At 37.4% G+C, this 144,179-nt stretch overlaps 3 protein-coding genes across 8 annotated transcripts; 1 reads left to right on the top strand and 2 right to left on the bottom strand.

The window, feature by feature from the left end:
- Positions 1 to 1,076: 1,076 nt before the first annotated feature.
- PHAX (phosphorylated adaptor for RNA export) lies at positions 1,077 to 15,938 on the bottom strand. 2 transcript variants are annotated; one of them, XM_087715868.1, is made up of 5 exons: positions 15,800 to 15,938; positions 8,461 to 9,074; positions 7,948 to 8,068; positions 5,069 to 5,152; positions 1,077 to 2,706 (listed from the first exon to the last, which is right to left on the bottom strand). In XM_087715868.1, exons 1-5 carry the CDS (start codon positions 15,902 to 15,904, stop codon positions 2,428 to 2,430), a joined length of 1,203 nt encoding a protein of 400 aa, XP_087571994.1. In that variant the 5' UTR covers positions 15,905 to 15,938; the 3' UTR covers positions 1,077 to 2,427. The 2 variants fall into 2 exon arrangements, with proteins under 2 accessions (XP_087571994.1, XP_087571995.1); XM_087715869.1 differs by having other exon boundaries at positions 15,689 to 15,829.
- A 1,902-nt stretch (positions 15,939 to 17,840) lies between these two features.
- On the top strand, positions 17,841 to 43,532 carry ALDH7A1 (aldehyde dehydrogenase 7 family member A1). Its single transcript, XM_087715867.1, has 18 exons — positions 17,841 to 18,084; positions 18,843 to 18,896; positions 19,270 to 19,335; positions 20,720 to 20,800; positions 21,664 to 21,787; positions 23,245 to 23,377; positions 25,863 to 25,907; positions 26,915 to 26,992; positions 28,994 to 29,091; positions 31,394 to 31,435; positions 32,780 to 32,874; positions 35,268 to 35,352; positions 36,355 to 36,461; positions 37,591 to 37,707; positions 38,163 to 38,260; positions 39,376 to 39,449; positions 41,265 to 41,340; positions 43,086 to 43,532. Exons 1-18 carry the CDS (start codon positions 17,881 to 17,883, stop codon positions 43,138 to 43,140), a joined length of 1,632 nt encoding a protein of 543 aa, XP_087571993.1. The 5' UTR covers positions 17,841 to 17,880; the 3' UTR covers positions 43,141 to 43,532.
- A 19,038-nt stretch (positions 43,533 to 62,570) lies between these two features.
- On the bottom strand, positions 62,571 to 124,062 carry GRAMD2B (GRAM domain containing 2B). Of its 5 annotated transcripts, XM_087715864.1 has the most exons (15): positions 109,316 to 109,396; positions 109,011 to 109,161; positions 87,817 to 87,939; positions 85,074 to 85,161; positions 81,756 to 81,822; positions 80,662 to 80,765; positions 77,055 to 77,150; positions 76,470 to 76,541; positions 76,017 to 76,097; positions 73,803 to 73,914; positions 73,352 to 73,462; positions 72,225 to 72,303; positions 70,495 to 70,599; positions 67,280 to 67,373; positions 62,572 to 66,433 (listed from the first exon to the last, which is right to left on the bottom strand). In XM_087715864.1, the coding sequence occupies exons 2-15, from the start codon at positions 109,097 to 109,099 to the stop codon at positions 66,239 to 66,241; spliced, it is 1,416 nt and encodes a 471-aa protein (XP_087571990.1). In that variant the 5' UTR covers positions 109,100 to 109,161; positions 109,316 to 109,396; the 3' UTR covers positions 62,572 to 66,238. The 5 variants fall into 5 exon arrangements, with proteins under 5 accessions (XP_087571988.1, XP_087571990.1, XP_087571989.1 ...); XM_087715862.1 differs by lacking the exons at positions 109,011 to 109,161; positions 109,316 to 109,396 and adding an exon at positions 123,868 to 124,062 and having other exon boundaries at positions 62,571 to 66,433; XM_087715863.1 differs by lacking the exon at positions 109,316 to 109,396 and having other exon boundaries at positions 109,011 to 109,306.
- Positions 124,063 to 144,179: the final 20,117 nt, after the last annotated feature.

Here is a 144,179-nt window from a genome sequence, read left to right as displayed (position 1 = left end):
GGATGGGATTATAGTCATTGCATCTTTGAAAACCTATATTATCAGAGGAAACAGGTCAAGGCAGTACAGTTGTTTTTAGCCTTGAAAGAAGATCTAATTCAACAAAATCTTTACTTTATACATAAAATTTACATAATTGTCCCTTCAATTTAATTTAGGTCTATTGGTAACTTGTATGTAGTTAATAAGCTTCATTATTAGAAAAGGATTAACTACCATGTCTTACTGCCCTCTTTATGCCACTCCCATTCTTATGAGTGCAACCTAAACTTACTGCAATGTTTTAGGAAAGTTGGGATGTAACATATTTTACTCACGATAGGAATTGATTGTGTGACATGAGTATTGATGATAGTGATTCTGTATCTAAGGCCATCAGAGGATAGGAGTTTTGGGAGGGCAAATCTGTTGTAGGGGCAATCCTCAACTTACGACCACAATTGAGCCCAAAATGTCCATTGCGAAGCGAGAGTGTTAAGTGAGTTTTGTCCCATTTTACAATTTCTTGCCACAATTGTTAAGTAAATCACTCCACTGTTGAGTTAGTAGAACAGTTAGGTTAATCTGACTTCCCTATTGACTTTGCTTGTTAGGTCACAAAAGGTGATGTCATAACCCAGGACACTGGAACTGTCATAAATACATTCCTATTGACAAGCATCCGAAGGTTGATCATGTGGGGATGCTGCAATGATCGTGTGAAAAAATAGTCATGTCCGTTTTTTCATAGGTCAGTGCCATTGTAACTTCAAACAGTCACTAAATGAATGTAATGTTGTAAGTCAAGAACTACTTTCTCTAGCGGTTGATAAAATATATATTAATTTATAACATATTTCTTCCTCAAAGGATTCATAAATGAGGAACAAATATGTACATGAAGGGAAAAATGCATTAGTGAAAAATACAATTCCAACAGGAACAGCTCTATGTCTCACCTACTTTACCATTTTTTTAAAAAAAAGTCTTTTAAACATCATAGCAATAACAATTGATTAAATCATTCCAAGGCAGTATGGCTTCTTTGTGATAATAAAGGAAGACTGAGGAGGAAAATATAACTTTGCTACAGGCAGTTCAGTGGGCAAGTCCTTTTAATATACAAAAACACTTTTAATCAGCAGCATCTCCTGTTTTCACAATAAAGTTACTGAAATTCATTGTGTAAGTTTGAACTAAAAATTTAACACACACAAATGTATATAACTGAAATAAGCCGTTGGTCTTCATGGATTTAACTACCAGTGCTGAAGTTTGATATATTGACAGAATAACCTAAGCAAGAGAGTTCATTTCACTATCCCACCTCTTTCATTTTTTTAAAGGCAAACTGGAAATCCTAAAAAAAAAAAAAAAAAAAAAATCCATCCAAAAAATCCTCCCAAAAAGCAAATTGAATAACTTAAAAGCGAATAATTGTATTTATTTTATGTATTATAAATGAAAATTAAACCAGATTTGCAATTTCCACTCTAATCTTATGAAACTTTAGACCTATGATACATAAGTCTACTGCTATGATTCATAAAAATGTATTGCTTGATTTCTTAATTTTTTGTTCTTTTAAGATGATTATAATTAATAGGGATTAACAATGGTCTATTTTAATATAACTAATTTGATGCAGGATTGTTAGCTCAAAACTCAGGTATAAAAAACTGAAAACTGAAATAACTGTAAAAGACAAAAGTTTGTTTTAATTATTTTAAAACATTATTTTAATTATTATTTTCTTAGAAAAAGGTCAATTTAAGATGAAATTGAAGTTCTCTATGCATGCAATGTATAGTATTCATCACTTTGTGTTATAGAATAAAATCTCAGGTTCTATCATTAAAACAGGAGACAAACTGGAAAATACCAGGTCTTCTTCAGAAGTAACTTTTTCAACTGTGAAGGGCATCCAAATGAAAAACATTTGAAATGGCTGCATTATATTCCTTATTGCTCCATCTATAAAATCTTGCAAGTAGACTGAATATTAATCTGTCTCGAAGGCAAAACCTGTTCTGAAATTCATCATGAAAATAACAATCAGCTAAAAAGGCTTCCATACCAGAGTATGTGTCAGAATGATATTTATTTATATTACTATTAGTGAAATGAAATAGTGCTTCCATGCAGTTATATTCCATACAAAGGTTTTATTTTTGGAATGACAGCATTCAGGGTTTTTTCCGCTAATGTTAAAACTAACTGTGGGGTGAAAGAATGTGCATTAGGTGTTAAGTGTCTGTTGAAATTAAGAACTAAATGAAGATGTAGAGCATTCATGATCTCAAGCAAACTGAAAACTTAAGCATCAACTGTAAGAAATAAAATGGTCCTTTCCAACATGTGATTCACATAATAGGCACTATTGCAACTAATGAAAAGATATAATATAAAATTGACCATTAATATATACATCACAAAGATTTTGATTCCTCAAGTATCTAGTACACAAAAGATACTATCACTTTCATCTGTTTCAAAGACATGTTCTACATCAAGTTTTATTTCCCCATGTCCTTCTTGCAAGTCATCCAGAGAAGCTAGGGCTTCATTTGTGTCACTCGCAAAAGTCTCTCGGGAGGCATCGTCGTATTCCTGAAGATTAAGTCCTTTAATAGCTTGCTTCATCTTTTTGCCCAGCACTTGAAATCTCCTCTTCTTCGCAGCACATTTGTTCTCATACTCCTTTTGATTTTCAATATAGAATATTTCCTTTAAAGAGAATGTTAATACCCCATGAAGTGAGAAGGAATAGACAAAAGCAGCTTTCACAAAACACCAACTGCCCTAGCCAACTTTTAGAGCTAATTGGGGCTACTCAACAAAGAACTGTCAAGTTTTTTAAAAAAGCTTTTTTTTTTTTTGCAAATATTGCTGCAGAATTATTTGAAAATGTATTCTTCTCTGTAGAGTTAAAAGAAAGTCTTGTTATAAAATAATAACTTTATAATAAAATAAATGTCTCTCCATTTATAATATTGAAAAAGAGTTTCTAAAAATTGAGAGACATACTTTGAATCTATTGAAAGGAAGGAACAAAAAAAAATCAGGAAAATGAGCCAGTTTATTGTAGATATGAAATATGCCATAAAGAGAATCTGGCTTTGAAATTTGGTCAAATAGAGAAGTGAGAGATACAAAGATCCTTTGTCTTTTGGAGAATTAGCTTTATATTTCCCAAATACATCCCTGCAGAGACTCTACATGAGAGTCCTCCCCTTTGTCTGTAGCTCAGAAGAGAGAGACCCTAAGCAATAAAGTGGCCCATCAACTCAGCATTCTCTATGAGTTGTAAGCCGCCCTGAGTCCCCCCAGGGAAAAGGGCGTCCTATAAATTTTAAAACTAAAAAAAACTAAAAAAAACTCTTCCATCCACTTTTGGAACTTCATGCATTGTAAAGATTACATATGTTTTCTTCATTACACATTAAAAATGTACTCTACAAAGAAGAGAGCAAAACAGTATACTGAGACTCCGTATGAAAAGAATAGTCATCCTACAGTTTGGAATAAAGAAAAGCACCAGGCAGGGTTACTCCCATCTGCTCCATACATCTTTCGAATAGAGTTGGGCAGGATTCAAATATAGAACACAACAGTGGGGTGTTATTTAGCTGGCTTACTACAACTGAGGACTCATGACTTCAATAAGAGAATTATTGTTACTATTTTGATGGCTTGGATTATTCCATCATTATATTATTGAGAAGAGTAACTATTTATAGGCAGTTGCCTTAAAAAATGAAGAATTTAATTATTAGGGAATGCTAATTTTGAATGTACCACCTTTTTTGTCTGTTCATTTTTGCATACTTGCAGATATATGAGGAAGAGTTGAACATGAAATTTCTTAAGAGTAATCGCTGCAACACTAAGAAAATTAAGAACAAAAGCTTAAGTTAGCAGTATAGGAAACAGCTGTCAGGAAGTCCTTGATTTACAACCATTCGTTTACTGATCATCTGAAGTGAAAATAGTACTGCAAAAGTGACATGACTATTTTTCACACTTACAACGAGCCCGCTGCAAAAACAGCAGCAGGCCAGCAGTGTGATCACCCCCTCCGGCCTGTTCCTTCTCGCACAAAAAAACACCTACCCCCAATGGTAAAGACAGCTTGCCTGGTTCTCCTCCCCGCCATCCCTTTAGCAAGGGGGTGGCAGGTGCGGGGGAGAAGTGAGGCATGCCTCTTACTTTTCCAGGTCCATTGCGTTCCTCGCCCTTTCGCCCATTGAATACCCTTGTAAAATAAACCTCATAAGTTCAACTCGCGAGGTTTTTTTTACAAGGTGATTCAATGGACGAAAGGGCAAGGAACACAACGGACCTGGAAAGTTAAGAGCCGCGCCTTGTGGCCCAATACCGCCCACCACGCCCCAATGGTAAAGGCAGCCTGCCTGGTTCCCTTCCCCGCCGTCCCTTTAGCGAGGGGTGGCAGGTGGGGGGGGAGAAGTGAGACGCGCGTCCTAATGCTACCAGAGACTGACAGCTCCGCTGCGTTCCTCGCCCTTTTGTCCATTGAATACCTTTGTAAAGTTGAAGTCATGAGGTTTTTTTTCTGCAAGGGGATTCAATAGACGAAAGGGTGAGGAATGCAATGGACCTGGAAAGGTAAGAAGCGTGCCTCGCTTCTCTCCCACCTGCCATCCCTCGCTAAAGGGACGGCGGGGAAGGCAGGCAGACTGCCTTTACCATTGGGATGAGGTGGGTGGTATTGGGCTGTGAGGCGCCCCTCTTACCTTTCCAGGTCCGTTGCGTTCCTTGCCATTGTGTTCAAGGAAGCCCCTGGTAAAAAAAAAAACCTTCTTGCGTCTTCAAGAAGCTTGATTGAACTCGTGAGAAGGGTTTTTTTTTTACCAGCCGCTTCCCTGAGCACAATGGTAAGGAATGCAATAGAGCTGAAAAGGTAAAAGGCACACCTCGCTTCTCACCTGCCCCAGAAAATAATCAGCCCTCCCCTATAATAAGCCCAAGGCCATATTTTGTGGGGCAAAAGAAAATAAGACCCTGTCTTATTTTTGGGGAAACATGGTAAAAGTTTGCTGCAAATTAGAATGTAGAAATTAATATTTACCTTAATTTGTTCACTGGTTATGCAAGGTGTGTTTTTCAGCAAATTTATATAAACTCCACCTGGAGTTCTTCTTCTAGAACCATCCTGGAATGATGAAAAAATAAACCTTTTAAAAACAACAAGCGTAAAAGATATCAAATGTTTTGTTGTTTGGAATCTGAATATATATCTGAGGTACAATGAGAATAGAAAATGCAAATATTAGTTACTTGTAAAAAATATTAACAGGGCTTTATATAATTATTGAAAGAGTGACTGTATAAACTGTAAAAAAATATATTGTTTGAAGAATCAAATGTTTTAAGAAATAAAGTAGCAAATCAGTTGAGATTATGGTTTCTCCCTATATTGTTTCTCCTGAGGGTTTCTGGCAAGATAGCAATGTATTACAATGTTATTTATTTCTCTAGCTTTCCAAAATGTATGGAAACAGTATTTATATTTTTTTTCCAAAAAAACAGCTGGTAAGAAAAAAACAACACCAAAACCCCCAAATTATATTGTTATTTGTTATTCCTATTGTTTTGGAGAGATTAAAAGTTAAGTTTGGAAACCTCAGCGAGAGTCTTTCTGCTTTGGCTTCTTTTCCAACTGTGCAGACTTCCTTCAGACAGTCTCTCATCTCTGATTTCTATAGAATCTATTATAGCTGGGAGTGAGATTTTGAGTGAAAAATTATCCATACATCCCTTCATGAGGTCTGGCTGAAACCCCAACCCGAAAGGGAAATATACAGACAATAACTCTCCTTCCTATAATTCACATATTTTCTGAATAAAAAAATCATCTTTCCAATTCTTCTCCTCATGCAAATACATTTTTTTAATTTTTCCCACAGTCAAAATTCATGTAGAAAGTGTCAAAAGTAACCTTTATTTCCCACATTTAATTTGTTGCTGGAACTCCTAATGTGTATAATAAATAAAAATAGTGATATCCAGGAAATGTGTGGATTCCTGAATTGGAACACAAATGTTTATTATGTGCAGGTATTTTAGCGTTTTCTAAAATTTATTGAAATTGTGTAATTGTATTGGAAATATTCTGGGGATACAATAACCAATATGTTTAATGTTACATGATAGGGTAATTAAGTACTAAGAATGTAGGTAAAATTTAGTTTATTTTACACAATCTGTCAAATACCAAGGAATTTTAATTATGGAAAAAGGTTATCCTGCTTTGTGGAAACAAGTATTATTATTCAGATTAAAGAGACTGATGAAAACACTCCTCTAAATCCATGGAGTAGAATAATTATGATGAAAATGAATATTGCTTCAAGACTGATACCTATTTTCAGAAGAATATAAAGTATTGGTTTCACTGAAATATTTCACACACTGACAAATTAATAGTTACATTTTTATGGAAGGAATGAATACCTAGGATTTCTCTTTCAAACCTACTACTTGTACATGATGAAGGTGGTTTCAGTATCTTGATTTTAGAAATTTCTCTTTCAAACCTACTATTTTTTACATGACGAAGGTAGTTTCAGTTTCCTGATTTTAGAAATTTCCTGATTTTATAATTAAGCATGTGTTAACTTCAAGAAGACTTTATTATGAAAAGGAATTGATTATTCACCACTATAAAGAGGCTCAACTGAAGTGTTATTTTAACTCCTGGCAAGGTCTAGATTCTAATACAGCAGAAATGTGTTTATATTTTTCCACCCTGAAGATAGTTAAACACATTTGGATCCTACTGGGAATAAAATTCAATAGATTCCTGTTTGCATGAGAAATTGATGCTGTGGACCACAGCTGTCATTGTGGCCCGCGAGCTGGATGCGTCACATGCTGGCCATGCCCACACCCAGTTTAGCGAAGGGGCAAAAAGTCATGATACATCGCATGATGCTGCCCTGACAACACGGGTTTGACACCCCTGCTGTAGACTAATCCTTATTTCAAAACAGCTGGAAAGACTTTGGAAAGGAGAGAGAATTTGGGCTGAAATGAAAATAATGCTCTCATTCAGATAATAACAATGCCTTCAACTCTTCTAAGCTTACTGATCTCTGAGCTTACTCGTTTTCTTGCAGATGTTTCATTACCCAAACTAGGCAACATCATCAGTGATCACATCTGCAATGAAATATCTGCAGGAAAACAAGCAAACCCAGAGAGCACTTCATTTCAACCCTGAGCTACAAATATTCTCCTTTATTTGTACTCTTCTAAGGAGTGCAACTGCGTAATACAACTGAATATTACAAAGCCTGTAACAGTTTTTCTAGGCATATTCATTTTAAGACCTAAAGTATTTCATCAACCAATCTGTCAAATTATGGTCAAATATTATAAAACATTAAGTCAGGGGTGTCCAACCTTGACAATTTTTAAGACTTGTGGTCTTCAACTTCCAGAATTCCTCAGTCAGCCATTTATTTCAAATCCAAAGTCATTTTTCCAGTAAGAATTGTAAGTAAATAATAAGCTAATTCATTAACCATCATCAACACTAAAGCTCATTGACGAATGTCTAATTTGTAATCCTAACATGAACCAATAACACAATTTAATTCAAAGAGGATTGATGTGAATGTATTGTGCTTTTAGGCAGGTAGAATTGCCAAAAGAAAGTATGAGGTGTACAGGTAATCTGATAAGGATAGTGATTGTGGATATGAAAGAACTTAGTAGGCAAAGTGGCTCCACAAGTGGATCTATCTGGTTGGTAGCAACAAAGTTATTTATTGGATGATAATGAGTAATGGAATCAGGCTGGACAAAAGTGACATCATCAGTAGTAACAATGAGAGCAAGCTGGAAAAATATAGGAAAGGAAATACCATTTGGTCCCATTTAGTATTAATTAAGCTGCAATCCTAACAAACTACATGTATAAAGAAATAACAAATTATTTCTTACCATGATTAAAAGACCTCCATTTTGCTCCACCTCAGCTGTTTCCATCAGTAGTTCAATAGATTTCTTTTTCCCAATGATTTTCACTACCCGTACAATTAGATCTTTCTTTGGTTCATGAAGTCTGAAAGAAAGGTGAAAATGTTATATTTGCCAAATAATTTGAGTGACAATATTTTCAAAAACAAATCCATTATTACAAATTTCAGTAATCTTTTGGTCTATCTTATGTCAAACAGTTTTCCTTTTGCAGCCATAATTACGGTGACATGGAGAGGTGTATAAATGTATACTGCCTATGAGAAATTAAGTTCTGGAAGGGTAACCTATTTAGCACTCTGAATAACAAAATACTTGAAGGTACTGCAAAGTTGTTTATCTCAACAGCCGCCTTTCTTTAAGACCAAAAATACATTACTAATTTTTTTTTCAAAGCCAGAATATGTTTATCTTTTGCTATTATCTTAAAATATGGCTTTTGTTGAAAATCTCTCAAATAAAAGATCAAAATCTTACCGATAGGCAATTTCATCTGCCACTTTTTCTTCAGGATCATCTTCTGTAATTTCATACCTCCCTTTAAAATTCATTTCTTGTCTTTGACCCACTCTCTCCTTTATGGGCCTTTTCCGCTTCCAGAGACTTTGTCTATTCACCTCCCACTCCTCCTCTTTTGATACAATCTTTTTATCATCTTGCATATATTCATCCAACTCTTTGTCTAATGTCTTCTCTACTTCTGATTCAGATTCTTTCACCAACTGTTTTGCTAACATGTAGTTGTAGGCCTCTGATCCTCGGCTTTTGTCCAGGTTGCCATCCATCCATAGAATCCCAAGGTTTTTTGCCATATCATCTTGATTCTGTCTTTGCAAAACTTCACCCCATATATTGTTGACTTTTTTAGGGATCTGTTTGTGAGAGTTTGGAGGAAATTGGAAAAGCTCTGGTTTGGGGGGAGGAAGGTTTGAACATTTTTGTCGCTTTCGCTTCCATAGACCACTCTCTTCATCAGAATCTGAAAAACTTTCATCAGTTGAATCCATACTTTTCACTGTCCGATAAGGAACACTTGTTGCTGATTGTGAACTGCTGCTTGGAAAAGATATTGCTGGATTACCGTTATCATTCTGAAATATAAATATATGGTACATATTTATATTTAAAAAAATCACTTGTACTATTTTATGTACCCTAGATTTTATGTACCCTAGATAGCATCCTAGAAAAAAATTGCTGAAAATTTAGTAGGGATTAATTAGAAATCTATAGTTTGCAGACATTTATATTGGGGGAGAATATTCAGAGAGCCCTAACACACACAAAAAATTAAGGGAAAATTTGGGCAGAGTGAACAGAACTTCAAGTACAACAGAAAATTTAACAGAGTACTTTTCACAACTAATCATGTGTATAAAAATAATCCATATTATTACAATATTTTTAATTAAATGTTATGTCAAACCTTGCTCCTTAATGCAGATATTAGTCCAATATATTTGAAGTACACATATTGCTTGATGAAATGAAAGAATATATAATCCAATTGATGAAAGTTCCATTGACAATGTGTAGTCCTCAATGGAACTGCATCTTCATGGAGGGAAGTATGCAGTGGAGTACCCCAAAGCTCTGTTTTGGGCCCAGTACTCTTCAACATTTTCATCAATGATTTGGATGAGGGAATAAATGGGGAACTCATCAAATTTGCAGATGACACCAAGCTGGCAGGAATAGCCAACACTCCAGAAGATAGGCTAAAGATACAGAAGGATCTTGACAAACTTGGACATAGGACACTATCTAATAAAATGAAATTCAATGGTAAAAAGAGTAAGGTTCTACATTTAGGCAACAAAAACGAAATGCAGATACAGTATAGGTGGTACCTTGCTCAACAGAAGTAACTGTGAAAGGGATCTTGGAGTCCTAGTGGACAACCATTTAAATATGAACCAGCAGTGTTCAGCAGCTGCCAAAAAAAGCCAACACAGTTCTAGGCTGCATAAACAGAGGGATAGAATCAAGATCATGTGAAGGGTTAATACCACTTTATAATGCCTTGGTAAGGCCACACTTGGAATACTGCATTCAATTTTGGTCACCACGATGTAGGAAAGATGTGGAGACTCTAGAAAGAGTGCAGAGAAGAGCAACACAGATGATTATGGGACTGGAGACTAAAACATATGAAGAACGGTTGCAGGAACTGGGTATGTCTAGTTTAATAGAAAGAAGGACTAGGGGAGACATGATAGCAGTGTTCCAATATATCAGGGGTTGCCACAAAGAAGAGGGAGTCAAACTATTTTCCAAGGCACCTGAGGGTAGAACAAGAAGCAATGGGTGGAAACTAATCAAGGAGAGAAGCAACTTAGAACTGAGGAGAAATTTCCTGACAGTTAGAACAATTAATCAATGGAACAGCTTGCCTCCAGAAGTTGTGAATGCCCCAACACTGGAAGTTTTTAAGAAGATGTCGGATAGCCATTTGTCTGAAACTGTATAGGGTTTCCTGCCTAGGCAGGGGGTTGGACTAGAAGATCTCCAAGGTCCCTTCCAACTCTGCTATTGTATTGAAAGCTGAGAGGATATCTAAGTACCTTTAGCTGGATTTAATATGAAATCTGTTAACAATGCACACAAATCACAACAATCATCTACTGATAGTACACTGAAATCACATTCTCTCTCTCTCCTCCCCCTTTCCTGAAGAACTTGCTGTTCTATAAAGCACAAACTGTAAATAGTATTCGCTAGACAGTTAAGATTTTGTTTTAAAATTGTAAAAAAAATCAGCTGCTTACTGAATTTGATTTCAGATTTCTTTACAAATAATAATTAAGAGCCTTGGTGGCACAATGTTTAGAACACAGTATTTGCAGGCTAATTCTGCCCACTGTCAGGAGTTTGATCCTGATGGGCTCAAGATTGACTCAGCCTTCCATCTCTCCAAGGTCAGTAAAATGAGGACCCAGATTATTGGAGGCAATATGCTGACATTGTAAACCACTCAGAGAGTGCTGTAACGTACAATAGGACAGTATATAAGTCTAAGGGCTATAGCTATTGCTAATTAAAAAAAACCTATAGTGCAATTGTCTCAACAATTGTTTGTAATTTTAAATATATCACGTTTTACTGTAAAGTTCATTCATGTTTATTCACCACATTGAAAATATATAAACACTTATATGTCTAAATAAGTAAATGTAAAGTGAGAAAGAACAAAGGGCAGAATGGTGTTCAGTACTGTCATATGTAAGTTATCAGAATAGCCACAAACATATGTAACCAGCAATATTTCAGAACATCTTGGACATTTGATTATGTAAGGTTTTCTAAGCACATTTTAACAATTCTTGAATCTGATTGCAATTGAAGATGTCAACAGTTCACTAACGGTTTGTAGAAGATGCTGATGCCTACTTTTTACCACATCAATTAATATTTTTCTATTACTGCATTAAAAAGTAACTCCTAGCAGATACGTAAGGAGATTCATTTCAATCTAATGAACATGTTCCTACTTACTTATAAGAAAGCTCCATTAAACAAAATAGAAGATACCCCCCTCTCTCTCTCTCTCTCTCTATATATATATATATATATATATGTTAGATAACACTTTAAAATCTGATGTAAGACAAAGCAATACGAACATGCATGAGTCAGCCAACTATTTTGGCTGTGTTTGGTGCATGAGTTTTTCTCCTAACGGGATCAGGAAAAAAGATCACTAAATCTACTTCAAAATCTTTTTGATCTGCTAATGGTAATTCATACTTGTCACAGCAGTCATCCATGTACTGTTTATATGGATGTAGACTATACTGACATAGAGGGCATACTGATCCGACTTTCTATTTACAACAGTTATTATGACTAATATTTACATTGCTACTAATAGTTCTTAGCTAGTTCTTTAATAGTTCTTAACTCAACCACATTCTATTTAGGTTGATTTTATCTTGAGGACATCTCATGAGAGGAGAAAATAAAGATTACTGAAATTCACAGAAGATTTCAGTGTTTTTCTCATGTATTGGATACACATTTCTTTGCCATCATAAAATTTAAATTATATCATCTGCTACTGAAAATTCCATGATGCAACCTTGCATCTTCTGCTTGAAAAGTTTAATTGGACAGACAACCCAAATGTCATACACAGCTTTCTGAGAATCATGGGAGTTGTAGATCCACCTTACAACTAAAACCATAATTTCCGTTGCTAAGCAAGGCAGTTAAGTGAGTCATGACCCATTTTTGATCTTTTTGCCATGGTTGTTAGGTGACACACTAACAACCAGTTGTTAAGTTAAGTGAATCATGTGGTCATTAAGTGAATCATGTTTCCCCCATTGATTTTGCTTGTCAGAAGCTTTAGGAAAATGACAATCCCAGGACACCAGGACGCTGCCACCATTGTAAATATATGCTGGTTGGCAAGAACCCAAAGTTTGATCATGTGAATGGGGATGCTGCAAAAGTCCTATGTGAGAACTGATCATAAGTCACTTTTTTCAATGCCATTGTAACTCTGAACAGCCATTAAACAAGGGGTTATAAATCAAGAACTATCTGTATTTGGATGCAGATTTTTATGAAACCATGTAAAAATAAGCCCAGTGAACCAGGGCCTATGCAGGAAAGCTTTGGGATCTTTGAATGTCCCCTTCAATGGGGAAATTGCTGAAGAACTTCACAGAACTCTGAAACTACACCTTGATACATGGCAATGACATCTGCAAAGGTGGTCAAAAAGGCACAGTGACAGAAATGACATTGGCATCACAATGTCCCACCCCTTTTGTACATGCACCAACATAAAATATATAAATGAAAGAAGTGGGCTTGCAATACTGCTTCTGTCATCCCTTTTGATCTTTCCTGTCTGCAGATGCTGCTGGTACCATAGAAATATTGTTACTCCTCTTCTGAAGGCATTCACTTTTAGAAAATTGCACAGGTTTACATTCCAACCAGAGGAAATAGAGGTACTCTTCTGTTTCACTCTAGAGCAGGTGTGTCAAACTGGCGGCCTGCGGGCCAGATGCATCATGCGCAGGTCACACCCTCCTTAGCTCCATAAATGGGAAACGCATCGCGAAATGTGACGTGACAGCAATGTGATGATGTGTCAAGTTCGACACCCGTGCTCTAAAGTTATTCTTTCTTCTTTTTTTAAAAAAAGAGTCTGAGCATTTTAAAAGGAGAAAAAACAGAAACAAAACCAAAAAAGCACAAAGTACAGGTAGTCATCCAGCCTACCCAGTCGTGGGACTGAATCTCGTATTCTGAACAGGATTACTCCCTCCTTTAACCCACACATTCACTAATCGAATGTGAGGCTCGGTAAATGCACATGAGGTATTTCAGGATGGGGAAGGCCATGGGGACCTAGTGATGGAACCACCAGACTAAGAACACCCAAGGCCTCTCCACCCCACTGAAATATTTCATGCTCCCACATATGCTTTTCCCATTCACACAAGCTGCCATGCTGTGTCACTTACCATACCAAGATCTCGAAAGCAGTCTCTTCTCCAGCCTATCAGCTGCACTCGCCCTTCTGCAGCTCCATTTTGGTATGGGCAACTTCGTCCGGCACTTTGCCGGCCAAATTGGAGCTCTGTTTAGGCCCTTGTAGGCGTCACCTGGCATTTTGCCAGCCAAAATGGAGGTTCAGAGGGGCGGATCAAGATAAGTATATGTCTTAATCACACTAATCAGCAGAATATGAAAAAATTATATTCTTATATTTGTTAGCGAGAAATATATTCTTATTTAACAAACTATTTTCAATTTAAATGTTAAAACTTTATGTTCAGAGAAACTCACATTTTGGGTGTGATATAAGCCCATAAACAGAACTACAGTCTAGAAATTGATTTTTGTGTTAAATTATATGTCAGCTTTATTTTTCAACTACAGGTTATTTTAGACATTTTAAGACAGGGGTGTCAAACTCAAGGTCAGATCAGGCCCACGGAATGCTTAGATCTGGCCCTTGGGGCCACCTTAGAAACAGTGGACCAGCCCGCAGTGCCTCTGCCAGCGAAAACGGAGCTCAGGAGGGCTGCATGGCCCCCCAAGGTCAAGTACAACCTGATGCGGTCCTCAATTGAACCAAGTTTGACACCCCCGTTTTAAGACATACTGCCACAAATTAATATTTTATTCATCTACTGAAGGAATTGTACACACTTTCCAGTGCAAAGCAGAATATCCTAGCAGCTGCTGGCATGTACAAAGCTAGTTTGGTATACTTGGAACAATGATGTTAGCAATATTTAATAGAAAGATGGCATATTGGAAAAGAAATTCAACTTCTAGAATTTGCTTTACTCTGTTAGAAATCTTTTAATCAAACTGCTGATGAAATGCTTACTACATTGTCGTCAACTATGGAAGAATGAGCCAACCTGACCAAGAGCTTTTAGAAGATAAATTAGCTGATTAATCAATACAGCTTACGGTAGGAATTTTGTTTAGAGTAAGTTTATTTAACAATTGTTAGAGGCTGTGTTAATCTGAACAATTCTGGTGTTGTACATAAGCAATGGAAATAATGAATTAACATCCTACTAAGGCTGCAGGGTACTAGAACTGTTGCAAGCAGCATGTCCTGTGTATATTTCTGAGCCAGCAGTATTTCAATTGTTATATATAAAATCTTATGCTTGAGTGATATTTCACTCTGACTTTATATACCGGTAATCTCAGTAATAACCCATCTAAATAATGTCTTTTAATTTTAGAAAACTAATGAAGTCCACAAGGTTAAAAAATGTTTTTTTGCTGATACTGTATAGCTTGTATCTGACATAATGGGCCCAGACTAGACACTTTTTGGGCACACTTTTTAAGGGAATGAGTCTGAACTATCATATGATGCTATTATTATATTTTCCACATTTAATAGGCTGAAATTAGCATGCCTTTAAACACGATGATCAAATTTAAAGTTATTGTCTCCTCAGAAGCATAAGTGGATATCTTATTGCAGACTGAGTCATTGTGCTGTTTAAAGAAACCTTCTCCCCCCCCCCCCAAAAAAAAACTGTTAGGAAAAGAGCATAATCAGTAGATAGCTGGATCTGAGATAAAAATGAAGTTTTATAAAATATTTAAAAAATAAAATTAAAAGGAAGTTCTATTTCCATAATGAAACCGACCAGAAGACCTTGGAGCAAATTTGTCTTTTATGGAAAAAAAACCACTCCCAGAAACCCTGATCTCATAGAATGTCTTTAGAAGGCTATCCAAATGCTGTCAGGAAAGATGCCACCTGAAATCGTAGAAACGAAACTGAAAGAGCTCAGAACCCACACAGCAGAAACGAATCCATTTTCCTAATATGAACACTTAAAAAACCACGCCTTCCTCTTCATCCTGGAGCAGGGTCTGCTGGTTGCAATCCCCAGAAAAAACACCGTGTCCTATTACTGGCCCATAAAGCCAGGGAATCATCCAAATAATAACATCTGAAATCTTACGACTCGGTATTAGCGTTCTGCTACAATGATAATTTTTTCCCGCCCAGTACACTGGAAAGTCGCTTACAAGGCAAGACTTCGGGAGAAGCCAACGCACTAAGAAACAGCAACAACTTATTGCTTGGCGGGTGGGAACCGGATCTCACTCCGGTTCAAGCAGGGGAAAACAGCCTAGACATTCATTCCAATGGGATGGTGCAAAAATAAGAGCGGGAAGACAAGTTTCCTCCCAAGATGCTAACCTCACTGTCCTACGCATTGCAAAGCTCGCCGGTTTTCCTCTGTGGAGGAAAATACCGGCTCTCCTCCTAAGTCGTCAGCTCACAGGAAGAACTGGTATGAGTTTGCCAGACCTGTTGGGGACTCCTGGAAGGAGCCGAGACCGGCATTTCGCAGTCCGAGCCCGAAATCTCTCCGTCTTCGACATCCTGCTCCATTCTTGGAACTTCCGACGCCATCTTCCCCCGCTCAATTAGACCAGGAGCCGCGAAGAGACAAACCTTTAAGGCACGGCCTTAAAACCAGAAAAACTACAAAGGCCACAATGCCTCGCTCTGAGGAGAAAAGGCGGAACCATGAGCATTTCCCGCCCGCCATTCTCGAAACTTCGTGGGAATTGTAGTCTTTTAATTTCTTTCCGCCCGAGAATGTACATCCGTTTTCTATATTGAGAGATTTCCCGCGTTGGTCTTTTCAGACCTGTATTTTATGCCGCAAAATCTAAAACCCGGATGCCGGGATTGTTTTCTCAGGATACAAGAAAGAAGGGACGATGATGGTGAAAAACATCTATCGTATATTAGTTATAATCACATGACATGTCCATTTTGTTAGATGTCTGTACACATTGTGATGGGTGTTGTACTGGTAGACCAAGAGTGATTGATTTGGGGGTGGTAGGCATTTTCAGGTTTTGTCAAAAAGAAGAGTTTACAATTAACCCTAACAGCATAAAATATAGCAATCGCTGACTATCATTTAAATAAATGTTCCTGATTTACTTAATCCTTTACCTTTTCTGTCATACTGTAACATCGCAAATACTGTATATGTCTTTCAAGATGCATCTACTCTTTATTGACTTTGTAAGATTCACACCCCATGAAAAAGGCCTTGTGATTTTTCTGTGAGATTATGTGAGATTCTAATCCTGATACTTCAACTGCTTTTTTTTGTGGGGTTCGTTAATTCAAACAATACTGGGACATTACATGGCATCCCGCAACATTGTGTCCCAATGTCCATCAAGAGTTTATCCAGGCCCAGTGTCTGATTTTTTCAACATAGACCACCCTGTCTTTGAATGGCTGGGTGGACATTAACATTTGAATCACTTTAAGTCCATATATTTGCTATACACTAAATAAATATATATTGTCAGAAAAACCTCTAAGCTAAAATCAAAGACTATTCAAGTCGATGCCATTACCTGGTCCTCATATAAAGTTCAACTTGCATGTTTAATCTTGGAAGTAAATGATCAAGGAATAAAGCTGGGTCTAAAGATTAGTGAAACTAAGCAAGAGAATGGCTCAAGAGGCAGGTATACTATTTAATTAACAATGCAAATCAAACATCCCTTTCTAGTTAGTGTCTGCTGATAGTTACAACAAAGAAAGGTATGACTAATAACTAATTAAAATGTTTAGGGGAATATTTGTACTGAGATTATTTTATAAAAGCGGATAAACTCTGACATTTAGAAATCAGGTCTGGTATGAAATAGATTTTAGTCCAGTACATTCATGCTTCCATAATATACTATACAATACATAAAAAGTATGGATTAATGACGAGTATTGCCATTTTACTGTTACTGTGGCTTTATCCTAGCCAAGTGATCTACTGCTGGGCTATCAGCAAACAGCATTTCTTTTGCTACTCTGTAGCGGTCATATTGATTTTTGCATGGTAAGCTCCTTTCCAACGCATGCCAAGCTATTAAAAACGATTCAATATTTCTGTTGCAAATCTAAAATAAAGTGTTTTTATTATTTCTCGTGATGTAACTGTTTCTAATTGTCTTGGACTGCTCCAAGGGTGAGATACACAAATTTCCTAAAAGAAATTCCGACAGGGAAAACGCTTAAGTGCTGCTGACCGTAAACCGTGCCTACAAAGCAGAAGCATTTTACAGGTGGCTCTTTACAGGTGTGAGTGAACATGCGTTTGACTTCTGCAGCCATTGCATAAACTTTCTTCGCGCCTTTGCCTTTAAGATGGGCGAGAGAGACAAAAAGCCGGAGCCCCCAACATGCAGAGAGGATGCGCTGAGTCGACGCTAGATGGAGGCGTGACTTATTTGGTCCTCCAGGCAAGGGTGGACTGAGCGTTTTGCCTTCGCCAATCCGGGCTCTGCGTTTGGGGGTGGGTTCTTGACGGACGCCTCTTTGGCCTATGGGTGATTTAAAGGTGCCACGGCCCTTTTCTCGCTATGCTGCTGCAAGTTGGACTTTCGTTGCTCGCCAGGCGTGCTCTGCTAAGGAAGAGCCTCTCCTTCACAGCTTCTTGCAATAGACCGGTCGCCTTCATGTCCACCTTGCTGATCAACCAAGCCCAGTACGCGTGGCTGAAAGAATTGGGGCTTCGAGAAGAAAACGAGGGAGTTTACAATGGCTCCTGGGGAGGAAGAGGAGAGGTAGGCTTGCAAGGCGGGGTGGGAGCCACTTTGATGGACAGCCGTAAAAGCTAACGAGGAATGTCCTGCGGGCGCTTTTTGAAGTTGTTTCTCCAGTTCTTTGAGACGTGCGTCGCGCCTGCGGTTTTGAATTTCTCATGGTTTTTTTCCTTCGCATTTTAGAATAGAATAGAATAGAATCCTTTATTGGTCAAGTGTGATTGAACACACAAGGACTTTGTCTTGGCCCATATGCTCTCAGTGTACATAAAAAGACATGAAAAGATACAAGTATTTTAAGTAACTACTCACGTCTCATATTAGAATTGGCAGAAAGAGACCAGTCCCGGTTTCACCATTCATTTATCTTGGCTCAGAAAGAGAATGCGTGTCTTTCAATCCTGCAGTTTCTTTTGGCTCCTTCCCTCTTTTGCTACTTTTACCAGCAGATAGACCTAAAACATTGCAGACCGTATAGTTTTCTGACTTACTCTCCTCCTAATATTTCTCCATAACTTGACTTTATGAAGATAGCCAGGTTGAATCACCTGTGTCACACTTAGGTACACTTCCATGGGCTGGTGATCTTACGGGTATTGGGGCTATGTGTTATGTTATATGTTACTGTCTGTATCCCCACCCCTATAAGTTGTTAGCCGCCCTGAGTCCCCTCAGGGAAAAGGGCGGCCTATAAACTTATTCAATTCAGCTTTTGACCATGAGGTTTAGGATTATAGGGATGGTTACTAAATGGGACTGAAATGTTTTTTTTTCTCTAGGTTGTGACAACCTACTGTCCTGCAAATAATCAGCCCATAGCTAAAGTTCGCCAGGTAAGATTTTTTAAATATGTATTTGACTCTTTAATAAAATGCATCATTAGGGGGAAAAATAAGCAGATTTCAAGGCTGGTGTATTAAGAAAGTTCATGAGATGGGTAAGAAATGCAGACTAGCTAAAAGCAATGTAAGTAGAAAATATTACAGGTTATCTTCCCCCCTCCCTCCCCCCCTTACTGGATGCAGATTTTCTGTAGAAATAGGGCTAATCAGTGTTTTAATAACAATAAAACCCTCAAACTAAACTTGATTATAGATGACTTTATGAACACATCTGTTTACTTTCCAATTCTCCATTGACTTATTACAAGCTGAGTCTTATGTTATCACTGTGTCCATTGCAGCACTTTTTACTGTTTGATTTCAGGCAAATTTGGAAGACTATGAAGAAACAATAACAAAAGCTAAAGAAGCTTGGCAAATATGGGCAGAGGTGAGTTAAATCTCTTTATATTTTCCTTAATTGTATCTGGGGAAAAATTATTTTTCAGTAGGTATGACTCCTAAGCCAATCAGGAGAGATTTATCATAGAAAGTGCCTCACGCATTTTTGAAATAAATAAAATTAAAACAACAATTTGAAGTTTTACCTGAAATGTATTTAGAAATACTCTAATTCAGTGTTCAAACTTGACAACATTTAAGATTTGTGAAATTCAACTCCCAGAATTTTCCAGCCAGCAAAGGTGCCAAGTATAAAAAACAGTAACCATATCCTTAATGGGATCATATTCAAATTAGATTAAGTGGCTGCATCTTGAATGCTAGGAATGGTTTTGATAGGGACTCTAAAGTCTGTATTTTTTAAGATCTTCTTCAAATATTCTACATGATATGAAACCTGTCAACCAATACAAATTTCTATAGAAAGAGGAATAACTTAAATTTATTTTGTCAACTAGTATCAACTAGTGTTTTTTCCTATACACTTTTAAAATCTGATCCTATTCATTCAGGTTCACTTGAGAGTAAGTTCAAGTATATTTCATAGAACTTACTTCCACTTAAACAATGTATGATATATTAACCAAAATAAATGTTGGAATATGACCAAATTTCGCTAACTTCCATTCTTCTGGTTCAAGTAACTTGATGGCATTTAAAAATACTATATGGGCTGAGGTGGTGTAGTGGGTAGAATGCAGTACTGCAGGCTACTTCTGCTGCTTGTCGACTGCCTGCAATTTGGCAGTTCAAATCTCACCAGGCTCAAAGTTGACTCAGCCTTCCATCCTCCCGAGGTTGGTAAAATGACCTAGATTGTTGGGGGCAATATGCTGACTCTTAAACTGCTTAGAGAGGGCTGTAAAGCACTGTGAAGTGGTATATAAGTGCTACTGTTGCTATATTTATTTCAAAAAGTGTACAGGTAGTCCTTGGCTTGTGACCACAATTGGTACCGGAATTTTCGTTACTAAAAATGCAGTCATTAAGCTTCTAGAAATGTGACATTTGATTTTATTACCATTTTTCCCATGGTTGTTAAGTGAATCACATCAGTCATTATACAAATCTGATAGTTAATAAGTGAATCATATGATAATTAAATGAATCCAACTTTGTTTAGGAGAAGCCAGCTGGGAAAGTTGCAAATTGAAGTTATGTGACTTCAAGATGCTCAAACATTGTAAATGCAAGCTACTTGCCAAGCACCTGAATTGCAATCATGCCAGTATGGGGGTGTTGCAATGGTTGTAATTTTAAAGACTGGTTGTGAGTCACTTTTTTGTATGAATTTTGTATGAGTTTGGCAAAGTATGCGGGATTCTGAAAGACTAGACTTAAGCACATAATTTTTCTTTGCTTTCTTTTTATAGGTTCCTGCACCTAAACGAGGAGAAATAGTGAGACAGATTGGAGATGCCTTAAGAGACAAAATCAAAGTTTTGGGAAATTTGGTAAGTTTTTGCCTTTGAATTGATATAATTTCTAAATTAGTAAAAAGAAATGCAGACAGCAATTCTTGTTGTGTTGCTTCTGGGGTGCGTTGCTAATTTAATCAATTAGATTTCTAAACATTGACAGATGCCATTACACTGATATAACAACAAACTTGATTTCTTTTAGCAGGCATTGATTAAAGTTGATGACAGTAAATGCTAGAAATATACCAAAAAAGGAGGCATGTTTTGCACTCCAAACAAAACAGCTTGAAATATTCCTTTGAACTTCCTAAATTGGTTGTTATGACAGAATAAAAATGTAAAAATAGGAATTTAAAATAATTTAAGCATGTCATTTCTTGTGGGATAATTGGACTTTTCCCCCAAAAATTAATCATTCCAAATTTCTGTTGTTTGAGTAGCAGCTAGAAGTCAGCATTCATTACCAATCCACCTATTAACCAATCCAAAAACAGTGTTTTTTTAAAAAAACTTTCCGGTCTTCTTGACTAATAGGACAAAGTGATAAAAAAGGCCTTGGGTGCCTGTGTTTTGTTCAACCACAAAAATGCTATTCTTGCATCAATAGTTCTTGTGTTTTAGTTTATCCCCAAATTCAGCATTACAAAGCACAAGAACTGAGTGTTCATAAATTAGACTCATTAGATAAATCCACACAATTCCATTGCATTGGTATTTTCATTTACACCTTTCAATCACAGCAGCGTGAACAATTGATTGGTTGCATAGATAATGCAATTATACAAATAGAAAAAGACAGATTTCTTCCTTTAAAGTATGCTATTGTGTAAGGAGGATCTAAGGAAACTGTAAGGATTCATGTTCCATGTGATTAATGTTTTCTTTAATGCCTTTAGGTATCATTAGAAATGGGGAAGATCTTTGTTGAAGGTGTTGGTGAAGTCCAAGAATATGTAGATATCTGTGATTATGCTGTTGGTTTATCTCGGATGTTTGGTGGACCCATGCTGCCTTCAGAAAGTAAGCCTGCATTTTTGCCTGCATAAGAATTTTTCTGGATTAAAGTAATTTGACATAGAAAATCTCAGTAATAGAATATTGAATGATTTTCGACATAGGTAATATTTTAGATTTATATGCTTCAGGAAAACCTGAAATACTTTCTTATCCCAAGCAGACATTACATCAGCTTTGCATAAACTTGGTCAAAATATATAATTTACAGATTTTCTTCAGTCTGTAGGAAATACAAATGACACAATAGTTTCTACCTCTATATAAATATTCATCCCTCTCCACTGATCTGCTTCAGGGAGAGAGGGAAAACAAGGAAAAAAAATCACTGTAGTACCAGTAAAAATCTTCAGTGAGGTTGCATATATCTCTATATGCTTGTAATCATTGAGTTACGACTGTGATTGGGATTGGAATTGCATGAATAAAATGGGATGTCCTGTGACTGCATTGCCTAGCACCTCCTATAGTTTTCGTAATCCCAGATGTATGGGTCATTAAGTGGGAAGTGATCGAATCCCACTTAGAGTGGGGCTGTTCCAGGGAAGTGGGGAGGCCCGGCTCAGGTGCAGGATGGGATAGAGAAAGTGAGTACAGGTGCAGGAGGGACACTGAGTACAGGTGCATGAAGGATAGAGAAAGATAGTGTAGGTTATGTGTGATTAAAGGTAGGCCGTGGAAAAACAGTGTGGGGTATGTGCAAGCACAGGAAGACCAGAAAAATAGGCAGCAAAGTGCATTTCTGAGACCCCAGGAAAGCTGAGGAAAGGCTGCAGGGTGCATGTGAGTGAAGAAGGAAAAGAGGGCACAGTGCATGCAAGCAGATGAGGGCTAGAGTGGAAGAGTTTTATCCAAGAGTCTTATGTCCTTTCCTTGCCATTTTTTCCTATTGATTTTGCTTGTGGGAAGCTGGCAGGTGGCGATCACATGATTGTGGGATGCTACAGCCAGTAAGTGCAAGCTGATTGCCAAACACTCGAATTTTGCTTATGTGTCTGCTGTGGTGCTGCAACAGCTGGAAATTTGAGGACCAATTACAAATCCCTTTGTTCAGTGCTCTCGTAATTTTGAAGAGTCATGAACAGTGGTAATAACTTGAGAATTATCTGTATGTTTATTTGGGAAGAAAGTTCAACTTGAGAATGGATTTGCCATAAAAAGATGTGCCATATTTGAAAACCATATTTTAAATTCAAATAGGTTTGGCCTGACTATTGAATTGAGCCTTTCTTTGGAATGTCTGATCCTAGGGTTATCTACTGTTATCTACTAACTTATATAAACTTGCTGCTTGATCTAGGGCCAATTTTAGTAATTCACCCTAACAATAGAAGAGTTGTTGTAACAATAAGTGTGGATACTTTTTATATATGTGCCTGATCTCCTTGGACAATGGGATAGATAAGTAAAGAAAGAAAGAAAAGCCTGCATTTGCCAAACAAAACTCCTGTTTTTGCTTTTAGGACCCGGACATGCCTTAATAGAACAATGGAACCCTTTGGGATTAGTTGGCATCATCACAGCCTTTAATTTTCCGGTTGCGGTTTATGGCTGGAACAATGCAATTGCTCTCATCTGTGGCAATGTCTGCCTGTGGTAAGGTATTTTTTCCTAATTTCAGGATGAGTGTTTTCGGTGGCATACTTTACACGTTATAAAAATGTTCGGGCACATAGACTACAATGAAAAGAACAAAAATTCAAAATGATATAAAGCCAATGTAGTAAGCAATAAACCTGCACGATGAAGAGTAAGAATTTCTTTTCTCTGGAATTTGGTTCCTAAGGGGAAGGAAATTAAAATCCTATTCCTGCTCTTTTGACAAATAGGTGCTGTAGAAAGTCTCAATTTAAAAAGAGCTAGGAAGATTTATTAGTGGCAGAGGAGATAATTTGGGCTCAAAGTGGGATTAATATTCTCAGTCAAGTAATATTTAAGCATCACAAAAAAACTACAACTACCCTACACAGCTGAATGCCAATGTATACAGATGCCACATTTACATTCAGAGCCCAGTTTTACCTCAAGTGTGTTTGCACTATTCTGGATAAGGCAGGTTCTCTAATCTAGGGACTATTCAGCAAGTGAACCTATTATTGCCTGTACAACTCAGAGGTAGTCAAGAGTACCAAAATATACTTAGGATGCCAGTTTGCTTCTTTGAAGCAAAGTAATGCATTGCCAAATTGATGGTTTACAGGAAATCCTCTGTTTACAACCACAATTGGGATTGGAATCTTGGTCACTGAGTAAAGCGATTGTTAAGTGAGACACCTGTCTGACTGCTTGGCTCAATCTCAGCTCCCTCAGTTGTAGTCCTTAAGTGTTGGTAACTAAGCAGATGGAAGGAAGATGCTATCTGCTGAAGGAGGGCAGGTAGCTCCCATTCACTCATGCATTTGCCTAGGAAAATGAAGTTTGGGTCTTTGCAATCCCTGCTTCATTTCTCCAGGCCTGCATGGAATCCCTCTTCTCTCTGTGCACAGAAGGCAATTCCTGAGCTTGGTTGGAGAAAGAAAGAAAAACGACTTTCATTTTTGAAGCCCAGTGAAAGATTTCCGGGGAAGGGAAATCCTTTGGTAGGCAGCAACAGCAGCAGCTTGCAAGTTTCTCTGACAGCTTCCCTATTGACTTTCTGGGGAAGGCAGTAGAAAAGTTTGCAAAATTGTGATTACGTGATTGTGGGACACTTGGCAATCAGTCATAAGAGCAAACAGGAGGCCAAACATATCACAATCACATGATTGGGGGGGGGGTACCAGTTTATAATGCCTGGTGATTGCTTTAAGATGAACCGTAAGCCACCATTTATGATCTGTTGTAACTTCCAATGGTACTTAAAACCACTGATTGTAAATCAAGGATCACTTGTATATATAACTGGTAGCTATGTGCCATTTGTAAATGGTACAAAAACATTGGCTATTACAACTGCTAGTTGTACAGAATAACTGTATTTCTTCAGGAAATTAATTGATATTTTATCTCATTTATAGCATTCATATTTTAGTTAACATATTAGATGTTAATATATATTAGATGGCATTTCTTTAAAAGGATGTGATATAAGACAGTGATCCTTTACTTACTGAGTTAATACTGCAGTAAAGAATTCCTGTTGTTTCTTTGTTTCTCTACATGACATGGTAAAGAACCTGCCATCACTTCATGCTGGCATAGTGTAGCTCCTGTCATCTATGCTGCCAAGATAACCACAAATCACCATCTTTTCTATTGCTAAGTCTTGATCATTAGGCACTTCCCAAGATTTCTAGTGGTTCAGGTTTCAAAAATAGCTTTCCATGCCTGCCATACATGAGGTACTGCAGTTTGGGTCATTGTTAAAGGAGCAAGCAAACCATCCTCATGCTTTGCGTCAGGTTGGTGAATGCACAAAGCCACCCCAATTTACGCTACTACCAAATTGTGAAATATGATAGTTTAAACGCAGTTTGTGAACTGCATTTGTGCTCAAGTAATTGAGTTGAAAAAGTAAATGCTGCAAAAGTGGGAACCAACATACTGAGTAGTAACCACATGGTGAGGTTTTTTCTTCTTCTTATTGTATGTGAACCTGACAATTCCTGCACGGGAATAGCTAATTGATTTTAGAAACAAATGGCCAAACAAGTTGGTAAAATAGCCTTATTCATAACAAGATAATTCTAAAAATAGAAACAATAACTCTTTACTAGATTGTATGAGATAAAGGGTAATCATGTGATTAATTTTTCTTTTGCTATAACTCAGATTATAATTTTTCTGAAACTGCTTTTCTGTCAAACCCTTTAGCACAACACTCAATTGCATTGCCTGCTCTGGGCTTCTGAGGTGCATTCTTAGAATTGGGATTGGCTGTTTAAAACTTGGATTATGACATATAGAAATCTCTTTATGATTTCAGTAGGCTTAGTTTTTAGAAAAAAACTTTTTAGACCGGTAATTATCCCATCCTTCTGTAGTTTTTGGTGCTTAATAAACGTAGCAATATGACTTAAAATACCATATATTATTCATGTGAATTTAGATTATTTCTATGTCTAAGAATATTTATCTCTCCCCCCCCCCATTCCTTCTAAAGGAAAGGTGCACCCACAACATCGCTCACCAGTGTAGCTGTTACGAAGTGAGTTTCTTTCCTTTATTAATATGACTTGCATGCAGTTTCAATTTTATTCTGTCTTCTGTATCGCTTCAAGAAGTTGTTTGATTTTTCACCTTTTTGCCCTTTTTCTGAGTTGGCTGCCTGGACACCCAACGGTACACATGCATGCATGAAGTCATTCCAGACTTAAAATCTCTACAGTGAGGTGATGTGGGAAGTAGAGGTAGTAATCAACTTATGAATGGTCACTTAGCGACTGTTCAAAATTATGACAGCTTCCCTCCCAAAGCTACTTACAACCTAATTTCAAAGTTTAGACTGCTACAACACAAACACATACAGCAGCAATTATTTGCCCTTAAGACTGACACTCTGCCTATCCCCCCCCCCCCCCATGCTTCCCTGCTGGGTCCCTGCAAACTTTGGGCCAGTGATGAAATTCAATTAATTTTACTACCGGTTCTGTGGGTGTGGCTTGGTGGGCATAGGGCAAGGATACTGCAAAATCTCCGTTCCCATCCCACTCCAGGGGAAGGATACTGCAAAATCCTCATTCCCTTCCCACTCCTGGGAGAAGGATATTGCAAAATCTCAATTCTCACCCTACTCTAGGGCCAGCTAGAGGTGCCATTTGCCAGTTCTCCGAACTACTCAAAATTTCTGCTACCGCTTCTCTACAACCTGTCAGAACCTGCTGAATTTCACCCCTGCTCTGGGCCTGCTTTGCCATGCCATTGGTTTTCACATGGTCCTCCTCACCTCAGTCACCATATCACTCACTTACCTTTTGAAGATCTCCAGAGCTCAGGAGGTCAGGGTAGAGAAGGACAACAGGTCGCTACATTGGTGGACCACTTAAGTAAGCAACACTTCTCTCTTTCATGAAAAAGAATTGTATTCAACAACATCTAGATACGCTTGCAAGATGAAATTGTCAAAAGTGAAATCTTATTAGATATCTATCCAAACTAATTTTATTTTCCCCATTGGAAAGATTGTATTAATGATTGTCTTATTTTGATTACTAGAATAATTGCACAAGTCCTAGAGAAAAACAAGCTGCCTGGTGCCATTTGCTCTCTGGCTTGTGGTGGAACAGATATTGGGTAGGTACAACATTTTGAATATTATGTAGATTTTAGACAATTTCCAGGACTACCAAAATCATGTTATATTTGGTTTGTTTCTAATCTTGTAATTCTTGATATAGTGATTCACAGTCCATTGGATTTCTAGTGTTTTCTGCACAAAGGTTGGAGATATGATTCTGACCTGGAAGAAAAAAGGTTAAGGTCAGATCTTCTCTCTTGCCTTCTTTTCAGCCTCTGTGGATCCTTCAGAAGTTGGGAAGTTGAAGAGGGACAGGCTTAGAGGTCTTCAATTCTGTTCCCCCAAACCTGAAATATGTTGGATCCAATTCAGAACTGGTCTAAATAAGCTCCTCTCATTGGGAAAGTTTTTTTTTTTAATGACAGAGAGGTGCAAGCCTGAGTCCAGTGTCACTTCTCCGTTGTGGACCTTATCCATTTATTAGAGTTTTCTAGAGTATAGCTGTTGTATTTCTGAAACTTAGGGGTGCCACTTTCAATATTTGTGGTGTCATAGTAGTGTTTTTAGAAAAATGGCTTTCTTGTAGAAGGGATGAAGAGGGAAGAGAGAGGTAGGCAATGGCCAGAATATTAAAAGTCACACAGTGATTAACTGGGGTTGTCAAGTACTTGGTGCAAATCCAATTCTCTTTTTTACAGTTGGACTACTGTGTTTCCCTGAAACTACGACATGTCCTGATAATAAGGCCATGCCATATTTTTTAGGTGGGCAAATTGGCTATTGAGCAATTGCTCAATTGTCTATAAACCTCCTAGAGTTACTGAAAGTTAGTGGGTGGCCATATAAATTCTCTAAATAAATAAGCTGCACAGTTGTGAAGACAGCTCTTCAGGAAAGTGCTGGGGGCAATGAAGTTTAACCAACCCTATTGAGTGGAACATTTAGCAGAGGGTCCTGTTATATTGTATGACTGTTATTTAAACTTGTTATTGATGCATTCTATCAATGGTAGAAATTGCTCAGAGCCTTGAAAATTATTGGACAGCATAGCAAATTAATTAATCCAAATGAATTCTATCCTCAAATAATAATGTATTTCCTTACCTCCTTTGCTCCATTTTTCTTCCATATTGTTGGCTGAATTTAAGAAAGGGGAATTGTTATATAGAGTGCCACTTAAATCACTGTTATATAAGAAAACAACAATTTTCAGTGGACATACTGTAGATTGGTGCAATTCCAAGCATAGAATTGCAGTTTAAATGTGCTGCCACTGGTAAAATGATTAGAAAAAGTAGCTGTACTGAAAAGAAAATGAATCTGAATTGACAAATTGTTTCTCCCTCAATACAATTTTATAAAGGATAAAATGGATTGTTTGCTTTTCTGCAACTTTGGTGTACCATTAATTTATATGGCATTGTCTTGAAGCTGAATTATTTTTTAGAAATTTCGAGACAACAGGGAAGAAATTGAGACATGCCTTTGTAGTTGAGAATTGTACCATATAGATTGCCTTCTATTTATAGGAATCAATATAGTACATAGAAGTATATAAGCCTTCCTATTGAGTTATTTTTAAAAATCAGTTTGGAAAATAAAATCCAGTGAGCATTTTAATAACAGGCAGGGACCTGGAAAATTTACGGTCCAGGACACTACAAAAAACTTTTTGATACGGAAACCATTGTATGGCCTTACTGAAAAGGCTTGTGGAATAGGGAGAATGAATAGAGTTCCATTTTTCTTTCTTTCCGTAGTTGTCTTCTCATTCTATTTACCAAATGTAAGTCTCTCTTCCTATGCATAACATCCATACAGAGCCATATAGAGCAGAATACTAAAGCATTTGCCATTCTATTCATGCTGTATAAATAACATTCTTGAAAGAATTCTCATTTATGATGGAGCAAAATGATATGAAGAGTGTAATAGAGCATTATCAGATATTCCATTGTTGTTATCGCAATAGATTTTAATGATAATTAACAAGAACTGCTGTCTAGCTCTACTTTTTCTACTAATGACTGAAAATATTTCTGTATTGTCTTGTGTAGCACTGCAATGGCAAAAGATGAGCGAATTGATCTGCTTTCCTTCACTGGCAGCACCAGTGTGGGCAAGCAGGTAGCTCTTACAGTCCAGGAGAGATTTGGTGAGTATAATATTTCAAAATTTTTGTCATTTTCTTTTAATGTATGAAAGAGAAATGACCAGCTTCAAATTCGTTTGCAGATGTATTAACAAATTATGGCATTGGCTTATTGTTCAAAGTCATTGTTTCTATTACTGTTGAATTCAACATTCTTGGAGAGACATGGGTTTCCTACCAAGAATTTATTTATTTATTAATAAAATTTATATGCCACCCAATCCCGAAGGACTCCGGACGGCTTACAAAAAAAGAGGAAGAAAGAAATAATAAAAAAAAGACAGATTTAAAATCACAACACATGCATTCGTTCTAATCAGGGCTGGACCTCAACAGTGAGGTCAACAGCCCCAGGCCTGCCGGAATAGCCAGGTTTTAACAGCTTTCCTGAAGGCCATGAGAGTGGGTAAGATCCGGATCTCTGGGGGTAGATCATTCCAAAGGGTCAGAGCAGCCACAGAGAAGGCTCTCCTCCGGGGGCTGCCAGCCGACATTGTCTGGCTGACGGCATCTGAAGGAGGCCCAATCTGTTGGATCTCACAAGCCACTGGGAGGTATGTGGCAGTAGGCGGTCTCGCAGGTAAGCTGGCCCTAAGCCATGTAGGGCTTTAAAGGTAATAACCAACACCTTGAATTGCGTCCGGAGATCAATTGGTAGCCAGTGCAGCTCGCGGAGGACAGGTGAGGCGGCCGCATTCTGGACTAGCTGCAGTCTTCGAACGGTTTTCAAGGGTAGCCCCATGTAGAGCGCGTTGCAATAATCCAGCCTTGAGGTGACAAGGGCGTGAGTAACCGTTTGAAGTGCCTCCCGATCCAAATAGGGCCGCAATTGGTGCACCAGGCGAACCTGGGCAAAGGCCCCCCTGGTCACAGCCAACAGATGGTGTTCCAATGTCAGCTGCGAGTCCAGGAGGACCCCCAAATTGCGGGCCCTCTCTGAGAGGTGTAAATTTTCACACACACACCCAGGATTAAGGATGGACTGTCTAGGCCGTCCTTCAGGGGCAGCATCCAAAGCCACTCAGAAAGAAATACTATACCCACAAGTGCCTAATAGAAAGAAATATGACATTTTTTCCTGTCCCCCTCTCCCCAAACTCTCTCATTCCTATTTCCTGCCATATGTTGACCATTGGTGAAATATGGCAGCCATGTTTTCCACTGCCTCCTATCTTGAAACTCCTGTTCCTTTTCTCAATGGAGGATAGAGGAGTTATTTTAAAAGTCACTCTCTCCAGTGGATTAGAAGAAGAGGAAAGATTAAGGTAGCTTCCAGTAAGGCAGTGTTTTTCAACCACTGTGCCGTGGCACACTAGTGTGCCGTGACATAGTGTAAGGTGTGCCGTGGGAGAATTACTTTATATATAGTCAATATAAGCACAGAGTTAATTTTTTTAAACATTTTCTAATGGTGGTGTGCCTCGTGACTTTTTTCATGAAAAAAGTGTGCCTTTGCACAAAAAAGGTTGAAAAACACTGCAGTAAGGTACACTTGGATACATTGTAGTGAGAACGTGTGGATTTATTGAATCTTAAACAACTCTTTCTTTGTATGTGGGAGATTGTACAAGCCCAAAGGCACACAGCGATAGCATATACTGCTCTTTGGCAACTCTTGTATGTTATATGTTACCACTGAGGCTCAAATAACAAAGCAAGTTGCACATATAGTACCCTTACTAAAAACGGAACAATAAAAAGAAAAGAGTTTTCACAAAACTGGGTTAATGTAATGTGTCTGAAAGAATATTGTAAGAGTGCAAGCTACAGTTCTTCCCAATGCAGGCATTAATCTAATTATTCTAATTATTAGTAAAATAAGCAGCTTAGAGTTTATGCTACAAATAGTCACAATTGCAAAAGAAAATTTCTCAGAGCAGTTTGTATGAAAAATATATGGAAGGACTATCTGTCTGTATTTATGAAGAATGAATCCTTTCAATACTTGCCATTTGTGCCAATGTTCTCCCAATTTCTATACCAAAGACTCTGTCAAGAAACATATTCAAAAGCATATTTTAAACTGTTTAAACTCTAATTTTTTCTATGGTTGAGAATTAGAGCAAAATATAAAACACTAAATCAGGATGAAATGCTAATATGCAGTGTTTGTTTGTAAGTGGCTAGCAAAAATGAGTTTCTTTTGGTTATGTAAATGAAACAATTGTGGTATATGTTTTGTTAAACATTTTCATTTCTTGGATTCACATTTTTTAGATAAAATTATGATGAGATGATGGGAGGTGGGCTAGCATAAATGCTAGTTAATGCCCAGATTAATATGACTTACTGTTTATTTTAATAGGACGAAGCCTGTTGGAGCTTGGTGGAAACAATGCTATTATTGGTAATTAATATTTCCATTTAAATTTGATTAATTCTTGGTTCATTGAATAAGTACAGAAACTAATACTGTACATTGGCCAGATATAGGCTTTTTAATGGTCCATTTGAATAGTTGATTAAAATGCAAAAATGTTTTGGTAATGGACTATTAATGCTTGAGTTTGAGTGCTGAGAATGCTTTTTGAATTATATGCATATATTTTTTTTCTGGCAACTCTCACTGTCTCTATTTTTTTTTCTGCTTCATTATTTGTTTATACTTTATTCCGGCCCACAGTTCAATAATCTACTAATCTCACTGCATAAGGTGGGTAGATAATAAGTCACAAAGTGCCTTTTATTTCTAGTCATCAGCTGCCCTTTTTCTCTTTTTCATCTTCACTTTGGTTTATACAGCAGAAGACAGTTAATGCCTCTAATGACTGCCCTAAACTTGCTACTTTTCCTTGGCAATCATGGAATTGCTAGCCTGCAAATCTATTCTGACTCACTAAATTGATTCATTCAATTTCTGGGGTTTTGAGTAACACCTCTTCTCAAAGCTCACTGTTCTCATATTCCCCCCCACCCCAGGGATTGCCTGCTGTCCTAAGTGTTTCTTGTCTCCCCTTGGGCTTCATCAGATGGTCTTGCTGGCATTTTGAGTTCCATATGTTTTCTGTGTCATATGAAAAAGTCATAGGAGAAAGTCAAATTACAAGTTGTCTGAATCAGTGGTGATAACAGTATCCCTTTTATGACTGCCAGAATTCATGAATTCCCCATTGAACCATGCACTGTCTTCTGTAACAGAAGAGTAGATTAAGTTGGGGGAGGAGACTAAATGTGTTGTGGCTGGCCTGATTGTATTGGCCCTGTAGATAAGAGAAAACCCTGAATTTAGTCCCTGAATTGAATAAGTTATGGAAACCAAGGGCTGAGATTTTCAGATACTGATATTACTATAAGTGGAAGGTACTATACTGAAAACTTTAATGTTCTGATGATAATAGGAATTATGCATGGAATTTTAAAAATTCCATTCTGCTGCTGCTAATTTTAAGAACTTTCTGCTTTGTATATTTTGTTGTATTTTTCTCATCATCATCAAAGGGAAAAAAGTTGTTCTTTCCAACTCTGTACAGATCTAGAAGACTTCCTTGAATCAAAACAAAGTTTGTTTCATAAAGTCTATATCACTGACCTTTGCAGATGTTTTGTTTTGGCTATAAATGCCTGTGATATATTTAGAATAATAATTGTTGACAGACTTTCACCAGTAGTTGTTGTTTAATTCCTTGTAGTTGGTATTTATTTTGCTTATATTTTGCATTGGTCCATCACATTCTGCTTCTGTTCCTTGCAGCATTTGAAGATGCAGATCTCAACCTGGTCATCCCATCTGCCCTCTTTGCAGCTGTGGGTACAGCAGGCCAGAGGTGCACAACTGCTAGGAGGCTGGTAAATAATTCTTAATATCTTTCTGTATTTTGATATCTGGATTGATGGACTGATATGATAAATAGGCAAACAGAGAGATAATAGATAGATAGATAGATAGATAGATAGATAGATAGATGGATGGATGGATGGATGGATGGATGGATGGATGGATGGATGGATGGATGGATGGATGGATGGATAGATAGATAGATAGATAGATAGAGTTAGATAGATAGAGATAGATAGATAGAGTTAGATAGATAGATAGATGGATAGATAGAGATAGATGGATAGATAGATAGATACCGTATTTTCACGACCATAAGCCGCACCGGGTTAAAAGCCGCAGTATCAGTTAACGTTAATTTTTCAAACTTTTTTCATACATAAAGCGCACCGGGTTATAAGCCGCACCAACGAAGGGGCGCCCTAAAAAAAAAAAGAAAGGAGCCAAGCCGTTCCAGAGATGTGAAGGGAAGCTCCGGGCGAGAAAGCGGCTTTCAAAGCTCCGTCAAGCCCCGCGTGTGGATTTATTTATTATTTGCTTGGGGATCCGGATCCGGGCCACCTGTTCCTCCGGGGGCAGCCCAAGCCTTTGAGCGGGGAGCGGAGCTTTCTCCCGAAACGGCGCTTCTGCTCCCCTTTGGCACTTAGCTCTGGGAGAAAAATGGAGCGTGACGGACTTTCCAGCGCGTATCAGAAGCTGATCCGGGAGAGCTGGCAGAAAGTGATCAACAGCCCCCTGGAGCACAGCGTCGTCCGCACGGAAGGCAATCCAGTCTTTATAAAGGAGCTGATCTCTTCTCTTCTCTCTCTCTCTTTCTTTCTCTCCCCCCCATTCTCTCTCTCCGGCTCTCCTTTCGTTCTGCTCCCCCCCCCACCGTTTTGCTTACAAAGCAAGAACGATCAAGCGGCGGGGCATAGAAGCTTGAGGGGGGGGAGGGAGAGAGAGAGAGACCACGGCCAATGTCGGCTGGCACAGTAACCGGATTTCTGGCTCCGAACATGCTCTTACGGGCTGCCTCGTTCGCCGCTCCACCCTGAGAGCTTGGTAAAAAAATAATAAGGGGGGGACACCGTTCGTCCCTTCTGCAATACAGAGGCGGGGGGGGCCCGGCAGGGGGGGGAATCCTGCCGCTCCTAATCAACTAAGGTCTGGTGGCTTCCAAGCTTGCGTCCCCCCCCCCCTTCTATCTCTTTTCAGGCAGGTACTGGATCCATCAGCCCCTCCCAGCCCTCCCCCCCCGCCAGCAGACCCGGTCCGGGAAAGACGGCAGAGAGGAAAAGAGAGAAAGAGAAAGAGGGAGGGAGAAAGAATAGAGAAAGCAGGAGGCTTCCCGCATCCGCGCGATGCTTTGAACCCGAATTGGAGGGGGGCGCGTCCCGAGAGACGCGTTCGCACGACACCTCTAACCCGGATTGGGTGGGGTGGGGGGAGAAAACGGGGCGAGGGTCTGTCTGGTGGGTGGGCTCCGCTGGCAAATAAAACCCTGGGGGAAAATGGGTCGGTTGAACGATGCGTCAATGCAGGGGTGGAGGGAAAGCCTGGGCTGGGGCTAATGGGGCTTGTATTCCTCTACCCCAACTGGCCGGGGGCTGCTGCTGGGGCTGGTAGTCCGGCCAGCCAGCCAGCTGCAGGCTTGGCTTTCGATCTGGACTTCCTACCAAGCGGGGGGGGAGGGCTCGGAAACGGGCGCTCAGCCCAGCCGTCCTCGTGCTTCAAGTTTGAGCGTCAAATCGGGAGGGAGAGATTTTCGATCTTTTTCCATACATAAAGCGCACCGGGTTATAAGCCGCACTGCCGGTTTTTTATCAAATTTTAGGATTTTCAGTGCGGCTTATGGTCGTGAAAATACGGTAGATAGATAGATAGATAGATAGATAGATAGATAGATAGATAGATAGATAGATAGATAGATAGATAGATAGATAGATAGATAGATAGATAGATAGAGATCTCTTACTCATTCTCTTCATATTTTTTGCATAACCTTGATAGTAATTATGAATTTGTGAATACTACTGTTGATGACCCCGGCAAATATACTGCAATATTTTCCCAAGGAGATATTTGTTTTTTTTATTTCCTCTCCTATTTCCTGTTCAGTTTAGAACAAAATAAGACAACGTTTGTATCAATTTAACCACAGGTTTGAAAAAATATAAGGAGTAATGTGGTATCTTTTACTGCTGCTTCTCAAATGTCTTTCCAATTCTATTCTGAGTTGCCAATTATCAAATTGGAAATAAAATGCTTAGGTAGGCACATAAAGTGGAGAAAGATTACTGCCATAGCTTTACAAAAGTTAGACTCTAGTAAAACTGGATGATCTTCAGACAACACCATAGTTTTCCACAGGATGTTGAAGTTGTGCTGTTATTGCCAGTGATATTCATTACTTTCTTCTTAGTTTTTGCATGAAAGCATCCATGATGAAGTGGTGGAAAAACTGAAGAAAGCATATGCTCAAGTCCGTATTGGAGATCCATGGGATGGTAAGAGTTTCATTTTGTTTATGGAAATAGACTGTGATAGTACTTGGCTAAAATCTAACTTCTTTTCCAGTAGTTTTTAGTGTTGTGCTCAGGCCACCCCAGAGAACTCTTTCCTTTCTTTATAACCATGCCCTGATGTACCATGTCACCCATGTCTTAGTCTGCTACTAGTTGACTATTGCAACACTCTCTACATGGGGCTGCCCTTGAAGAGAATCCAGAAGCTCCAGTTGGTGCAAAATGCAACAACCTGCATGGTTTTATGCAGACCCCGGTGTGCACATCTATCGACTCTTCTGCGGGAGCTGCATTAGTGGTCAGTTTGCTTCCGGGTGCAATTTAAGGTGCTGGTTGTCCTTTAAAGCCCTTCATGGCTTGGAACCAGGTTATCTGAGGGACCGTCTTTTGCCAGTCACATCTACCCGACCCATCAGAGCGGGGAGGCAGGGAATGTTGCAGCTTTCATCCCTGAGGGAGATACACCTGGTGGGACCCAGAAGAAGGACCTTTTCTGTGGTGTTTCCCTCTCTCTGGAACATCATTCCTCCAGAGATTAGAATGGCCCCCACTTTAATACTCTTCCAGAAGGCGCTAAAGATCTGGTTCTGCCAGCGGGCCTGAGGAACCCAGAGCAGGATGGAGCCCATTAAACGGCTCATGTGATCTGCTGTCGTTGGTGGGGAGTGGGGTGTGTGTGTGATTTTGTTATATTGTACTATATTAATTTATTTGATTATTTTTGTTAGTTTTTATTGTTTTAAATGTGGTTTTGTATTCTGTAAGCCACCTTGAGTCACCATGGCCGAATTGGTGGCAATATAAATTAAATAAATACAAGTATTAATGAATGATATACATGAATAACCATGTACTGAGATAACAAAGTTGTTTCAAGCAGTTCTAGTTGTAGCCACGAACTGTTTAAATATATCTAATGGATTTCTCATTATATTCTTAAAATTTTTATGTGGATTCCACTTAGACATTTTTTTAAAATTTCAGCAAACACCTTATATGGCCCTCTTCATACAAAGGAAGCAGTTAAGATGTTTCTTGGTGCAGTGGAAGTAGCCAAACAGCAAGGTGGCTCCGTTGTCTATGGCGGGAAGGTGATTATTCTCATTTACACCTATAAAATAAAACTTTAAAACAGTGGTGTCGAAGAATGTGTTGCTCTGATCAATACTATCTACCCCCTCAAACTATTGGTGCTTTTATCCTTCACCTGATAAATAATCTTCACCTTTAAATTTTGTTTCACAAAGTTTAACCACATATATTTCATCTTTGTATAATGTTTATATAGCTTATAGTAATGTACATTTTATCATGCTTGAAGAATACCAATCCAAGAAGTGGCACTTAGTTGAATGTAGTCAATTTGAGCACAATCATCCTCTTTACTACTTGAATAAGTGAACACCTGGAATTTCTGGAAGACTAGAAAGTTAAAAAATACATTGCTATGAAGAAGTGCCTTTTGCCACTACAAAATGAAGATAAAGTAACGGATGTGTCCATGAAGTTTAACTTGACTTGAAAGTGACTTCATATTTGTAGATATAGATTTCTAAAAAAATGAAACAGAGCAGTGACTTGGTTTGACTGTACGAAGCCCAATTATAGGAGGCTGAGAAGGACCAAAGGATAAAGCTTTGTTGGGTAACTTTCCAATCTTATATCATAGGGTTTCCTATTAATAATTAGTAATCTATCTTATCTGACATGATGAGGGTTATTGCTAATGGTTACAATGCGGTACTGCAGGCTACTTCTGCTAACTGCTGGCTGCTTACAGTTTGGCAATTCGAGTCTCACCAGCTCAAGGTTGACTCAGCCTTCCATCCTCTGGAGATCAATAAAATGAGTTCCCAGATTATTGGGGGAAATATACTGACTCTGTAAATGCTTAAAGAGATCTGTAAAGCACGGTGAAGCACTATACAAGTCTATGTGCTATTGCTATTGCTGTTACTAGTTGTTTCTTTAAGAAGCTACTTCCAAAGAAAGGCAAATCGCCTCTCTTTATATGAGCAATTAAATGAGGATAACTTCTGAAGTTACACTAACATATTTCTGACAAACCAATATTTAGAATTGAAGTTGTATTGCTGTTTTAGGCATGGTTTGTGTTTTGCAAATATAGCTGTTGAATGAATTTTATTCAATAGATATTTTCATATATAGAGATTGATTTGGCTGAAACCTGTGGGTTTTTTTCATTCTCTTAAATTTAAGGTTATAGAGCGTCCTGGAAACTATGTTGAACCAACCATTGTGATTGGCCTTCCTCATAATTCTCCAATTGTGCATACAGAGACATTTGCTCCTATTCTTTATGTGCTTAAATTTAAGGTAAGTATAACAGCTCTTTAGTTAGATGCTAGCAAGGTTATATCAACTTGAAATCCAAAGGATTCCAATAATAGTGCTGAAAGTTATTGTAGCTGCATGAGTTTTTCTCCTGTTTTGGATGTACAGTAAATATCTCAAGTGCTTAGGAATCATTGGGGCAACCCTCTGGGATTATCCAAGGACATTGTACAGGGTAAATTGAGAGGTCAGTGCTATGATAAGGCCACCCCATTCTGGGACCAATGTGATGAGTACAACAAACACTAGAAAAATGAATATTTCATCATAACATCCTGCTTGCTTAATAGTTTGAGGCACACTTCAGTCTTTTTGTGACTTCACTAGGTCTTGCACATAGTTAAAAGTTTTAGATGTTCTAGTTTATCATCCTAATTTTGTGGTTACATTTAGTGCTAAATTCATGTAGGTTTTTAAATTTATTTTGCTTTTTCCAGACAGAGGAAGAAGTTTTCAGGTGGAACAATGATGTGAAACAAGGCTTGTCCAGCAGCATCTTCACTAAGGATTTGGGCAGAATATTCCGATGGCTAGGGTATGAATTTTCCCTTTTCTTTAAGTGGGAAAATATGAATCTTCTTAAAATATGACAGAACTTAGTTGTTGAATTTTTATTTCTCCTCATTTTAGACTATTCATATACATGGTGCATCCAAAGTTAAATTTTATAGACAGATTCCACAGAACATAGACATAACTTAATTGTATAAATAAATGTAATGTTTTAATTGATTTTATTTTCTTCTAAACTTTCTAAACAAATAAGTAAGTAGTGTTTCTTTTATTCTCTTGTGGTGTTTCTCAACCTTGCTAACTTTAAGAAATGAGCACTTCACAGAATTCTGGGAATTGAAGTCCATATATCTTAAAGTTGCCAAAGTTGAGGAACACTTCTTTCCTACGCACAGTGATATTGAGGTAAAAACAAATATTAATCAATAAAGAAACTGTTCTAAAGGGCCTGATACAATGTGTTTTGGAACACATTGTATATTTTTAAAAAAATTAATTTTAAAAAGCCAAAAGAAAAACTAGCAAGCATAGAAATGAATACACACTTTTAAAAAGTGATAAACAGACCTGAAAGAAAATAAAACTTTGAAGGTTACATAAGAATGTATCTATGTGGTATCTGTTTACACACACACACACACAAACACACACATCTACATATACACCTGTGATTTTTAAAGAAGTATAGAAATTTTAAACATTAGTATAGACAGAGATGATCTGTCATGGAAAACATTTTAATATAACCCAGAAATAGTATTCTGATTTGATGAAATTTATTTTTCACTATAAGGTTTCACATAGATTGTATCTAGATTGTAAACCAATGTAAGGATTTATTATGAAAGACTGTTCAGTGATTCTCTGACTTTTTCCACTAAAAAGACCAGTTGGCTATTGTTATCAAAGATGCCATGTGCCAACTTGTTTTCCATCATGCTGACACTGTTCAGAAATATCAGAGGGAATATGATGCAATTTTAGCAAAATATAATGCCGCCTATGGCTTATTATATTAGTAATTTCTAATGCTTTGCTGAAATACATTTATGTGGCCTCCTTCTCATGAAGTTTAAGAATTTCAAGGGAATTCATATTAATTACCATTTAGTAAGCATCTTTTTTCTTTCTCCCTAGGCCCAAGGGGTCAGATTGTGGAATTGTTAATGTCAATATTCCTACCAGTGGAGCTGAAATTGGAGGTGCATTTGGTAAGTTGTATAGATATAGCTAAATCTCCATAATTTTGTAATCCTATATACATAGAACAAGTGCTTGTAAATGTTGCAGGATAATTCTGTTCTCCAATTGCATTGAAGTCAGAGATACATTGGCTTCATATGCAACATTATCTCTGCAGAGGGTGTGTTAAGTAATGACTGAACAAACTAATTTTTGTTGGTGTGTTAATAGAGATCTGCACTTGGATTTTCTTGTAGGCAATTTGCACTTCTGCACTCAACTCTCTCCCTTGATAGTAGGATTGGAAACAATTACCATATTCTTTGGAGTATAAGATGCACCTTAGTTTTTGAGGAGGAAAATAAGGGGAGGGGGGGAAATCTTTCTACCAGGTATTCATTTTTATTCCCATAACACCAGAAAAGCAAGCAAACACAAAATAGTATAATAAAACACTTTTTGCCACTTTTTTTCCTTTCCCCAGACAGCAGGGGAAAATCTTAATAAGCTTAACTAGATGTCTGAGCATTCAGCCAAAAGCACTTAACACCTTGTAAAAAGTAACAAAGCTGAATTAACAAACCAGCCCAGTGCTTGCCTGAATGAAACCATTGAGAAAACTTAGATAGGAAAAATTCCTGCCTTGCCCTTGAAGGGATTATCCCCAAAAGAATAGAAATCACAAAGTCACAGGAAATCTCTGCCTTGTCTTTGAGAGGATTATTTCCCAAAAATAGAAACTGGACAAAAGAAGTACCTCTTAAGGCAGTCTTCAAATCTTTCATCATGGGCTTCTCCCATCTTGAACGAACCTGGGAAATTTTTCCAACAGTATCCTGCAGTAAAAATATTCATAGCTTTTTTTTTTAGCCCTAATGAGGTGCTAAAGAGTGAAGCAATCTTCCCTGCTTTGCCTGAAACAGATTGTTAGCACCTCATTAGGGCTGAAAAAAAGCTTCCAAAAAGCTACATTTGGAGTATAAGACACACCCAAATTTCCACTCTCTTTTAGGAGGGAAAAGGTGCATCTTATGCTCCGAAAAATATGGTACTTTTTCAAGAGTTGGATACTACTTTATGGCCTCATGTGATAATGCAAGTGTCTCCCAGTTCCCTGTCTCTTAAGATCTCATATACAAATGCTGACATTTCATGAGATTTAATGAACTAGTTTGGAACTTGGGCTAAATATATATTTAATCTGTTGTTTAACTTGGATAGATGTCAGGTATATTGGAGAACACACTCTGGAATGTTTGGGGAAATGTATTCTGAAAGTGATCTGTGCTGAAGAATTTGCAGATTGTTCTTGTTTAACAACCATTTGTTTAGTGACTATCAAAAATACAAAAGGACTTGAGACACATGCCTGAAGTTGCAGAGACTGTTGCAGAGTCTCCACAGTCTTGTGATTGTGCTTGGCAACTAATTCACATTTAATGATAGACTATCAAGCACCCAACAATTCTGGGGTCTTCCCTTGTGACTTCTTTGGAAAGTCAGTGGGAAAGCCAGTAGGGAAGGTTGCAAACCTCCCTCTGGTTCTGAAAAAAGTCTGATCTGAAATTCAAACAGAAATTTGGCACAAATCATTTACAGCATGGAATGTTTGGAGCCAGTCCACAGAAATTGGACTCCAGCACCAGAGTCCCCCCCCCTTCACCCGTAATCCAAGCTTTTTTTCTCCAGGGTAGTACTGGAATTGGTCCTCTCCCCCCCCCCCCCCCAATGCACAGAAGGGAACTTCAACATTCTATGAAAATGTTTTATTTTTATGAGACCTAGAAATGCAAAGTAGCACTGCTTGGTTTTAGAAATACAATTTCTACTCTTTCCTCTTCTAGGAGGTAATAAGCACACAGGTGGTGGAAGGGAATCTGGTAGCGATTCATGGAAACAGTATATGAGGCGATCTACCTGGTAAGTTCTGAAGAGTTTATGAACACATAAACTATTTTTCCATAATTTCCTCCAGATACCTTTGTAATTTCCCAGGCCTACATCCAGGGTATCAGATTGATGATGCTTGGGGTGTAAATGCTCTCCTAATCACTCTAAAGTTGAGCAGAGAAACTTTTAAAAGGGCAGGAATGTAGGATCCCCTTAGAAAATGTTAAAAAAAATAATGTGAAAGAAGGGAGAAAATATTAAGTGCACAAGAAATTATCTTAATACATGAATTTTATTAATTTAGATGACATTCCATTTAATTGTAAAAATGAATCAAATCAAATTTAGTTTTTATTTGGACCCTGACAATTTTTGGCTACTAAGCATGTCCCTCAAAATTTAAGGTTGACCTCCTTTTGTGTCTCTCTCCTCTAGAGGCACATTTAAGGCGATGCAGTAGTTTTAAATGTAGGATTTGCAGCAAACTATGCTTATTCAGCTAATTTTCTTGCAGAGGAGACTAGCATACTCTGCTAAGAATTTTAATAATTTGACCTTAGTCATAATGGTATATATGAACTCAGAATAAATATAAATATGTACATACTAAAAACTGCATTTTAGAGGATTTTATGTTTTATATCTGATGGCATGCGAGATTTTATGAGGAAACTGCAAAGAGATTTAAGGAGAGTCAAGCATAATACTATTTGTGAGGTTGATGAAATGTTTCTAGGTCATATTTAAAAGACCATGGCAAACACTTACTGAGGTGAGAGTAAAATTGCTGCTGTGATGACAAAATTTTGTTTGTTTATGGAGAAAGCAGTTTTAACCTGTATTTAGAACATGGAAGATGGCAGTAACTGGTTTTGGGGCATAGAAGAGAATTATTCCTATATGTTCATTCTAATTCTTTACATACTGCCATTTTAATATTTATTTGCATTGTTAAATATATTAGATACTATGTACCTGTTTTGAATTAAAAAGAAACATTACAGTTAAAAAGAGCGAGTTTGATGTAATGCTTAGAACCAGTAGACTGAATTCTAGTACCACTTTAACCATGAAAACCAGCGGGGTAACTTTTGGTCAGCCACTTTCTCTGAATCCAACTCACTTTAGAGGGTTGTTGTGAGGGAAATAGGAGAAGGAAGGAGTATTAGATATGTTTGTCACCTTGAGTTATTTTTTAAAATTAATAAAATCTAAAAATGAATCAATCTAAAAAAATAAAGTGGTACATGGTAATGAATAAAAAAACTTCCTTAGTAAAGCTGCATACTGCCTTGAGAACAGTGGTGGGTTGCAGGCTGTACACCCCGGTATGGGCGTATCGGAGCCAGCCCAGAGCACCAGATACTGTTACGGTATGGTGCTCCGGAGGGCCACTCGCCCGCCCTCGCTCCTTACATGTGCTTTAACCTTTTGGCGCTTCCATGCATGGTGCGTATGGTGCCTGTGCGACGCTCCGCCGAGCAGCTGGGACATCACGGAGGCTTGCAGAAGCATTGCAGACAAGTACGATGCATGTGCACACAGCACACGTGCATGTGGGTGATGCCGGGGCTGTTCCAACCGTACTGGTTGGAACGGAATCCAGAACCCACCACTGCTTGAGAACATGAAACCATGTTCTCAACTCTGAAAATGTCTTTTGACCTGACTGGTTATTCAAGAAACTCTATGTTGAGCTAGATACACATTTAGTTTTGTCTAGATAGACTTTCACTAAAATCTGCATATTTTAAGTTTTTTCTTTTATCTTTCAGCACAATTAATTACAGCAAAGATTTGCCTCTTGCTCAAGGAATCAAATTTAATTAAGAGGCAGGTGAAAACATTAACTTTGGTGAACCTTGCAGTAAGAAACCAAACATTGATTTCAAATCTGCAGACAACGGCTACCTGAAATATCAAGCATCAAGGGTGTTTGTAACTGCTGCACTAGTTTCATCCAGAAAATTCAAATCATGTTATGTACGCCAATTATGTTAATCATGTGCCCAGACTTTGATTCTGTGCAGTGGAGGGCAGATGAAGAGTTTGGCAGTGAAGTAGAATTTGAATTATGAGCTACAAAATTTGGATTATGAGCTGCACAAATTCTAAAATCCTCTTTTTGCCACATTGGCAGTGCAATGGCAGTCAATGTGTTTGGAAATAATTTATATGATACTGGCTTCACTGCTTAAATAAACTTTATAAAACTCTTGTTATTATGGAGTACCAGTTTATTTATTTATGTAAAATGTTCTCTGTTTTTGGAAAACCATGGTATCTTCCTTCAAATAAAATCTTCCCCTATGTTAGAAAGGATTAGTCTTAGAGTAGAATTCTCAACCTAGTGTTGCAATTCATGCAACTGGCATGGCTGGTATGATAGAGATTGTGGTCCGGTATATCTTGTAAGGGACACAATGGCTCAATGGCTAAGACACTAAGCTTGTCGATCAGAAAGGTTGGCAGTTCGACTGTTCGAATCCCTAGCGCCGTGTAACGGTGTGAGCTCACATTAAGCATCCCAGCTTCTGCCAATCTAGCAGTTTGAAAGCATGTTAAAAGTAAAAGTAGAAAAATAAGGACCACCTTTGGTGGGAAGGTAACAGAGTTCTGTGTGCCTTTGGCATTTAGCCATGCTGGCTTCATGACCATGGAGATGTCTTCAGACAGCACTGGCTCTTCGGCTTTGAAATGGAGATGAGCACTGCCCCCTTGAGTCGGGAATGACTAGCACATATGTGCGAGGGGAACCTTTAGCTTTACATCTGGAGGGCACCAGCTTAGGAAGGGATAGTCTGATTTGTGGAATGAAGCCACCTTCCTTCACCTTGAAACAGAACTGGCAGGTGGAGCAGAGCTGCGTAAACAGTCTTAAACAAACAGTGACATATTCTCCTTTAGGGCTAAGTTGAAACAATCAGTGCGATAGCTTTGTTCTTGTTATACAAAAATTCCTTGAGCTTTTTGGAAGCTTTTGACGATTCCTCAAAATGTTTCTATTATTCATTCAGGTACTAGAATCAAAGTATTGCTCTCAGAGAGCTACACTGCATTACAGAAAGCTTAGAAGGGTGATTTAGCTGCCTCTTTCAACCAAGCAAAAGCTTATTTCCCAAACCCTATTTTTAAAATTATGTTTAAAAAGTTTAAATGAACACTGAAAAAAATATGAATGAAGTAGGGCTATTTACAATCATATATATGATTTTTTTTATGTATGTGAGTGAGAAGATTGCTAAAGCACATAATCTAGCAATCTCTAACAATTTTTGATCTTGATTGTAAGATTATAAGATGTATTATGTATTATGTTTATATATACATGTATTATGTTTTGTATGCTATCCTGCAAAATAATATACCCATCCATCTCACCAAACTCAGGGAAATGTACAAAGCATAATAATAAAAACCATAAAACATTCAAACATAAATGAAAGAAAAAACATAAAAACAAATATCCAAAATTACAGGAGAACAGCTGTCACTTGACATATTGCAGGTTCACCGTGGAATCCTCAAGGGTAATGGAAGAATTATGTTCAGGGTTTTCCATAAGGCAAGGATCGGGTCAACTTCACCTTGGGGTGGTGGTGGTGGTGGTGGGGAGGAATGATGTTGGGGGGCCACAACAGAAAAGGCACTGGATGCTGCATTGTTGCAAGCTGGAACTCCTTAGTAGACAGGATCCATAGCATACCTTTTGCTTAACCTGATGGAACAGGTGGATGTGGTCAGGAAGAGGGTCAAGGGCAGTTTTCAAATATGATAAATAAAAAAAGAAAGAGGCAGGCCCTTAGATAACCTGGTCCTATGCCATATAGGGCTGTAAAGGTCAAATCCAGCACCTTGAATTCCATCTAGAAGGAAGTTGGCAAGAATGCAGCTCCTGGAACAGAGGTTTAATTTGTGCCATCCTAGGGATGCCCATAGCTGCATTCTGCACTAGTTGAAACTCCTGGTACTTTCCAAGGGCAGTTGTATATGGGGCATGTTTAGAGTAATCCATTCTGGAGATGATCGGGACATAAAAATATCTGAATAATTAAAAGTAATTGGTATTTGGAGAGGTTATGGATTTTTTGATTAGAACTATTGGAATTTTAATCATATTTCTTTATAAATTTTAGTGAACAAAGTGGAAAATAGGTGAATATAAAAAAAGGAGCCATGACACCGTTCTTATGCACAAACCTTTTGTTTAAATGTGGAATATAAGAACGGGTAGAAATCAACTCTTCTAACTCATTAGCCCTTATTTGAATCTGTGTGTTTACTTGCAAGGAATGGATGAAAATGAAGTAAATTCTACAGCACCACACCACCTCTGGTATTACATTGAATTGTGTGATTAGGAAAAACTGCTCTGCTTTTTTTGAGATGCATCAATCTCACAAGTTGTGGATCAAATCAAATTTTATTTTAAAACAAAAAGATAGAAATGTGTTTATACTTTAAATACTCTAAATACTTTTATACTTTAAATATGCAAGACATTCAGTATGAAGGAAATACAATCATGGCGTTGCAAATTAACCCCAGTAGATAAATACACAGGAAATGATAGCATTCTGATGGAACACAGGTAATTTTGTAAAAAAGCTAAAGGGGTTCTAAATTGTATACAAAACCACATAGTTGAATTTGTATGAAGACAATATAACAAAAAACCCAAGAAACCCGTTTATTAGCAGACACAAACATTTAATTTGGTACAGTTCTTACTTAACTTTATCCTGTCCTTCCATAAGATAAATGACTCTTGCAACAAGTATCACTTCTTTATTAGTTTATTCTCTGCAAAATACTTCTTCCTGAAAATTTCATCTTAAATCTGAATTTGGAAGATTGTCTTAGCTTTTTCTCTTCTTCTGTCTCAATCGGGTGCACATTACATTTTTTCTTTTCACCTTAGTGAGTTTTCTATCAGATCTACTCTCAAAGGCCTCCTAGGCAAGGGAAACATTTAAACAAGAATCCTAGATATCAATGCTCAAACTGACGTGCAGTTATTGGCTAAAACCAGATCCCTGAAAAATACTTGTCTTGACACAATTTTTAAGAAGCATCTGTTTTAGAACAAGATTTGACTGTTGGTTAAATATGGATGCTTCCACCACTGGCCAATTTTTAGAGAACCTGCATATAGTATATATGATACCCCAGCCATTGAAAATATTTCTCATATTTTGTTTGATTGTTGATTATATGCCCCCTCCCATTAGGCTTAAATATTCTTCATCCTTATTGGAAAGAATTTAAGCCTAAGGGGGGGGGCATACCATGCCCACCACATCCACAGAACCGGTAGTAAAAAAAAATGAATCCCACCACTGGCTCAAATGTACATATTGTATGCAAAACTGCTAAATTTATAACTAAGGCAGTGATCCTAAGACCCCAATACATTGGACAAATTGGGACACTCTGTAAGGGACAGAGTCATTTATCTGATTACTGACATTTTGAATTACCACATAAGTATTTTATCCTATCTTTCCTCCCATCTTATTTTATTCTGGAACAAAATTGTGTACTGTATTTTATTTTATCAATAAGGTTGCAAGAGTACTCAACAAAGTCCTCCTCCACCTCCTCCTTAGTTTTGAGTGCAGTTTTCCAAACAATGAAAGCTCTTCTGTCTGGCAAGAAAGGACTTCAGAGAACATCTCTTTATGCTACATTTTAAAATAAGCATCCCTCTGTCAAGAGGATGTTGATTTGAATGTCTGAGCTGGCAGTTTACTGTCTGGCGTGGAAGCCTGGCAGGCAGGTTGTTACAGCTTGCCGATGCACAACGTTGCTATTCTCCAGATGGGTCAGATTATAGTCCCATTGCCCTTAATGATAGGAACTACCATATTTAATGCCTGAATGTGTAGCAGTTGAGGCAGCCTGGTTTTATAGAATTGTCAGGTCCAGGTATTCACTGACTGCTACTGACTCAGCAATTTTTTTCAGCTGCTCCAGTGGGAACAGCACATGTGACCTTTAGCAAACATATTTGGCAGGGATTCCACATTACAGATAAGCTTTTAAGAACAGCAGTATTTATGGGAAGCTAATAAAACAAAGACAAGTTTAAAGATACCGTAAACAAGTTGATGTTCCTTAATTTCTAGCTTAATTATCAAAGGCTATTTGAGTAGATTATAAACTGCAGTAGCAGCTAGTTGATTATTGTTCCCTGAGGAACGCTGTTTGAGTAGTTGTAAAATATGTCCCAGACCTGCCACCGCATTATGTGTGGCAAAAAGCTGCTTAGAGTTTAATACAGCTGCTGCTTGCAGCTTCTGCCTTTGCATACACTTAATTACCATTGAATTTGTAACATCAGTGACTCCTGAGTGCTAAATTACACGAGCGATCAATAATTCATTTGCTCTCCTTGTATTGTTTTACTACAGAATGACCTTGTGAGAAAAGAGCAGCTGAAAATTAATGTTCTCTTCTTATGGTTGTAGCATCTTTAGGGATTGGCTTGTGGAAAAAGGCATTCTAAAATATTGTCACGCTGGAAGGCATGAGCTTGCTTGCCAAAACAGGAAAAAAAAAACCTTTTGAAAGCTAATGGTCAGGTTTATTTGCTCTGTTGCTGAATAAATCCATGTACATTCTAATGCAGTATTTCTCAACCTTGGCAACTTGAAGATGTCCGGACTTCAACTCCTAGAATTCCCCAGCCGTGAATGCTGGCTGGGGAATTCTGGGAGTTGAAGTCCAGACATCTTCAAGTTGCTAAGGTTGAGAAACCCTGTTCTAATGCCATCATCATTGAATCAAATTAAATATGAGCCAAGGGCATGGGTATGTGTGTGTAAGAGAGTGTGTATTTCAAAAATGTCAAGAGGATAGCCGGCACCATACAATTATAGCCTGACCTCTTTTACATACATTGTGCATGCAATTTATATTTTTTTAAAGGGGAGAATGATAGTGCCCCCCTCCCCATTGCAAGTCTTTAAAAAAACTACTTCATTTAAGGAATGTTTTCCTCCCATTTTCAATCTCTATTTTGGCATGTTAAACCCATCAACATTATTATTGGTGGATATTGCTGGTCATAGGAAAGCAACATCTGTTGTGAAATTTGCAATCTGTGGCTGGGTTTGGATCCCTAAATTCCTCCATGTGTTGCCCCCAAATCACAGTTTTTAACCCCAACAGATTAGGGAAATTATACGTATTTAATTGGTTAAAACTGCCCTACTTAATGCACAACTCAGCACAATCGTTACATGGTTTGGAAGTAATTATATTAACAGTGTTGACATTAATTTCAATTATGTTAAATTAGATCAAGTTCCTCTGCCCAGTTTATGCTGACCATGTCCACTTTTCAGAGTTTAATTCCTGGTATAATTCCTCCAAGGTCAAGGACAGCCCTCGTAAAGGAATCGTGTATTTTTCTTGTATCGTATCATGGGTGATTACATTTTATTTTATGATTAATCCTAGTTTACAGGGACTAAAAATATTTTCTGCAGTGTTAGCTTTTACTTCCATCAGAAACTTTGTAGGTTTATCCCTTCACATTGACTTATTTCAGGGGTATTTGTGATTGTCTGAGTTTGCCAGCAATTCTTGTTCTCACACTTCAGAATGCCTACGTTTTTGTGTGTATATTTATCTATTTTGTAGACTTAGTGTGTGGAGCCACAACATTACATGGTAGGAACTAAGGACTCTTGCTTATTGTTGCAATCACTACTGTAGAGGGAGAAGTTTTTAGAGAACTACACTTGTAGTAAAATATTTGTTTGTTTTTTAAAAAAATACTTTGCACAGAGTTTCTAGAGATGAAGGCTAAAATAACTTTTATAGGATTGCAATCATAGCTTGATTAGCAAATTTGAGCTTATGGTTTTGTGCTGTCTTGTATGATATCAGCCATATGTTTATTGTTTGAAATGCATCACCTCTTCCAACAAAACTCTTTAAGTATATTCAGGTATATTCAAATCAGCCAAGATTTGTTTTAGTATGCTAACTACGCTATTACCATAACATTGGTGTTTTTATTTCATGTGTCTTAATTTAGTACTTTATTGTTAGAAAAAAAATATTTCTACTATATTACTAAGGTTATACAGACATAATTATTATAATATTATTAGACAGTCTTTATTACCGGTATTACAGTCAGAAACCAAAATAACACCATAATTGTATTTTTTATTTCCTAACATTTTCCTGTGAGTGCAGGGTCCCTTTTTAAAAATCAGCCAAGTGTTGATTCATTGGTTACAAATGAATTGACCAACTGGCTTGTAACCCAAGCCTGATGTCATTGGCTGAGAGTTAGTAGCCCAAGGTCACCCAGTTGGCTCTCATGCCTAAGACAGGACTAGAATTCACAGTCCACTGGTTTCTTGTCTGATGTCTCAACCATTACTGTGTTTTCCCAAAAATAAGACAGTGTCTTATTTTCTTTTGACCCTCAAAATAAGTGCTTGGCCTTATTTTTGGGGAGGTCTTATTATTTTTGAGGTGCAGGAGGAGGCGAGCATAGTCAACTCATGGCTGCTGGTCTGTTGCAATATTTTCAGAGAGGGCTTATTTTTTTGGGAAAATTTATTTTAGCGCATGCGCTCAAAAACCCGGTCAAAACAAGGTCTTATTTTCAGGGGAAAAGGGTAGACAAAGCTGGCTATCAATAGTTGCATTCTAATAGAATAAAAATAAGTTGCACATCATTTACTGCTACTTGAACAAGAGGAAAACAATGGCTAAATAAAATTGATGGAAAGAACAGATAGCAAAGAAATTGAATAATATCTTACAGCAATCAGTTCAGAAGCTACCCTGGAGTATAAGGAAATTAAGATGTCTGGTAACCGCTTGAACAGGCAGTTGTAAGGAATTTGGCTACATTTGTGCTTATTCTTGAATTTTGATCTGATAAAACATATTGAACATAGAATTCAGTAAGCTCACCTGGAAGACCTTGGATCTGAGTCACTATTAAATGCTCTGAAATACCTCTATTAAAAAGAAAACACCTTTGACCAAAGCATTCACTACTTCAGCTGCCATTCCATTTATCTGCTTTTGTGGACAGCTGTGACTAATATCGTCTGACATCTATAAATCTCCTGCTGTCTTGTACATTTTATGGTCTTTTGGAAACTCTTACCTGTTTTTTCCATCAGAGACTTTGAATTTGATCAAATCTCATTCCATATGTACTTACCTATATTGTAAAGTCCCCCAAAAAACTTGCCTAATATTTTAAACTCGTCATTGTTAAGTTGTGCTATTCAGTTCTGTGCTTTTAATTTACTCCCTTCTCCCATTGAGGGCTGCTCCTATCTGTTTTGCCTGTACCATCTCTTTTCCATTTGAGTGGAAAAGGTGAATGATAAACAAAGCCAATTTTACTGGAATATCGATCTTCAGCTTTGAAGTAAGGAAAAACACATATTAAATGGGCAGTTCTTGGAACTGCCTTATGGATTTTCCACCTGGGAGTGGTGTTCTCAATGGAGAATGAATGCATTGGATAAACTTTCCTTTCTCGCTTCTCTATTCAGTACAGGAATTATTTTCAACTATATGAGAACTGATGGTGTCTCATTTTCTATTGTACAGAGAAACCAATAGTGTAAATTGGCTAGGGAATCTCGTTACTGATCATCATCCAACAGACTGAAGGAGCTAAACACAATTCTAAACTGTCTGTTTCCAGATCCTGGTTTAATTCTCGTTGTATCAGTAGTTTATACTATAGTAGTAGAAATAAAGTGGCCTTCATCTTTGTGAGCAGGGTTTTATTGTTTTTGTGGATGGTCTTTTATTTTACTTATTTTATTTGGAGAATTTTATTTCAGGAGATATTAAGCAAGTACAGTTCCCCACACCCATGCCCTGCCCTATGTAGATAAGACAGAAGAGGCTAAGAGGAATACACTACAAATATACAACCTACTGTAATAATAATTTATTAAATTTGTATACTACCTGATTCTCAGCAGGTCTGGGAAACCCAAGACTTCTCCCAGTTGTTTCTACCCAACCAATCCAGTCAGAGAGGTTGGGCGGGGACTAAGACTTGCCTTCTCTGCCATAGTCCCTGCCTTCTTTAACATTCTCCTTCAGAACTGAGGATGACCTCAATCATGTTGGCCTTTTGCAAGGACTTGAAAACTGTGCCTGGGTTGGGGGCCCTGAGTGTCTGAAGGGTCCTGTTCCCTGATATTAGTGATGTGCTGTGAGGTTTATGGCTGGTGAGGCACTGATTCAAGGTTTTTTTTAGACTTGTGGACTTCAACTCCCAGAATTCCACAGCCAGGCATGCTCAGTTCTGATTTAAAGCGACAGCATTTGTTTTTCTCATTTGCGAAAAAGTTTCCTTCATTCTTTTTCTTCTCCCTCCCCCTCCTTCCTCCCTCTCTCTCTCCCTCCCCCCTCTCTCAAACAGACACATGCACACAGAGAAGTTGGATCCCTCTCTCACTCACTCTCTCTCACACAAACACAGAAGTTGGATTGGATATATTTTCCAATGGCTTGAAAGCAGCTCCTCTGCCATACCGCCCCATTCCCCTGCTGCCTTCCTATCCGAGCCTTTGATTGTAGGTGGAGACACATTGCCTTTTCAAACTTGTAATCAGTGAAGCTGGGCTTATATAGTTTTATCCAGCTGTGTGTGTGTTTGAAAAGGCAACGTGGCTCTGCATGCAATCAAACTACACTTGGGGAGGGATCTACACTTGAGGATGAAGTTTGAATTCCTTCCCCTCCCTTTCGACCCACACGTACTTTTTCCAGCTGTTTCAGAGACAATTTCAACTCTCCTCTTGCCTGCCATCATGAAAAGAAAAAAAATGTAAAAGGAAAAAGGCAAGAGCTGAGGTCAGGCGAGCTAGTTGCTGCCAGAGTCACCATGGATGACTCTGCTTAGTGCTTAACTGTTTAAAAAAGCCTCTAAAAAGTGCCCTCTATAGGAGGAGGCGGGAGAATGATGTGCCTCATCTAAGTCAGGAATTTTTCGGCTTTTACCCCTTGCTTAACTCTGCTCGAGTGATCATAAAACACCAGACTAGATGAGGCACGTCATTCTCTTTCCTCCTCCTGTAGAGGGCACTTTTTAAGAGCTTTTTTAAACAGTTAAGCACTAAGCAGAGTCATCCACGGTGAGTCTGGCAGCAACTAGCTCAGCCTGACCTCAGCTCTTGCCTTTTTCCTTTTACATTTTTTTTCTTTTCATGATGACAGTGGTGAGGGTCTGCCTCCCCTGCCTTCCCTGACTGCACGTCCCTGCCTGATATCTATGATAACAATTTTTCTTGACTGTCAATATATTGATCTTTGTACTATATTTTAATTATTTTTAATCGTTTTATGATTGCTTACTGTCTGGAATCATTTGTTTGAGGCGGGAGGCTGTAGAAATAAATAAATTCCTCCCACTACAAAATTCTGTTGGACTTTGAACTGCCATAAGAATCTTTGACATTCTTTGCAACAGACTAATATGGTATTGATTTTTGAAGTGATAGGCAGGAACTATTGAGATTTCTATTGTATAAATCAGATTCATTCAAACTGCTTTCCTTTAGTGATGAGCAACGCCGTGAGAGATCATTCTGTCATTTTGCTGAAAAGAGGGAAACAAAAGGAAACAAATGTACCAAGTTAAGCTTCTTTTCCCCCCTATTTGTATGTTGTGCCTTTAGGTGTCACTGTTGGTCAGGCAGAGAGTGATGAAAACATCCTAACAAAGAGTGAGCTGTTCCCAGTTCTCTCTTCGTCTCAGGAGGTCAGAGTAGATCAGCCTTTTGCATTCATTGAGGCAGATGTGTGAAATGCAAACTTCCACTCTTATCAGCTTTTTTATGTTGTTGCACAGCTGGGGTCTCTGCTTTTTCTCTCTCTTTTTTTCTCTCTCTCATCTATCTATCTCTGTAAATATACAAGTATGTGTTTGTGTGTATACAATATGTATATGTGTATATCTATATATTCATATACATTGATAGATGATAGAGATAGATAGATAGATAGATGCATATACATATGCATATGCATATACATATACACACATATATACACACATATACACACATATACATATACAGTATAGATAGATATAATATACATATATTTCAGTTGATTAATATTAATATTAATTCAACACATATAGCCTGCTGCAAGTATATTGGAAATAGCATTTCAATTTAACAGCAATTGATCAACTATATTCTGCTGTGATCTCCATGTCATATTATACATTGGCTCTATATATGGACTTCTTCTTTACTCAACTTATGCAAATTGTATACAGGACAACACAAGTGCTATTTGAATGCCATATGTCATTGCTGACTAAGGTTGTGATAAAAAGTATTTCCCTCTTCCCTCTAAAATTAGTCAGACCTGTAATGGAATTAATGTGATTTTTAAAAAATAGCTTGAGCAGGATCAAATATATATTTGAGAACTTAGATCTTCATAGAAAATGTTAATGGTAGAAAAGGATAAGGGCTTAGATTGTAAAATAGATAAAGGGAAGATAACTCCAATCCCTAATTTGATTGAAATTATCTTTAATGTGTGTTTTACAATTCAGAAGAGAACCTCCCCAAAGGTTGTTTTTAAATTTTTTAAAATGAGTTTTTAATGATTTCCCTAACTAGACATTTTTCTTAAAGTTTCCCTCCTAAATATACATTTGTATATTTTTTCTGATACATATAACTGTGTAAGACGTGGTGGCTCAGTGATATATCGATATATAGGGACGCGGTGGCTCAGTGGCTAAGACACTGACTTTGTTGATCAGAAAGGTCTGCAGTTCAGCAGTTCGAATCCCTGCGTAACGGAGTGAGTTCGCGTTAAGTGTCCCAGCTTCTGTCAATCTAGCAGTTTGACAGCATGTAAAAATGCAAGTAGAAAAATAGGAACCACCTTTGGTGGGAAGGTAACAGCGTTCCGTCCACCTTTGGCATTTAGTCATGCCGGCCACATGACCACACAGACGTATTCAGACAGCTTTGGCTCTTTGGTTTTGAAATGGAGATGAACACTGCACCCTAGAGTCAGGAACGACTAGCACCTATGTGTGAGGGAAACCTTTACCTTTACATATATTTATCTCTGGATCAGTGACAGTATTCCGAAAAGTGTGGCTTTCCATGTTGAATTGTGTTCTTACACACATGACTTTTCAGATCTGCTGAGTTCGTATAGACCTTTAGACTGGAAGGTTTCTTCTTTCTCCATAGAAAGAAAGCCTAAATAGATTAGGAAGCTGTTCTGTTTCAGGAAGGAGATACTACTGAAATCAGCATGCCTGTTTAAAAAGATGATTGTATACAATCTCTCTCTCCCTCTCTCTCTGTGTGTGTCTCTCCTTAATATAGGAATTATATTGATTTAGATCCCAATATATCATGGACCAGCACTAATGTTATATCAGTTTCCTATGTTTTCCAAATTCTGTTAAGTGAAGTTTTCCCCCTTTTATGTCCTTACTTGCCAGAGTCATTAAGTGAATCACTGCAATTGTTAAGCTACTAATTCCGTTGTTAAGTGAATCTGGCTTCTCCTATTGACTTTGCTTGTTGGAAGCCAGCTGAGAAGGTTACAAATGGTAATAACATGATACTGGGACAGTGCAACTATCATAAATACATGCCAGTTGCCAACACTCAAATTTTGATCACACGACTTCATAAGTGTGAAAACTGGTTATAAGCCATTTTTTTCAGTGCCATTGCAACTTCAGTACGCCTGTACCGGGGCATACCAGTTATGACCAGTATTCCTCGGTACGGGCATACTGGTGCCTGCTGGGAGCACCGGGGACCATTCCGGTATGGTCTCTGGAGGGCCCACCCACCCGCCCGCCATCCTTACCTACATTTGAGCTCTTCAGGGCTTCTGTGCACAGAGTATAGGGCACCTGCTTGACGCTCTGCCAAGCAGCTGGAGCATTGTGGAGGTGTCATGGAGCGTCACTGACAGTAAGTATGCTGTGTGCATTCATGTGGTGGACGCCAGGCCCTGTTGTACCGTACCGGTTGCACCGGGATCTGGAACCCACCACTGGTGTAGAGGAGTGTCCCATTCAGAGAATGGTTGCCTTGAAGAACTAATTACAAAGTACAAGTGTATTACATGTAACCATTCTTTTCTACAACCTCTCTCCTATGATGAACTTCCTGTCATCCATTTCTCTTTTGTTATTCCAACAAATGTCCACCATTTAAATTCTTTAAAGCAAGCAAAAGGAAATCCAGGTATGATAATGCTAGCAACTGGAACTTTGTTTTGTACCTTGCTAGCTTCTCTGTTTTTGAATTAAAATACTTTTTATTAAATGTAAAATGTCAGATGAGAATCTTGGCTGACACTGGGGAGTCTCACGATAAAGGTTATATTTGTCATTTTTAGCTTCATAGCTACAGTAAGTGTTCCCAGCTATTCAAGTGTAAAATTGCAGGTCAGGATGTAATTGATCAGAAGTCTAGCCACAAAACTATGGTCAAAGTATGTGCCTAACCAAGAGCCGGGGTGGGGCAGTTGTTAGAATGCAATATTGCAGGCTAATTCTGTCGACTGCCACCAGTTCGATCCTGACTGGCTCAAGGTTAACTCTTTCATTCTTCCAAGGCCAGTAAAATGAGGATCTAGAGTATTGGGGGCTATATGCTGACTTTATAAACTGCTTAGAGAAGGTTGTAAAGCAGTATGTGATATTTAAGTCTAAATCCTATTGCTATTGCTAGCTTTATGACCTAATAGTGGTTTGATTGAAAGCTATGCAGAAACCAAAAAACACTACTGATAATGTTGCACCGAAAGGCAGGTTTTTTTAACCTTGCCTTATTTACCTTCCTTTATTTCTGATTAACTGTAAAGTTTCCTTCATATATGAATAACTATAAAGCTTCATCACTTCAACCTTTTGTCCTCTGCTCTCCTGCCCCACCATCTTTCTCTTTGTAACTTTACTGGATTTAGACCATGATAATCAATCATTGAATTGATCAAAACTATATAATAGAATGCATAACATTGGAACAAAGTGTTCAATGGCCATCAAATATAAATGCACATGAGTAATTTTTACCTTTTGTGCATATGGAAAAATTAATACTCATTGCTATCAAAAATCTCAAAACTCAAAAATACTCTTTTTTGAATGCATGTATCAACATTACACATGTGTACAAAGGATTTGGGCTTTATCCTGCCACAATTGTCATTCTTAATGCTTTTTTTTTAAAAAAAAACTTCTTTGGGATGTTACTTTTCATTTCTTTTGCCTGAAGAAAAGAATGATAATACAAAAAAATAGTACGTGAAATAATTTATGTTAAATGTGGTTAACGGTAAAGATAAAGGTTTCTGATTCAGTATCTTGATTTAAAGTCGCAATAATGTTTAACACCCTTTTCCAATCTTTTCATTTCTGTAAAAATTGCTTTCTATTTGAGACTTGCCCAACTAAAGTTTGCTTTATTTGTTCTTTGGCAGCAGCTGTTCAAAAATTATTGCCTTCCCGTTTCCTGCGATGCCTTGGCAAAATGCCTTCTTGATAGAAAGTTACCCTATTACATTTTATTGTTTAAGAGAATGAAAACTGGTAGTTGTCTTCATATTTTGATCTTGACCTCTGTTTGAGCTACCTGGGTAGTCAGAGTTTAAGAGACCTGCTATGGAGAGCCGATTCAGCATTCAGTGCTGAAACAAATATTTTTGAAAGAGTGCTTTGTTTTTGTTTTTTATTTTTTAGTTTCCTGTGTTATTTTAAAAAGATACTGTAAATAAAGGAGAGCACTTCAGCAAGCCAAGTAAACAACAGCAATACATGTTTTTAAAGGATTGTTCAAAATTTTAAAAGAGGAACAGTCTTTTAATAAATTTTAAAAATGCCTATAGATAAAAAAAAGATCAGGGCAATACTTTTGGGGAAGTGTAACTCAGTGGCTAAGACACTGAGCTTGTTGATCAGAAAAGTTGGCAGTTCGGTGGTTCGAATCCCTAGTGTTGCATAACAGAGTGAGCTCCTGTTACTTGTATGAACTTCTGCCAACCTAGCAGTTTGAAAGCATCTAAAAATGCAAGTAGAAAAATAGGAACCACCTTTGGTGGTAAGGTAACAGGATTCTGTGCACCTTCGGCATTTAGTCATGCTGGCCACATGACCACGGAGATGTCTTCAGACAGTGCTGGCTTTTTAGTTTTGAAACGGAGATAAGCATCACCCCCTAGAGTAGGGAATGACTAGCACATATGTGCGGGGGGAATCTTTATCTTTAACTAGAACTTATGTAATGTGAAACAATATAAGTCGATGGAGAGTGCAACTAACTAGTAATAAAATGTATTGTAATATATTAAATGACAAATCACACCATGAGATTTTTTTAAAAAAATCTAGTTTATTGGAATTTTTACACAAATAAAAGATAAACATGAAAAAATATAGAAAGAGTAAGAAGAAAGATAAAAAAATTCAGAAAAAAATACAGATAGAAAAAGGAAAAATTAAGACTTCTGACCTTTTTTACCGCAGTTAAAAATAAACTACAATAACTGCTCTCTTCCTTTAAAATTACCTATATAATTTCCTTCTTTCTATATTCGGCCTTTTTTATTCAGCAAATCCAGAAATCACTGAGTCATTTTTATCCAATTTCAACAAAAAGCCTATAAAAGGTTTCCAGTTTTTTTAAATTAAATCTTGTTTTCTCCCTTGTCACCCCTATAGAATGATATACTTTTCTGTTTAAATAATCTCATTAGATTTTTAAAGAAAATGTTAACAAGCATACGTATATGAGAATATTTTTATTCAGATTTACACCATATGGTGAGGGGAAGTTTAATCTAGTTATACGATCCTGATGAAAGTAACTTTCTCTCAATTGCTTTTACTTATAATGGGAAAAATCAAACATTTATGAACTGGAATTTCCTGTCTGGGCTAATAGTGGCAAATGGACGAAGGCTATTTCCAACAAGATTATAGCAGGGAAAGAAATTGCTACATTTTATCCCTGGGAAAATGGGAATACCTATAATTCAAAGAAAATTATCTGTTTGGTACTAGCTACAGTATGTAGATTTAATACAAAAATAGGATATCTATAAGCCAAACTACCTTTTCCAGCAAAGGGATGCTGGAAATTTTATTTCAATAACAGTGGGAGAGCCACAGGTTCCCCAACCCTTGCTTTATATATTTCTATAAAGAGTAAAGTATGCGTGACACCACCTTGTGTACATTCAAGTAGGTAGGTTATAGGCTATGCTGTATTGACATTTGTGGTAGTCTTTAGAGCAGGTCTCTCCAAACTTGGCAACTTTAAGATTCATGGACTTCAACTCCCACAATTCCCCAGCCGGCATAAAATGAAATCGCCTATTTTCAAGTTGCTGCATGGAGGTATGAATAAAGTTGCTGGTCTTCTCTCTGGAACATAGGTGTCAAACTCACATCATCACATTGCCATCATATAAGGTTTTGTTATTTTTTCCCTTCGCGGAGCTGGGGTGCTCGTGGCCTGCATGTGATGCATCCAGCCCAGGGGCCACCAGTTTGACACCCCTGCTCTAGAACTAATGTTAACTGTCATGCATGAGGATAAAACACCTATAATTAGCATTATATGAACTAAAGAACAAAATACAATATGTTAAGCACTATAGGGATGCAATAGAGATGTTTTGCAGAGACATAAAATTATGGAAAGATAAAGCAACTGGTGCTGATGTAAATGAGATATAGATATGCTTTCTTTTACACCTCAGGCTAATAAATTTTGTTATGCACATTTTACCCAATGTTGCTAGTCCCAAAAGAGATGTTTGCTTTAAGTAGTGAAGAATTGCTCCCTGGCTACCCTGCTCCATTATCAAAACTTTCTATAAAGTTGTGGCTGTGAAGCTGTGAAAAGATTAGAGTGGGTTGCCTTCCTGAAAGTTACACTGAGCCTTCGTTATTTGGTTACAATCTTCTGGGTGAACTCATTGTACAACAATTTGGGGGACTGAATATTGCAAAATGTAGTGTTGTGGGCTAGGACTCAATACAGACAGTTCTTTGAGTGACAGTTCAAAGTTACAACAGAGCTGAAAAAGTGACTTATGAGTGTTTTTCACACTTATGACCGCTGCAGTATTCCCACGGTCACGTGATTTACATTTGGATGATTGGCAACTGGTTCATATTTATGACGGTTGCAGTGTTCCTGGGGTCATGTGATCCCCTTTTGTGACCTTCTGACAAGCAAAGTCAATGGGGTAGCTAGATTAACACTTAACCATATTACTAACTTAACGACTGCAGTGATTCATTTAACAGATGTGGCAAAAAAGTCATAAAATGGGGCAAAACTCACTTAACAAATTTCTCACTTAGCAACATAAATTTTGGGCTCAGTTGTGGTTGTAGGTCGGGGATTACCTATACTTGAAATCCATAAAAAGTCAGTGGCATTTTTCTTTCTCTGGAGTGCAAGGAAGTTCATGTATAATAATCCTGATCAATCCTCATATTGGCTACTGTTAATGCTTCTATAGTTATTTAAAAAAATAGTCACAAGTACTTTGGTCCTCAGTAATCCTGAAAATCTTTGGTATCACAAACTAACAAGGCTGTTTGGAGATTATATTTCTTGTCTCGGGCAAAAGTCAAAGTAAACATATCTATATTAAATTTTCCTGATAAGACTCTGAAATAGCAAAGAGATAACAATTTGCCATGCAGAGGGTGAGGATGTCCAGATCCATAAAGTAACCAAAGGATCAGTATTCTTTTGATGCTTTGACTGATGCTTTGATCTTTGCAGTGAATTTGAATACTGCAATGAAATACTCATTTGAATACTGCATCTTTGCAACATTCTTCCATATTTGCATTTATATGAATTCCGCATAAACGCTCTATAGAACAATTTCATTTTATGAGGTATTATGATTATTATTTTTTTGCATTAACAACCTGCTACTTGCATTTGGATTCATAATGTTGTAACCCAAAACGTTGTTTGTAACCAATAATACCCAGTCAATTTGGCTGCTTCCTTGAATGTACAATAGATAGAAAATAGGTTATAATTTAATAAATGTCAAAATGAAACTGAGCAACTCTAAGTGCTTGAACTAAAAATATACTTGAGGTTAAATATTGATATAGTTTGCATGGCTGTAACAAAAATTCTGGTGTATTAACCTCAGCAGACAAACATAATATTGGAATCTGGGTTTCAGAATCATATGAAATTATGATAATTAAGCTGGATCTAACAGGTCGTGAACAGTGAGAACTCTGAATAGGAGATGAGGCAATGGTTGGTAGGTAATAAAGAAGCAATATTGCGGTGATAAGCAAGGGTGGTAAAATGGTATTTTCACCAAAGAAAATTTCAAGAAGAATAATCAATAGCTAATGTTGGCTGGGAACCTCAAGGCTTATTATAGAATAAATCATCTGGTAAACCTAAGGAGAGAGAAGGCTTATAGGAGGGTGTGTCTGCTTCGGCTAAAGCTCTGAAATTCTTTTAATATGTAACACCTGTATGTTAAGTGTATAAGAATAGTGACAGTGTACACATTTTGCAAATACAGTCTTACCTAATTTGTTTGCTTCCATTTCAGTTTTGCTTTATTGGAATCCTGCCATGTAGGACAAAGGACATGATTAATCTCAGAGCCTTGACTTCCTAATGAATATGTAATAGGCATACTGGAAATCTACAAGAATTCAAGGGCTGGTTGGTCAACTTTTTTCAGCTTAATAAAGCCTGATCAAGTGAAAGGCATACTGTATTGCTAAGATGAGAAAAGCTGTTCATCACTCTTTACTCTACTTATACTATGTTTCTATGATTCAACTTTTTTTAAAAAATCTTAATATGCAAGAAAAGTTGCATTCTGATACAAGTACTCAGATTAAGTACTCAAATCAGCTCTGTTCTGTCCAGCTTAATTCTGCTTTGGCTAGTAACAGGGAACAAAATGAACAACTTCTCAAGCTACTCGAAAACGTTTAGCAGTCATGTTTCAAGCTTCTACGATTTTCCCAAGCATAACAAGGTAAAATCTGACAGTTAAGCATTTTTCTAAGTAATGCAAGAATCTTAATGCTCTAACATATTTTTTACAGTGATAATGATACCCCTGGCAATTGTCCATGGTTCCTCCCATGAAAAAGTCCCTATTCAAAATTTGCTGCATTTTATATTGCTATTAACTGGAGTGATATTTTTCACTCTAGGTGGTGCATAGATGGCTAGCCACTGGGCCATTGACTTTGAAGATGATGATCTGGACATATAGGTTGGAGTGCAGAGAAATAAAAGTAGTCCTTGTTTAGGGATCTCATTTGGTTTTGATTGCTCAAAAAGTCACTGGTTGCTGCTGCCTCATTCAGATAACATTTTCTCATACAGTGTCCTTTCCCTCCTTGTTATCCCCTTGCAGAGCACAGAGATTGCTGAAAGAAGCTGCATCTTCCCCAGCTATTTTCTCAGAGCAGGCAAAGCTGTCTAGCCCCATTATACATTTTTTTCTTTTCTCTCCTTATTTTTCTATTAACAAAACTTTATTTAATAATGAAGTTGTGAATAAAGATATACAAATATAGATAGATGAAGACCTATATTTCCCTCCTCTAAAAAGTATATCAACAGTACTCCAGTTCTATTATTATTATTTAGTCTTGTTACAATTCTCTTATTTAAAACAAAGATATAATTTCAAAATGATATCTATTAATAAACATAATTATTCAAGTTGTGCAAATATTATCAACATGATATTAATAAGGGTTCCAAGCAGGGTATATTTTATTTTTATAATATCAAAAAGTATGCATTTTTGAATTTAGTGTCAAAAGTTCCACTATATTATTATTTATAAATGTTTAAACTAATAAAAACACTCCTAAAAATAATAAAGATGTTTAATTTCTCACTTCCCCCTTCCTGGTGAAAAGTTAACCCTCACAATCACAAACAAGTATCTTAATAAATTATGGTATGCCTTTTTCATTGGTTCTGGAATTATACCTACCTAATACCTAATGACACAATTAACATCTCTGCTATATAAACAGAATGCTTGTTATTTACAGATATATCTATGAGACCGTCTTCTGCCACATACCTCCCAGCGTCCAATAAGATCTCACAGGATGGGCCTCCTCCGGGTGCCATCGACTAGACAATGTTGTCTGGCGGCTCCTCGGTGGAGGGCCTTCTCTATAGCTGCCCCACCCCTATGGAATGATCTACCCCCAGAGATCCGGACCCTCCCCACTCTCTCAGCCTTCCGAAAGTCTACTAAGACCTGGCTGTTCCGGCAGGCCTGGGGCTGTTGACCTCATGAACAAGGTCCAGCCCCACTAAGGTTGAGTGCATGATGTGTCTTTTTAATTTGTTCTTTTTGTATTTTAAATTTTTTAATATTCTTTTAGAATTGTTTTATGTAAGCTGCCCGGAGTCCTTCGGGATTGGGTAGCATATAAATTTATTAAATCTTGAATCTTGAAATACCTAATAAAAAAATAGTGGTTCCACTTTAAATTTCATCCCCAAAATCTCTCTGTGTAACTATGTATATTTTTCCGGTACTTTTTTTTTTTTTTTTTTGGCATGTCCACAGATATGTTTCCTCTTGTGCCATTTCCCACATTACTTTATGATTTATGTACTTTTGCAATGATTGATGGAGTTGTATACTATCTGTAAAATATTTTACAGCAATTGTCTTTCAAATCAAAGTTTGGTATGCATTTCATAAGCTTGTTTCATAGTTTTCCCCACTGCTGTATTGGAACTGTCCCTTTGAATTCCACTATAAAAAAATTGTTCTCTGATTGAGGTGCATTTAAACATAAATGAATTCATTGTACTTTCAGAAATAGTTTATTTTAAATATATAAATTACATTTCATAGAAATGACACAATTAACATCTCTGCTATATAAACAGAATGCTTGTTATTTACAGATATAGAATATTTTAAATAGCATTAATATGATCTAACTCATTTGAGAATTGAAGAATCAGGTACGTCTCTTATACAAATACCGTATTTTTTCAGACTATAAGACGCACCGGAGTATAAGACGCACCATGATTTCGAAGAGGTAAATAAAAAATGGTTTTGCGCTCTGCAGGCCTCCCAAACCCTCTGCACACGGTTTTTTCAAAACAAACAAACAAACAAAAAAACAAACAAACCCTGCCTGTAGAGTGCTCCTGGCGATTAGGGGGGCAAAAATGAGTAAAAACCAGCTGATTTTCACAAAAACGGTGGTGTTCTTTGAAAAAAAGGCATGCAGAGGCTTTGGGAGGCTTGCAGAGTGCTCCTGGGGGTTGGGGGGGGGTGAAATGGCCCAATTTTTGCTCTTTTTTGCCCTACCTGGCCCTCAGGAGCACTTTGCAAGCATCCCAAACCCTCTGCTGATCCAGTTTTGCAAAGGGGGCGGGGTTTTAGTAAACCAAAAATGCGGTATTCAGTGTATAAGACACACCCAGATTTTCACCTTCTTTTTTTGAGGGAAAAAGGTACATCTTATACTCCGAAAAATACAGTAGTTGTCAACTTGCAACAATTTGTTTAATAACCATTCAAAGTTACAACGGTACTGAAAAAAGTGACGTATGACTGTTTTTCACACAACTGTTGCAAGATCCCCATGGTTACATAATCAAAATTTGAATGCTTGGCAACTGATTCATATTTATGATGGCTGTAATGTTGTAGGGATGTGTAATCACTTTTTGTGACCTTCTGATAAGTATAGTTAATGGGGAAGCCAGATTTACTTAACAACAGTGTTACTAACTTAACAGCTGCAATGGTTCACTTAACTGACAAGAAAGGTCATTAAATGTAGCCAAACACACTTAACAAATGTCTTGCTTAGCAACATAAATCTTGGGCTCAATTGTGGTCATAAATCGAGGACTATGTATATAGCAGAAGTTAAGGATTTTCTAATGGAAAAATTATGGCTTTAAATTAAAATGCTACGGACTAATATTGCACATTATTTCATCACTTGTTTTGAGATGCTGAACTCATGGATTAGCCATCTTTCCATAAGAATGAATGAAATGAAAGTTCTAATACAAATAAGATCGATTGCAATACCCCAATACAGTAAGATATACAGTATATAAAAAATAAAAGGAAAAATAAAGTAAAAAGCCACAAAACCTTGGCTTATAACTAATTTAAAGTATGTCAAATGTACAAGTTTATCAATTGGTTTGGTTGGAATAATATAGACTCCTATAATGATGTCTATATTAGTATCTGAACTTCACTTTAGTTTTATAGATGACTATGCTGTTTTATCTAAAAGGTTTAGGTTTATTGGACTTATTGGACTTATATCAATTGCGTAATTGGATACGAATGCACAGATTTCAGGCCACCTAAATTCAGGCTTAATATTGCCGACATATTTAAACTCAAGTAGAAATTAGGGCTATCACTTATACAAATGACTGTATTAGTGACTCACTAAGACCAATGTAATTCTAAAATAATGTCAAATTAAGGTCTAAAGATAGGCAGCTCGGTATAGTTGTTAAGGCACTGGGCTAGAAGCCATGAGAGCATGAGTTCTAGTCCCACCTTAGGCACAAAGCCAGCTGGAAGATGGAAGACCATGAAACAATCTCTCCTAGGAAGGCGGTAAACCAAACCACTTCAGAATCTTTGCCAACAAAACTGCAGGGACATACCAGGCTATTGACAGGAGTCAACAATCACTGAAACACACACACATACATATAGAAACAAATTTCAACTGACTCAACGTGTTACTAACTTGGTCTGAGCCAACTCTATGGAATTAGGATTGTTAAACTTTGATTGTAAAAGTCCTCTGATGTGCTTTACTTGTACCTGGGCATGATAGAAAACTTTACCAATGAAGGCTTTGGTGGATATAGGTATACATGCATGTGTGCATTCATGATCCTGTGTAAAACAGGAACATATATTTAATTGCAGCTGAGCAAACAGCACAGATTCTATTTGGCAACTCTGTAGGAAGGTGCCAGAAAGAACTTGATCAAATCAGAAGGCTAACGTATTCACAAAATTAAATTTATAGAGTCCAGCTAATGCCATTCTGGATATGTTCAGACTTTCCTTCTTAGGTAGGGGAAAAAAGAAGGAAACTAGAATGTTCAAGATATAAGCATATACAAGCTATAAACTTTTCCAGACTTAGTTGCACAGCAAATTGTATATGCTCATATTGGTTGCTTAAAATACAGTACAACAGAATGGATTTATGGTAAGCTTAAGTAATATAACAGTAATAGCACTTAGACATATATACCTCTTCACAGTGCTTTACTGTTCTCTCTAAGCGCTTTACACAGTCAGCATATTGGCCCCAACAATCTGGGTCTGCATTTTACTAGGCTCAGAAGGAGGCTGAGTCAAACTTGAGCCAGTCAGGATAATAATAATAAGGCCTGAGATGGATCCTCTCAGTTATTCATCTTATACAGTGTAGACAAAGAAATGGATTGTCCTCTGAGAAAATAAGTTGCCCAAGAGTTGTGAATTTGAACTGAGCTCAAGTACACATAACTTGATTGGCTAAGCCTGATATTATCTTCAGAGTTGCTTATCTGGAGAAAAAATGTGCGAATGAAGTAATCAAAAGGCAATCGGCAGTTCACTTATTGTCTTCAAGTAGCTTCTGTAAATTGCTTTGTATCTTGGAGAAAAAAAATACAGAACACATTATATATGTCGATAAAACTAGCTGCTACATAGACAAGAGATGAATTGTTCAATAGGCATTATACCTAAAGTGGAATACTTTCTTTCATTGTGACTCAGTCCAGGTAAATCATAACATTGAAGATTACATTTTTAAAACTATTATGTCTAACCCTTACTCCTCCCAATATTGTCTTAGTACAATGTGTGTCTAGAGGAGGGGGCCCAACCTCCGGTCTGTGGACTGGCACCGCTCTGTGGCATGCCATAACCTGGGCTGTGAAAACAAGTGAGGCTCCATCGGCGGGATGCAGGCGGCACATGAAGCCATGCCCCTTCTGGTCCGTAGTAAAACCTCTCTCCATGGAACCAGTCCCTGGTGCCCAAAAGGTTGGGGGCCGCTGGTCTAGAGAACAAGGTGACTTATTGCAACATTTGGAGAAAAGTGACTTTATCGTTACAAAATATGCTAAGAATTGAATGACTGGTTCCTCAGGTTGCCCAGTAGATGTTCATATAAGTCTATAGCATAGGAAGGGGCATTATAGTAGTAAGACTACATATAAGCTGACCTGAAAAGTAGATTAACTGAAGAGGCCTAAAATGTTTTAACTGGATATTTTCAAGTCTGTGAGTGTTTCCAGGATCAGAATTTTATTAGTATTCAGCAGTGATGGCACAACCTTTGTTGAGGTTTGGCACAACCTTTGTTGTAATGTCACCCTCCACCCGCACAAAACAAAAGAGAAAAACAAGGAGGGCATATTCCATTCTTCTATTCCTCCATAGCTGCCAAAAATGGAATGAGAACAGGACTGCTTTCAAGAGTGTTGGGGAATGCTGGAATGGAGTGTCTTCTTGGACACACATGACATTAGCTCACCACCACTGGTATACAGTATGGGGACATACAACATTTCAAAGAATTATATTTTTGTGGGTAGATTTTTGCCTAATGGAGAAAATGGGGGGGGGGGGAGAGGAGAATGTTCTAGGAAATTTTCTTAAATTTTAATAGAATTTATCTTAGAAAGTTTTATTAGCATTCTTCATTATGTGGCTTTTTAGGCAAGCTATACCAATCAAAATATCTTCTACACAGCTATGAAAGATTTCAACCCTCTTTCGTTCCTATCCAGTTAAGAGGCATTTAACCATCTTTTCACCCCACTAAATCTCAATTTCATCTTTATGTTCATGAAATCTCCCCACTATTTTTGCTTTCTGTAGTTTAGCAATTCTTTCCAGTTACCTTTTCCAGTTTAATAAGATTAGCTGTTAGCTCGGCATATAGACTGTCAACATTAAATTTTTGGTGATATCCCAAGCCACCTTGTAATGGAAATCTGAAATAGAGAACATGGGTTGAGAAAGTGAGACAGCGTATAATTACAGATGGAATAAATTAAAAATCTAACATAAACAACATAAACCGGAACACAGCAGAAAAGACAAGTTTATTCCTTTACGCTGATATACACTGAATATAGCAACTTCATGATACAAGACTCATAACAGCAATGTACGTTCAGGTCATTTGGTAAAACAAAGATTTTGATTTTCTCTAAAATATATATATATAGCTCATGTGGCCCAGTTAATAGACAGTATTTGTAGAACAAGTGCTTTAAACAACTGGGTATGATTTTTCATTCAACAAATTAGGTAAGCATATTGCTTATGCTATTCTAAATGGCCAAAAGTGCATTGCAGCTATCAAAGCCAAAAGGGTCAGTTACATCCTTATTGAATTCATATGTTTATTGTTAAACCTATAACTCAGGTATTATGTGATGCAGGTGTAATTGACTACTTATGGCAGTGTTTTTCAACCACTGTGCCGCGGCACACTAGTGTGCCGTGACATAGTGTAAGGTGTGCCGTGGGAAAAACACCTGCTTATAGTCAATATAGGCACAGAGTTAATTTTTTTTAACATTTTCTAATGGTGGTGTGCCTCGTGATTTTTTTCATGAAAAAAGTGTGCCTTCGCACAAAAAAGGTTGAAAAACACTGACTTATGGGACTATCTGGTCCAAATTTGTTGTATCTTCAACTGTATCTTTGGTGTGGTCTTTCATACAAAAGTTGCTTTACTGAAGCTGATATAGGCCATAGATTAATGCCTTAGTTTTATGTCTGAAGTTGACTTTTTTTTTCACAGGATCTCACTGCCTTAATACTCACTGACACTTTTATATCACCTTGAAATGTAAAGATGTTCCAAAAACTGGCTATAAGTAAGCAAAGATTGTACCATCAAAGAACAGTAGATGTTAAAAATTGGACATAGTTTGATATCAGCCTTACAAAATTGTGGACGGCAATCTTGACTCTAGTTCTAAGCCAACAAAATACTTTGAGCAGCAAACTCTTTCTAAATATCACAGAATGTTTACATTCACCAACTTAATACTCTTAATACTCTTTCTTTACAAGCAGCAGAAGGCAGACTCACAAACATCTTCTATGACAACAGAATCTACCCTTCTGGCTGAGATGCTGCTGAAATTCTAGCATATGCCCTATTTTATTGTAACTTTAAAATTTTAATTGTAAGAAAATGGAAATTTAACATACATTTACTTTGGTTATTATGAGTTGTGAGTCCTTTTCTTTTTGCACAGGGTTTATTAGCATTACACTAAAGCACTAAAACACTGTGTAAAGCACCACATATTATAAGGGTTTGTACAACTGGGCTACAATTAGATTCTCTGCACATACAAAATGTAACTCTGGTCCTATAACTTCAATAGCAGATATTTTTTGCAGAAATTCACTGAAAATTGTCTGTTTTCATGCTAGAAAAGTATTCACCTGCTAATTTTTTACAATACAGTAATCCAATCGCAACGTGGTTGGGCATGAGTGACTGTCTGAAGGGCCTCCCAATTTAGAAAAGGGAACAACTGACACATTAGATATGCATGTCTACATGCCTTATGGCCCTCAGCTGTGACCGGCTGTTTGCACAAGAGGACACCGGGACTCCTCAGTCTTGAATGTGGAAGTGCAACCCCATTGAGGCTCAATAATGGCATGACTATTAAAACCACTAATGGATAAGATGAAATAATTAATGTAAAGGCAAAAAAAAGGCATCCACAGTGCTGTGCTGTAGTAGTGTGATATAATCTGCCAGGCTAGGACAATCATTTACTAAGGGTCCCCATTCTGTAAGATCTATGGGATGAGGGTAGGGCTTTTCATTGGTGGACTCTACCCAGTGAAACACGTTACCCCAGAAATGAGGATGGTCCCATCCCTTTTTAAATTCAGGGTGCATATTTAAACTGTATTGTTTCAATTGGCATGAAGCCTCTAGTTAGTCCTGGTGTCTCTTTTGCATTTAATTTTAATTATGGTTCTAACAGTTGTCTACTGATTGTGAAGTGAACATGACGATCATTAAGAGAACACCAGAAAGTGAATCCATGGTTTGTAATGGATGGTTTTCCTTCCCAGAAATTGGAAGTAAACACTGGTTTCTGGCAAAAAAATGTCATAAATTGTGACCACGGAATGTTACAAGTGGGCATAAATGTAGGCTGATTGCAAGGGTTCCAAATGTGATTGTGTGATCATGGATTGTTGGAACTTTAAATCTGGGTCATAAGAACATTTTTTGGAAGGGGGGAATCTTATAACTTGGAAAGGTCACTAAACAACAGGTCCTAAGTTGCAAACTACTTGTATATGGAAAAATACTTATTTTAAAATATGTTGGATAAACAAAAAGTCAATTTCATATAAAAGAAATGTAAAAATATAGTGTATGGTTATAAAAAGGGAGTGGGCAGCATATTTTACTAGTTTTGCAATTAACAACAAAAACAATAAATGTGCAGAAAAAGAAAAAGCAGGAAACTAGCCAGGCCAGATATGGGCCCTATGTGATATAGCTCAAGTCTTGAATTTGTTAATAATTATGTTTTTATCCTTGGCAGTGGTGTGTTTTTATATTATATATTTTTAAAATCTATTTTAGGGTTAGGGTTATAAATATAACAAACAACCAAATAAATGTTTAACAAGGGCAAGCCTGGTTAAAGAAGAATAAATGTAACACCAGAAAAAGTCAGAATGACAGCAACAATGTCGATATTGTTGATCAGTTAGATGTTATCTGCTTGGACTTTCAGACTTTTGATAAAGTCTCTCCCCAAAGATTTCTTGGAAAACTTATTACTCAGATGACTTATCTCTGGAATCATAAGCAGTTTATGTCTCAAGTTTTCATGTCCTGCTTGTATTTGACCATTGTGAGAAGTAGATATTGGGCTAGTCAGATTCTCACCTAGACCACATCATCTTTCTTGTTTTTAAATTTTTTTTTTTAAAAAAAAGCATGGGTAGAGTTTCTATAATATAATCACTAACTCACTGCACCCAGGAAAGATGGTGAAGAATAATCAATAGAAAATAGTACAAAAGACACTGCATTACAACAAAGAGTATCCTTACTCATTCATATGTGGATTCACAGTAGAAGCCATGGATACAAGTTGCTCTTCCAAACGATGAACTTTATATCGCATATAGAATGTGGAACAAATGAGGACAAAAACACTGCAAGAGAGACGTAGAAGAAGAAAAAAGAACATAAACAGGTGACTACTCATGTAAGATAAACTCATTTGTAATATAGAAAACCTATTACAATATCAAAGCTCCTGTTACACTAAATTAGGTAACATTAACCATGCTTTGTCAAATCCTGTGCCGATGTGCTTTAATTTTAGCTTAACTCATCTGTGTGAACAGATATTCAGAAGGAGGTTGGAGATACTGCTCCTTAAGACAGGGGTCACCAACTGGTGGTCCATGAGAAAATTTTGGTGGTCCGCAGAAAAATTATTTGCATTTTTTATTGCACTAAATCAGGGGTCCTCAAACTACAGCCTCTGGGCCAGATCAGAGGGGGGAAGAAATTCTGACTTGGGCACTGCTTCAGCCTCTTGGTTTTGGGCAAAGGCTGGAGGGAAGTGCCACTGGGGGCAAAGAGCTGGAGGGCCTCTTTCAAGTGGGACTCCAGCATGGCCTGGAATTGGCTGACCATTTCAGCCTACTCAGCCTCCAGGTTCTGGTACCTGGCCTTGCACTCCCTCAGGTCTTCCCTCTGCTTAGAAAGCATATGTTTGTAGTCCACAGTCAGGTGCTTCTGCTGAGCCTCCTTCTCGGCCAGATCCAATTTGAACTGAGCCAGCTGTTTTGCCAACTCTTTCTCATGGTGGCTACTTAGCTCCAACAACTGCTTCCTGTTGGGCCCTAAGCAGCCCGGGCAGGCAGGCGAGGAGTGGCTGGGAGGGGAGGGGCGAGTAGAGGCCGTCAAGGTGCCTCTTGATGTGAGTGACATCAAGTTGCCCACACCCCCCCCAGTCACATGACCTAGCTATTTCATTTTCATTTATTGAATTTCTAGGCTGCCCAATCCCGGAGGACTCCGGGCGGCTTACAGAAATGAGAAATAATGAGAAGGGGTTAAAACAATAAGACTCAACAAGATTAAGAAGAAACACAACATGCACCCAGTCAACATGCACCCAGCCATGCCCACCCAGCTGGTCATTAGGCAAATCATATTAGTGGTCCGTGGGATTTAAAATTATGAATTTGCTGGTCACTGAGGTCCAAAAGATTGGTGACCCCTGCCTTAAGAAAGCCTGAATAGGGAATGAGAAAGGTCCTTGTGAGACCAACAAGGAAAGCAAATGTTACTGGGTTGGGCTCTTATCTGCACCAGCAGATAACAGCCCAGCAGCTCCTTGCCCTATTCAACAGGTTTCCTCAGAAATTTGCTCTGCTTTATCAATCCTCTTATCTGCTACTTGGTTTGCAGTTTTGCTGTCTGCTCTGCTTTGCCCATAAATCCTGAAAATATCCATCAATCTTTTTTTCTGTTACCTCTAGGAGTCTAGCAAAATGCTTTTGGAAACGACATAAGCTTGTTATCCATGTAACACAACTCGGAGTAATTTAGACAGATCACATTTTTCTCCCTCCATTTTCCCCAGTGGAAATGTTTACAGTGGAACACATTCAGATCTTTATTTGCATGCAGCAAGTAAGAAAAAGAAATTCAGAAAACATTTATTTAGCTGCTGCGCATCCAACTTTCAGAATATATCCCAGGAAAGATGCTGTCAGCCTTATGCTTAACTTTGTAATTTGAGGAAATGGGTCTACATACTTACAGAATAGCATAAACAATGAGTATGTGAGTCACCGACAAAAATAATTGAAAATTCATTCTGTCGAAAGATCCGAGGATTCCTGAAGAAACAATGAGAGAAAAAGAAAAATTAACCTAGCTTTTGAAAAATACTGCGGCTAAACACATGCAATAGTGGGGGATTACAAATGCAAAATAACAAAGAGATTCCATTCGATTCCTTTTTTTTCTCATCTATGAAATATATTAAATAAGTATGTTAATGTAAGTTGCAGTTTAATGTTGCTTAATTAAAGGGAACTAGCTTTGTCTAGTTAACATGAACATGGTAAATCACGACATTTTTTTTTAATCTCAAAAAGCCTTGATTAAAATTTACAGCTTAAATATATGATTACTCTATCAGCCAGATTAGGTTCTTTCACCATATGGGAGTTGCATTTGAAGATGTAAACTGAAATATGTTCAGAATAACAAGGCAAAGAAAGGAATTCCAAAAATACTCAAGGCTACAATCTGTGGTTAAGAAATTGATCTGCAAGCATATGCAGACTCCCTGCTATAAATTAAAGGAAATTGGGAGACTACATGGGAAGTCACAGTCCTTTTATGTTGTCACAGCTATAAATTAGGCCTCCTTCCCCGAATGTCTCTTATTCTTCCCTTTCTCCTACATTTTCCATATAAATCCACATATCTTATCATTTCATTTCAATCTAGAAAACTGTACTTCAAAACTGATTTACATAAACCCACCACCAATAATAAATAAATATTATGTTGGAAAATAAGATCTGCATGCTAAGATCAGATCCAAATAGGCTAGAACAGATGAAAAAAGAGAAAGAAATGGAGAAAAGATTGTCAAAGTATACCTAATCAAGAAATGTCACCTAGAAACAAGGAAGATCAAGGAAGGACTGGAAAGCATAAAGCAGTAAATAACAGCTATTGCCAAGGTGATCAGCAGATATGAAATTTGAATTGCACCTTGTAGGCAGAATCTCCAATTTCAGTCAAATCAGAAAGGTTTCTACTTATCCATTAATGAAGAGACTGCAGTGAATCAATCAACATTTGACAAACAAGAAACTATACAATTCTGGGCACAGTTATGGGTCACCCCAAAGAAATACAAGATTTACTTACTGTTTCCTGAAACATTCCTAATTTGATCATCACATCTACATTTGGACTGTACATCTTTCATGTCTGTCTTGGAACTTTTGAAATGAGACTGCTTATCAGTCTCATGGTAATCTATTGGAGAAGAAGAAACATATACTAAAACAAAAGATAGGCCATTTGAATAGTTTTGAGACCAATAAATGCTAACGAAGTACTTTGATAGATCTGAACAATGTTTGCACTCCTCATTCGTTGTCGAAATCTTCCAAATGTCTAGACCACGGATGTCAAACTTGCGGCATCACGTTGCCACCACATGATGTATTGTGACATATTTTCCCTTCATAGATCTAGGGTGGGTGTGGCCTGCACGTAACACATCTGGCCCAAGGGCTGCCAGTTCGACACCCCCGGTCTAGACTAAAAAATTGTGTTTTAAGATAGCCAAGAAGCATTTTTTTAAAAAGCAAACCTTGAAAGTGTTCCAATTCTGGGCTTTGAGAACCAGTGCTGCTGGATTCTTCCATCTCCTGTCTACGTCTCTGTATGATGCCATCCAGTTCAGAGAAATCATGACTGAAATCCTGGAAAGGGTCAATGTATTAGAAATGCCAATTAAATATCAATTTGTTATTTTCCTTTGTACCCATAAAGTTGAAAACTATTACAATGAAATGTTCTCAGTGTAGACCGACTTCCACATCCATCCATCCATCCATCCATCCATCCATCCATCCATCCATCCATCCATCCACCTATCTATCCATCCATCCATCCATCCATCCATCCATCCATCCATCCATCCATCCATCCATCAAAATGGCTATTATGTGTGTGTGTGTGTGTGTATGTATGTTCCAGCATAACTCTGCAACGCCTCAAGCAATTTCAACCAAACTTAGTACACAGATGACTTACTCTCTGAAAATAAAATGTGGGGGTAAGACACCCCTAACATGACTCGGGGTGTGTGTTCTGTGGAGCCTTAAAATGGCTTCTACTGTACTGCCATAAAATGGCTTCTACTGTACAGCGCAATGGAGTTGCCATGGTAACAGCTTCCCAGTACTCCACAAGAGGGCTCCCTCTGGTAAGGGGGGAAATCCAACATTAGAAATTAAGTATAATCTTTATTGTCATTGTACTTAAATACAACGAAATAATACTTAAATACAATGAAATTATGTTTGGTCTGGACATTTCCCCCCTATAAATAAATACCCAGGCAATATAGGGTTATCAACTAGTATTCCATAAAACATAGTGAGGCTTGCTGGTAGTTACATACAGTATATATAATAGGGATACAACAACTTTAGGTCTCAGGACATCAGCCATCCAAACCCCGCTAAAACTACCAACTTGTAATGTATAATGTTAAAATGGGTATTCTTTTAATTAATGCACATTAAATGTAATACATTTAATTACTTGAATTTTAATTATATTTACTTAGTTCCCCCACCCAATCCCATCTACTGTTGTGTGTCCTCCAGAATATCATTCAAAGTTGAAGGTGGTTTTCAGCCTGAAAAATATTGTGCAGCCCTGCTGTTTCTATAATTGCAGCCAAAGTGTATCTTAACCTAATGGGTAGAACAGTAAGACTGTAGACGGAAGACTTCCCGGTGCATAAACGTCAGCAATTGATTTTCATCAAGCCGTGTCATTTCAAATAATTTAGTTTGCAGATAATATCATTTCTTTTAAATCTTTGAAATTGATGGGAAGGAATGTTAGAGCTTGAAGAGTTGTGCAGATGTTACTTAATCTTATTGTTTTTGTGATGAAATGTAATAGGCTGGATTCCCAGGTGGCAGAGGGTGCATTCCAGAGGAAAAAAGAGACAACTCAGTCCAGATATTTTGTTAGAGAAAGCAGGTGAAAATAGCCTCTCTCAAATAGTTCTCTGAATGTCTGGTGGATGTTGATAATAGAGTGCTTAGACTGACAAGACTCTGTAGGTATGCAAACAATAAATAACTCAGCGTGGAAGAATCATCAGATATCAGTTTTTTCTATGGGGGTCTAACTATATATTTATATGTGTGAATGGGTGTATGCATACAGATGATAGAGGATAAATTTCATGCCTCTGGTAAAGTAGACTTTAATTCTAGTATATGTTAGGAGGATCCTTGCAGAATTATGTCATGTACATGAGTTGTATCCTTTTCTGTATGAGGAGCTATTGTACATTATAACAGAGTCACCTTGATGAGATGGGCGGCATAGAAGTCTAAACAATATAAAATAAAAGTAATTTATGCTTTTGTCATCTCATGGCTGAATATTGTAATATGCTCTTCATGGCTCAACACTTGACTATCTTTGAAAAGACTACTTTCTCAGGTTGAATGTGACCATGCGATAATAGGTGGGAGAGAAATTTTATTAAGGGTCCCTTCAGAGGGTCTCTTGAAGATATGGATATTCAGAAAATGTTTGGGGACAATGAAAATTAACCTACTTATTCTGAATAAGACATTGTCTAGATGTCTGCTGGTGTATTTTGACAGCAATTAAATTTCTATTGCTGGTCATAAGCCACTCAGAGCCATTAGAAACTATAGAAATTCCAGTACATAAATAAAATTAATAAAATATTTTATTTTATTTTATAAAAAAGGCTATTTCTAATGTAGTTCTCCATTATAAATATTTTTCTCTTCAAAAATAAACTTACCAGAGGTAATGTTGTAGGACGATCAGCTCTGAAACTACTTTCTAGGGGAGAAGGATTAGGACTGTTGCCAACACTCACATCCTGAAATGTGCAATTTTAAAATTTACACAATTGGAGTAGGATTAACTAAGTAATATCAGAAATAGTCACAGATATACAGGTAGAACCTGCTTAACCACTGCCCTGCTTAGCAACTGTTCAGGATTATGACATGGTGCTGAAAAAGTAACTATCTTTCCTATTACCTACTTCTATTGGTATCTTATGACTATGTAACTTTTTTACTTGCATGTATACTGAGAGTTTATCTAACTTCCTTGTATGTCCAATCACACTTGGCCAATAAAGAATATTCTATTCTACTCTATTCCATTCCATTCCATTCCCCACTCTCCACTCCACTGATTTGTCCTCACACGTATGATTTACAGATCTGAAGAAAATTTTGCTTACCTCTAGATGACTGCAAACAGATTTTAACAGTTTGTAAACAGTGTCTCTGGACAGAAAAGAGACGAACATGTACTGTAAAGAAAACCACCAACAAATATAATTTAAAATCAGGAAAAACTGGTAGAGCTTGCCTATCCTATTATTCTTACTAAAGTATATCCCATTAATTATTACTTAAGAATCTGAGGCATCTACATACCACATGCAATCCCATGTACTCAGCTGACTTTTAATCATCTGCTTTTCATAAATGAAGTTTACAAGAGGCTCTCTAAACTATTACTTTGTGCCAAGGCTTTCATCAAGTTACCACATTTATGCCTGAGCAAGATCAGTTTCAACATGATATATTAAGAATCCTTTATCTATTTATTATGTAATCACACTCAGTGCCACTTCCCATATTTGGGAACGATACTCTGAAAGAGTGCAGAACATAAGAGAATAACTGTAAAAGAGGAATATACGATTTCTAGTTCATATAGTTCTCAATTTTTATTCCCAATTATATTCCCAGAAACAGGGATAAAGAAATTCAAACAACCACCATAACAAAATTATGTGGTAAATAAAATGTGAACTTACCCTATCTGAGACTGTAGCTATAATGAGAGCATTTGGCACTAAAATGGCAGTTTTAGTCTTCTTTATTAGTGTTACAGATAACACAGGTATAGTAATCTAAAATGAAAGCATAATAATTGTTACAACATGAAGATGTCAACTGAGCCAACAATATTGATTGGTTATGCAGCAGAACCCATGCAAAGAAGTGAATACTGGTTTTTATAATGTAATTTCTGCTGTGAGGATACCTAGATACTTTCAGATAAAGCCATCTTTTTAGATTTAAGATAATTTGAGTGCCAATTTGATGCCTACATTACATAATAACAAAAATAATAAAACATGTAAAATAGATGGATGTTATCTTAAAATTATTATGTTTCAATCTGTGATGAATGCAAAAGGCCTGCAAACTACTTTTGATATGCATTGCGTTTTGGTATTTATCATTTAAAACTATACATACATACATACATACATACATACATACATACATACATACATACATAACACAGTTCCACTACATTGTGTTCTGACCTCTATTTAACCCAAAAATAGTTACAACAATGCTAATTATTGGGGAATGGAAGCAGATTGATTAAAAATGTCATAAAAAGGAATGGTTGGCAAAATTCTTTATAATTAAGCAGTTTTCTAAAGCTGCAAAATATTCAACTAAATCTCATTTCGATTATATCCAGCTGGGAAGCACTCCATGTATTTGTTTTCTTCCTGACAATGTTATAATCAAAAAAATAGTTCAAAAATTTGCCGTGAAGGAAAGGATTTTTAAAAATGAAATTAGCTGAGCACTTCTTTGAGAATAAAATCACACTGGAGAAACTTTGCTTACAAGTAAAGATGCAAATTGCATCTTCACATAATGCTAAGGAAGAATCTAACTATAGTTTGTTATAAAGCAAGAAACGCACATTATTGTTGGGAGTTCAGGCTGAACATCTTAAATTGCATCCTGTTCCAGGGCTAGTGAAATTTGATTTATGAATGAAGTTTTAAAGCCTGCTGCTTTCTTATGGTTTTGCCTATACAAAGTGGGAATTTACCATTGAAATTATTGGTCAAATAGCCAATAGAAATAATTTCACTGTAATACTTTGAAGAGCTCACATGCTATAAAGGTGTCTGATTTTCTACTTATATAGTGCATATGACAGATAGCAGTGGTCCCCAACCTTTTCAGCTCAGCAGAACGGGGGAGGTGGCAGCTGGGGAAGAGAGGGGATGGTTTTGCACATATGTGCACACTGCTTTCACTAATGCAGCTTTGTGTGCGCATGCATACACACTTTCCCACCACTTCCACAGGCCTGGTTCCTATGGACTGTGGCCTGGAATTGGGCCGCAGCCTGGGGTTGGGGAAAGAGGTGGGTTCCTCCCAGTCCTGTCCGGTATGCCAGAAGAGGTAGCGAAAATCTGGTGTACTGGACCAGACTGGTAGTAATGGTGGCTTGGCCACGCCCCCAAACCTTCGTCAGAAGCTTTTTTTTAAAGCCCCTTTTCCTTGCCGGTTCAGGCAAGGAAAAAGAGGTTTTAAAAACTGAAAGAGAGAGGGGAGAGGGAGGAAGGGAGAGAGAAAGAAAAATAAATAAAAAGAAGGAATCTCACTTTTTAACCAGGGTTCACCAAAGTAGAAAGAAAATGATCTAGCTTTAAATTGGAACTGAGCATGCCCAGCTGTGGAATTCTGGGAGTTGAAGTCCACAAGTCTTAAAGTTGCAAAAGTTGCTTTGCTGGCTGTGGAATTCTGGGAGTTGAAATCCACAAGTATTAATGCTGCAAACTTTAAATTGAAATCTGCTTTAAATTGAAAAGCTGCTCAAAAGGAAGTTTGCAAAGTGACATTCAGCAGTTTGTTTCTGGGTCAACTGAACAACAAACTGGATAAAAGGTAGGATTCTTGGTTCTATGTTTTTGAAGTTTTGGGGTTTGTGCAATATGGGCTTTGTGTTTCTAAAAGGGTTTGGATCATTCCTTGCTTGTGAATGGAGCCAAACTTTTCTATCAGTGATGTGCGGTGAGGTTTATGGCTGGTGAGGCAAGCGGGCAAAAGCTGCCCTGCCATCCTGGTGCTATGTCTGACATAGAGGTGGGACACCTCTATGTTGGACATAGCGGCAGGACGGCTTTTGCCTCTAGTGCCGGGGCAGCAGGGCGGCAGGGCGGCTTTTGCCCGCTTTCAAGAAAGCCTCTTAAAATGTGCCCTCTACAGGAGGAGGTGGGAGAACGACGTGCCTCATCTACGTCAGGAATTTTTCGGCTTTTAACCCTTAACTCTGCTCAAGTGATCATATAGATAGACTAAATGAGGCACGTGGTTCTCTGGCCTCCTCCTGTAGAGGGCACTTTTTAAGAGGCTTTTTTAAACAGTTAAGCACTAAGCAGAGTCATCCACTGTGATTCTGACAGCAACTACCTCAGCCTTTTTCCTTTTACATTTTTTTTTCTCCCCTGACAGCACATCCCTGCTTTCTATAGGCTCATTATCTCATCTGGCAGGCATGTGGAATGAGCCTTTCTGGGAGTAATATTTTATTTGAGTGGTGGTGGTGGTTGCTTCCCACAGAGGGAAGGGAGAAAGAAAGAAAGAAAGAAAGAAAGAAAGAAGGAAGGAAGGAAGGAAGGAAGGAAGGAAGGAAAGACAGACAGACAGCACAGCAATTTAGGGCTAGAAGGTTACTCAGAGGTCATCTACTCCAACCCCCTGCTACAACAGGAAAGCTTACATTGTCTGGATTATTTGGTGCCTCTAACAGAGAGGAAAATTGCCAGAAAGGAGAAGGAGTTTACTAGGACAAGGTTGCCATGCAGAGGAAGGCAGAGATAACCAATTTTGTTGTATTTAAGTACAATGACAATAAAGATTATACTTATACTACAATTGAGCCCAACATTTTGGTTGCTAAGCAAGAGCGTTGTTAAGTGAGCTTCACCACATTTTATCCAATTCATGACATCTCTTGGTGAGTGACATCAAGTTGGCCATGCCCACCCAGTCATATGACTGCTAAGCCACACCCACAAAATAGGCCGCACCCACATAATAGGTAGTAAAAAAATTTGAAACCCACCCCTGGTTGGGGACCCCTGCCATAAAACATTAGCATTTGCAACTATCGTTTGGGTGCATATTACAGAAAAAATAGGCATGCATAATCGACAGAACACCATAAGCTATATTTATTTATGAATGAAGGCAAATATATGTGTTCCAGGATAATGATGCGAGATCAAATTTGGGTTGGTTACCGGGACCAGAGATTTACTCTTCCACGCTTTTGGACTCATGCAGGAGCCCATCTTCAGGGAATTTCCCAGAATATGTGCTTTGGGTTGTTCTGTGAGTCACGCTTATGTGATGCCTTCTTATTGGCTGAATGGTGTGTTGATGGCTGGCGATCGCCTGTCATTTTCTTGTGCTGCCAAACACTTGGCTCCTAAATATTTGATAAGCTGGGGCAATTCAGCATTTGTGTTAACTGACAAGGGGTCCATTTCCCAGGCTTCAATCATTTCCCTGGCTATTTTTGTACCTGCATGGTCTATATATTATATTTATGTTTTATTTATTAAAATATATTTATTATATTTATTTATATTTGTTTACCTTGATATCTTTGCCAAAGACTTTGGAATGGAAGCAAATCCAGTTCTCTGATACATATAGCTTCCCTTGGTACATAATTTCTTTCTGTAAGGCACAGGTGAAATCTACAAAGGTCAAATGAGTAATGTTATCTAACTGGGAATATGTACAGCCTGGCCAGGCAATGCATCTAACACACACTATATATCTAAGATAATTTTCTTAAAACAAATATTGCAAATTCAAAGGTAAGCCCTCTGCAAAGATTAAAAAGTCTGGAAAAATAGTCTAGTTGTCTTAGAATCTACATTGTGTATATGAATATTGAATAGAAAGAGCTATTAAGTACTAAATACCAGTAGACTCATTTAGCAACTACAATTGGGGACAGCAATTTGGACGTTAAGCAAAGCTGTCAATGTGAAGCCATGACTGTTTATGCTCTTACTATAATTTTCTTTTGCTTCACAGACTTATAAAAGTTGTAGATATGGGGATTTGTCAGAAAATTACTTTTTTAATCATTACTGTAACTGTGAATAGTTGCTAAATGAGTCAGTCACTAAATGAGGAGTACCTGTACTGGGATTTTACATGGGAAAGCAAACTCATAATTAGAATGTGCTATGAACCCAAACTATATTGTATGTATATGTGTGCCAAAAAAGGAAGCCTTTATGATTGCTGCCTTCTTATTCAGATAAAGTTCTCTTATACTGTGTCCCGTGCATGATCCATCTTTGTCTTCTCTTTTTGCCATCTGGCAGAGTTTGTTTAAACAAGCTATCCCTTATTGAGTTGCTTTTCTCTGCAGAAGAGCATGTCCCTAAAAATGTTAAGGTAAGTTAATAAACTCAGATCTGTGACCTTGATGAGCGGATTAGAAACCTCCTGCAGACTGGCAGGTCCTGCCTGAAACTGACCAGACCTTAATCAGTTTTACCCTGAAGGCTTTTTGTTGTCCTAAATGCTGCCTTGGTTAGAAAATGAATTTTTATTACTGTTGTATTTGTGAATGGTTACTATTCAAAGCAAAATTACCAAATAAGGATTACCTGTAGAAAACATGACTTACAAAAATGCAACATAACAGATAAAAAGAGTATTCTGCTTACTTTGTCTCAAGGGTTCATCAATTGGGACATCCAGAAACAGCTTGTGAAAATGAGCATTTGCCTTAAACTAAAGCAAAACAAACAAATAAACAAACAAACCAGAATTTGGTTACTGCTATTTAACAATCATTATCCGTGTTTGCCTAGTTTATTATTAAATCCTGGGCATAGTGTTTTTTTTTTCCATCAGCAGATGGAAAGGACTGGAACTGTACTATATTGAGTGCACATACTTCTCAAAAACAGAATGAAGAAATCCATAGGAACATGAGACATATAAAAAAGTGCAGGGCTTAGATGGTGTATTTGCAGTTGCTATCTTGACTGTTTTTGACTTCCTGCTTCCATCAATCAGAATCAGAATCAGAATCTAATATTCTGGAAAGGTCAGTTTGTTCCTGTTCCAGGCTGGAAACAGAGTTTATACATTCAAAAGAAACTCATCTCTGTATGTGCTAGGTAGAATTATTTTGATCCCAATTATTTTCCAAGCTTGGCACAGTGTTTATACATAAAAACCACACAGACAACAAACTGTGCCTAAGGCAGTGGTGGGATATGACCGGTACACCTCAGTAGGGAAGTACCGGTGCCTGCTGGGAGCACCAGGTACCGTTCTGGTATGGTGTTCCGGAGGGCCCACCTGCTTACCTGCCCCCCTTACCTGTATTTGACGTGACCCGTCAAAACCGCGGAGGACAAAATCGCGCTCGACGAAAGCGCGCATGTGACGTCATCACAGCGCGACGGAAAAAATTAAAAATTGAAATAAAATTAAAATTAAAGCAAGCCGATTCACATAAAGGTAAGGGTTAGGGTTAGGGTTAGGGTTAGGGTTAGGTTAAGGGTTAGGGTTAGGTTTAGAGCGTTAGGGTTACGTTTAGCATTAGGTTAAGGGTTAGCGTTAGGTTTAGCGTTACGTTAACGGTTAGGTTTAGGGTTAGATTTAGGGTTAGGTTAAGGGTTAGGTTTGGGGGGGTTAGGGTAAGGTTTTCGCTTTATTTTTACATTTTTCGATCACAGCGTGATGTTTTCGTCGCGCTGTGATGACGTCAAATGCGCGCTTTCATCGAGCGCGATTTTGTACTCCGTGGTTTTGTGGTGGAACCGTATTTGAACCGATCAGGGCTTTCATGCACGGAGAGTATGGCGCCTGCGTGATGCTCTCCTGAGCAGCTGGAGTGTCGCAGGCTGTGTGTGTGTTATGCATGTGTATGTGGTGGGCATCGGGCCATGTTGCAGCATACCGGTTGCAACCACTAGCCTAAGGGCATAAGATTTCTTAGTCTTTCTTATCTGCTAAGAGTACAATAAGGCAAACTGCTGTAGTTCCTCAAATGGTTCATTATTCGAAGAGGATCAGAATCAACAAAATTATTAAGTATTTTGATGATTCTGGGCTTAGTTATATGTGGATATAATCAACATAAGATGAATTTATTTTCTTTTTGGTTAGCATATCAGTAAAACAGTCATTGTGGTTTATTAGCCATGGTTAACTGCTAGCCATATGGAGGAAACCTAATCAACTGAAGCTTATTCAGTGAAGATCAATCCAGATACGTCAAAATTAGGCATAATTTTGTTTTGATAAATCATGAACAGAGCTTTTACTGTATGCATACTGACATTTTAAGAGTAGTGTATGCTTGTTTGATATATGTTTGCATTCATTCCTTCAAGAGCTATGTATAGGTTGCCTCAAACCTCAGGTCCCATAGTTTCATGTCATAAGCAGGGCTTTACATTGCAGGCAATACTTGGGGAAAGGTCAATGCCGAATACATTTGTGCCCAACTATTTCCCTTTCTTGAATTCCTATCACTATCCTATCCTAACCCTCTGACTCTTGCAAGCCATAGTTTGCCTAACAAACCACCCCTGCTTAGGATCACATATTTAAACAAACAAATAAAAAAAGGAGTATGAGCTGTAATGGCTGGTTGGCTTCCAGTGGTGGGTTCTGGATCCTGTTCCAACCGTATGGTTGGAACAGGCCCGGTGACATCCACATGGATGCGCGCAGCACGTGCATACATCTTAGCGCCTCCATGCCGCTCCAGCTGTTCAGCGGAGCATTGCGCAGGTTCTATATGCATCGTGGACATGTGAAGCGCAGAAGACTGAAAAGATCGGTAAGGAGCTTGGGCTGGTGGGTGGGCACTCTGAAGCACCATACCGGAATGGTATCTGGTGCTACGGGCAGGGTCCAGTACGTTCGTACCGGGGCGTACTGCCTACGACCCACCACTGTTGGCTTCATGCAATATTCTAATTCAAAAATGTATTTTACTTTAACGATGGGATAGCAGCAGATCTCTTGATCTGTTCTTGGTTGTCAGCACATACAACTCGCCTATAGTCGTCTCTTAAACAATTCAGCAGTGTTGACCTATCCAGACTGCATTACAAGTCACTGTTTGTATTGTGCTCAATGTCCATGTCACAGGTAAGCTAGACAACACTTTAATTATGCAAAGCCATGTAGCAATAATGGTGATCAAAGCTCAAATGTTGATATTAATGCAGCTGTTAGTAAGAAATATAGCCCTGTTTTACCCTAACTTTAATAAAGAATAAGAGTACAAAAACAGCCAACATCTTTCATCACCATTCTTTCTATAGCATCAATACATAGAGCCAAATATCTTGGGATATATAATTGCCGTTATCAAGTGGCATGGAAAATCTGAGCAAGATCCATGTTGGTCTCTATTAAACCAGTGCAAGTCCTTGAAATAGCTCTTGTGGAATGCATAGGAGCAGGATGAAGAACCCAGTTGTTCTTCTCCCTTATATAGCACAATCTTTTCCCTCATCCAATACCACCCCATCAAGAGCCAAGTGAGTAACAGCAGCTGCTGCTGTCTTTCTTTCACCATGAGGACAGCTGTCTTGATTTAGCATCACACTGTGTACTATTGCCTGGAATCAAGACAAGTTTGTGAGACACAAAGGGAGAATGAGAGAAGATGAAAGAAGGGTGGGTAGATTTGCATTTCAAAACTGCTCCATGTGAACCAGAGCAAGCAGGTTAGACTTAGCACCCCTGCATAAAACTACTGATTTGTTAAACAACACACACTTTAGCTTAATATGTGAACTAATTCAGAGGATTCAAGTGCATCTAAGGATCAGCTCTTACAGATTCTAAATATGCCCCTTATTTATAAGTCAGAGTTATGGGATAGATGGGGAAAAGTGACATTTCACCACCGATGTGCTATTCCAGCCTGATGTGTGCAGTACTTTTGTTGTTCTGCCACAACCAGAGTCTTCAACATTTCAGATACTAAACAGATGAGTAGTTCTCAATACCTGGTTTGAAGTATGCTTCTTCCTTTCAGCCTTTGAGTCATTCTTGCCATCTAACATCAAGAAACTATTATCCACAATTGTCTTTGACCTAAAGGAAATACCATTATAGTGCTGTTACATTATTCTCATTTTATAAAGACAGGTTTTTCACATTAAAAAGTTTAGCCAACTTGGATGAATTTCTGAGTATAAAGCATGCCCTTCAAGATACTTATGAAACAGTGCGGATTTCTTGCTTCTGATTGTGAAGAGAATGACTTTCATTCTTTGACTTTGCTACTTCAATGCTCTACAGCCTTCTCTTGCTATATAGGATGAGAAGCCTCTTTCAACTCTTGCAAATATTGGAAGAATTGTAAGAAACAACAAGCAGGCTGCAAGGTGATGTAGTGTGTTTCACTGAGGAAAATATACTATCTTTTACCCCTAACGAAGAAAGCTCATTAGGTCTGTTGGTTAAGCCTTTGACCAAAATTTTTATTCTTGAAAATACAGCTAGTCCTCAATTTACAACCATTCATTTAACAGTAATCCAACGTTATGATGGTCTTGGAAAAAGTGACCTATGACCTGTACTTGTATGTCCAACAGATGTACCACTTTCTTGGTCAAATGACCACAATTTGGGGGCTTGGCAATTGACTCATATTTATGACAGTTTGCAGTGTCACATGATCACAATTTGTAACCCCCTTTTTTTGGCCAATTTCTGGCAAAACAAAAACAAAAATGGGGAAGCTGGATTCATGTTAACTACTGCATGATTCTCTTAATGACCATGGAGAGTCAGCCACTGTAAAAATTGTTATAAAATTGGATCCAACTCAACTTACAACCATAATAACCTATGATGGAAATTCTGGTCCCATATGTGGTTGTAATTGAGGACTATCTGAACCTTAACCCGGATATTTAGTATTAACAGATCTGTCTATTTAGTCATGTATCTCGCACATTGTAAAGAATCTGTACAGTAGTATAATGGTGCCTATATTAGCATTTCCCTACATGAACTTCAGTTCCTTGTATTCCCCTCCAGTGTGGCCATTACTGACAATTCTGAAAGCTAAATGTCACATCTCTGGAGGTTAAGAAAATTTGAGTGTTCAAATTTGTCACAATAAAGCACTGTGCGTTATAGACTAATGCAACTGAACTTGTAAATAGGAGTCATGACATAATTTCCTTTTTTAAGAATTTTGCATCATCTTACAGCCTACTGTGCATTCACAAAGCTTTTCTGCTTACTGGAAGAGCCGCAAAAAGGTTGTCAAAGAGACTTTGGAGCAGCAGAAGTGAAGCAACTCCATCTCTTTGCTTTCACAAGTGAGGAGATCCCACTGCTTTGAAGGGCTGTGCTTTGAATGAATCTTCAACACAGCAAAGCACCTCTTTGAAACATTGCACAAGCCTAATACTGTGAAGTATCTTGAGTAGACTGAACATTCTGACACAGCCAAGAATGTGACTGAAGAATCCACCCTTCTCACAGGCAACATTCTTCTCATTTCATTTGACTAAATCCTTTCCTGACCTCTAATTAGTGGAAATAGTCCCTTCTTTTCAAGTTTTTACAATGCCAAAAACTTCAATTCTGCCCCAAAGCACAGTTGGGTACTTCTGTCAAACAGAGAAGAAGAAAAAATACACATCACTCTCAAAGAGATAAGGATATACAGAAACATAGGAAAAGGGAAAGAAATATAAACTGCACTGCAAACAAAATACAAGATAAATACTTAGTGGAATGAAACAAACAAAATGTTAAAAAGTTATGATATTTATATAGTTATTTAAGAAGCACATCTAAATTATATTAAAGTAATCAAAATACCTTTACAGTCCCCAAGGCATGCCACAACTTTTGAGCATCCCTAATGTTTGGAAATTGAAAGTTTAAAAATTTGACATGCCCTAAATTTTATGATTGTTTTAAATTTGAAAAATGCTGCATCATCTTGATTTCCAGAAATGGTTTGAAGTCCATTGTGGACCCAGAGGCATTCTTAGAAAATAAAAAGGGGCTATTGGAGTTCTATGCAGCCATTTTGTGAGCAAGCCTATGTCAAGTTTTCAAAATGTGCAAGTTAGCCTCCAAAACTTGGGAATGGTTCTCTTAATGTAATTTTTCTGAATAATTATTATTTGGGAAACTGGCAAAATCCCAACATTTGTTTCCAGTTACAAATGGCATTATTTTATTTTCCAACAGTCATGTTAGCTTTGCTGCTGTAGGAAAGAGAAGATGAATTGGTGCACTACTGCACTTATATACAGAACTATTCCCAATTCCAAAAAGTGCCATCCAAAGAATTAAAACCAGCTGATTTAGAAATAAGAAGAGCAAGAACCTGTAAACAATTAGGAGAAATGTGTAATTGCATCTAGATTACTTTACTTCCAGCCCTTCTATACTTTCCAATGCAGTGTTTGGCATCTGCAAATTAATTGGGCACATAGAGGGATGTGGTGGTTGGATTTGCACAGATGTTCTTGCTACCTCCCTACTGGGCTGGGAACTCAACCACTGGGAGTGTCTAATATAAAAGGGAAAGCCAGATCTTATAAAAGAGGTTCAAAGTTTATCCTGATCAGAGATACTGTAGAAACCTATCTCCTACCTATGAATTCAAAGATTTCCAACATTCACAAAATATGTTGTCATTTTTCTTTAAGAGAGATTTAACCATTTATCTAATCTAAAAGTTTATCTAGTTGGTTCTAGATGAATCTAGTTCATTACCGTGAAATTGCAGCTTTTTTCTGGTCTTCAAAATAATCAGCTTCATTAAATGATATTTGTGGCACCAAAAAGCTTGGTTTTCCCGATTTCTTCTTTTCTTCTGTTCCCTTTTCATTTTCTGAACTGCAAGAAAGTAATATCATTTGTTAGGGCTAAAACATATAAAGCTATAGTTCAAAGCTTCAATTACAGTTGCCAATCCAACCGCATACCTATATAGTTTATGTTTTGAATGGTGGCATTTGAAGAACTGAATATTTTTTTAGATATTTCAATTAATTATATTATGAGTAAAGAACCAGAAGATCTGACTTTCCTTACATGTATCTAAAAGATCCAAAATGGAGCTAGTGTCTTTCCTGCCCCAAGCTCTTGAGATAGGACCAAATTAACCATCATGAAGTGAGATGGAAACTAAGAGCAAATGCAGAAAATATCACTATAAAGCAAAATAGAGTCAGTTGTACTTGCATGCTTACTGTATTTCTTATTATCAAACCATTTTTTTCTAATTTCATTAGTGCCATTCATTTTTTTTCTTTCATTAATGAAGGAGAGGGGGAATCAAATTATATTCATAGCTGCTTAGTTCTTATGGTTAAGTCATAGCTTCAATTCTGGATTATTAGTGAAATGGCATACATACTTCCCATGCACCCTAAGGGTCCTGACCCTTTGACTTTTTGGAGTCATTATTTGAGCTATATTAATAACATAATAAAGAAAATAAAAGAAAATAATCTCAGTAAATACACTGCTCATTCAACTAGCTTGTATTGTGAGACTGGTTCCCAGTTTTAGAAAGCACATGGCGATGGTAGATTTTCTAAGATGCGTTATGAGCTGTGTTGGCACAGTAGTTAGAATGCAGTACTGCAGGCTACTTAAACTGTTTCAACTTCTACCCTCCAAACAACACTATAGGGCACTGGACACCAGAACAACTAGAAAACAAGGACAGTTTTTTCCCCAAATGCCATCACAACTAATTCCCACAAGACTGTCAATAATTTACTAAGACCGTATTACTATTATTCCTCTCTTCCTTCCAATATATATCGCTCCCCACTTATGACTATAACTATGTTACTTGTATCTTTTAATTTATATTTTTATTTGTTTCCTAGTACTTGATAGCTTATTGTAACCTTGACTATCACTAGTGTTTCATCTTTTTATTCTTGATGAATGTATTTTATTCTCCTTATGTATACTGAGAGTGTATGCACCAAAGACAAATTCCTTGTGTTCCAATCACACTTGGCCAATAAAGAATTCTATTCTATTCTATTCTATTCTATTCTATTCTATTCTATTCTGCTGATCACCAGCTGCCAGCAGTTTAGCAGTTTAGCCAACATGGGTTTGTCAAAAACAGATCATGCCAGACTAATCTTATTGCATTCTTTGATAATGTGACAAAATTAGTGGACCAGAGGAATGCCGTCGATATAGTTTACTTGGACTTCAGTAAGGCATTTGATAAGGTAGACCATAACCTACTACTAGATAAAGTAGAAGAATGTGGGTTAGACAGCATCATCACCAGATGGATTTGTAACTGGCTGACCAATCACACTCAGTGTGTAGTCCTCAATGGAACTGCATCTTCATGGAGGGAAGTATGCAGTGGAGTACCCCAAGGCTCTGTTTTGGGCCCAGTACTCTTCAACATCTTCATCAATGATTTGGATGAGGGAATAAATGGGGAACTCATCAAATTTGCAGATGACACCAAACTCACAGGAATAGCCAACACTCCAGAAGATAGGCTAAAGGTACAGAAGGATCTAGACAAACTTGAATATTGGCCACTATCTAAGGAAATGAAATTCAATGGTGAAAAGAGTAAGGTTCTACATTTAGGCAACAAAAACAAAACGCACAGGTACAATATAGGTGGTACCTTGCTCAACAGTAGTAACTGTGAAAGGGATCTCGGAGTCCTAATGGACAACCATTTAAATATGAGCCAGCAGTGTGCAGCAGCTGCCAAAAAAGCCAACACAATTCTAGGCTTCATAAACAGAGGGATAGAATCAAGATCATGTGAAGTGTTAATAGCACTTTATAATGCCGTGGTAAGGTCACACTTGGAATACTGCATTAAATTTTGGTCACTACGATGTAGAAAAGATGTGGGGACTCTAGAAAGAGTGCAGAAAAGAGCAACAAAGATGATTAGGGGACTGGAGACTAAAACGTATGAAGAACGGTTGCAGGAACTGGGTATGTCTAGTTTAATAGAAAGAAGGACTAGGGGAGACATGATAGCAGTGTTCCAATATCTCAGGGGTTGCCACAAAGAAGAGGGAGTCAAACTATTTTCCAAGGCACCTGAGGGTAGAACAAGAAGCAATGGGTGGAAACTAATCAAGGAGAGAAGCAACTTAAAACTGAGGAGAAATTTCCTGACAGTTAGAACAATTAATCAATGGTACAGCTTGCCTCCAGAAGTTGTGAATGCCTCAACACTGGAAGTATTTAAGAAGATGTTGGATAGCCATCTGTCTGAAATGCTATAGGGTTTCCTGCCTAGACAGGGGGTTGGACTAGAAGACCTCTAAGGTCCCTTCCAACTCTGCTATTGTATTATACTGTATTGTATTAAGTTCGGGTCTCACAGGTTCAAGGTTGACTTAGCTTTCCATCCTTCCGAGTTGGTAAAATGAGGACACAGATTTTTGAGGGCAATCTGCCGACTCTGTAAGCCACTTAGAAAGGGCCGTAAAGCACTGTCAAGTGGTATATAAGTCTAAGTGCTATTGCTATTGCTACAAGGATTGGTGATGTCTCAATTGCAAAAGTCATGATAGAAAGAAATTCATTTCTGCCAGGTGGTGCATAGGACGACAAATGTGTGCACAATAAAATTGAAATGAAATGGTTCCCCCCCCCCATTAAATGCTGAAATGTGGCAAAATTGACTTTTTTCACTACTAAATTAAAACTACAGTACCTCAAATCAAGATTGTCGTCTGGGTACTTCCTATAGTGTAGATATATATAACAGGACAGGGGGAAACAAAAAAGAAGACATCCTACTCTGAAACTACCCTTTATATCTATCGGTGCTGGAATAGGACTAAAATAACCTAGATTCAAAAGCTCACTCAGAAAGATAGCTCATAACTTTGGACCAGTCTTTGGATTGATTTAGGTCTCATGATTATTATTCATAAGAGACAAAAAAAAATTAGGAAGCGCAACCTTAGATTGCATGGACTTGTTTAGGAGTCAGAGATAGATTTAAAGGAAAACCCAGGCAGGAGGATGGGAAGAGATGAAAGCCATCTTGAGTTCTCAGAGAACAAGCAGAATATAAATGCAATACATAGAGCAAACAAAGCAAGAACTACAGAGAGAGGTTTCAAATGACATGATTTCGTTGTAGTTGTGCCATAAAAATATTTGTTCCAAATAACATGAGTTATTTAAAGGCAAACCCAGGCAGGAGGATGGGAAGAGATTAAAGCCATCTTGAGTTCTCAGACAACAAGCAGAATATAAATGCAATACATAGGGCAAACAAAGCAAGAACTACAGAGAGAGGTTTCAAATGACGTGATTTTGTTGTGCTCGTGCCATAAAAATATTTGTTCCAAATAACATCAGTTATTTGGAACAAATATTTCCCATTCACAATCTGAGATGAGATGGCTGCCTAATGATCCTATATACAGAGTATATATATTCTGACAATTTGTGGGGAAAGAGAATAGAGATCAAGGATGTTAGGGAATCAAGACTGTCAGTATTTTAAAGGAACATTCAAGTGTGAAAGATACTGTGCCCACACTTGAATCCATTCACACAGAAGTTAACCTTCATTTATTTGAAATAAACATGTTTACAATGGCCTCTTCCATTGCCGCTGTAAGATGAAACTTAAATAGTTGTTTAAAATAAGCTTTGCTTGCTTGTACTTCCCTGCTGTTTCACCAGTTAATTGGAATTAATTTCCCTTTAATAGAAATTGCTGAAAATGGAGAATTTTTTCTTCTTATATTCAACACTATAAAAATGTCAGAGTAACACAACATGCCACTTAGATTTTTGACAATCTGTTTACCTGTTGTTTCTTATATCGCCTGGAAACAAAGCCCAACAGTTTGGAATAAGATGTCTCACTGAAAAAAGCTGCTCCTTCTATGGTTTTTCTTTTGGATCCCCTGAAATAGTAAGTCTTTAATACTGACAGAGATAAACTCTTTTAGCCATGGGATTCATAATCTAAGTTATGCATGACAGGATAAAGGGGGGAAAATAGCTAATTGTGAAATCTGCCTATACTTATCTGAGAATATTATCATCATTGTGTCTGTTAAAATATTTTTCTAGGTAGAAAGATCAGTTAATGTTGAATGATTTGACGTGTTTGGAAAAACTGGCCATATAAATGATAACAAAGCCAGCAAGCATGGATACTTGCAGAGAGAAAATGATCTGATCATTCTGTCCGGATGCTACAGAAATAAATTACACAATCTTTATCAATTGCACGATGATATCAGAGTATATAGGATATAATTGTGGATCCATACCTCACAGAGCTGGTGCAGAGCTGCTGCCCTAGCAATATTTTGAAGAATTTATTTTTCTCAGTTTGCAATAGCATAAGGCAGAGTTCAAAATCCTTAACCAAGGCTACGGTATATGCAAAATATATTTAAATTGGGATATAAAGAGGGGCTGCCTTTGGGAACATACTGAGCTGATTAGTTGATTTCAGAAATGATTAACTTACATAAAATCTGGTTGCAAGGGTACTCCAAACTTTCTGTGTTTTAGCAGTTAAAATTTCATAATTGGCACTTTTAGATCATTGGGAAATAAGCCCTTCCACACTTACTGAAAAATCTTTCTATGTGACTTCTCCCAAAGTGCAGAATTTGTTAGTAAAATATAAATTACAGTTTCTGTAGATAGGGTGAAAACAGAATTAATACATTATATATGTATTATGGGAAGCGCCCCCCCCCCCCCGAGAATAAAATATTTTGGGGAATATTAAAAGAGGTAGAATATTATATTTCCCCAAAGGAGAAATGGAGAAACATGTTCTTAGAGGCAGAAAGCTGAGTCTTTCTCAATAGCCTATGGCAGATACCCATTAAGAAATCCTGGGCCAGCTTATTCAAAAATAAAACACCCTCAGTGATGGGATTAAAATTTACATCCTTCCCCACCCAAATTCTAAGAACAGGACATGATGTTTAGGACATAATAGGATTAACCCATCACCTTTAGAATAGCAAAAGGCACAGAGCTCACTACATTGCACAACCCCCAGCAGCATTTCAGAAACTGTATAAAAATCCTTGTACTCATCAAGCTAATTTGTCAGCTGTCCCAGAACTGCATGCTGTGATTCTGTTCATCAATAAATAGAACTCCTTTCTAAGCAGCTAGCCTCCATTTTATTTCCAGCACCTTTCTCCCTGCTTGGAACTGCTTGGAACTGAACAGATGGATTTTTCTTCCTACAATATGTGTGTGTGTGTGTGTGTGTGTGTGTGTGTCTGTATATGTACCATATTTTTCAGAGTATAAGACACACTTTTCCTCAAAAAAGAGGCTGAAAATCTGGGTGCGTGTTATACATCGAATACAGTATTTTTTGCCTCCCGAAGTCCTGCCTCTTTCACCAAAATGCTCATGCATACCCTTATGGAGGCTTTCAGAGAGCTTCTGGGGGCTGGGGAGGATAGAAATGAGCAACAAACGGGCTGTTTTTTGCCCCCACAGCCCCCTGCAGCACTTTATAAGCTTCCATAAGGCTATGCATGCATATTTTTTTTGACAAAAACGGGCTGTTTTTTGCTCGTTTTTGGCCCTACCCCACCCCCAGGAGCACTCTGCAAGCGCCCCCCAGGCTATTTATGCCTTTTGGGGGGCATTTTTGGGAGGTTCGCAGAGTGCAAAAACTTTTTTTTTCCTTTTGGAAAGCTCTTTAACTGATTGATGAGAATTACATTGATCAAGTGCTATGCCAGCAGAAAGAAAGTCTTAGGTGCTGCAGATTGTCAGCGATTTCCTTCTCCAGCACATGGATAAATATACCTGGAAACATCTACCTACCTACCGGTATCTACTCTCTCTCTTTCCCTACCTAGCTACTATATTTTTCTCTCTCTCCCCCTCTATCTACCTATGTACCTACCTTCTCTCTCTCTCTCTCTCTCTCTCTCTCTCTCTCTCGTATTTCTCTCTCTCTCTTTCTCTCTCTCTCTCCCTTTATCTACCTACCTAACTACTCTCTCTCCCCCCCTACCTACCTACTGTATTTCTCTCTCTTTCTCTCCCTCTCTATCCCTCTATCTACCTACTTTTTTAAAAAAAATGCCTCTTCAAAACCTTGGTGCGTCTTATACTCCGGTGTGTCTTATACTCTGTAAAATATGGTATTTAACAGCAACATTCAGTTAGGTAATTAGTACTTTTAGTCAACACCTGGTTAATCAGATAAATAAAAAAAGCTGAATGAAGATTTATAATGAATTCTGAATCAGCTATAAACTACCTCATATATATATAAAATGATCCAGGAAAGAAAATGATTTAGCTCTAATTTAGGGATTCACAATCCCTAAAAACCTTAAGACACATAATTCACAGAATCTGGTGGAGTTTAAAAAACTTTAGAAACTGCTTTAGTTGAAAAAATTATCAAAAGGAACTGAAAAATGTTATAATGGAAAATAGAATCAGTCAAATCTAGTAACCATTTTCAGTTACTTTATTAAAAGTTTTGCTAATACATTACTCTCATCTATACGTATGGAAGTAGATGTTTAAGAATCTCAAGGCAATAGAGAGGTAGACAGGTGAATAGATAAAAAATTGCTTCGTAAGGCACTTTAAATAGATAAACTAAAAATCCATGGGTTTTTTTCTTGAAGGCTGATGTTTTCTCACATCATAAAAGATTTGCATTAAGCCCAATCAAGCTTTAATTCATTAGCTCCTGATTAAAATAATAATTCTTAATGAAATGTTAACCACCAATGCCAAGAAAAGCACATAATTTTAATGATGATAAATTCAATGTCTCAATGTTTTTATTTTTTATTTTATTTAGTTTGTCAAATATGTACATGATAACAGGTATCCATATAAACATTGACATGAACAAAGGAAATGAGTATAAATAAATGGGGACAGTAGGACAGGGATGGAAGGTACTCTGCTGTGCTTATGCACACCAGTGGTGGGTTCCGGATCCCGGTGCAACTGGTACGGTGCAACATGGCCCGGTGTCCCCCACATGCACAAGCGCAGGACTGACGCACACGTGTGCATGTGCCCTTACCTCCGCAACGCCTCCACAATGCTCCAACTGCTCGGCGGAGCATTGTGCAATGCTCAATACTTTCCGTGTGCGTGTGCAGAAGCGCCAAAGAGCTCAAATACAGGTAAGGAGTTCGGGCGAGCAGGTGGGCCCTCCGGAGCACCATACCGGAATGGTACCCGATGCTTCCGGCAGGCATCGGTACACCTGTACTGGGGTGTACCGCCTGCAATCCACCACTGATGCACACCCCCTTTACTGACCTCTTAGGAATTGGGTGAGGTCCATGGTAGACAGTTTAAGGTTGAAGCTATGGGGGTTAGAAGATGTAACAACAGAGCATGTGTTTGTTTTCTTTGAAATATGTATTACTGGGAAGACCTAACACATGCAGAAGCACTAGGCTGGACAAAGTTAAACCACAATTTTACTAAAGCATCTTCAAAACAAGATGACATGAACAGTAATATTTCTAAAGCAGAAAGATGCAATGTTGAGTGAAACAACATTTGAGGAAATGCGTTCAGCAGAAAAGTTACTGTTTGTTTGAGTAAATTCTGCTCAATTTATTGCTTAACAGGTGAAAACTATACTGCTCAATTTGACATCCTTTTCAGAATTAAGCACCCTGAAGTATGTATGTACATACCAGATGCAAACATACAAATACTTACCTGGAAAAAAAATCCTATCAGTGAGATTTACTGTTGAATAAATATGTTTAGGTTTGTATTGGCTGTTTTACTTCATATTAATCCTAAGGCGTGACATTTATTTTGCCTTTGGATTCGGACTTCCCCTACTAAGGATCCCTGAAAATATGCATTCAGATGTTTAATTAGTATGCCTCCACTCCCAATTTGTACACTTTACTATCAGGAAGACTACCCGTTATTTTCCCCTGTAGTCATATAGTACAAATATATTATGTTTATTTTGGCCAGCAGAAATAATAGCTTAGGACTTATGTAATCCTCTCCTTTGCTTCTTCTTTGTTCTAAACTACAGTGTACAAAAGATTGCTTTAAAGATGAAAAATACATAAATGCCTGGACTTCAAAGGATACTGTATATTCATAAGAATTTATTTTTTGCCTATAATCATTCTATTGGAGGAGAAAAACTGACAGAAATTCAGGCTAGACCCTTACATGTAAATATGAAGCTATAGTGTAAAATAAGCTGAAACCTGAACAATTTTCTTATAAGTACATGAACATAGAGGCCAGTTAAATAGAACACTTTCCCCTATTTCATAGCTTCTTTTATTATAGAAATACCGTAGGGTTTTTTTTTTTTGTTAGGCTATCCTTATTACTTTGGTAGACTGAAATCTTAACTGATACAAAATATGGATGCCTTTATTATAGGCCTGTCAAATTGGCAGCCTGCAGGCCAGATACGTCACATGTAGGCCATACCCACCCCCATTCCACAAAGGCAAAAAACATCATATGTCATGATCCTGCTCGTGATACGTTCAAGTTTAATATCTGTGCCTTAGTATCTAAGTATCTATTAATCTGGTGAATTGAGGCTTATCTGAAATATAATGAAGATTGTGGCTGTGGCTGCGTCTTGTCACAATCTTGTTTTAGTAATCTGGGAAACTTCAACTAAGCTTACTATTTCACCTTGAACTATTAAATTACAGATACCTGGCTTAGAACACACTAGGACTTTAACTTTTTAAAGCCACTTATTATATGCTATCAAGGACAACTGAGATAAGAAGGTTGAGTACAAATTTGACAATTGTGAGCAGATCTTTATTTTGTATATTTGCCCTGAACAGTCCTTATTAGGCCCTATATTCCTACATAGCACCTTTAGTGAACTTTAGACCAGTTATTAAGTGATAATGATTAATTTTTTTAATGTCATCTGTTGAAGGACAAATGTTGTACACCTTGGTGTCCACTGATAATATTTACACTACTTATATTTTTAAAAGCGCAGTTTGGACCAGAAGTACTTCCAGTTCCAGAAGCACTTAATTTTTTAGAAGTGGTTATCAAATTTCATGAGACTAAAAATCGAACAGTATTCATAAATGCTTGTAGTCCATAAATCAACTCAAAATGCAAACTTTAAAAACTGACTGGAATAAGGAATTCATTTTATCTAAAAATTGGGGAATGTTTTAATGCCTTTAGATCTTTTATCAGACTAAAATACTCTTTTTATTCATTAGAAAAAGAATGAGTACAACACCATAGTGCTGGAGATGCAATGAAAATAATGTCTCCTGCAAACATTATGTTTTTGTGATGACCTAAAATAATTTTTGGGAATAAGTCATTAATCTGACTTTAATACAGACATTAATATTCTCAGATGTCATGTTCCTTTGAATTATATATGTGCTGGACAAAATATATGGATTTGCCATATATTCCTCATGGTTAAAAGATTTGTTCCTCAACATTAGAAAGATAATATGTGGCCTTAATCACTCAATAGACTGAAGGCTAACGTTACTTGGGAACTATGAATGAATTGCTTTCAGAATCAGACTCTGTATAGTTAATTATAATGAAATATGGTCATCTTTCTTTGTAAGGACAAGAAACAATGGATGGAAACTAATCAAGGAGAGAAGCAATCTAGAACTAAGGAGAAATTTCCTGACAGAACAATTAATCAGTGGAATGATTTGCCTCCAGAAGTTGTGGGTGTTTTAACACTGGAAATTTTAAAGAAGAGACTAGACAACCATTTGTCTGAAATGGTATAGGGTTTCATGTCTGAGCAGGGAGTTGTACCTTGTTTTCCTGAAAATAAGACCTCCCTGGATAATAAGCCCAATTGAGCTTTTGAGCTCAAGCAATAAAATAAACCCTCTCTCAAAATAAGCCCTCCCCAAAAATATTTAAATGCATGTGCAGCCAGTCCCCGACATTTCCTGGGGGTGGGAAGGGGTGGGAAACATACCCCATGCATCCCACATGCACCTGCCATCCATGCGGAATGGCCTTGTGGAGGCCGCTCCTGTAACCCATAGCTACTGCGCCCCTTCTCTAAGTGGCGGCTGCAAAAAGAGCAGCAGGCTATGGCTGACAAGAGTGTGCCAGAAACAGAGACAGAACTTCTGGCCCTCTCTGGATCAGCTGATCCATGGGCCAAGGTTAAGGGCCTCCTGCACCTTCAAAATAATAAAACCTCCCCCAAAATAAGTTCAAGCGCTTATTTCGAGGGTCAAAAGAAAATAAGACTGTCTTATTTTCGGGAAAACACGGTATTAAAAGACTTCCAAGATCCCTTCCAACTCTGTTATTCTGCCTATATGTAGCTAAATATATGGGATGCCTGTATATATGACATGATTAAAGTTTAATGGTTAAAGATTTAATTATTAAATTAGAGAAAAGAAGGATTGGGAGTGACATGATAGCTGTATTCAAATATTTGAGAGGCTGCCACAAAGAAGAGGGGGTCAGCTTATTTTCCAAAGCACCAGAAGGCAGGACAAGAAACAATGGATGGAAACTAATCAAGGAGAGAAGCAACCTGAAATTAAGGAGAAACTTCCTGAGGACAATTAACCCAGTGGAACATCTTGTCTTCAAAAGATGTAGGTGCTTCATCACTAGAAGTTTTTAGGGAAAAACTGGACAGGTCTGAAATGGTATAGTCTCCTGCTAGAACAGGGCATTGGACTATAAGACCTCCAAGGTTCCTTCCAGCTCTATTCTGATTGACATTGATAGACAAATTCCATTTGTTTGTTTTTTCTACCGGTATTTGGTTAAATAAAAACTACCATAACACCAAAGTTGTCCAGATCAGGGGTGCAAAAATCCCAATGATCCCTAAATGGCAATGCAGGAGATAAGTTTTCTGTGTCTCTTTGCTTCATCCCAATTTTTGTATCTGGTATACCTAACTAATGTAAGAAACTAAATGTATAAATATGAAGCTTGGTTTGACTTTGAAATCATTAACAGTCACATTGTATCTAGGTTAAATTAAATAATAATTTAATTTATTATTAAGTTATCCCATCATGCTAAATATTCTATATGCAGAATATAACTTCTGTTTATTAAGTAGAAAATCTATCTATCTCTCTACCTTAGAGACAAGATAAAATATAAATACATTTATAACTGCTGTAAAGATTGAAAGTTTGCCGGTTCGAATCCCGAGTGTCGCATAATGGAGTGAGCTTCCGTTACTTGTCCCAGCTTTTGCCAACCTAGCAGTTTAAAAGCGTGTAAAAAAATGCAAGTAGAAAAAATAGGAATCACATTTGGTGGGAAAGTAAAAGCACTCTGTGCGCCTTCGGCGTTTAGTCATGCCAGTCACATGACCATGGAGACGTCTTTGGACATCGCTGGCTCTTGGGCTTTGAAATGGAGGTGAGCACCGCCCCTAGAGTTGGGAATGACTAGCACATATATGCGAGGGGAACCTTTACCTTTATTTTAAAGATTGAAAGCCCCTTCTTTATGTGTTTATTTTTTAATTATTATTTCTTTCCTCGTCTTTTTCTTTCTTATCACTTTTGTTTTTTTTTATTTTAAAGTATTGTTTTGTTTTGGCTTTGTAAACCCTAAGAAAAATTAATTTAATAAAAGGAGATGTTAGGAATAACTCAATGGCACACATTAAACCAGTCGATAAGAATCATGTATGCTGTAGTGAAATCCCAGTTATGCTAAAACAGTAGCTATCAACTTGTGATCTATGGACCTTTGGGGGCCCAGAAATGTTATGATTTAAATCTTGAGTTAAATCTTATGGAACTGTGGCTACAAAAGATATTTAAATGGGGTCCATGGTAAAGAAAAGATTGAGAACCACTGTCCTACAATGTTCCCACTTTCCTTTCATTATCCCTGAATACATCTATGGAAATATTGGCTAAGTGAAAGCATTGTGTATTATTTATTAACCTGTCTGTAACTGCTCTTCAAAGAAAGAACTTTGGCCTTCCCTTATTCAGCTGAAACAGCTTCACAGATTTTGAGATAATGTTAACACTTTTGAGGGATGAGAAACTATTTTTTTATGAAGTAAATGGAAAAGTCTGCTGTAGCAAAAAAAAAAGCAAGATTTTTGTAGCAGGATTGCTGTTGACCTCAGAGAACATGTGTATGATACATTTTCTGATTTTGAAATCCAGCTATATTGGCTTTAGATTAAATAAAAGTAACAGTCTTTATATATTTGTATGCTTGTACTGAGAAGGTCTTCACTTAAACCAAATATATATTTCATCTATCTAGATAAACATTAATAATGTTCTCAGATTTGATTTATGAGACCTTGGAGACCGAAAGTCCCCCACTGTACCGATTAGGATACAAGTAGAAACAATAATGCTTGGAATCCCTACTTTTAAAGTTGATGTCAAAGACTAACATTCTTCTAGTGAGATACAACAATTAAATTAATAGCTTTAGAGTATTTACTTCATTGTATACCTTGCCTCTGAGGCCTGACCATTGATCTATTGCAATAAGTTGTTATTCCAGCAAGATATCAAACAGAAGTGAAAGGAAGCAAGGTTTTTATATAAGAAAAGGTTAGTTTTCCTTCAGCTGAGTTTCTTTCCTCGTAATTACCATATTTTTAGGAGTATAAGATGCACCTTTTTCCCTCAAAAAAGAGGCTGGGTGCTTCTTATACACTGAATACAGCATTTTTTGCTTCCCAAAACCCTACCTCTTCACCAAAATGGCCGTCCATAACCTCTAGGAAGCATTTAGAGAGCTCCTGGGGGCTGGGGAGGGCATAAATAAGGTGACCAGACGTCCTGATTATGGTGGGACAGTCACGATTTATAACAATTTGTCCCGTGTCCCGGGGCGTTTTTAAAAAGTTCCGATTTTCTGGCTTCATGTTGAAAGCCCAGTGGATTTGCTTAAGAAATCCTAACCGGGGCAAGACAAAAGATACTTTGTCCTAACCTCTCTCTCTGTCTCAGTACTTTCATTGAAGATATAATTAAAACATTAAAGCAAGAAAACGGACCCCCACGCGCCCCTTTTACCTCATTTTATAAGAAAAAATGACCAAGTACCATAGAGCTCCAGGAAATACTTGGCTAGAGAAGCCGCAAGTGTTCCTTCCTGGATTTTCCAGAGGAGAGGGGCACGGAGGTTGGAGGTCGGCTTGTCGGCTTGTGTGGGAAAAATGGTGGCAAAGTTTCTTTGAAAAATATTTCCCTGACTAATTTCACCATTTTAATTTGCTCAGTTCTTTGTATTAACATCTACATCATTCTGGATTGACTTGGAGTGCTCACTTGTGCCTGCTGGTAAGTGAGCTGGGTTTTTTTTCTTTTATTATTTTAATGTATTTAAAAATAATATTTTATTTATTGTGCATAGGATTTTTTTAAATAGTTTCATTCTGTGTGGATTCTTTTTTTAAATTGTCTTAGACTATTTAAAAAAAGATTCTATCCAAAATATATTGAAGTGAAACCATTTTTAAAAATTCTATGCACAATACTTTGAAATATATTGTGCAGAGAAATAATAGTTTGAAATGTTTTACTTCAATTTATTCTGTGTGGATTCTTTTTTTAAATTGTATTAGACTCTTTAAAAAAAGATTCTATCCAAAATACAAAATACCAGCTGCAGTTATTCACTTAACTGTGGCAAGAAAGGTGGTATAATGGGCTTAGTGACCAAAGTTACAATGGCATTGAAAAAAGTGACTGATGACCATTTTTCACACTTAGCGACCATTTTCACACTTAGCGACCATTGCAGAATCCTCATGGTCACGTGATCAAAATTTTGATGTTTGGCAACAGATTCGTATTTATGATGATTTCAGTGTCCTGGGGTCGTATAATCACCTTTTGTCAAAGTCAAATGGGGAAACCAGATTCACTTATGTTACTAACTTATCAGCTGCAGTTATTCACTTAAGCACTGTGGCAAGAAAGGTGGTATAATGGGCTTAGTGACCAAAGTTACAATGGCATTGAAAAAAGTGACTGATGACCATTTTTCACACTTAGCGACCATTTTCACACTTAGCGAGCGTTGCAGCATCCTCATGGTCACGTGATCAAAATTTTGATGTTTGGCAACAGCTACAATTTATATTTGTAAATTGTAGTTATGTTGAAATAAAAAAAATATTACAATACTATTTTTGCATTGTATGAAAATTTTTGTTGCTCCGTATAAAATTTTTAATCAACCCCCCCCCCCCCTGGGTCAAAGGTGTCCCTCTTTACCAATCTGAAAATCTGGTCACCTTAGGCATAAATGAACAAAAAACACCCTGTTTTTTACTCAATTTTACCCCCCCCCCCCAGCCCCCAGCACTCTATAAGCTTCCTAAAGGCTATCCATGCCCTTTTGTTTGCGAAAAACAGGCCTGTTTTCACGAAAAATGGGCCATTTTTTGCTCCTTCCCCCCCCCCAGCAGTACTCTGCAAGCTCCCTAAAGGCTATTCATGCCTTTTGGAAGGGGATGGGCCCTTTTTTTGCGAAAAATGGGTCATTTTTGGGATGTTTGCAGAGTGCAAAAACTTTTTAAAAAAATTTTCCTCTTCAAAACCTTGCTGCGTCTTATACTCCAGTGTGTCTTATACTCTGAAAAATACAGTATGTAAATTTCTTGGCAATAATATAATATTGCCTTAATTTATGCTCCCCTCCTAATTAAGCCCAAAATCTTATTGAAAAAGTTTTACTATTCCAATTTTATCTGGACCTTTAGTCCATTTATAACTTTCTAAGATCCAAATCTGATTTTGTGTTTTGCTATTTATTTTCGATTTATATGAGCCACGGTGGCGCAGTGGTTAGAGTGCAGTACTGCAGGCTACTTCTGCTGCCTGAAATTTGGCAGTTCAAATCTCACCAGGCTCAAGGTTGACTCAGCCTTCCATTCTTCCAAGGTGGGTAAAATGAGGACCCAGATTGTTGGGAGCAATAGGCTGAATCTGTAAACTGCTTAGAGAGGGCTGTAAAGCACTGTAAAGCCAGTGGTGGGATTCAGCCAGTTCGCACCACTTCAGGAGTACTGGTTGTTAGCTTTCGGAGCAGTTTGGTGAATTGTCTGTTGCAAGAAATCATTAGGGCAGAGAACCGGTTGTTAAATTATTTGAATCTACCATTGTGTAAAGCAGTATATAAATCTAAGTGCTTTTGCTATATTCTTAAGGTTTCTTTTATTCAGCATTTTCAAACTTGTCAATCCAAAGGACCTTAATAACTTAGAAATAGAGGTTTTTGAACTTAGTGTTTTTGAAAGTCTCTATTGTCGTTGTGAGCAAGATGGCTAATCATATCATTTCCCAATGGTCAAACTGATAGAAAACTGCTGCCCTGCATTCTTGTCACGAAGGACAGCTGTTCGGGGTATATGTAGGTGATATCCTGTAGAAGTTATCCTCAAGAAGAGGATCTCCTCAAGAAGTTCCAAGAAAGTGGTCTACTTCTTGGTTCCTTGATCTTTGCTGCGGTCATTGGCTCTGCTTTTGTATAGCTATTTTCAGATCACTATACCTCCCCCAGAAGATCATCATTTTAAGTTATCTCCCCTATGAAAAATGATCACAGAGTTGACTTGCTATGTTAACTTTTCAAATGGACTTTCTCCATTGTAGTTTGACACATTTGTTTATTTAGAACACTTCTATGGCCACCTGCGCCAGTTTGGTTAGTGGTTAAGGCATCTGGCTAGAAACTGGGAGCCTGAGTCCTAGCCCCACCAAAGGCACAGAGCTAGTTGGGTTATCTTGGGTCAGTCACCTTCTCTCAGCTTTAGGAAGCAGGCAATGGCAAACCACTTCTGAAAAACCTTGCCAAGAAAACTGCAGGGATTTGTCCAGGCAGTCTGCGGATCAGATATGATTACATGAAAGAAAAAACCCACGCCACTTAAATGTTTAGTGTAAATAGTTTTAAAAACTATTACAAAGTATTTAAGGGAAGTAACAAAATGACCTTAGATTTTCTGAAATCACTTTGGCTCATTTACTAATAGTGAACTGAAGACACTACTCTTTCCCCATACATTTTTGTCCTCCACAAGGTTTTGCATAATATCAACTTAGTTCTGCCTCTTTAAAGGCAAAAGGACATATCTGAAAACATAATGATGACTGCACCTGTCACTTCTAATTTTAACTTAATTTTAATTTAGTTTGTGAAAATACCTATGAAGGAAGCCATCATTTGCACACTTAAACAAAATAATACTTAAAATGGGCCATCAACCTCACATAGGACAAAGATACCATATTACTAATCTTTTGCGGCAACTGACAATTGGCTTTATACTGCAAAAACATTTTTGGGATTGGAATATTGAATCTGGCAGTTACAGGTTCCTACAAGAAAACAGGTTAAGTCCTACTGAATTTTACATAGTTTATTCTTATGTAAGTATAACATGCAGCCTCAGTATAGAGATATTGTGCATTTATTTATTCATTTTACCTATTTCCCACCACAATTTATCACTCTTAGCTGTTATGATTACAGCAGAAATGGCCTGCCAACATTTTCTTTAAACAAGGTAGTTTCATCCTGAATTATGTATCAAATGTGTTTCAAACAACAGGTCTGAACTGAATTTCAGTAGAAACCTGTTGATCAAAATATATACTACTCTAAAAGAGAGCTACAAAGTGTGCAGGGGTATGCATTTTTCCAAGGCGATATGAAAGCTTAGCTGTCTGTTTAGTTCTTCATGCAACCTGTCAGGAAAAATATAAGAGGAAAAAACGAAAGTGAGAAAGCACCTGCCACTTCAGATGACATCTGAAATTAAACTGGCAATCTTCAGAACAAAAAGGTATGATTTTCTTTAGAGTACAAAATGTTGCTTTGCTTACTAGAGCTAGTAATTTCAACTGGACTAGGTGCAAAACTAGCAATCGAACATGATTGATTAAAATTTTCACAGCAATAGGGCAAATAATTTAATTTAAAACAACATGGCAACTAAATGCACAAGAACTGATGCAGTTTTAGGATTTTAAAATCCTATTATAGGATTTTACTCAATAAATTAATGCAAACTGACTCCATTAGGCATTTATTCTGTTTCTCAAACAAGTGGTGGCTTTCTGTGTAATTAATTTTATCTTAAAAAGGCTAAGATGAAATTGGAGAAGTACGCTATGTAAATCCTGACTTGCTGTTGCTGTTGCTGAACACAGCAACATCACTACTGTTATTTGTGTGGGTTATTAAACAGAATAAAGCAAGAGTGAAAACTGGTAAAATGCAGGATAAAAACTGGCATTTGTGACCATTTCCCCCTTTAAATTTCTTAAGTACAGCTTCTTAAATACAGAAGCCACTGACTTCAAAAAGGATATTCAAATTGGTAGATCAGATTTCCTGCCATAGGCATAGATTCTTAAACACATGGATACAGAAATGATGAAATGTGTGTTTCCTCCTTTTGTACTTGCGTGTGACATTGCAAGTATCTAATAGAAGCTTGTTGCAACATCATATTAAGTATTTCATTTCCTGCCTCTTTAGCAGATGCCTATAACACCTAATTTTTTTCTGATAGCCCTTCTTCATTTTTAGAAAATAATTGACTTGCTCCTACCTCACATTGGCCAATCTGGCTGTCTGGAAAGTCATTTACTAGAGAGCAACAAATAGTATTTTAAAAAATTACAAACAATTGATAAAGCCACACAGTCCCCAAAGTAACTCTGGTCAGCGTATAAAGGTTAAATGCAACAACAATGTAATAATAATAATAACAACAACATGCCAGATATCATGGTTGTTGAGGACCGAAGCATACAGTTTATTGATATCGCTGACCAGGAGATGCCAGAGTCGAAGAAAACGAACTGGAAAAAATCATGAAATATCACGACCTGGCCCTTGAAACTTGCTACCATGTCCAAGAAATTTACAAAACACATCAAGAAATTGCAGCTTCTGCAATAATACCAGCGGAACTACAAAAAACTGTGCTACTTGGAACATTATATATTTTAAGAAGATACTTGGTTGATACCTAGGATGCTGGCAGCAATCACGATCAACCATTAGCACCAGTCAATGGTATTTGTGACACATTTTTAAATTTTGGCTGAGTTTCATGTTTAATGAATAAAAGAGATAATAATATAAATAAATAATAAAGTCTTTTTTACTGTTCTGCCTTTTTATTTTTTGCTTTATTAGTAAAGTTGAATGCACTACCACATCAATTACTGAAGTATAAAGGAAATAGAGCACTGCTTTTGAAACCCACCTTTTGCATTTCATTGAGATTTAACTAATATTAGATTGGGCTTATGTCCTCCCACAAATGGAAGTTCATGGTTTCAATTTGGGAATTTGGACTAGATGCTGATGATGTCTTTGAAAAATGTAAGTTCTACTTACATAAACTTACTAAATGTAAATACAGTTTGGTCATGCCAACTATAAAAATCTTTATTACTTGACAGTGTCAATTAATCAGTGGAATGGCTTGTCTTCTGAAGCTATGAGTGCTCCATTACTGGAGATTTAAAAGAAGAGACTGGGCAGTCATTTGTCCAGAATGGTATAGGGTCTTCTGCTTGAACCGGGGTTGGACTAGAAGACCTCCAAGGCCCCTCCCAACTCTGATATTCTGTTTATCTCCATTCCAAGGAAAATGGGAGAAATGAAAGAAAAATGGATTCTGAATATAACTTTATTCAATTCTTAATAAAGTGGCATACTAAATATATTCATTTGCAATATTTAGATTTGCACTTGTTTCATCCCTTTCTATTTCAAAAATCACTGATTGATACTGATGTGAATTATGTAATTAAAAAAGAAATTCTATCAGCTAGCATGACAGTGAGAACAATTAACCAATGGAATGGCTGTAAATAGAGGCAGGTCATGTCAATTATAAAAAATCTTTATTTATTGGCAATGAGAAGAATTAATCAGTGGAATGGCTGCCTTCAGAAGTTGTGGGTGCTCCTGCAGATTTTAAAGAAGAGATTGGACAGCCATTTGTCTAGAATGGTATATGGTCTCCTGCTTGATCAGGGGACTGGACTAGAAGACTTCCAAGGTCCCTTCCAACTCTGCTATTTATTCTGTCTATTCAAGACCAATGCAAAGAAATAACAGTGGAACACAATGCTGTATACTAATTTCAAAATGAAAAATGAGAGTTCCATCAAAAAAACAAAACAAAAAAACCTACCAAACACCCTTCTTTTAGCCCCCTTTCTCAAGTACAACAAAATCCAAACACTTTTTTCAAAGTGTTCCATAGGTTTCTTTTATGTCTTTCTAAAACTGTGTGTCAGCTACAAATCTGAGCTATGGAACTATCTTTTGTAATTCCTAGAATGGAAGTGTACAGGCCCACTACATTTTCCTTTTCATTAAGCTAGCCTACTTAAAACCAGAACCCCAAACTAGGTACTGTTTTCATCATTGGCACCATGCCAAGAAAGGTGAAGTTATCAGATGCTTCCATGCTTTGAATACCTTTTCTTTCATTGCTGAAAAGAGCTCAAAGGGGCTGATAGAAGAGGAAGCTAACAGATTGAAGACACATTTTCCAGATGCATTCCTAAATCTTCAAATTAAGCCACCCTCCTGTCCTGCGTAATTAGATAGAAATAAAATCTCATATGAATCCTACAGATAACACAGTTGGCATATTAATTCTTGTGAATTAGGAAACTGTAATAATATTTGGCAGATTCATAAGGACTCTCTTTTCCTACCAGATGATATGAAATCTCAGGAAAGAGTGTGGAAGAAGCTAACTAGTTTCATCAATCCAATTGATAATATTGATAATATCGGAGTAAATCTATCAGAATAAACCAGCTTGGTATAGTGGTTAAAGCATCTGGCTAGAATCCTGGAGATTGCGCATTCTAGTCCTACCTTAAGAACAAGACAAGCTGGGTGACCTTGGGCCAACCACTCTCTTTCACCCCTAAAAAGAAGGCAATGGCAAACCACTTCTGAAATTCTGTAAAACAATAACAACCACCACCTTGCAGGCAGTGGCCAAAAGTAATCACTGACTAAACAAAGCCTTCCATCAGAAGACCTGGATAGTCTTGGCAACTATAGCTTTATCATGTACTGCCATGGAGTCTAAAAAAAAATCTCTATAATGTGATGAACCCTATTAGACTCTGGAGCTGAATCCAAGCTTCGGCTCTACAAAGTGGGCAACAAGACTGACCATATAATTGGCTCATCATCACCACCTGTTAAGACTTGCCCATAGAAAAGAGACATCCAAAATCATATACTTCTCCAACCACCTGAGAACCAATCCTTCAGAGGCACTCAACGTAGATATCAAGAAACATCATGGAAAAAGTTTCTGATTTACCCTTAACACAAGAGGCCAAATCACACTGAACACCAGACAAAGCTTAATTCATCTTCCCAACAACCAAACCAGGGGGGGGGATCTGTAGCATTTTATTACTTTTAACATAAACCATCAAACTATTGTGACCGCCCCCACCCAACACAGACACCAGAATATAAACTGACAGCAAACAGCACTCCTTTACAGCACTGATGATGTTACCTAGTTATGGTAATGAAACATCCCTAAGAAAACAAGCCCAGAGAGCACCAAGGTCCCCTTATTGAGATCCTTTCTGATATTGTAACCTGTTATATATTGTGCTGACAGAGAGTAAACAGCTGCCCCTCGCTTGTAGCCATTTGAACCCCCACTCCCGAGTCCGAGCATTGTTTGATGGGGTCAAGAACTGATCCCTTACCCAAGACTCTTCAGATCCAAACAAACTTTCCTCAGTCGCTCTTGAGAAGTGGGACTTTCTTTTTAAAGTTTAGGCAAGCAACCGGCCAGGAAACTTCCTACCGTCTTTTGGCATAAAGAGGCGACTTTGTGGCTAGATCACAGGAGCCCCTAAAACTATTCCTTGCAATACACGTCCAGGCAGCATACTTACTGGATTAAAGCCGCTGTTTCCTTTTTACTGGCCACTCTGATGGGCTTTAGTTCGTCCCCGTCAGGCTGAAGATCAGTCATGAGCACCATCGGGAAGCAAAAGTTCGCCTCTGCTAGGTCCTCTCCTCTGGCTGTACTCCCCCTTCTCCCTGCTGATAATATTCAAATGGGACTCCCTCCGAGCATTTCTAGCGTTTCCGCCTTCCTATCACATTACACTACTTCGCAAGCTCAAAGCACAAAATGAGACCGTGCGCGGGGTTTCCCCTCCCCCCTTCCCTTTTTCTTCCTTAGCCCCTAACTAACCTGAGCGAGTTTGAACTGGTATGGTTGCCCGCCCAGCTTTATAGGCTGAGGCACAGAGGGAGGAGAGAAGGAAAGTCCGGGAGCGAGCCAGCCGCCTTCTTCTCGACCCACAAACTCTGGAAGGAAAGAGAAAAAACCAGTCCCACCAGCTCGTCGGAGATTCACCCGATTATTCCAACGCGGAAACGACAGCTCTTTTTACAGCTCAGCAGCTTTGAAAAAGTCGGATGAGAGGGTTAAGAAAAAATCGAGAGAAGATGGAGATCACGGTGGGACTGAGGGGACTGAAGCAATGAAATTCGTATTAAAAGTCTGCCCAAGGTGAAACGTGGAAGTGGAGAAAAAAAAGTTGGAAGGTCATTTGGCCTGATCCTAAACTCTGGATAGGACCCCCTTCAAGGCACCTTAGGTGACTCTAAGGCTTATTACAGAGTTTAAATGATTCACAGCTGGATATTTCCTGCTCAGCTATTGTCACTGGGTGGCTTATGAATACAAAAGGACCTCCTGAATGTTTCATGTGGGGGATAGGAATAAGAAAAAAAGGCCCTTTGGTTCCTGGTGTCTGAGGACTCACCTGAGCTCTTGGCTTGAAAGAGTGGCAGTGAGCTGTATGGGGATTAGCAATGAAATTAGCAAATTTCAGATTGGGCACGTTTTTCTGCTGATCTGAAGAATAGGTAGGGAGTGATTCAGTTTCCCAGTGTGGGAGGGCTTGAGGCAGGTAACCTACAGGTTCCAAGCATGGAGACCCCACACACTGCTCCCATACTGGTAGGCTTAGGAATTCAGCCTTGCTTGGTAGATAGGATGATATTGTTTCGGGTGGTTTTCTCTGATTGGAAACCTTCTAGCAGTTGGGTTTCTGAGGTCCCTGAAATTGCGGTATTCAGAGGACCAGCCTCAGAGAATATAAAGAACCCAAAAATTCAACCCTAAGCTATGAGTAGTCCTTGATTTATGAATACAATTGAGCTCAAAATTTCTGTTGCTAAGCAAGTGAGTTAAGTGAGTTTCACCCCATTTTATGATCTTTTTGCCACAGTTAAGTGAATCACTGCATTGTTGTGAATTACATGGTTGTTAAGTGATTTCAGCTTCCCCAATTGACTTTGCTCCACAGAAGCTGGCTGGGAAGGTTACAAATGGAGTTACGTGATCCCAGGACAGTGCAACTGTCATAAATACCTGCCAGTTGCTAAGTGCCTGAATTTTGATCATGTGTCCATGGGCTGCATCTGTTGTGCAAAAAATGGTCATAAGTCACTTTTTTCAGTGCTGTTGTAACTTCAAATGGCCACTTAGCGAATGATTGTAAGTCAAACATTACCCATAGTAGCATTAGGTTGGTCTAATGTTCCAGAATGGTTGGCCAAGTAAATTGAGCATTCTGAGAGTTTTAGTCCAAACATTTTGAGAGTGGGGAAGGTGAAAAAAACCCCCACTGGTTTTGAGCTACAATATTGTCTTAAGAATAGTAAGATAATGAATAGCTTGTTATTAGTCTATGTCAGTGTTTCTCAGTTTTAACAACTTTTAAGATGTATGGACTTCGACTCCTGGAATCCCCTAACCAACTACATGGGGAATTATGGGAATTCAAGTCTATACATTTTAAAGTCGCCAAAGTTGAGGTTCTATGTCATCTTTTTCTAGCTGCCTGGAGAGCATTAAAAAAAAGAGGACAGGATTTTCTGTGCATTTTTAACCAGAAAGCACATCATTTGTCCTGTCTTATCTTCTTGAATCTGTTAAAAATGACAGGGTCTCCTAACAATGAAAACTTTGAGGAATCAACACAATTACTCTTTGTGTTTTCCTCTTTAGTGGAGTTACATGCTCTTTCCCCAGAGGACACTTAACCTGCAATGACTTTCAAAACATTCAGCCAGATTTCCTAACACAATCACCACATTGATGTTGTTGTTCTGGATTTCACTTTTTTCTTGTGTAATTGTTAAGTGATTTCAAATCTTTTGTATGCTTCCAGTAAGGATTATGTCATTTAGAGTAGAGTAGCTGTCCCCTTTGCTTACCTCTAGGCCACTTTATGAAAGTGTTGCTGTGAAATGCAGTTTAAAAATTGTTAAATGCTACTGGAATTCAAGTTAGCATTCTGATATGATCTGAATCTTCAGGAGTTGAATAGTTAGCCACAACATTTTGCAGTTAAATGTGCTCATGGTTCTCACTCAACATATTAAGAAATTCCAGCAATTTTGAGATTCTGAGGGCAGTAGAGACCTCCCTGGGCATATCTCCCCTCTATTGCTAGTTATAACATGGGTTTCATTTGAAACAGATGAGGAATCCAATCACATTAAATTCATACTATATATCAGGTCTGTCAAATTCCTGACCCGTGGGCTGGATGTGTCATGTGCTGGCCACACCCTGCCCGGTTTAGCGAAGGTGGGGGGGAAGTCCTGATACATCATGTGACGTTGCCATAACGATGCAAGTTTGACAACCCTGCTGTATACGGACTGATCTGATCTGTGCTTCCCAGATTAACATATAGCTTGGAAATCTTGCAGCTCTGTCAGTTCTGATTGGCCTGACATTTCCTGGCTTAAAACATATCAAAATAAATTTAAAAATGAGTGAAAGTACACTTGACATATATTGTACACATTTAAGTCTAAATTTTCATGCACATTAAAAATATGTAGTTTAATGCAGAAAGAGGGTGGAAGGAATTATTACACCCACTTGTGAAACTGTATTTTCTAAATATAGTGATTCACCAATTTCTAGGGTGAATCATCATTCCTTATGGAAGTATGCAAGATAGAGCATGATATTAAAATTGTGATACAAATTGGATGTAACTATTTAAATCATCTTGTTATGGCCAATACAATTACCAATACTTGCAACTGAACCTAAATCACTGGCACCATTTGCATTATATTGTTATCAAATTAACTTACTAAAAACATTCATAGTCACGTAGTATGTGTGTATGTATGTATGTATATGTATGTGTGTGCATATACATACATATACATACATACACACACACACACACACACACACACACACACACATCAGTAATGGAAGCTATTCTTGTTTATTCTTCTATTATGTCTGTACAGTATTCATTTTCCCATTGCTGCATATTCTCCAAATTTAAGTTCCCAAGATAATGTTTGTTTTCCAGCCGCTGAATACATGGCCAATTTTGTGAAGAGTCGGTGTGATGCAATGATTCCGCCTCCCTCACAGTTACCATTCTACGAGTTAGGTTGGACTGAAAAACAATGATTGGTTTAAAGTCACACTAGACTTTTTGGGGAGGGGGTGGGGGAGATGAAGGAAACCGTAATGCACTCTGGTTTGGCCAGAATATAAACCAGTTAATGAAAGGAAAAAATAAAACTATTTTAGTAATCTCAAAAAATGGCTCCCTAGTTTTTGTAAATAGAATATCAATTTATTAAAGGACAAATTATTGAGGATTCTAAGTACCACTTCATCTTAAATTTATCAGAAGGAGGGCACTTATTCAGATCAAGCATTAGGCTCCAGCCATTCACCATGTTTATTTCTCTAGGATACTTACATGATCTGTGTCAGGCCAGGAGGTATTCCTGGAAATAAAGCTGAAAAACTGATGTGTTGTGTGTGACATGCCAGTTTCATATTTCATTTCTTTTAATTAATTTTTTAAGGTAAAGGGAGCAGGGGGTCTGGCAGAAGCAGATTGCCAATTTGTCACATTAGTTATTTATGGTGAAAATGTGCTATCCTACTGACTAATACAACTAATTTTCATGCTAGTTTTATCAAATTAATAGAAAAATTATAATCAACATATGTAAACAATGGATACTTTATGAAATCATTAAAGGAACTATTTTTTTTAAAAAAATATGATTGCCAGATAAAATACATGGTTGTGAAAGACAACTAGAGCTATTTAAGTCACTAATATAATTTTACTAAAGGAAAAACAGTATGAGCTATAAATCTTAACTTGCATTTTTTGTAGATTGCTTTTCTGTTGTAATTTTCCACCCTCAAAGCTACTTTTGGCATAAACACTTCTGTAGGAAACTTATTTTCCTCTACATTGCCCAATTTAAATATATTGAAGATTGATCATTCCACATATATGAAGATTGATTATTCCACATTTTAATCATCCTTTGGTTGAACTTGGAACTATCATGCTATCATTTTATCCTTTGTGCATTTGCTTTACTTTTTGTTTAGTAAAGAATTGGGAAGCTGGAAAAAAGTACTTGATTCCCTACTGTCAGTTCAATAAAACAGTCTGAGTGGAGTTATCTTTATTTGTTATGAATGATTTACTGTGTTCACATGAATTCCATCTAAATATGTATCTTCCCTTAGGAAGTTGAACATTATGAACAGCAGATTTACAACAATCCTTAAGATCCTCTCCATGAAGTAAACAGTGCAGACAGCCAATGTTTCCTATAGTATAATTAGGAGCTGGCAGAAGTATATAATGTGTGAAAAACTAATTTACAGTTATCTAGAATCTGCAAATATGAAATTCCTTAAAAAGACAAATATTAACTTAGGCTTTGGAAGTGGAATAGTGTGCATTCTTATTCTGGCTTGAAATAATGTTCATTATATTAAATTATGCCTCAGTATAATAGAGATAGATGTTGTCCAATGTATCACTAATTTTCTGGGAAGACTGGCCCATCAGATCAGGCTGCTTGCCTTTTGCCAGCATGCCATATCTATTTTTTGAGTGAATTGACTTTCCTGCTGTGCGGTATCTCACTTACCTAATCATGAGTTAAGGCTAAGTGAGTTTTCATTTAACTAAGATTTTTAAAAAGATTTCAGAAGAGGTGCATGCAGTCCCATAGCCTGTTCCACATCATGTAACTACATGTAGGTAAGGACTGCATTTATATAGTTATTGGTGTTCTGTGATAATGACAGAATTTATTCCATATTAAAATTGCCAGGCCCAATGAAGTAAAACATCTCCTCAGAGTAGATGTACTGATTTTCTGCAGCACTGATGGGAAAATCACACTTGGTGCCAGTCTGATATATATATATATATACGGCAAGCTCCCAGTGACTTAATTGTATGAGAAGGAAATTTAGGGAGGACCTGTCCTGATGGATCAAGGAGCGATCAAGTGGTGATGGGAAGTTTGTAATTTTAGCTTGCAAGATGCTGTTTAGTAACCTCATAATAAAGTGATAACCACTCATCTAGTCATGTTTTCTGTGTGTTTACTGGAAGCGGGGGGAAGAGACTCTGTCACCTGTTGCTTCACCCTTTGAGACATTCTAATGTGGCCAGAATGAACATTACATTCATTCATAGGCCAAATGTATATGTATATATATATATATGTATGTATGTATGCATGCATGTATGTATGTGTGTATGTGTATGTGTGTGCACATGCATGCATGCACACATGTATGTAGGTATGTATGTATATAGTGGCAAACAAACATAATAAGTCAATATTTACTTACCTAAACAGATAAACAGAATGACCACGGCTGCTGAACAAAGCAATGGGGGGTGCTACCAACTTCCTGCCCATTCCCCCATTGATTTTGCTTGTAGGAAGCTGGCAGCAAGAATTGGAAATTGTGATCATGTGGTCCCAAGGATATTGCAATGGCCACAAGTTTGTAAATAAAACTGGTCTGAACGCCATGGAAATTTAAATTCCACAGGAATAATGGAAACTAGATTTCTTATCTATACATAGCGGATTAGTAGCATATAGATTTCTCATGCTATAATATTTTTTTCCCTTCTCTCCCATTAAAATGTTTGGTGCAGGAGTAACTTTCTGCTGCCAAACTAATTTTTCCAGCTCATGCTGGTGCATAAATTGCAATTCTCTGTTAAATATATAAAACTAGCATTAACTTCCTCTTACGCAAAAAGTGAACAAGTAATGACACAGAAGAATTAATGGACCTATGAAACATTTTTAAAGAAAAAAATTGTCTAGATTTTGGAATGGTGAATGGCACCATTCCCATTTAATTTCTATTAAAACATTAATGGTTTGATGTGACCTTAAGTTTCAAGCTTACAGAATCTTATAAAAGATAAATAGGAAATTGAGCAGTGAATGTGAATGGGCAATCTCAAACTGTGAGCTTTTATTCTGTAAAAAGATCCTGTTACGCAAGTATGAGAATCAATAGTAGCTGTATTATTGTGTAGTCTTAATAGCCTATGTATTATGGATGTAGTAAAACATATCCCTGAAAAGCAAATGTAACACAGCTATTCATTCCAGCTATCTATACCCCAAAGGCCCATCTAGACTATTAACAAAATTGCTTTTTGCCGTTAGTGTGACATTCTAATCCTGATCTACTACCAGAAGTGTTGTCTATAGAGATGAATAAAAGTCACTGCTGTAGTTCCAATTCATCATTGCTCAAGAAACATGACATCAAAGATTTTTTTTAAAGATAGACTAATGAAGAAATTGAATGGAAGAAACTTATGAATGAATATGCACAACATTGAAATGTACTAAGAACAAATTTATTTCTCCAACCTTAATATTTTAGAATTGTTAGTAGGACCAACTATTAATATTTGTCCTGCTACTTACCTTTTAAAAAAGCTGGTAATCTGTGATCATCCTCTAGATTTCTAAGAATATATCTTTTGATTTGATCCAAGTTTTTTCCCCCCTTTGGGTGTAGCGATAAGGATATTGGATTGGATATAGCAATAGCATTTAAACCCATATACTGCTTCATAGTGTTTTCCAGCCCTCTCTAAGTGATTTACAAAGTCAGCATATTGCCCCCAACAATCTGTGTCCTCATTTTACCGACCTCAGAAGGACGGAAGGCTGAGTCAACCTTGAGCTGATCAGAATCGAACTCCTGGCAGTGGGAATGCAGAGTTAACCCACAATATTGCATTCTAACCATTGTACACCACGGAAATGGGAAAACCAAGATTTAAATCTAGAATCAAGGAACACTTAGTACATTAGATCACTTCAACCAATCTCATGGGTGTGACCTTATGAAGGTAAAGAAGGAGATTTTATAAACATTTTACAAGAAAATTAAATGATAAATATAAGAAAAGACTCACTTGTGTCTGCTTTGCTTCAGTGTTACAGTTTCATTTACTCTATATTTGCATGTATTTTTTTTAGAAGTCTGCTTGCCTGTATATAGATATTTAGTGTGTGTTCACTTATTAGTTAAATGCTTCTTCAGAGGTCTTAGCAATGTGAGGCCGCTCCAGCACCTGATTGTATTTTGTCATCAATGCTTAGCCAGTTGCTTATAGAAACATTTACAGCTTCTTGTAACCTTTCTTTCAAGATAGAATTCCTTCAGTTATCAATTATGCAAGCCATTGAGATCTCTTCTTGACTCACCATATCCCTTCATCTACTTGCATCAATACAATGTGTTTTCGTAGTGAGATGGATTTTTTCCCTATGATTTTCATATTTAAAATATTTATCCAAATATCTATTTATTGCTTGATTAATATTAAAAACATCCTTCAGTGTCCAAGCTTTTGACCACCTGATTAGACAAAACATTTTATGCAAATAAATGTTTTTTGCAAATAATACACATCATAGTGAACACCATTTATTCAAAGAATAATGATGTTTCTTTTTACTGACTTCTCACTGTTTCTGGACTATGTATTGAAAAATAGCCAAAACTAGTCAAATAAATTTTTATCCATCTTAGATGTGGTCTTGAAGTAATGCCATCCTTAATAATTTGCTCCTCTTGCAGATATAGCAACGATGTAGTTTTACCAGAGAAAGCCCATGAAAAACAACAGGTTACTCACCTGAAATTAGCATTCTTTGTATAGTAATTCATAGTCTTACCCATCCTACCCTACTCTACTTTTCTATCCATATTCTTTTTTTCTTTTTTTTCCTTTGCTTATACTACATATTCTATGATAATTTTGAAGAAATCGGGTGGGCACCAAACTGTCACTTAACAAATTAGACATAAGGATGTTAAACTTTGAGCCTAGGAAATGCTTCAATACTGTTCCATATTAATACATGCACCTAAAATGTCTTGACAGAAATTCTTAGAAATGCCTAAATGCACTTCCATTTCAAGCAGAATGGGAGGATTCATAACACTGTTCCCCATCACTACTACAACTGTATCCTCTGGGTGTTCCTAATTCTCAGTTATTCATTCATTCTCTCCCTCCCTCTCTCTCTCTCTCTCTCTCTCTCTCTCTCTCTCTCTCTCCTCCCTCCCTCCCTCCCTCCCTCCCTCCCTCTCTCTCTGCATGTGAGAGAGAAAGAGATGAACAGTTTCTCTGTATGGACACCAAGGATGATAGCATTTTGATCCATTATCTTTAGTAGTGCTTTAGATCAAGAATAACAAAAAGATATTTGCATACTTTTTAAATAACAGAAGTAGTTGCCTGCCAATAACTTTAAAAATAATAGGAAAAATAATACTATGTGAATAACTGAATCTACACTTACATATTCAATCAATTGGTACATTTATGTACCTGAAAATATATATGATTTTATATGATATTAAGGGGCAAAAATCTAAAAATAGTATCAGTTTTACTGCCCCAAACTGCAGTATTACAATCAATTTTTAATTGATACTTTAAAAGAATTCATGAAAAAAAGTTATAACCACTCACATTTTTAATGTATGCAGGATTTATATGCATCTTTCCTTAAATTGCCAGAATTTTTTTTTAAAAACCAGAACAGCAAATTATGGTTCTTTGTCAAGTAAATTTCCTTTGTACAACATTTTAAATGCAAAAAAACCCCTTAATTATTTTTTTTAAAAAAAATAATATTGTTTGAATACCACTTTCATCATATATCTTTTTTTCTAAGGTAGTTTTTGATCAGGGAATGACATGAAGCATTTGATGCTAGTGTTGATATCATATGAAGTATTGGGAAAATAGATCACTTCCAAAGGAACCTGTGCCAGAAGTATTTTACTTCTTGATGGAGACACACTGCTAATTTAGAATATGTCTGCTCATAGTCTTAACAAATATAGATAATGGGTTCAGGCATGCTAAAACATGTTAAATAGATGCAGTAAGTGAATTAGCTTGTTCCAAAAGAAGGAATGTGGAATTCATCTTCATGATTTCTCCATCTTCCTTAAGCCCTGTGTTTCTCCCTCTGTTCTGGGAGGCTCAGTTAATCTTGTGGCACGATATGAACCTCTAATGTTGATGGCTGGAAGATGGGAAGGGGAACTAGAAGAGAAAGATTGCTTTTATAGTAAACTTCTGCCAGACTCTTTGCCTTTAAGAAATGGAAGAAATCATTTTGTTTATTGACTGATCAATCTGGATCCCAATCAACATAAGGCAATTATAAATCTGGATCCAGATCAATTCAATACAAATACAAATTGAGAGCCAAATAAATGTCATAATATGTAATGTAATAGGAAGAGGAACATGTCCTATGTGAAAGGAAATGTGTATGTATAGAGAACACCTTGTGTAAAAGAGGAAGAACTGTTTCACATGAAATCCATCCGGACCTTCTATAATTTCGTAAACACCAAACTTAAAGACTCAAAAACTATCCCACCTCTAAAAGGCCATAACGTGGAAGACTGCAATGAAGAAGACATTAAGGCCAATTTCTTCAACACATTTTTCAGTCCAGTCTTTGTTAACAGCAATGGCATCTCCCCCTCATTTCCTAGTCGTATCTCAATCAATTGTAACGATTTAATACACATTGATTTTACTGAAGACACTATCCAAAGGGCGCTACGTAACCTAAAACCATCTCTATCTATTGGTCCTGATGGAATATGTGCCTATTTTCTGGAAAAGCTCTTACGAAGTTTTTTCTCTGGAAACAGTATACTGCTAAATAGGGAATACAAAACCTTTGCTAGACCAATCCTTGAATATTGCTCACCTGCCTGGAATTCACACTGTATATTGGACATTAATATAATAGAGAGGGCCCAGAGGTATTTCACAAGAAGAGTACTTAATTCATTTGCTCACAATAAAATACCTTATGCTACCAGGCTTGAAATTTTAGGCCTGGACAACCTCGAACTATGCTCCCTACGTTCCAATCTAAACATCTTACACAAAATTATCTGCTATAATGTCCTACCTGTAAATGACTACTTCAAGTTCAACTGCAATAATACATGGACAAACAAAAGATACAAACTCAAAGTAAACCCCTCCAAACTCGATTGCAGAAAGTACAACTTCAGCAATAGAGTAATCAATGCCTGGAACACTCTACCTGATTCTGTTGTTAGTTCCTCAAACCCCCATATTGTTAACCTTAAACTGTCAACTGTGGACTTCACACCTTTCCTAAGAGGTCCCTAAGGAGGCATGCATAAGCACACCATCATGCCTACCTTCCCTGTTCTACTGTCCCCATTGATATGTACTCATTTTATGTTGGCCATGTTATACATATCCATATATTTGTACCAATCTCATATGAAAATGTCCATGTCTTTATTAATACCTGTTACTTTGTGCATGCTGACAATTAATTAATTATTTTTTTTGGGGGGGGGGCAAACATAATTTTTCTTGAATATCATAGGGTGGCGGAATAGGAAGAGCAGAATGAAGTAACTTGTAAACCTGGTTCTAAGGAACTGTTCTAAGGAACTGAGTTCCTTAAATAACAAATATGACGTACCATATGCCCTCCTTATCTGCAAGCTTCATTCTATGTGTCAGATTTCCTACTGTACCTCATAACTTCAACACTTTTGTCTTGTTAAAAGTAGCAATAGCAATAGCAGTTAGACTTATATACCGCTTCATAGGGCTTTCAGCATATTGCCCCCAACAACAATCTGGGTCCTCATTTTACCCACCTCGGAAGGATGGAAGGCTGAGTCAACCCTGAGCCGGTGAGATTTGAACAGCCGAACTGCAGAACTGCAGTCAGCTGAAGTAGCCTGCAGTGCTGCATTTAACCACTGCGCCACCTTGGCTCTTGATAAGTAAAAAAGTATAGAGGTGGAGAAAATGCCATGGCACCTTGGGAACAATGGTCTTCTCAAAACTGGACTATTATCCTGGTATTTATTTACTCAGAAATATCATTGGCCACGTTCTGGTTGTTACTGAAAGCTACCAAAATAAAAGATACTACCTGAGAGTAGTCCGACATTGGACTGTTCTGTGCCAGTCTGAATTTCTGCATGAGCTGGCCAAAATCCACATAACAACTACCAGTACATGACATCAGGGAAAAAAAAAATCTCCTTGCCGCCATCTAGTGGCAAATGACTGGAGGTAGGAGAAATTTGCATGTACCTTGGACATTTTGGTGACAAAAAGACATGTTAAGATACGTACTGTCTTACCACCTTTCCAAAACTGCCCCATAACATCTTTTTATCTGAATATACTTTTAAGTTAATTTAAGGAGAATATATCATTCTCATCAAATATTTACAGAGATAAGAAACTTCTAAAAAGGATAAATGACATTTTGCAGTGTGACAATCCCTGTGTTCCCCCCCCCCCTTCTACTATGTGGGAATTTCAGCTCTATTTTGGTAAGAAACATTTAGCTGCATGTGAAGAAATTCAACGCATGAAACTTTTCTTGTTATAGGGACAAAATGTCAAACAAATAATATGTCTTTGAATCAAACCATAAATGTTGGGGACATTTATATATTTTAAAACCAGTGTAATAAGAGTGTTTTCCTGGTAGAAAACAGTTTTTTTTAAAGTCTTTCCAACTGGATAAGTCCAATGACATTATAGCATGTTCATTAAACCATACCATGGCAATATCCATTTTGATACCACAAGTAGGTTAGTTGTACATGATTCAGACCAATATTGCCTGTTACATCACTATAATTTTGGATTGATTCAGTTTAGTTCCCCAAGTTACTAGTACTTCATCATTACAGAGACATATCAAAGGTGTGTACTTGTATAAATGATTGTACCATTGCTAGAAACTTCCTTTGGTGAGGTCAAAGCAGCAGTGTAAAATCTACTGCATTTTGAAGTAAAATATAGTTTGTGAACAAAAGCTGACAGCCTGACAGCCATTTTCTGATGTCAGATACAATATGATCCCCAAAGGTATATTTCAGATGGCAGTGTAAAGACAGGTTTCTAACACTGTCTGGAAAGTTAAGCATGAATAAAACATTTTCTGAAATTTGATCTCTGTTTCTGGTCAGGTATCAGGAGCTGATTCTAGAAAATTGTTTGTTCATGCAACTTCTGTCATCCTTAGGTTGGCAAAAGGTCATCATTCCCATTGCACTGCTATTCTCACTTTACATATGAAACCAAAGAGCATAGGTGGGATAAAAGAAATTCCTGATTCTCATTTTCCTTGTTTCTGTTGAAGGTGGAACAGATACAGGAAAATTTAATTTCTGGCATTTATAGAGAGGGTTTCAGAAATTTCTGCCCTGAAAAAGTTTCACCAAACAGTGTTAACACATTGGGTTAGAGCTGGACCCATTGGATGGAAGAATGAATGCGATTTTTTTTAAAAAAAAATAGGGGATAAGAGGGAATGAGAGGGAAGTAAGTAAATAAGGTAGGTAGTATATCACAGAAATGAGTACACCCCCCTCACATTTGTAAATATTTAAGTGTTTGTTGTCAGCAGTTTAGACATTAACTACTGTGTGTTGCGTTATTTTGAGGGGACAGCACATTTACACTGTTATACAAGCTATATACTCACTACTTTACATTGTAGTCAAGTGTCATTTCTTCAGTGTTGTCACATGAAAAGAGATACTTAAATATTTACAAAATGTGAGGGGGTGTACTCACTTCTGTGATATACTGGTAAGTCATCCCTTTGTTTTTGATGAATTATGATGGTGGAGAAATTCTGGGAAATTCTTTGGGTTTGTTTTTTTTGTGTGCCTTTCGGGTCAATGTTGAATCCTAGTGTCTGCCAGGACAAGTCCCTGCAATTGTCTTGGCAAGATTTCAGAAGCATTTTGCCCTTGCTTTCTTCCGCAGACTGAGAGTGTCAGACTGCCTCTAGGTCACCCAGTTGGTTTCGTACTTAAGGCTGAACTTGAACACAATTTCCAGGTTTCTAGCCTGGTGCCTTAATCTCCTTACCAAACTGGCTCTCGGAATCCTGATAATAGAGATGTGGGCTGAAAGAGACTTGAAGGTTGTAATTTGCTCTTTCCTGTCTCAGATGTTATTTATTATATTTCCATTCCTGACTTGAGCAAGCTTCAACCTCTTCCCCTGCTTAACAGACAAATACTAAAGGTGACACTGTTTAATTCACCTTATATTGACATTGTGATGTGGTTTAAATATACTTTGCAGCCAGTATGGATCCAATTCACTATGATGTCAGAAGCTATATTTCAGACTAAGAATTTATACAATGTTACTGGGCTATACTATAAAGAATAGATGATGCCAAGCCATGTTGGAGTCAACTCCTTATGACTTTACTGACCTATTTTTATATTTTAATAGTGCAATATTCAATATGGAAATGATTTCCAATTGCCTTCTTCAGTGTGATTCTAAAATAAGTAATAATTTAGGAAAATCACTTTCTTATGCAACTTTATTGATATGCTTATTATAGGATATGGAATAACATGTAGAAAATTGTACTAAATTTTGCTAATTTAGACCAAAAACAGGAGTCCAATAGCAACTTCTCAAACTCTTACATTTTATTAAAGGGCATACATGTTTTTCTGAACTATAGCTCACTTAATTAGTGCATGGAGTAGCCAAACTGATCTTAATTTGAAAATTTAGTTTCGCTACCATAGAGGAATGGTAAATTATAGACAAGTGTTCTTTATACTTGTTATACTTGTTTAATATATTATGGCAACTGTTAGCCTTTGTGTTAACTTAGAATCAGCAGAGATGCAAGATTAAACAAAATCATGCAGTCTCGCTTTAATTTCTTATTTAAAAATTAAATATGCTAAACTATTATTTTGAAATTATAGAAAAGTAGGGTTTTTCCTGCCTTTTCTCGTGATTCATTTTCATTAGTTCTTTTAGCAGGCTTACATAGTTTCATTTTTAAATGAAACTAAGAGTTTTGAGTGCAACTATCTTGTTTCCCTGAAAATAAGACCTCCCCGGATAATAAGCCCAATTGGGCTTTTGAATGCATGCACTAAAATAAGCCCTCCCCCAAAATAAGCCCTCCCTAAAAATATTGCAATGCAACAGCAGCCATGAAGTGACGACGCTTGCCGCCTCCTGCACCTCCAAAATAATAAGACCTCCCCAAAAATAAGGCCAGTTGTTTATTTCAGGAGTAAAAAGAAAATAAGGCCCTGTTTTACCAAAAAGGTGAAACACGGTATTAATTGGTATAAGTTTAAAAATAGCAAACAAATACATTTAAAATGTGTTAGTCTGCTTCCTAATGCGGAATCATCATTTCACAGTATGTTCGGTAAAGTGGGCAAGCTATGAGCATTGCTTCCAAGCTACAATGTGATAAGCCCATCATAATAAACTATCTGGTCAAAATATTCAGAAAAAGGAATAAAAGCAATTTTTCTAAATGTACCTGATGAACACTGATCCAGTGTTGTCAAGAGGGCTAAGGCAACATACTTCATCACTTGATTTGCAGAAGCCGGGTTGAATCTTGTAATGAAAATCTGAGTCACCAGAAGAATGCTTTCTCCTCACCATTTTAACAAAGTGAGATTGGTGTGGAAAAGAAATGAATTGGTATGGCTCTCCTTTCCTTTAACAAGCAGCTTCTATAGAACAAGCAGCTGTTACGATCTGGGTTGGGTTTTTAAATTCTCAATCTAGTTTAAGGCAGAGCTTTTAAGTTAATAAGTTACTTATACAAATTATGTCACCTACACTTTACTTTCTCAATTCTTTATTCACCTGACTTAATAAGTGCAGAGTAAATAGTTTTATTACCTTTAATACTAAGGTTGATTTTGGCATTAAAATATTACTGACTTTAGAACAAAATTTTGCATCCACTTTGTAGTCATCAGCTCTCCAAAAGATGTAAAATGAAGCCCTTAGCCACTAAATGATGTCTCTGTTTTATTTTAAGCAATAGCAAGTTTTGTTTCAGACTGGACACTGCAAAACTCATTGATTTCAGTGGGAACAAAGCTATATAGCAAGGCAGCTATTTCTTACTTATCATGTTAGCCCAGGATTGGAAAGGGGGGGGGGGGAATTGTTTTGGCTTCAGAAAGTTTCTAGAACTAAGGCACAGAATTGATAAGATAAAAAGATTGTGGATGGATTGCCTAATGTTTCAGTATTTTTCTTAATTATAATGATGAAACCCATGATCATGCCTGGTTAAAATGGGGCAGGACAAGAGGCGACTACCCTTGGGGAAAATTACACCTCTGCTCCAGGTTATATCCTGAGACCTCCAACAGCATATAGTGGTAACACAGCACAGGTTGCTCCAAAAGCACCAGGAAAGATAATTCCTCCCCTCCTCTACACCTCTACTGAGTTTTCAACTAGATAGTTTTCAACTAGAGAGACTGACTGCTTCCCAACCAGAGATGGTATTCAGCAGGTTCTGATCAGTTCTGGAGAATCGGTAGCAGAAATTTTGAGCAGTTCAGAGAACCGATAAATACCACCTCTGACTGGCCCTGCCCCCATCTGTACTCTGCCTCCCAAGTCCCATCTGACCCAGAGGAAATGGGGATTTTGCAGTAACTTTCCCCTGGAGTGGGGAGGGAATGGAGATTTTACAGTATCCTTCCCCTGCCATGCCCACCAAGCCATGCCACACCCACCAAGCCATGCCTACAGAATCAGTAGTTTGAATCCCACCACTCTTCCCAAACAATGCATCATAATTGGCAGCAGGAGAGGGTGATCAGATTTTTCCAAACAATGGTACTATGATTATATCTGGGCTAAAAGTATATGGAAATGCACTATGTGATATCTAATAGTTTGCGTTTTCTGAAGAACCACCATCTGTATTATCACACCCCAGACATAGTAGCTTGTATCCCCAAATGGGCCTACAGTGGAAGGACTCTGTATTTTCCAATATCTTACCAATGCTCCAAATTCAAGCACTCTCCCCAAAGCTGCAATTTGCAAATACTTATTGGTATTTGTTTTCTCCAGTGAGGAATTTACTCACCAGTTTTAGAGTAATATAAACTGAGGAAGGAGCAGTGGGTTAACTACCTCAATACAATTTTAATAACATTGTTAAGAGCAAGTGATATTTTCTGAGATTTCCAGAGGATCTGCAAAGAATATCAGTTAATTTCCCCCTCCCCCTTCCAAAATCAGAACCAGCAGAAAAAGTGTCCTCCCACTTGAACTAGCAGAACTGCTCTTATTGGTGAGAAAATGAAATGGCCTGGTTTTGATTTTTAACATGGAGGTAGTGTGATAAAGGTGAAGTTCCATCCCAGGCCAAATTGACAGGGACGCCAAGAAAAAAACAAGCTAACAAGATAAGCAAATATTAAATTGTACCAATTGAACAAACTGCATAACCTCAATTGCTGCTGACTATTGTTCATGTCTGAATAATGAATCTAGGCTCTCACTGCTAGAGGAAGTGATCAGGAGATTACAGATAGAACACATATAGGCAAGTGATCTAATTTCTCACTGCAAGGCGGGCCAAACTGGCTTCTGTATTGTCTTTTTCCCTTTTGGGCAAAGAGTCCCATATAAACTGCTGAGCTCTAAATGATCAATAGAGAATAAAAGCAAAAGTGATTTTCAATCAATTGCATCAAGTCTAACAGTGGAAAATAAAGTAGGCTCTTGAATATACGTTCAAATGAAACTTCTTTTATTAGTCAACTTTTTACTTGATGGCTGGGCTGAGACCAACTGAGAGATTGGGAACAGGAAGTATATTTTCATAGACCAGGTAATTCCCTCATCTTTTGCTTTCTGCTGAAGTTATTCCTGTAGAATTTTCTGTTCATTTTCTTCAGCTAAGATAAATGCCTAGAGAACATCACAGCAAAAAAATTCCACTCAAACACAGAGTATTGCAGAATATCTACATTCATATGATTTATACCCGTGATGGCAAACCTGTGGCATGCGGAGCCATTTGTTAGGGCATGCAAGGCATTGCCCTGTCAGCTCCAGTGTGCATGCATGCACTGGCCAGCTGACTTCGGCCTTCTTTTTTGGTTGTTTTTCGCCCTCTGGAGGCTTCCCTAACCCTACAGACAAACCGGAAGTTTGGGAATGAACTTCCGGTTTGGCCATAGGGCCGTTTTTCACTCTCTGGAGCTTTCAGAGAAGCCTGAAGTCGCATGCATAGCATTATGGGTGTGGGCACAACTGCACATAACCCCCCTATGCTCCCCCCACTTTTGCCACATGATGGGAAAAAAGGTTAGCCATCACTGATCTATACAGTGAACCGAGAGAGAACCTCATTTTCATTATGTTGAAAACTAGGGTAATTCTGAAAATAACAATATCCATGAAGCTGGAAGTTTGAGAAGACTGGTGGGATTTGTCCTTTTCTTTGGAACAGCATTCCTCCTCAGATAAGTTTGGCTCCCATCCAGTTGGTTTCTGGAGAGCCATTAAAACCTGGCTCTTACAGATAGCTTTGGAAAGCGTTGGTAATTGAGGGGGGACAATGTTTGCAATCCCAGGGTTGCATGCAGGGGAGAGCTGCTACAGGTTCGTCTGGGTTTGGAAGAACTCATAGCTAATGTTATGGCCGGTTCAGAAAACCTCCAAATGATCCCACCTCTGTCTGGCTCTGCCCAATCCACTCTTCCCCTTCCAGGTGTTTCCACGTGGCCTGTTTTGGATGCAAGGTAACTGCAGGGCCCACATGGAAGCTTGGGAAGGGGGGGGGGGGAGGAAACAGGCCTCCTGGAAGTTCCAGAAGGCTGGAAATGGGCCCATATTACAGAATGATTAACATCTAGATTTTCTTAAACTAAATTATAGCTGTCTTAAAATGATGGGATCTTTAACTTCCCTAACTTTCAGTTTTGTCATTGGGTATATATTTTGATTTCAATTTCTGTATGGCATGTGATAGCCAAATAACATGCGTGATCATGTTAAAAAAAACTTTATGGGCCCAATTAGTTCCATGTGAGCTTTTTGACATCAGACTAGAGATCTGGCTCTATTTTTAGTCATTCTTCTACTGTATTTCCTGGATTAAATGGTGTAAAGCATAACAGGAAATTGTTGAGACAAAATATTATTTGGTCCTTATTCACATAATGACATACATTCTGGCACAATTCCAGTCTGAAAAGAGCAGATAAATAGATTTCTTTGAAGTCATAGGCAAACAGGGATATTAATACTTTAGATCGGCTTACTTCCACCAAATGTCCCCAAAATATCATTATCTGAAAAATTGTGATTTCTTGGGCAATAAAAAAAGTTAAAACATGTGTTTTAACTTCTCTAACAGGGATTGGAACTTGTTTTTTCCCTATCTATACAGGTAGTTGTTGACTTACAATAATTCATTTAGTGACTGTTCGAAGTCACAACAGCACTGGAAAAAGTGACTATAACTGTTTTTCACACTTACGACCGTTGTGGCATCCCCGTGGTCACATGATCAGACTTCAGACACTTGGCAATTGACTCTTATTTATGACAGTTGCAGTGTCCTGGGATGTCCTGAGGGACCTTGGAGTCTTAGGGGATGATCATTTAAACATGAGTCAGCAGTGTGCAGCAACAGCGGAAAAAGCTAATATAATCCTTGGTTGCATAAACAGAGGCATAGAATCAAAATCACGTGAAGTATAAGTACACCTTTATAAAACCTTGGTAAGACCACATCTGGAATACTGCATCCAGTTTTGGTTACCACATTACAAAAAAGATGTTGAGACTTTGGAAAAAGTGCAAAGAAAAGCAACTAAGAAGATCTGGAGGCTTAAACACATGAAGAATGGAGGATTTGGGTTTGGCTAGTCTAGAGAAAAGAAGGACTAGGGTGGGTGCGGGACACACACATGATTACAGTACTCCAGTATTTGAGAGGCTGCCACAAAAAAGAGGGGGTCATTTTATTTTCCAAAGTACCAGAGGGCAGGACAAGAAACAATGGATGGAAACTAATCAAGGAGAGAAGCAACCTGGAATTGAGGAGAAGCTTCCTAACAGTGAGGACAATTAACCAATGGAACAGCTTGTCTTCAGATGTTGTGGGTGCTTCATCACTGGAAGTTTTGAAGAAGAGACTGAACAGTCACCTGTCTGAAATGGTACAGTTCTCCTGCTTGAGCAGGGGGCTGGACTAGAAGACCTCCAAGGTCCCTTCCAGCTTTATTCCAATTATTGATTAACCTTTTGTGACCTTCTGACAAGTAAAGTCAATGGGAAAACCATATTAATTTAACAACTGTGTTCAATAGTGGCAAGAAAGGATGTAAAATAGAGTAAAAGACAGAAAATATCATGCTTAACAACAGAAATTTTGGACTCAACTGAGGTCATAAGTCGAGGATTACCTGTGCTACTTTTTATATTTTTTGTTTTCTCCTTTTCTTTCTCTTGATCTTATTTTTTGTTACCTTTTTGCTCATGTGAAAATATCGAATAAAAATGATATATGTGTTTTAACTTTAAGAAAGGCTATCAGATTATGGCCTATATACAGAAAGACAAGATCTTCCAATATGTAGGCATAGCTTGGAAAGACATATTCTAAATTAATCCAGAATGCAATGTCTTCTCTTTTTCCCCAAGAGGAATTCATAGTACTTAAAACCTGTGAAATTTATGCCTCTATTGGAAGTGAGATGGTGACACAGAAAATGTATCAGCACAGTTTCAAGGTCTCCAGGATCAAAGAATGCTTCATAAGAGGGCAAGGTCTCCATTGAACTGCAAAGGAATGTGTGAAGTGAACAGTCTGCCTGCATCAATCTATCAGCCTGGTAACTGAATACTGTTGAGGAGAAGCTAACATAGCACAATATTTATCCATCAAATCTAATGCTTATGTCATGATGAGAGTTATCAAGCACTATTTGGAGAAAGATGTGTCCCAGAAAAAATTAATAAAGGGATTTTGCAATGGATCTTGACAAATATTACATAGCTTATATTCATTACACTTTAACACAGCCATTTTACTATTTGTATGGAGGAGGAAAGATTTTTATAAGTGAAGTTTCAATTTGCATTGTAGAAAAATTGAATCCAGAGTGCTGCATATCTTAAATGGTCAGGTAAGCTAGTTTTAGATTGCATTTACATTTTGAACTAAAGTCGTAATTTTCTTAATCATCGATTATTATATAAATCTCAATGGATTTATCTCATGCAATTTGCTAAGCTGTAAATATTGATTTAAGAGACTAAAAGACCAAGTTCACAGTCTACAGCTAAGTCAAAATCAGTCTAACTGCATTATTGCTTAGCATAATATGTATGCATTGTCTTTGTAGCATTGTCGCTAATGCTATATACCTTTTAATTCTTTCCTTGAAAGTAACATCTATAATACAGTGGGTTTTTCTTCCTATGAAAGAATTATACTTTCAGAATTAGGTATATGAACATATTCTTTTACTACATTTGTACCCTGCCTTCCATTTAGGACCTCAAGTTGGTTTATCTTGCACATCTTTCTATTATTTCCACCCCCCCCTCAACATGTTGGGTGGAGAGAGTGACTGAATTAAAGCCCCCCCCCCCCAATTAGCTTCCATGATTTAGGACGGGCTACTTCAGCTCCTAGCCTAACATATTAATGACTACATTCTGCTGACTTTCATCTCTCTAAAGTTGGTGAATGTTCGACAGACGTTCTGGGGGTTATGAGGGGTAACAGTGTAGATAAATGAGAAGAAAAACTCATTATGAATTTCATTTTCTGTATGTCACTTGCATGTAATATAGCGGTTCAGATGTGTACTTGATTGCTGTTAAGTGCCTATGTCAGATCCTTAAGGCTGTAGGAAGGTATCACCCGGCCCTCTCCCAGAAAAATGAAATATCCTAGGAAATATTGAATATTTCTCTGGATGTGAAAAGAAAGAAACATGTTTTAAAGGACAGAATAGCTTCCTGCAGCTTCCTGCCCATCCCCCTTTGTCAATGAGCCATTAAAGCCTGAGCTAGTTCACTTTAAATAAAAAGAGTTCTCCCCTTCAGCTCCAGAGTGTTGGGATTAAGGCATAATCCACCACACCACATGGCATCTGAGAACTCAATCAAACCTGGATTCAAAACGCAGCCTAGAGAGTTGCCCCTGCATGGGCCCATGGGAGTCTGACAACCAATCAGAATACAAGATCAAGATCAGAGGCCAGAGAGGACATAAAACCAGGGTCTCAGCTTCTCTTGCTTCCTTGCTTTCCCTTCTCTTCTCCACCAACATTGAAGCATGTGATCACCTTTTCTGTTCAGGACTCAAGCCATGTGGTCCTGTTCACCATTAAAACCATCTTTCCAAGCACCCTCCATATCTCCAGTGTCTTTTTCCCCACTTGGAGCCGAAACCAGAAGGACATTTCTTCCAACAAGGCAAAGCACTGCATTAGTATACTCCATGAAGCTAATACATAAGTAAGTCAGGTCATCCTTCACTTCCTTCTTTAAGAAAGAAGAATTATTTAGTTTTGGCCAGCTCTAGGTTAAGACCAAGTAGGTATTGGTCTAGGAGGGTAAAAGTAGGGAGCATGAATGTTTCCCCTTCTTCAAAATAATTCCAAAAATGCAAATCTCCACATCAGTATGAGCGGGTAACATTATTGATATGATGTAGGGATGCCATATATTCTGAAATGAGGATTATCCAACACAAGTCTTCGATTGACACAATCTATTAGGTCTAAACTGCAATAATCTGATAGCTAAAGATTCGTATAGTACATTATGATAAAGCTTGATCATTCAAATATGATTTACTTACCAAACCACAGTGGCCTGTGTCATACACAAACCTTTAACAATGGTTCGTAAACTATAATTTTTAGATTCCACCCTCACATTAAGAAGAACCCAAACAATTTAAGGCTTGGCACTAAAAAGCTCACAACTGAGATGAAAACGGCTTCACCTCCCTTAGGAAAGGCAAACATGATTCTCCTGTTTCCTGATACGTAAATTGCTTGTGAAGAATGACACCATATAGACAAACATTGACTGAAGTAATAGTTTTATTTGTTTTACTCAGTTACAAAAATGAATCAGCCCATAAAAGCAAGAGGCCACAAGATTCTCTGAAAAATACTGATGTATGATGAGGTATGTGAGAGGTTCATATCTCAATAACGTTCCAGAAAGAGACCTGGCTGGCATTTCACTTTTAATTATTCAAGGGTATTCCTCCTGAAATCTTAAAATGCCAATCCAAAATTGGGATCAAGATTGCCCCCAAAGGAATTTTTGAAGGCATATAAACCCTTTTGGTCCAAACTGAATATCTAAATATTTTTTAAATACTTCTACAAATTTATTGCCTATAAAGTATATATCATGGCTTTATCCAGCCTCAGCTTCAGTCAGGATTCACCTTGAGACCACAAGTTTTTATATGACTCCAAAAGGCCCAGAACCAAACTGTTCATTTGAATATTCTCTCATCATTTTTCCTGTTCTTTCTTCCTTTTCCTCAATATTTTTCAGCTACTGATGCAATACCCTAATGGTATGCCATGTGGAAGGAAACTTGCATGTTGCACTTTAAAAAACTGATTTTTTTGCCTTATGAAAAAGCACCTTTGAGACAATGATGACCTGGATGACTGAGAATCCTCGCAGAGGTTCTGATCCCTGGTTTAAGCAATTTAGTTAAAAGTGAAATAATACTATATTGCATGTTCTCCAAAAATTATTTATCTCTTATTGTTATTGGCAAGGGAACTAAATCTCTACTTCTCTTTTCTCCATTATAATGATGCAAACCCTAAATTGCTTAGCTTTGGCTGGACAATATACATTCTTTTGATTACAGCTGAAAGCAGGGAGCCATCTGAGACTTTTGTAGCACCACAGGGTAATTATGCCATCTACTGTTCTACTTCAAGAATCACATTTTACTTGGATTGCTACATTTACTAAATAATCTCATAATTTTACTTAGCATCAATTTTAGAATAGTCTTTTAGCCTTGACCTATAAGAAAAAGATGATGTGAATGGAATCATGTAAGTATACCAAGAAAGCTAATTCAGTGACATATAACAGGTTACATGTAAGGTATGAAGTATAGCATTGATCTGCATGGCAAGTCATTAAGTGAGGCAGAGAAGCAGAGAAGCAGATGATAGAATTACAAGGAAATTTGGAGTCATTTAATCTGATAGATTATTGAATTCCAGCTAATTTTGAAAGGTTTTAGATTAATTAGAATAGTTGTGCTTATACTGATGGATAGTCCAAATTGTTTTATTTCAGAAACAAGTAGTGTGGGATCCATAGACATTTTCCATGGCACGTTTCTATGCTGTACCACATTTGTTTAATAAAAGAGGACATGGAAAGCTGGCACTTTGTCATCCACAACATCAGTCCCTAGTATCATCTTTATTTAGAAGAATGCTTCTGAGCCATAGGTATATCCAGGAGTAGACCTCTATAAACAATAAAACAAAGGAAGTACAATGGTTTATTTTTACCCTAAAAGCTTAATCCTACAAAGATCAGTGGGAGGGATTATGGTTGAGGCAAGCCAACAGGTAATCCTTGATTTATGACCGCAATTGACCTTGGAATTACGGTTGTAAATTATGGTAGTTGTCAAATGGGTCACATGATGGTGCCTGATTTTATAACCTTTTTTGCAACAGTCATTAAGTGAAGCACCATTGTTGTTATATGAACCTATTGTTTGCACTGGACAAAAAACATCATAAATCATGGTCACGGGATCATAGGATGCTGCAAATACAGGCTGGTGGACAAGTGCCAAAACTGTGGTCATGTGACTATAGTGGGGAGGGGGCGGCCATTGGAAATTTGAATCCAGGTAGCAAGTAACTCTGGGAAGGTCCACTGTAAGTTTGAACAGTCGCTAAGCAACTAGTTGTAAGTCACGGACTACCTGTATTTATCTTGTGGTTATTTATGTATGGGTCTATGTCAGTGCATGTGCATTTATATGTGAGACAGAGATTTGTTATGACAACTGGCATTTTCTGAATAGGCGAGTTGTCTAATAACACATTTTATGATAGATCCACCACAAAATATTCCAAATAGTCCAGATGTGCCCAACAATCCCAAAATTTGTTTATCCATATTATACACTTTGCTCCTAAGATGTATGAATTATAATTAGTCATATTTAAGGCCTAAAAATGTCTACAAACATAGTCCTAGGATTTAAAGCTACTGTAATTTTTGAAAACTTAATTTGATAATCTAATCATTGAAAATTTTTAGTCACAAATTGTAAACATTTTGGAAGTGTCGCAGTGGTTCGAATGCAGTACTGCAGAGCTAATTCACTACTCACTCCAGGAGTTCTATTCTGAACAGCTCAAGGTTGACTCCGTCTTCCATCCTTCCAGGGTTGGCAAAATTAGGACCTAGATTGTTGGATGCAATGTGCTCACTCTGTAAACCAGTTAGAGAGGGCTATAAAGCATTATGAAGCGGTATATAAGTCTAAGTGCTATTGTTGTTAATGAGTCTAATTGTACACTTCTTACAAGTGGAAGCAGGTATTGTATTAAATTGTCTTATTATTTTCAAACATCAGTTCTTTTTATTTGCTTTTTCTTTTCCTTATATATCATTCTAAATATTCTAACCACTGAAGATTAAGAATATTTAAATCAAATTAAAACCTAAATAAATATATGAATGAATGGAGATGAGATTCTTCTTTTTGAAAGGATGAATAAACTTATTTATTTAGAGTATTTTCATTTAGTATATAGTTGCTCAGTTCAAATGATCATGATCCTGGGCAGAATACATCAATAAAACCAAAGAAAAACAATATTACGATGAAAGCCAACAACATCGTCAGGAACAAAATCAAAATGACAGTTTCAGCATACCAACTCATTTGTCACCCTGGCCACGTGCCAAAGAGAAAAGCCAAGTTTTCAGAGCCTTGCTGAAGACCCAGAGGGTTTGGGCTGGTTGAATTATTGACTGAATAGAACTTCCAGTGTCTGCAGAGACTGGCTTAAAAAAGTAATAGTAAAACTAACAATAAAATCTAGGCAGGTAAATTGGCTTAGTTAGTGATTCAGCCTCTTGGATAACCTCTCTGCTATCTATATCAAGCTTGTTGGTATAGACATGTAATTCACCTGCGTATTAATCTTTATAAAACTGTCTGAGCTCTTAAATTGCATAGTCCTTTGGCAGAGAGTATTGCATCTCAGCTTGTTGGGAAAAACGCCAGCGTTAAAAACGAGTACTTCTGATGCCAGAAAGTTAGCAACTAGAGGCCAATGTTTCACTTTTAAATGCTCCCATTTGCCTGCCCTGTAAAAAAAGAAACGTAATAGGAAGTGCCCGAAGGCAATCCAACAGAAATAGGAAACTGGGAGAATGAAACTTGGATAAGGGGTTCAGATGTATATTACGGGCGTAGATGAACATGAAAGACAGAGAAAAGAATGTTAGGAAAAATGTATGCGGTTAACAAAGAGTTATCATAATTTGCTATGACCCCAGCTTCTATACATCTCTGCCTTGTAGTCAGGCTCTTGGGCAAATCATTTGTCACCACTTTGTATTTCTATGAAATGTCTGATCTGACCTACAATCAGTCATTTTGTATTTATGCATTCTGTTGTGGTTTTTTTTTGAAGATACCTGTTGCACTTTAAAAAAAAACATTGACATGTACTTGCCTACTCCAAAATTTGGAATTATACTTATTGTGAATAAAAACTGAAGGTCTTGCCACTGACATTGTGGACTGTATATATAACATTAATTTTAAATGACCAGTAGATATTTATAACTGGGTGGACACTCCTAACATTCAGTGCTACCTGCTTACTTTGCTTTTGGGTACAAACCCCAAGTGTACCAATGTGTTACAAACACACACACACAAAACACACTAAAGAAAACTAATACTGAAGTGGCAAAACCCACTTCCTTCTAGCACTTTTTTTTATAGTATGATGGGATAAGCTCCTGTATATAAACAGAGGGCAAAACCCACTTCCTTCTAGCACTTTTTTTTATAGTCAGTAACAAAATGTCTGCAGGAAAACATCTCAGCTCAGAGAGCACCAATGCTTCTACAATAAAGAAGTTCAGATGCCCCACTGAACATGATGTCACCGTATAAATGTAAATGAATTGGCTATAAAAGTGTTCACTAAATAGAACACAGCTGTGTAATAGCAGTAAAAAAAAAACAAATTTGGGTGTTTTTGAGGATTGATTTATTTTTCTCAGCCTCTTTGCTTTTTTTCTTTTTTTCTCAAATTCTGAGGTTTTATTGTATTTTCACTGCTAATAGGCACAGAATGGATGTAAAGCAGACTCGACAGAACATATTCAATAAGCTGTTAATAGCATCAGCAGATGTTGCTGTTGAGTTTAGACAAAGGAAACTCAATGGATTTTTCTATTAGGTGGCTCTGGTCAATGTGGAAAACAACTCCCCAAAGAAAATCAGTTCCTGAACATCAGCCGAAACACAGAAAGTTCATAATTTATTTGGGAAGTTCTGAAACCAAATGATATTTAATTGCATTAATCAGAACAAAATTGATCCTCCTCTAAAAATGATTGTAATCAACTTGGCTAAAAAAAAAATGCTATTCTTTCCCCACTTCCTTCTACTATTTCTTAGTTTGACAAGGCTTAGTCCTTATAACTTTCAGTTAACTGATAATCAGAGCTTTTCTCAGTGAACAGCCCTGTGTACTGAAGCATACACCGTGACAGATGCTTTTGCTGGGGTTCATCCTTGCTAATTTACTCTAGTCAATAATGTTCACTCCTCTGATGATTAAGGATATAGTTGCAATGGTCCTACAGAAGCCCCAAAGGGAAGGGGAAAGAGATCAAAAGTCCTTTCTTCTGCATTTTAATACCACCCCCTCCCATTTGATATTTCTTCCAAAGCCTACTTTCAAATAGTGACTTTTGGCAGGGGTAGAGAATTGTTTCAGGCAGCTGGAGACAATTAGGTACTGGTGCTGTTAATGTTTACTTTGGACAAATCGAATGCTGCTGGACAAGTCTCACAAATAATTCAACGTTCCTCCCCCTTTGCTCTGTGATGTTCTTATTTATGAGATCCTTAATTGATTCTGGGATGCTGAGAGAAGGCTTCGGCAGCCAACAGAGTGATTCCAAGCAGATTGAATTGTAAATAACCAGATGTTAGTGGAATTTCAGACAGAGGTCACTGTAGGAAAACACAAAAGTGCTTGCCTTTTCACTCTGTCGCGGCACTTCTTGCCGGGTGATGTCAATACCTCGTTCTAATTGACGCACAATACCAAGAGGCTAATTTAATATTGTCTAGTAATCAAACAAAGCAGCAGGCCAGGCAGCTATTGCTGCTTTGTGTGAGAGAAATGGATTGTTTTTCTGCAAGAGGGTTGACTTGCAATCTGCAACAGGGCTGGGAGGAGTGTGTGGGCAGGAAAGTACCAATAATTGACTTGGAAATGGAGTACCGCATAACACTAATAAGAGGTGAATTAAAATGTGGGTCATTTTCAAGACACTTACAAGGTTTAAGAAGCAAAATAAGGCGATTACTTAGAAGGCAAATGTGACAACTCTTTTGAAAAGGGCAGCCCTTTTCTTCTTTCAAACAGAGTTCTGTCCATCCAACCAGAAGTGGTGCTTCTGAGGAATTATTGTTATGCCACTTCATATACTTGGTGCTTAGTGCTGTATATCATTCTTAAATGACAGTGTAGTAAGAAGGTCGTATTTGTGGGTTTTCTAATCCAGTACCATATTCAGAGGTGATATTCAGCTATATTCATACCGGTAGCGGAAATTTTGAGTAGTTCGGAGAACCAGTAAATATCACCTCTGGCTGGCCCACCCCTCCCGCCCCTGCCGTTCCCTGTCCTATATTCCCTTGTTTTTTAACTCAGCTGATTCACGCGGCAGAGTGGATTTCCGCGCCTCAGCTGAGCTAAGAAACAGCTCAGCTCACCAGCGCTGACACCAAGGGCAGTCTTTGAGTGCTGTGCGCATGAAGCGCTCTCCCATAGAACCGGTAGGAAAAGATTTGGAATCCCACCACTGACCATATTTATCTGTAAGAAAGCTTGGAATTTTACATGAACCCCTCTTCCATATTTTAAAAAGCAAATTGCTGCTGCTGCTGCTGCTGCTGCTGCTGCTGCTGCTGCTGCTGCTGCTGCTGCTGCTGCTGCTGCTGCTGCTGCTACTACTACTACTACTACTACTACTACTACTACTACTACTACTGTTGGATACAAATGCCAAATCCAATTTGAATGTTTGACTGAGTGTGACCAACTACCACTACCATCGTCAATCTATCTAGTTCTCTGCCTTTCCTATTTTAGTCTAAACTAAGCTGACACATTTTAAAAGTAAATTATTTCAGAAAAACCTAGCCTTCCTTTTGGGTAATAGAGTAAATGCAATATTAGTCTTTTACTATAATGAAAAAAGTAAGCTTTGGATCTGTGTTTGCCATAAAAGGGAATCCAATTAATTTTACTATTTAATTATTCAGGTTGAATATTAAATTAAAACATACAAAAAACATGCAAACAAGATGAAACACACATTCTCAAATATATATTCTCTCATACACATACAGAATCCTTCCCATATGTATTGCTACTCACTAATGAGACGCATTTTAATTACTGTTGCTTCATTTTCTAGAATTGAAACTCCATTTACTCAGATCCATGGACTTTTCTCTTATGAAACACATTAGTAATGCAAAAGAAGATACCAGCAAAATTATGGTAAACAAAAACCCCACGTCAGTGTCATATCTGAACTGAACTTCAGGATCACCTTAAGAAAAGTGGAGTTTAAAATACAGTTTAGAAAATATATTAAATATATAACACTCTATTTTTATGGTAAAACATCTTGCTGTCATAATGATGATAAAATTAAACCTCTTATTTCTAAAGGCTTGCTGACAAGCCATCAGATACCTAAAATTCATTGAAATTCTGGGTTAATGCGCATCTATTTTCTTACATATATATAAATTCTATGCATTTCTAATGTATTTTAATCAATCTGATATTCCAAGATGGTAAGACATGACTTTCAAAATCATATATAGATCTGTAGGAATAAAAAGCATGAGTGTAAACCTGGGTGTAATTTTAGTCTAAATTTATTTGATCACTATTATCAGCAATCAATTTGTACACCATCAAAAACAGATATAGTTGAATAATAATTGATATTAATAGTAATGTATATAATGTGGAGTCGATATGATAACTAACAATTGGATATGAGAAAACACCTTTAGGGTATACATAAAGAGTATTAACTATAATAATTAGCACTATTAAAAAATTAAATAAAATTCATATAATTAAATGTTAATCAATATTGGGAAAATGTTAGGATATATGATATAACTGAATATTATGGATGTTTAGTTAAAATAGAACATGAGGATTTGATGATAATAGAGGATTTTACAAATAAGTAAATGAACTGCCAGCATGTGTCATGGACTAATTCCTTAGCATAACTAAGGATGAAGGATGTTTAAATAATTATAATAATTAAAACCGGAGGTATAATGATCTTGATATGGCAAATATTTGAGTTAAGATACTTGAATTAATAGGAGTCAATCGAAGAGAAGCACCAAAACATGTTGTAACCAGTTGATATACTTCTTATTTTTTCATAATAGATACCTGTGTTTCGTTTTGTTTTTCTGATTGTTGTCTTTGTTTTTTTTTCTGTATTATCTGTAATTGATTGATATATTAAGAAAGATGTTGTACCAGTTTTAAACTAAAACTTAAAAAACATTTAATAAAAAAAAAAAACATTTAATAAAAAAAAAAAAAACTGCCTGATGACCTATAATGATTGGGATTTGAGTTCTGTAATCTGAATTTATTTAACAAGATAATTAAATATTTCAAGTCGGTTCATTTACAATCTGGAAGGGATTATTGTTCAGAACAGGAGAGCTCTTTCATCAGCATGCATGGCTATATTTCCCCAATTTTTGTTCTAACTTGTCTTTCAAAACTCGTATCTTGGTTTTTGGCATAGCAATTAGGGCTTTAAAAAGCTTTCGTTGTCCTAGGAACCAAGAGAAAGGAGAATAGGATGAAATGCTGAATAAGGCAAAATGGATCCAGTCTGCTATGTGATGGAGAAAAGCACTCAGAAAAGTTAATTAAGCTGAGGTAACAGGCAGCTAGATAATTAAAACGAGGTTTAATTTTATACTGGATGTGTTCTGGGTTAGTTTTGCCTGAGACTAAGGGGAATGTCACATTGAGGAAAGAAAGTCCCCGCCTTTGATCGGAGTCTCAGAGAATCTTTATTTAGCTGTTCAACAGCCGGATATATGAACTTGGTAAAATACTGTAAATGCTTCTTTGTTTTTTCACAATATTGCTTCAGTGATCAATAAATAAGAACAACTAACTGTTGATCTAGCTGTTGTGGGCAAGTAAATGTGTAGCTTGATTGTTTGCTATTGTTTTTAATGAGGATTTATGGTTCAAAATGTTATATATCAAATGTGAAGCTATGTTTGAGATCAGAATGGCATTTTAGAAATATAGCGAGCAAACATAAGACAGAGCAAGACAATATGGCACTAGAGATGGGGAAACACGTCTGTTGTTTTTCCCCACATAATGAAATAAAATATGTGATCATTTTTTGGCTAAAATCCCTATGATCCAGCAAGCAGCAACTGATGAACTAGATCAAATTCAGTTCTGATACTTTCTCTTCAGATGTTAACAAACTGCTTCAGAGGATTTAGACACAAAGAAGGTGCTGACCAATAGTAGGGTCTTCTTGGTAGTTGTACCTCAACTTTGAGCTTTCTCCTAATAATGATTTGCCTAACACTAAATTTGGAATGCAAATTTGGATTTCCTTTCTAATTGGTGGCGCATTAGAATGCAGTACTGCAGGCAACTTCTGCTGATTGCTGGCTATCAGCAGTTCGGCAGTTCAATTCTCACTGGCTCAAGGTTGACTCAGCCTTCCATCCTTCCGAGGTCAGTAAAACGAGGAGCCAGATTGTTGGGGGCAGTATGCTATTGCTTTTGCTAATTAACATTCTGTTACCAATTTTTGTTTTTCTCTTTTATGAATGAAAACCACTTTTGAGAATTTGTCTGGAGGGCTAATGTGTGCATTGGGATCAGAGAAAAAAGTGGTTTGGTATTATTATTCATTTCTGCTAATATACTTTCTATAATAATAGTCCTTTCTGGGCTGAATTATGCTAATAATGAAACATTACTTTGAACTCCTTTGCATTACCTATGAATACATTTTGCGTTGAATGCGGCATGTACTAAAAAATAAATTTGAACAGGCACATCATCAACTCTTGACAGATTGTTTGCATGTATTGATAGTATGGTACACATTTTCTACTACGCTCTGCTACACATAGAAACAAGCATCCTGGGAGTTAAAGTGTAAACACAATCTGTGCCACTATATTTATGTTCAGGGCCCTGAAGTTAGGTCCTTGTTTTCCTTCCTTCCTTCCTTTTTTAAAATTTGCTAATGTTTACAGGCAATTAGATGTTTGAACCATTTGCTCAACAAGATAATGTCATTTCAGTGGGTCATCTTAATTGGAAATGGGATCTATAAAATGTATTTTTGCTTTGCAGTATTTTAACCTGGGATTAAAAATAAGTAAATAAATATTAAGGATGAGATAAAGTTATAAGGAGATATTTCAATAGAATCACAACTAAAGCTGCCACGTTATGGTCTCTGGCTGTTTGTTCCATAACATTTTAAATTATTTTGTTAATCACTCTAAGATCAGAAACTATGTTCCAGTCTTCGAGGGGGAAATATATTGGAAGAAGCTTTCTGTTTGCTCAGTCAATGTCTGAAATTGATTCTTTCTGGAATGAAAAGTCCAATATTAAGAGAATCCCAGAACTATGTGCTGGCCATTGAGTATAATAATATTTGTAAGGAGCATGTTTTCATTCTATCCAAAATGTTCTCTTGCTTGCATGATGGAAAGTTGGTGTAAGTATATTCTCTGCTCTCTTTTCTTTGTTTCGCTCTACTGGAAAAAAGAAGTGGGATTAGTAATCTTGGAATTTCTAATGTTGGATTGCTCCAAGTGTCTCTTCCATGTGTGTGTGTGTGTGTGTGTGTGTGTGTGTGTGTGTGTGCACGCGTGCATGCGTGTGCGTGCGTGCGTGTGTGCATGCGTGTGTGTGTGAGAGAGAGAGAGAGGGAGGGAGGGAGGGAAGGAGAGAGGGAGGGAAGGGGAGGTTATAGAATTGACATTCCCTGAGATGAATAAATTGGGTGTGAACATCTTTCATACCCTTTTACAAGTTTACATAATTGCTGCCAAATTATACTAAAACCAGACAAAATTCATTGAGAAGGCAGGTGAGCTTCTCTGGATCTATGGCTCACTCTTGGTTAGTGAACTCATTTCTCCTGCACATTCAGACCAAAGGCTAAGAGAATCATTTGCAATATAAGCACCAGGTGCTGATTTTGGCAGCAGGAGGCCTTTCTTGGTATAATGTGACTCTATCTTGTAGCTGATCAGTTATGCATGATCACACTTCCAGTTAATTGAAAGTATCATCTTCAGTTAAAGTTTTTCTCTTGGATGCCTAGCAGTGTTAGTGAAATCCTTGATTAATAGAGAATGAAGAGCATGGTGCAAGACTGCTCATCCTAGGGTCATTCATTTTATATGTTTTTCCTATGTAAAGGCTTATTTTCTTCAACATACACTTGATTGACTCAGCTTTGCTGCAAATTACCTTCACAATTAGACTAATATACTAGCAGTATTATAGTTTGAGAATTAAGTTGCTTGCCTATTTTTTATCCTCTTAAGATTTAGCATATCTATGAATCCTCTGATTCATAATTTTGCTAATTTTGAGTCTTAAACAAACTCATACCCTTACATAAATTTTATGAAAAAATATATATCTACTACTTGTCTTTCAGAGTGGGGTTATGGTATTTGATTTTGAGAAATGCTCAGAATTTATTTTTAAATAGATTTAAGATGCAACTCAGGAGTGTTCACAGAGGAGGTCAGAAAAACCATGATGTCAGCTATGATTTTACAATCAAAGCCATGCACATAAAAAGGAGCAGGGCTGCAATTATACCGTTATGGCTGCCTGTGCTTGGCATTTGCCCACCCTATTCCCATTCCTCAGATTCTTCTCTTATTTTTTTAAATGCATATTTTCATTTTTTTTTCTACAAATGGAATTGTAATAGATCATTACTGAGATTATACAATTAATGCTCAACATAACATGAATAAAAAAGACTAGAGCATATTGAATTGTTTTCATGTTTTTTTAAAGTATAACTTTTTGAGATTAATGCAAAAATACCCACTGTATGATTACTATTTATAAATGATAAAAATAACACTAATAAGTAATGCAAGCAAATATTTATTTCTATTTATATATCAAATATAAAGACTGCCCATATAGTCACTGAGTGATTTAATGTATGACTTTTTTCTTCTTTATAATGCAATTGTTCTACAGTAACTATATCACAGACTTTAGCATCCATACTCTCTTTATATCCTTCTTATTGCATAATATATAATTTATAAGAAAGCTATTCTTGCTTATGATACTCTTCTAAAGAAATGTAAGAATGCTGTTTCATTTATCAATAATCTTTGCTTAAGTAAAAATCAAATATTACAGTGTACTTAATTTTTTACCTTTATGATTAATGACCAGAATGCATTTTTCTTATAGGTTTGTGTGAGATGACTGTTCTCTCTTGGACAAGATGCCTCATACCGTAAAGATGATTGCTATAGTTTGTCAAAGTGGTGCAATAGCTTTATGTTGCTTTATTGGAGGAAATGGTATTCCTCTAGCTAGCATCTGCACTGGAAATACTTGAAGAATCTTCTGTGTAGAAGTACAGCCCACTGACTGAGTTCTTGTCTGGTTTCTAAAAGAAGGCAATGGGGCAACTTCATCTGACTTTTTAGAAAAAGAGATGCATTGTTTCATGAACTTGTTTATCAAAACAGAGCACCTTTGGAAGCTTCATACAAGACTGCATGTTCAGCATCCTGTAAATTAGTCAAAGAAGTGCAAGAGAGCTTGTAATACTATAATAACAAAAATAGAAAATAGAACTAGAGTTCTGTATATCTCTTTTTAAATCTGAAGTAAGCTTTGTGAAATCAACATATTTTTGCTACTTCACAAACTCCACTGAGGAGGGGAATTCAGTCGGCATTAAAGAGAAAATGTTAGGATTGTTAGACAATATATTCTGCTATGACATTTATGGCCCCAGTGAACCATTTCAGTGCACTGCAGTAATTAAAAACTCATTTCACAGAAGCATATTATTCCTTGATTCACAATTATTGTGTCTTTCAAGAGCCTCCAGGACCCAAACGTTATGAAAACATGACATCTCCTTTATTTGCATGATTCCTAACAAATCTTCAAAGGAGCTGTAAAACCTTTCTGAAACAGGTTGATAAGAATCGTGAATAAAAAAGGGTTGATACAAGCATTTTAAATGAAAATAATTAGGCCACAGTGGATGCTTTCAAAGATTTAAGAGTCATGCAAATATATGAGTACATTCCCTCTACCATTAACTAAAGTGCCAGAGCCATGTATTTAGGAGTGAAACTCTACCTTCATTAAAAACTCAAAATCCTAGATCTGTAAAGATTGTTTCTTGCTTCCCCCCCCTGCTGATTAAAGCTTATGATCTATT

This window comes from Thamnophis sirtalis, unplaced genomic scaffold, assembly GCF_051295495.1.
Source record: "Thamnophis sirtalis isolate CommonGarterSnake01/CBP01778 unplaced genomic scaffold, rThaSir2_p1.2 scaffold_5, whole genome shotgun sequence".
Classification (NCBI taxonomy): Eukaryota; Metazoa; Chordata; class Lepidosauria; order Squamata; family Natricidae; genus Thamnophis; species Thamnophis sirtalis.
The sequence above is the reverse complement of the archived record's forward strand: the minus strand, read 5'-3'. Positions and strand labels throughout refer to the sequence as shown.

Excerpts from the sequence above, each read along its gene's own strand:
- GRAMD2B (XM_087715862.1), bottom strand. The coding sequence starts at position 123,995 with ATGGTGAGGAGAAAGCATTCTTCTGGTGACTCAGATTTTCATTACAAG. Across the intron at positions 77,151-80,661 it reads TCTTTGGCAAAGATATCAAG|ATTACTATACCTGTGTTATC; the intron begins GTAAACAAATAT and ends CTTTCATTTTAG. Across the intron at positions 72,304-73,351 it reads TAGGAATGTTTCAGGAAACA|GAATCCTCGGATCTTTCGAC; the intron begins GTAAGTAAATCT and ends TTGTTTCTTCAG.
- ALDH7A1 (XM_087715867.1), top strand. The coding sequence starts at position 17,881 with ATGCTGCTGCAAGTTGGACTTTCGTTGCTCGCCAGGCGTGCTCTGCTA. Across the intron at positions 29,092-31,393 it reads TACAGTCCAGGAGAGATTTG|GACGAAGCCTGTTGGAGCTT; the intron begins GTGAGTATAATA and ends TTATTTTAATAG. Across the intron at positions 38,261-39,375 it reads AGAATATTCCGATGGCTAGG|GCCCAAGGGGTCAGATTGTG; the intron begins GTATGAATTTTC and ends CTTTCTCCCTAG.
- PHAX (XM_087715868.1), bottom strand. The coding sequence starts at position 15,904 with ATGGCGTCGGAAGTTCCAAGAATGGAGCAGGATGTCGAAGACGGAGAG. Across the intron at positions 9,075-15,799 it reads CTTCCAGGAGTCCCCAACAG|AATGATAACGGTAATCCAGC; the intron begins GTCTGGCAAACT and ends TTTATATTTCAG. Across the intron at positions 5,153-7,947 it reads ATGGAGGTCTTTTAATCATG|GATGGTTCTAGAAGAAGAAC; the intron begins GTAAGAAATAAT and ends TCATCATTCCAG.